Raw genomic sequence first — 144,179 nt, 5'->3', positions numbered from 1 at the left:
ATTGCCGATTTATCTCTTAGTTTGCTACTGTCTTGTTTATGAGTTGTTGGTGCTTGTCGTTGCTGGTAGAGCAGTCCTAGTCTTATGCAACGAGCCTAAACTCTGATCGTCAATCCGGGTTATTTCTCCAAGCTACATTTCATCAAGCTAGCTTTTCTTCATCTTGCTTGCAGTACCATCTTTACTTTCTTTCAGAGAAGTTTGTGTACCTCTTTTGAAGTAGAGGGTTTTCTGAAAATTCCAGGCATTCAGCGCCAAGAACTATTTCTCTTCAATGATGTATGTGATGCCGTATCCGGTCCTGTTCCCAATGCACAAAACTGAAATGGGTAAGCTAAATGCGATCATTTTCTGATACTTATAATTTCATTTGGAAGGGAAAATAGTAATATTTGCAACAAACAAGTACTTGACTCCTATATTTCATTTTGAATTTTCATTGAATATCAATATTTTTAACTTTTTAATGTATTATACTAAATGTTTGTTTATTCTTTGAAGTATTGTCATGATTTGGCTCACTGTTACTGAATTTAATCTTGTCAAATTATGAGGTAACCATTTCTTCACCCGGGTATAAGAGACAAGCATAATGCCTTGTTAAGGATATGAGTTCAAGCTGGCTAGTCCAAAACCACAATCGTATTTTGAGTGATATCTATAAAAATACCCCCCCCCCCCCAAAAAAAAAAAAAAAAAGTTCAAAGAAAAATTCTCAATCATCAAATGCTTGATTACCGGTAGTCCAAATAATAATTGCTCCGATTTTGTACAAAGAAAACTAACACTGAGTTGAGTATTTTTTATGGAAAGATAAATTTTGAAGAAAAAAAAACAGTCACTAGTTCATTTTTCCTTGTGGATAGTTATAGTATATGGTTTCCATTTATTAAAAGATATATGATGCGGCTACATCTTGACACACAGGAATTTGAAGAAAAGAGTTTTGCTCTATATGTTTTCTAAACTGATGCAATTACTGATAATCTATTTTAAGTTTCTTTTGTAAAAACGATTTTTGATATTTTTTTATAAAAAAGGCAGTCTCGCCCAACCTTGTTGATATACTACAGGTGTACTTTGTATGTCATACCAAGCACCTGAGTTGCCTAACAATTAAAACAACTAGCCTCCAAGACTTCTCCATCTCAGCTGTACATCTTATTGACCTGAACAACCCCACAAACACCCTATTAATATACTCAAGCTCTTTCCGTTTGGGCTGCCGAAAGATTTGGAGTTTACCTATCAATTCCCAAATTAGCGTCATTAACTCTTTTATCCAACCCACATTTGTGTCAATACTCCCCCTTTGATCTTGCCGCCGAAAAGGTTCCAATTGTAGCTGCCTTCTAACTTGTTGATTTTCTTTTAGATTGATTGCTTACTTCAAGTGACTTTGAACTGTGGGAGTGTGGGAGGGGAGGGGTAGGCGAGGAATTTTGTGAGAAGGAGAAGTTCACAAACATTGGTGGAGTGTTTTGTTTGGTATTAATGTTGGAAATTTGATACCATCTGCATGATTATGGAGAGGGGTGTTTTAGGTGACATTTGTACAGGGTTAAGAACCTGAGGGTGATGTGCATGATGTGAACCGTGTATATGCCAAAGATAAAGTTTGATCGACTGCCCCCCTCCCTTCTCTCCTTCTGTCCTCCCCTACACACTTTCAGTCTGTCTCTCTTTCTCTTTTTCTATCTGTGTTTTTCTGTCTTCCGTTGTCTGTCTCTGTCTCTCCACATCTGTCCTTTTCTCTGTCTGTCTGTCCGTCTCTTCTCCTCTACCTGTCTCTCTTGTATTCACCGAATCTCTCTTCTCTCCACCAACCATTAAAAAAGTATTTTCTATTTAAATTGAAAATTCCATTCACATATTTCATGTAAATGATTAAGGATAATTCTTGAATGATCAGTTATTTCATGGGATACCAATTAATTTGTATTTTACCTGTTTATATGCTTGTGTATTTATCTATTTTGTTTTTGCTGCTGTTATTTGTTTTATTGTTACCAAACAGGGCCTCATGGAAGACCACCAAATTGGTTACATATGCCACCCTGTATAAATATCAGAAATAAATAAATGCATAATAAACCTCTCCCTCTCTTTCTCTTTCACTCACTCTCCCTTAGAAATCCATTATTTTCATATCCATGTACAGTAGTCTTAAGAAAAACTTGTTTTTAATTTTATAACAATCCTTGCATTAAGTCAAATTGGTATTCCTCATGGGAGTGCCCGGAGTGCATTACCTGTATATACATCTGAAACTGTCAGCAAAGTGCAATGAGTTGGTGGGTTTCAAAGTTATGTACTCAAAACTCCAAGAACTGTGATTTTGGAGTACCCTGCACCTGGCTTGACATAAGTTCATCACTTTGATGGTAGCCAATCGTAAAATTACTTGAACGATGAGTAAAAACTTCAGGTGTTTGGAGAACGGTCTATTTTTACTGCCCCTAGAACAAATAAATCTATACAAATACAACTGGATGCTACCAGCTACCCTTTATACGGCACTGTTGGCTTTCATCTTGTCATATTGTTTGACATGACTTGGGGAAATGAAGAGTTTGATGGTGCTGGAAGTCAGCATCTGCAAGAAGTCAGAATCTGTGCTACCACCCGTTAGCAGGGATTTAATTCACTTTGCCGCTCTGCACCCATGAGAGGCATGATTGATATGCCCACAAGTTGTGATGACCCATTGCATTAGTGGCAAAAGTAGATCAATTTCAAGAGAATAGATATACACAGAGATGATGTTTGTAGGTATTCGGGACTATAATGAATCTCACCAATTTAGTCTATACTGGTAGGTGAAAATCTTACTTGGGACTTTGAATTGATGTGTTTTTGCTAGTGTTAGTTAAGTTTTGATGTCGCCTATGATCCATTTTTGAGAACTATGAAGAAATTTTCTCTCTTAAAAAAATGCAAGGTATGTATACTTGCACTTGGGATTGAGAGAGAGAGAGAGAGAGAGAGAGAGAGAGAGAGAGGAGAGAGAGAGAGAAGGGGGGGGGAGAGAGAGAGAGAGGGAGAGAGAGAGAACTTTTGACTACACTTTTAATGTAATTTGTATCCAGAAGAGAGAAAGAAAGAGAAAGAATATATAAATCACCTTTGCTAGGAATGAATTAGAGGAGGCAAACTATGTGACAGATAGGTAGTCCAAGATACATTCAGAGAGCATCTTGGGGAATAGAATGACACACTGCCTAGGTGCCCAAGTACCAATTAGCCCAGATGGATATTGGGAGGGGTGTGACTCTATTACCCCTTTGTTGGTAGGAGGCACCCATGACCCCGGTGTTCCGAGCAGGCAGGATTTTCGCCTGACAAGATCTTTTAGGGACAGTTAAAAGCTGAGAGTATTTCTCTGACACTGACAAATGAATACAATTTTATTCCAGATTGTGTTAAAGTACACCTGTAGGATAATGTATCTAAAAATGTCTCTCAATACCTCCCCTGTGAGTGATAATGTGAGAAATCAAAATTAAAAGAAAGTAGACTAAAAATGTTGTGATTTTAATTCTCAAGTTTTAAGTAATTTACCCTCTGAATTAGATTTTATATGTCTGTGAAGCAGTGTTTCCTTTACAATTGTTGTTCTGCTGTTTTTTTTTAAATTTCTAACTTCCCTTAACACTTGCTCACTCTGTTTTTCATCATTTTATTTGTGTTTATTTTATTTCTTTAATATCCTCCGTTTTATCAGGAGAATGTGAGACAAATCTTTAGAACTAGCAAAAACTACCCCCTCCCAAACAAAGAGACAGAAAATTAAACAAATTAAAAGTTGAAGGATAGTCCCTTATGTAATTTCTTAGTCCAACTGAGAAGGGCTTTGAGGATAGTATAGATATTGTGTTATGACATCTCCTTAACCCCAAAGACCTTGGTATGTGAGTCGCATCCCTTTTATTGGTGAAAGGTCGATAAAGTACAGTACCAGGAACATCAACAGTGACAACAATAACAAAGACATAGAAAATCCAACAAAATGAGAAGTGAATATAAAATGTGTTTTTTTTTAATTATGAAAAATAAGAGGCCCCTTATGTCAATAAAAGTCTATCTGTGAAAGGGACCTTGGAAAATAGATATTATGACACCTCCTTAACCCAAGAAGGTCTTGGTATGTGAGTTGCGTCCCTTTTATTGATGAGAGGTCGCAAAAGGTCAGAACATTACCAGGAACATTAGAACTACCAGCAAAGTACACAGTATGCTTTTCATCCGGAAGCAGGACTATAAATTGACGAGAAATTACATTGTATTGTTCTTATTTCTCCCTCTTCCCCCTCCCCCTCCCTCCTCCCTCCTCCCCCTTCCTCCTCCCCCTCCCTCCTCCCCCTCCCTCCAGCAGTTGTACTGGATTTACTTATATTTGTCAAATAAATTTTCTAACACATTCTTTAACCTGTCTCCTATAGATTTCTGTTCTCTTCTGCTTCCTTTTCTCTATTCCTAAGGACATTCTACAACTTGACAAACATCCTTGAACACCACCAATTTCATGTCACTTAATTCATGACAAGTTATAGCTGATGATATCATACATCAGTATATTTTGTATTGGTGTGATAAATCTTGTTTCTCAGCTATAAACCCAATTCATATGACCTTGGTTGCAATGATACTAATCACATAAGTAGCCCCAATTGCTCCCCAAACCCTTGGTATACTATGGGTTGCGTTTATCGACCAGATTTTTGGCTAGAATCAGGTTTCTCAAACGTCTTTCAGGCAAATTTAGAAGGTGATAAACGCAAAGCCTTTTTTAAAGGGCTTTAGATATGGGCATATCTAAAGACGCAAAAAGGTGTGTTTTGTATGTGACATCAAGCGCGTAGCCAGGATTTCATTTTAGGGGGGCGGTAATGAGCACGCGAAGCGTGCGAATCACTTACAGAGCGCGCAAAGCGCGCTCCCTAGGGGGGTGGGTGCAGGAAGGGGGGAGTTTCCCCCCTCCCGCGCGGAAGCTTTGAAAGAAGACGATTCGTTGTACCTTTCTCGACTCATAATCCTTGTCTGAATTCAGTCCCTCCCCCCTCTCACGCGAAGCTTTGACGTTTCATTAAACTATTAGAGAAAAGAGACGATTCGTTGTACCTAATTTCCCGACTCATAATCCTTATCTGTATTCAGTCCCCTTCCCGCGCGAAGCGCGGAAGCTTTGAAAGAAGACGATTCGTTGTTCTTTTCTCGACTCATAATCCTTGTCTGAATTTAGTCCCTCCCCCCTCTCACGTGAAGCTTTGACGTTTTATTAAATTATTAGAGAAAGAAGACCATTCGTTGTAACTTTCCCGACCCTTAATCCTAAACTTGAACTCAGTTTCCCCTTCCCGCGCGAAGCGAGGAAGCTTTGATGATTCGTTGTACCGTTCTCGACTCCTTTTCCCTTTTTCTTCCTACATCCTCTTTTTTTTTTCTTCTCCTCTTTCTCTCTCTTTTTTTTTTGGCCGGCGTTTTTTTTTTTTTGGGGGGGGGGGGCGACCGCCCCCACCGCCCCCCCTGGCTACGCGCCTGTGTGACATACAGCCAGAATCACGTTTCTGAGAGATCGATAAACGCAAAGCTCCCATGCAAATCAAGATCGTATAGTGGGGTTCAATAGTGGGATACGATATGTACATATCTAGTGGCAAGCCCGATAAACGCGCCCTATGTCTGTTGAGAGCTAAAGGGGCATCAACTCTGTTACGGAATATAGAAGGGATGTCAGTAAAAAGTAGCTTTGCTGTATTACTGATTAAGAAATGGGTGTGGTTGTGGTGGGAATCAATTTTAAAATCATAAACTACGGAAAGGAACTGAACCAGTATGTTAAAAATTAAAAAGGGAGAAGGGAGATAGATACATAGATAAATAAATAGAGAGAGAGAGAGAGAGAGAGAGAGAAAGAGAGAGAGAGAGAGAGAGATGGGGCAGAGAGAGTGAGAGAGAGAAAGAAACAAAAAGACAGAGAGACAGAGAGTGAGAGACAGAGAGAGAAAGAGTGAGAGACAGACACACAGACAGACAGACAGACAGACAAACAGAGAGAGGGGGAAGGAGGATAAATAAATGAAAAGGGAGCAAGACGGATTGAATACAGGGGGGGGGGGGGGGGGGAGAGAGAAAAGGAAACAGTAGAAAGATGGAGTGTTGCAAATGAGGGGTGAAAGCTATCAATATATCCAATAATGATGACATATTTTCATCGTTTTCTCCTGTATTCTTTTCATTCATTGTCTTCCCGCATACCAAAGATATCAAATTGTGATTCAATGATGCCATAGTTCATAGTCAGTTAATGGTAATGTATTAGGTACTCTGCCCAAGTCATCCGTTAATGTCGCATTGTCCCTATTGTATTCTCTATTGAGGGGCAGAAGGCCATTAGTCCTATGAAATATGATATGAGATAATGACCTTTTGATGCTCAAGATATTGCATTACCAACCACTGTGTATTAGTCAATTTGTCAGCTGCCAGCAAAAAAGGCATTACTAGCAAAATTATGACCTTCTTGCAGGGAGGTGATAAATCGTCCAAAACACAATTGCAATGAATTTCCGAAAACAAACTCATGTGGAAAATGTGCACACATTGTGTGCGGGTGAGCCTGAATCCGATGACCGGGGTAATAATATATCTGTAAAGCGCTTAGGCACATCGTTGGATCGGTGTATTGAGCGCTATATAAAAAAAACAGATTATTATTATTATTATTATTAATGTTCACACATTTCAAAAGGTGTTAATGCTATTGAAATTGCTTTTTCTTTTAAATTTGTTGTTGTTGTTGTTTCCCTTGCTTGAAAAGTGTTTTTTTTACTGAAAGCTGTTCTAGTGAAGACTATCTTCCCAGGGAAGTTTCACATATTTTACTAGGTGGACTGCTTCTTTTATTTCCTTGAGTGGTCTTTATATAAAGGTATGATTGCAGTCGCATTCATGCCCTAACTTCTAGCAGTTTGGCAGAGCTTTGCACAGGATGATAAGGGTCTCCGCTTGCTTGGGTCCCTCACCTGCAAACAAGCTAGCCAACCCTCACAATAGAATGGATACAAAATATCGGAAGTTCAGGCCGCGATTGTTTTCTCTCGCTGTTTTGCTGCTAATTGTGATGAATGGATGGGCTGCACGACCCAGCGGCCCGGGCAAACATTTACTCAAAATTAGCGCCCGATTCGTCACTTGCTTTGGGACCGGGTTGCTTTCTGTGTGCATAAGAGCATGTTAGCTGGGCAGTGTGTTTTTTGTCTCCCTTTTTATTGGCCTACTAACCCTCCCCCTTTTTGGTGGTGAGTATGTAAAGACCTTGCTTCTGTTGAGCTGATAAGATTGAATTAGAAGGATAGGGAGATAGAGAAGGGAAAGATAGAAAGAAAAGAGAAGTAGAGAAAGAGAGAATGGGTAAGATGGAATAAAAAGAAGAAGAAGAGAGAGAGAGAGAGAGGAGAAAGAAAGAAAAAGAAAGAGAAAAAGAGAGGGGGTATTGAAAATGCAGTATAGAGAGACTTAAAAGAGAAAATTATTTTGAGAATAAGAAAAAAGATAAATGTCAATGAAATATACGAAATAATTGTGATACCTAGTCTCCTAGGGAAACCCTATCTTAAAAGGCATTCAAATGGGAAAATATTGAATCATTTGTTATGCAATGTGGAATCATTTGTATCATACATTCAAATATTCTTATGTTTAATTCGCACAGAAGGACATAAAACCAGAGAAATACTACAAAAAAAAATTTAATGTGTGATTGTGGAAAGAAAAAATAAAATAAACAAAATAGTCTTAATTGGTTAAGACTTTCCTCATTCAATAAACCATTCACAGAATTATAAAGGATTTGAATCACCACAGCAGTGATTCTGTAGTAGTAGACTACAATGTGTACATTGTGAATGCTTTTTCATTTTTTTAACCAAGTTTTAATTTCAATGTATTTTATATAGGAAATTCTAATCTGAAAGTCTAATCTCTAAATGTAGTACATAAGAAAAATCAGACCAGCTGTTAACTTGAATATGTCTGCTGTAAAGTTGTGTCACAATTTTTTAATTATAAGATTTTGAAGTATATTGAGTCTATGAACAGTTAAAACAGTTACATTACTTTCAGTTAATATTTCAAAAGTGTGTAAGAAAGAGGGAGAGAGAGAGAGAGAGAGAGAGAGAGGGAGAAAGGTAGAACTGTATTGAAGAACTTTACTACTGTAAATGGTAACTGAGGAGAGAGACACCCAGAGAGAGAGAGATAGAGAGAGAAGTATATGAACCAAGATGTGACTTCCTTCCACACACTTGTCACTGGACTTGCAGCTTTGCTCTCTGATTGGCTGATAAAGGATGTCAATCATCCTATGAATATTCATGAGTCCATGCTGGGTGCACACACATGGACACACACCCAACACACAAGCATTTATCTCTTCCAGCCAATAGCCACAGAGATATAACACATATCCCGTTTGAGAGGCACACCAATATGATTGGAAAGTTATTTTAACTTCCTGTCTCCAACTTTGGAAAATATACTCCAGGTTCCAAACGAGGGGGATAACTTTATTACTTTTTTTCGGGGAGTACAGGGCTGGAAATACTCACTTTTGATCCACCAGGTATGAAAAAGAAGACCTACCTTGTTTGTTTTAGAGCCAAAGGAGGACCATAGGTGTTGTTTACGAGTTAGCTGTGTACTATTGAGATTGTGATCTTAATGAGATAGGCAAACAGTCAAACCATATTGCTTCAAGACAAAAGGAATAAAACTGCTTTCTTGTCAAAAGGGGGCGGAGATATCGTGTCATCGGATGAACGCTGATCTAAGAAGGCTCTCTGGATGTTGGACTAGATACCACGGACAGACGGACCCATCATTGGGGTGATAATGTCGTAATTAGGAGATTGACGCGGCAAAGATAACGACTCCTGATTGGCAAATGCACTTATGCATATTTTGTTTCTCCAACCAGATTTATTCATGACTCAGAGCCGGAGAGTCTTGGGATAGCCCGTATGGTCATCCTTTCTGGATTTGATATTAAACCGAGATCGCAAGTACCCACGTCACATGTCATTCAAGGGTTGCCTATCCCCAATGTCGATCTGCCGCAGCTGAATTGCGCCACCACAGTTTCCTTATCGTACTTCTGATGACCACCCTTCATCCTAACACTACGCAAGCTTCGGGAAGTGGAGGAAAAAACATAACGTGCTGATTATTTTTAGCAACTCTGATTTGTTTTCTTGTCGGAGAAGAACTATATTGCTGATGATTATTGTGATCGCGTCTCACACGATATCTGTCCTTGGTAGGTAGCTATACCTCAACCTTCGATCTCTTTCAAGGTTTACTCCTCTCGTAGAAGCCGTCATTCGGTCAGAGCGCTCAGATATCGAAACGCTATCCACGATATCAAGACCAATTCATCAAATCCGTAATAGCTTCATTGCATTGTAAGCTACTCTTGTTTTTCCAAACATCCGCAGTTGGCGTCGCGTTCTTCACATCGATTCATGACTGCTTCTAGCGTACACCGCCCAACTCTCCACTGCAGCTTCTACGGCAGCCATTGTCTGAGACAACCACGGTTCGCCCACTGTTTTTCCGCATCAAACCTTCATTTTGTCAGAAGCGCTTTGTGGCTTTGACTTCTTCATCTTCGTCTCTCCCGTTTCCTTCATTTCAAATCTGCCAAACTTGAGAATTTCTTCTGAAAAAGTGATATCAGTCAATCCCAAAGCTAGATCGTCACTCGCTAACCTCGATATCATCATCGTTTTATTTTCCAAGCTGGCAGTAGCTTCTTCAGTTTGATCCTTACACATTCTCATCTTCTAGAATTGGTGCTGTAAATTCTAAAACAAACCTCGGACAAAAAATCTCCTTCAGCCAGAAAAACGAAAAAGAGAATCTGAGATTTTTGTTTCCTCCATCTTGACGATATCCTCAAGGAAAATTGTATCGTATCTTGGATGTTGAGGAACCATCGTCAACCATGGATGCAGGATCGATGTCTATGTATTACAGCTGGCAGCTCTACCTCTCTGCTTGCAGGGACCCTCAGCTCTATCTATGGCACAAAGGTAAAGCCAATCGCCTTTTATTTAAAAATCATTTCTATCTACCACAAGCCCAAAAATGGTACAGTAAGAGAATTTCTTGGAATGGACTCTTTTCTCATTTCTCTTCACCCATTTTGGAATTATAATTTTGTAGAATTAAGTTTGCTTGCACCATCCCATTTTTACCACCAACTTTGAATACCACAAACGGTATCTATCTTTATATTGCTGGCAGCTTTTATAGCACACATCAGTTTGTCTCTGGGCAGTTTTTAGAGTCGTGAAGAGAACTAAAAGTTGATCGAGCTAACTACAAATTAGATTTGGTACATAAAGGAGAACAAAATAGGTATTTAGAAGAGAGCAAAATTTGCATCTGTCTCTTCTCATGCATTCAATTATTTCCAAGAATTATTGAAAATAGATTCCTCTTAAAAAATATAGAGTAATGACAGAGCATGCTTTTTAGCAACTTTCTTGAAAATGCAATGACAGAACAGAAAAAATTAACATCAGTGGATTTATAGTAAAAAAATTGGGCTTTGCAGAAATCGGGACATTTTAGAAAATATACTCGATGAACAGGCTTAGGATGTGAGAGGGTTTTACTCCAATGACTTGAGTCTTCCAGTAATTAGAGGATTTATATGTATTTGTTCGGGATATAGAAAATATTGTAAAGCTTTACAAGTTGAAACATAAAATAGATAAAAACAAAAAGGATCCATACTTCTTCCTCAAAGCACACTCTACATACTCTATATACACTGAAATTATTTCTTTCCTGATGTAAACAAATTGGAAGGATCATATTTTCTGTCATGCATTATTTTGTAAGCAAAATGTTGCTATTGTGAAAGCTGAATCAACCTGAATATTGAACTCTTGAAACTCTCTTTGAGGCCAAATCAGTTTTTTTTAGACATAAACAAGTATAGTTTCCCCCTTTTATATATTTTTCACTATATTGAAGAGAACACTGACCTGGGAAGGACAGAATTAATTGTTAATCAAAGACTTCCCCCGTCCGACCTGCAGAAACGGTGGCTGGGTGGAAGTGGTAGTGTATAGAGGGGGCAAACAAAGGAAGCTCCAGTGGGCTAGGCCAGGCAGGCAGATCCGGTGGCGACCTGCTAAGTGATTGCTCTCCCTCAGCTGCAGTTTACTGATAATAATCGGACGGGGGACAATAAGCTAACTGTTTTATTGGAAGGAAAAAGGGTGCAAGGAACTGTTAATTATATAATTTAGAAGAAAGGTACTTTCTTGAGTTTATGTGGCTTTGGGTCATTACTATGAAATTAAGAGTTTTTTGTCAATCCTAATTTTCCCTCCAAGACCTTTTTCAAAATGCTCACTAGGTTTCTGTCTTTTTCTGTAATGCTGCTTATTCTCTTAACAATTTTTGGGCATTGTATTTTCATACTTTTTAAGATGGAAAATTTCTTTTCTTTTCTCTCTTCCAAATCATTTACATTCATTTAAATTTCTTCCTTTTAAGGTCAGTAATTTTAGAGTTGTTAATGACACATTTTTTTGTCAACAATATATATTTTTTTAAAGGAAATTGAGAACAATCAATTCACTGCTACAGGTTGTGTTCTTTCCTCGTAGAATTTTTTAATGATTAATTTAGCTACATTATTAATTCTTGTTATTTATAGCTTTCTGGATTAATTTTCAGAATTAGGAATATGTTGATTATACACAACATGGTAGAAAATCTGATCTATATCAATTTCATTCATTGGATATTGAGAAAGGTGGCATTACTATATACCAGCAGCATTCTTTGTCTTCTTTCTTTCTTTAAAAAACCCCAACAAAACCATGTGGTTCTTAAGATTCTATTTAAGAAACCAACATTACTTAATCTAATCAACAATTACACATAATGAGCTTATAGAAGGGTATCAACATAATCCCTAATTGCAGACTGCATTGAGCAGAAAACCATACCTATTCTTCTACAAGTTGTTCTTTGCTTTATAAATCTTTTCTCCTCTCTTTCTCTTTGCACTTGACCATAAATAACCCCGGCTTGCAGCCAGTTTCTGGTCTTAGCTTTAAGATTAACCTGTCTTTTCCTTTCTTCTTGTTGTGGGTATTGGAAGCTGTTAACTGTTGGAAGCCAAGTGCTGAAAGGCTTTATTATCAGCATGAGTCTCAAGAGACAGATTAGACCACGACTTAACAAAAAAAAGGACTTACTGAGGTGTTAATAATGGTTTAGGATTTAAATGAATGAATAGATCCGTCAACAGGTACTCAGATCAGTTAAGCTAACGAAAGCTAATGTGATTAGACATTTATATAGGGTGTAAAAAGGCCCTCTTATAGGTGTAATAAAAAAGATCTTTGGACATTGGTGAAAGCATCATATTTTTTTGAAAAATGTGTAATTATTATAGTACTCTAGGTTAATTGATTTGAATTCAAAAGGTTTGTGGATTTGAAGAAAAGAAATCAAAATAGCAGCTAGTTTACAAGTTTGGTAAATTGCAAAAGTAAGTGTTCAATTAACTTTACTTGGATAAGTGGATGTAAATATAGTACTTTTTATGAAAAGAAGCTAAGTTTGTCATGAAATTTCGAGGAGGTAGAAAATTTCAGTTATGACTTGGTTTATACCAAAATGTAGGTCTGAAAAAAAAAAAAAGAATTTTGAGTGAAGAAAATATTTCAACATATGGAATGGATTATGATGAGTTTATTCATCATTTTTATTTGTGTATTTCAATGTAATTGTAGAATAAACATGTAGTTTTCTTATTAAAGAATACATAAGGCTACAAAATTTCAAGATATTTTTGGTGCAGTCACTTGCAAATGTCTTGCAACAAGACAAATGCTTTAAATATTTCCCTGCTCATGAAGAGGCAGCTAGTGGGAGATACCAGATGCTGCCAGAATTCCAGCCCTACAGCTCTGGGGGAGTTTGGGTCAGCATTAGGGTAGTCATGTTTGCTGCTTTTGGAGAAATTACTGGTGCAATTCGAACAAGATTTTTGAGCTTAGTCAATTAATTAATCTCTTTGATTTACACAATTGCATTGATATAATCAATTTAAGATAAGTATAAGCATTCTGTAGAAGAAATGTAAGAGATAATCCCTATTTAAACACTTTTGGTTGAAACAACTGTATTTTTCAAGGCATTTTGTGAAAGAGAGGATGATTTTTCTTCAGTTTTCATAATAATGAGAAAGGGATTTGTGGAGTGTATCTTTGTTTCCATCTCTATGTTATATCATCCTGTTAGAACCAGAAGGGTGTTAACTGAATGTTGAAATGAATAGGTTAACTTCTTTCTGGCTCCAAGCAGATGTCATTCTCCCCTCTTCTTCATTAATTAAATATCTTTTCAAATATAAAAACAAAAAAAATCCAGTTTAGTATTCTATATCCTGTTATTAATGAATATTTCATGACAGTTTAAAATAACTGATTTTTTAATAATTTTCCTAAACAGACAATTTTATCAATCTTTTAAAACTAATGCTTTGTCAGTCAGTTGAAGAGAGAAACAGAAAATTTGGAACAAACTATTATAGGTAATACATTTTTGTTTTATTATATTGAAGTATTGAATAATAATTATAAATTAATGCATTATTAACAAAAGCAAAAATCAAAGTCTATTGTTAATTAAGCTGTTTAAGAATATTTTCTTTCATTGGTTTCTTGAAATTATATTGCATATTTAGCATGGTAATATGCACACACCATATTCTTTTAATCTTAAAACTTAGTGGTTATGTGACAAAAGAAAGAAACCTGTTTTATTATATTGAAGTATTGAATAATAATTATAAATTAATGCATTATTAACAAAAGCAAAAATCAAAGTCTATTGTTAATTAAGCTGTTTAAGAATATTTTCTTTCATTGGTTTCTTGAAATTATATTGCATATTTAGCATGGTAATATGCATACACCATATTTTTTTAATCTTAAAACTTAGTGGTTATGTGACAAAAGAAAGAAACCTGTTTGCTTGAATAAAATGAATTGAAAATGAATCTTCATCTTAAAATAGATTATAGATTTTATAAAATCATGCTATAGAAATTACAAATATTTGGACACTCAGAACTCGTTCTGCTTTGACAAGAATTCCTTAAATGCATCGGTTAACATATAATAATAATATTTTGCTCTTATATAGCGCTTAATACATCTACGATGTTTCTAAGCGCTTTACAGATATGCTTATATTTTTACGAAATATATTCACATCACCAGAACCATCCCTCATAATTCATAAACAATTTGATGCATTACTCCAAAGGATTATTATTTTGATGGTTCATACTGCTGAAAATGAAATAGAGTTCACAGTTCTAAAAAATCAACTAATATTCAAAATTCTGAAAAATTAAATAGGGTCCATTATTCAAAAGGCTTCTATTTCTGAAAATGATACAGGGTTCTATTTAGTTATGAATCCTCCGAAAAGTCCGAAGTATGAAACTCTTTTTTTCGTTATCACAATTTTGAACCCTTCTCAGTTAACTTTTGGAATTGAATAGAATTTGATCACAAATTGTATCAGAACCTTTAGAATTATGAATCTTCAGAACAATGAACTTTTTCGACGTGTAACAAACCTATGGAAAAGGACTTATAACCTCTGGTATGTAAGTACCAGGATGATTAGTTAATGTGATCTCAATGTAACACTACCGTTTGGTAAACAGATAGGGGGAAACCCTCATTCCGTTTTCTTATTGTAATGTGTCAGACATGCATGTACCCTCACAAGTTTTCTTGATTCATTTGACCGTGACACCGTTCTATATCCCCAGGGGGACCTGCCAGGCCAAACAGGCCCAATGGATAAGGTTTTTTTTATGTGAGCATACCAGATAAAATAATGACTTTACAAAATATATTAATGAGAGTTCCAGTGCTACTGGCGTGATCAACCAACTCTTCAGTTGCCGATTGAAGCATCTTCATTTTTAACGCATCCAGGTGCAGAATTCTTACTTGAATAGGATCAAGAATAGATGTTTGAAACCTTTATGGGAGAGATTTCTAAAAGAAAAATTTGCCATAACTCAATCAAATAGAGATAAATATTTCAGTCGTCTTAATTCTGACCATGTTGACACATAAAGTACACTACATACCCATTTATATACACATCCCAAACGCCATTTTGAAAAATCATCAATTTATACCAGTCAAGTCAATTTTTGGGCGAGTAGTGCGATCTCGTGACTTGTCGCTTCTCTGCGTGCGATCGCACAGAAGCAAGGAGAGTCGGGTGACGAAAGACCGGAATGTAAAAAAAATAAATGATTTTTGCTGGCATTGTAAATGCAGTTTACATGCATTTTTCTGTCCAAGGATATAGGTCTACACACCAAGTACTAAATGTGTTATTCAATAATGCTGTAACATTTTCATGATAAACTTTATGATTAGTATTAACACAGAGGCAATTAATTCATCATTACAAACAAATTCCTACCTGTCTGATTAACACACACCCTGACCTCATGTGAAAGCAGCTGTTGAGAGCAAAAGGGCATTAATTCTACTTAAAGTGCTTTTAGACAATTAAATAATTTCATTGAATTGAGAAACATTTGTTTAGGATTCATACACACATTGACAATCTTAACAAAATAAGTGAAATTACCTTGAAATTCAACTTAATTTTATAATTAAGATTTAATAATAATAATAATTATAGTGGGTTGTTGTATAGCGCTCATGTCTGTCAGACTTGATACTCTTGGCGTTCCCGATTATTACCCTGGCTTTAGCACGGCTGCCTAGCATTTCAGGAGATTAATTCCTGCCAGATACCCATTTACATCACCTGGTAAGGTAAGGAAAAAGAGAAGAAGATAATTATTTTGTTCTTCTTGCTGTTTGTAGAGTCATATCAAGAAGACACGACTGTGACAAGATCAGTTGAAACAAATTTTATTTGTCTTGTAGGAGACAAACGAGATATGATTTATTCAATTCCAAAACTTGAGGATCTGAGAGTCAACTTGCCCTTGTCAAATATCTCAACTTTGCAATATAGGGTAATAATAAGGTTCAAGGCTGAAGAATATGCAGGCATTATACAGAGGATGGTAAAGTACGAGAGAGAGAGAGAGAGAGAGAGAGAGAGAGAGAGAGAGAAAGAGAGAGAGAGAGAGAGACGGAGAGACAGACAGACAGAGGAAGGGAGAAAGTGAGTGATAGGAAAGGAAGAAGAATTCAACACGCTGTTTGTTTTTTAGATTAGTCAATTTTTATTGCCTAGACAAATATTTATCTCAAAGAATAGTTTTAATTATTGCTGGTATGTAGGCTTACCGAATGACATTACAAATATCTAAAATAACTTCTAATATGTAGGGTGAGGTAACTGGAGTTGTTTTTCTTTATATATAGTAAATATCAGCAGTGCAGAAATAACTTTTTTAGGTGACAAGTTCTCTTTAAGTTACTGAAATCAACATCTTTTGCAAAGAAATACATTACTTCTAATTTCAATGTCATATGAAATGTCTTTTTCCAGAGACATTAAATAAATATGTTATATTGTCACACTCCATAAGGAAATGAATATGGGAAACTGACATGAATAAATACACACACCACATACACTAACCCATACTTCTAATTCAAAATTTACAAACGTATGTTTGTATTATTAAGGTCTATGGGTCACAACCTACAATGCTTAGCATTGGACTCATTTACCATTGAGAAAATGGACCGAGCTATTGAGTCGTGGAATAAAGTAGTCTTTTATTCCATCAACATCTATAAAAGTGTCGGCGGTGTGCCAAGATAATGGTTACTTATGAAAACAAATTATGTCTGCGGATGGCTCGGTTGCGGAAAATATTCCTTGCACAGGGTTCAGTGTGCGTACGGGTTTAGGCGGCTCCAAACATAATGGTGATTACACCCATTACACCTCTCATGCTTTATTGGGTCCAAGCTGCCCCCCCCCCCCAAAAAAAGGGCAATCTTAACAACGATTTGTCAATTCAAAATCCTTTTCTCGAACAATTGATAGTTCAAGAAGGCTTATTATTAAAGTCAATAAGGAGTACTAGACTTGAAAATATGATATGACCATCGTGTAGATCTTGTTTTGTTTGTGTAGTTTTCATAGCAACAATTTGATATCTACTACTTAACATTTTTCTTGTTTTGTTTTAATATCTTTATCACTTATCCTCTTTTGATTTATGGAGTGTGTGCTCTCTTCAAGAAGGACGATTATGTTTGATTATTCAACTTCTTAGATATCAGGAATCATTAGACTAAAAAAAAAATGACAAGGCCTCAATAACATTTTCAAGTGGACATGTCGTAACCCGTATCCTTTTTTTTAGATTGAAAAGAAAAAGGTCTGTGTATGGTTTTCCCCTTTTGAGCTAACCACTTCTTTTACACCGGAAGTAGTTTGTAGCACGGACTGAATTATATAGCTTGAATCTTTCATTCAAGGTTGAAAACAAAAATGTATTTATCGTCTGTTAGGAGTTAGAAGGGCGTTAACTCTCATACTTCAACATTGATATAACCCCTTTTTGCTTTGAACAGATCAATATATCTTACTATGAATATACAAATATGTGATGTAATTAAGTAAATATGCTGCATTATGAGTGTTTCTTTTTCTCAGATTGCAGTTTCTTAGAAGAAGGATACCATCCGTAAAATCTTGCAGATTGTCAACTCACAAAAGTGGGTTGGTGGTAATTTGACATTTCGGCTACTTGTAAATAATTCATAGGCTTATTTAGAAGGGAATACTTAACATGTGTCTGTTGACATTGCTCTAGGCAACCTCTTCTTCTCCAGACCATTCTTGCAAGACTCATATTTTGTGGTTTTTCATATCACTAGCAAACTCATTAGCATTTGGAATTAAAGAAAAAAAAGGGAGGGGGCGAGACAATAACAGAAGGAGTGTAACAATTGTAAATAAGAGTTCTTTAATATGGATGGTAGATTTGCAATAAAAACTTGTGACCCAGTTTGGCTGTAAATATTAGTCATTGAATGAAATGATTGTCATACATCTCTAATGATGATTAGATTTTGTATTTTGATGTTATGGTTGGTTAAATAGAATTGAAGATACTAAACAGATTGGGCCTTTTCTCTATCTAAAGAATTCAGCATTTCCTAATTCGTCATTATGATATTCCTCGCTACTTCTATGAGGAAAATCTTTCATTTGCACAATGGCAACCTTGCTCTGACACTTTTTTCCCTTGACACTCTGAATTTTGGTCTACTTTGTGCATATAGTTTGATATGCGGTAGCTATAGAAATTATTTCACAGTATGTTTCATTCAAGGGGCATGGTGGTGGTGGTGGGGGGGGGGGTGGAGTCTAGTACAAGCATAGGTAGAGGTTACCTGTACTCTCACCTGGTTCTTGGTAATGGTATGCAATTGACTGGGTTTCAATTTGAGGTCAAAGTTCATATTTGCAGGGAAACAATAAAAGTATGAAAAAACACACATTGTAATTGATAACATTTTTGTATGGACTGTGTGAAGTTCCATTAAATGGGAAAAACAAACATTATCCTGAAATGATATTTATGAAGGGTCTTCTGAAATGATTTTATGAAGAAATACTGACTCACCTTAATCAAACGGCTGGTATGTTTGTTAAATATATGTCCGTGGAAATTATTGTGTTCCATTTCTCATGAATTCTCAAAATGATGAGTGGTTGAGTTCAACTGTATGTGCATGATCGTAGAAGGAAATTGAAAACTAAAATCTGAATCAGTGGCACTATACTTTTCAAGCCTGATTACTCGATCAGCACTTCGCATGAATTAAAATAATTACTACATTCAAACAAAGTATCTTGTCATGGATTGTTTCCACCATTAGTTTTTACAGATCATTTGATCAGCGTGTGAAGAATGATGTAAGGTTAATATTTCCTTTACTTCAGATAATTAAACACTTTTGTAAACCATTAGATGGTTGTTTGTTCAACCTTTGTGTTTCTTGAAACCTTATCCACGTTATTACATTACTAGCTTGGCTACAAAAACATGTTCACTGTGACTGTTTAATTACAAAATTCACCATACAAGTGAACCGAAGAACAACACTCAGACAATGTATGTCCTTAAAATCTTTATAGACTTACATTTCTCTTGGAAATGAAATAGTCTAGACTATATTTTTCATGTATTTGATGATATGTACTGGTACATGATGATTAATGTGCCTGATAACAGGTATCATATAGTTAGCTTATAGAGTAAGGGTCATTGTGTTTAATTGTTAGATAGTTGGTGGCTTTAGTATGTAACTAAATATGCTCATTTGGAGAGAGTTAATGGTCACTTTAATTTAGGTCAAGCGATGGACTGCTATCTATGAAATTTTGATATGTATGCTCAGATAAGCTTTATAAAAGATTTTAAGATATAGTTTTATTGATTATCAAATCCATTTGAAGTTATAATTTATAAAAAAAACACTGTATCATATATTTAGAAGGGCATTATAAGGCATGTTTGAAGATATAGATTGAAAGATTGAGTAGTTTGTCTGAAATTGGATAATTAAAACATTGTCTGAAACTGATTTGTCTTTATTTCATTCTGGTATTGATCCTCAGACCAAGAAAGTTATGAAAGATCATTATATAGTTCAGAGGATAACTCAAGAGGATATCTATTCATACGTGATCCAGTCATTGTGCACTTCCAACGACTCCAATTTTGGTACAGATTAGGAACAAGCATATTTTCTACAAATAGTTTGAACAAAGGTTATTAGAAAACATAAATATTAAACTTTTTTCTCCATTCTTATTTAAAAACCGTTATAGAACAAACTTCTTCCTCATAGTGCGATCAAAGGTTATTAGAAAACATATATATGCATTATTTCATCGTGTTGAGTGCTCCCTTTTTATAAAGACCTGGTTGAATTTCAGTACTTCAGTTTTCAATACTTCAGTTTTCAATATCTTCTTTAATAAGCTGCTTGTCTGAAACTGATTCATTACATCTTGTCTTTCATTATCAATCCTAATGCAATTAAAAATATTGGGTGCAGGATTTCCGCTGCTCTTGATCAACATTATAGTTAAACAAAATATGCTAAAAATACCAAGTAAAGTCATTTTGAAGTGCCGCACAAGGAAGATGTTTTCTCCATGAACAAGAAGAACGATCAATAAGGATGTGGTTCTTACCTTACAGAGTAAACACTGATTTTATACTTTCGTTTTATTATGATTGCAACTTTTTAGAAGTGACATTGTAATCAGCTGACCAGTAAGTGGACAAGCAATTAGTGATAACGTGTGAAATTGTAGTTGAAGAACATCAGTCTTTACTATTTTTTTCTTTGAAAGTGATTTTAAAATCTCTTTTTTTCCATTGTGGTTGTGAATTTTAGAAGCGACTTTGGTGTCGGCTGACCAGTACGTGGATAGGGAAATAATGAAAACGTGTGACAGCATTACAGAGGATGGGTCTTTTCTGTTTTCTGTTTTACATGCATCATTGTCCGGTAATACTGCCTGCAGAGAGCCTGAAATGTGTTAACTCCATGTTTAAGAGTTTTTAGTTGATGCCTTTGTGGCTCTAAAATATGATTTCAGATTCATTGCAGTGGATACTATTCCAACTTCTAGCTGGGCTAATTAAAGGTAAAGACCAGTTATGGTCATGCGATTGCATTGTGAAAGAAAAGTTGTGGAATCGATCAGAAAAGGTTGATCATCTAGCATCTAGCATCTGCAAGGTTCTGGAATCATCAAAATGATAAGAAATGTGGCCCATTCTTCGTAAAGTTACAAGCACTATACACAGAAAGATGTATATGGGACTACCCTATATCTCTCACAGACCATGAGAGAAACAAATTTACCAAATATATGAATTAGTAGGCGGTTTCCCGGCCAATTTTTTATCATCATGTATTAGTCAAAACATATTCTTTCACATGATTGGTAATGAGAGCTTCCATTTCATTTTTTGAAATTGGGGCGTTTCCAATACTGGTCTTTACCTTTAATGTCACAATGTGATATTGTCTACTGAGAACAAGAGGGGCGTTAACGCTGTGTTTAAGTGTTTTGAGTTGATGCCCTTCTGGCTATCAAAATATGATTTCAGATTCATTGCAGAGGATTCTATTCCAACTTATAGCTGGGCTTATTACCCTTGGTCTAAAATCATGTTAAGCAAAAGAAAAGCTCAGGCCTCAGACTAATAACTCCTTTGTTTAACAGAATATTGAACGAACAAGAGGATAAACCAGGCTTTGGGCTAACATTCTAGTAGAAATAGGCCATATTCTTTAATAGTACAGTCACTCTATAGCTCTCTGCAGACCATATATCTCTCTTTGTACATGTACTTGCTTACATGAAATTCTTTCAGTATTGCATCCTTCATTTTGCTGCAAACTTCAATAACAGTGTACATATCATTTCCCTTACCAGTTTTTCCCCCTACCACGAAACCAAAGTAATTATCCCTGTTTGAAAGAAATGATTTTTCATTCTTACCAGATCATTTCTATTACACGGAAAGTAGTTATTACTTTTTGTATTCTGTTTTAATTGAATCCCCTTCCAAGATCCTTCTCACAATATTTTCTCTTAATGGCCCTCTTATTTCTCCGTCCCAATCATTAATACCTTTTCAAACACCCTATAGAAAGCACTCATTCTTTCACTGGTATGCATGTACTTTTAAAATGGGAGTTCTACATTTCATGCACTGTGTTTATATACACATCTGACCATACTCAAATTTGTTTCAATTGCCAATATTTTTTCAAAATATTTATTTCATGTATTGAATACGACTCTTTTGTCACTTTAAACGCTTGGAGCAAGTATGGAGGTTTTTTAATAAAATGGAAACTTAATCAAGTTTAGTTTCTCTGCCTACTTTTTTCCTTTCATATCTTCTTAATGGTGATTTAAAGACTTGCTTATATAGTGATAATCACATTTTAATGGGCTTTATAGAGGTATTGATTGCTTCATGCTACTTATAGTATGCCTGGAGCCAGGAGGGCGTAAACCCCTATGCTTTAACACAGCGTTAATGCTCTTTTGGTTCCGAACAGGCGAGTTAGAGTAGCTATGATGATGGCAATGATAGCTTGTTTTTTTATGTTGTATATTTCTATTCCTTCCGGCTTCTCATTTTATTTTACTTTCTCTTCCGCATTCTGCCCGTCAATCTGTCTCCATCTCTCTGTCTGTCTGTCTCTCTCTCTCTCTCTTTCTCTGTCTCTCTCTCTATCCATCTATCTTCCTTCCTCCCTCCCTTCCTACTTCCCTCCCTCTCTCTCTCTCTCCACCTCTCTCTTTCTCTCTCCACCTCTCTCTTTCTCTCTCTTTCTATCTCCTCCCTTCTCTTCCCATCTCTCCCTCTCACTCTTTCTCTTAATTTCTCTATCACTTTTACCCCATTCCCCATCAACATATCCTGTCTGTCTTGTCTGTCATGGCATGCAAAGTAGTGTGGAAATATGGGTTATATTCCCTTTCTAGTTTTATTCCCTTTTTATACCATTTCCCGACATGTTTAACAGAAAACTTCAACTGTAATTCAACAGACTTCTATGATTTAGTTGTACTTTAAACATGCTGAAAACTAACATATCTTATGAACTATTATTGTTCTTTTTTAGAAATTATCATCGAAGAGCTTCTTCTTCAAATCAAGGAATGATCATAACATCTCTCATATGGCAAAGTGACATTAGTTTAAGTTCTTTACCCTTTAATAAACATATTATTTCATAGAATTAAAATCTTCAGTCTCTCAACAAACAATATACCCACCAAAATCTTAACACCCACGGCAGAATCATAAATGTAAGGGGTATAATGGAAGTTATTGATTTGTAAAACGCTTATGAATGTATTTTTTTAATTTCCTTGTTGACATGACAAAATAAAAGTATTTAAAAAAAAATCTTTACACCCTATTCTTTCCTAGCTCTGCATCATTTTTTCCAATGATGAACTTAATTCTTGTGTGGCCGGCCGGGTACATGCTTGTCTGGGCCGTGGTTTCCACTCTCTCTCATCCCACCCGACCCCTGACAGGTGAAAGTGTGCTCGGTTGCCAGCGGATACTAATGCAATTTCGCTCCTCCTCACTAACCTCTCGCCGTGAGGCCGTTACGGTGCGGCGGCGCCCCGCTGGCCAACAAATTTCAGAATTTGTAGTTCTCATATCACCAAATGGTTGTTTGCCATGATTATTACACTCTGTAAATACAGTAGGATGTCCCTGTTTTTTTCTTCTTCTTCCCGATCCCCTCTATATATTTTCTCTCTTTTTCAATAATAACGAGAAGAGGTGAGAGAGAGAGGAGGTGGGGGTATGCACGCACACCTGGGGATTTGAGAGGATGTCGCAAAGACTTGATGTCAAGAATTTTTTTTGAAAACCTTTTCTTCTGATTCTTAAAGACACTGATCAGGGTGAAATTGGTCATTTAAAATCAGTCCTTAGATTTGACATAATAGAAAGATGTTTTGAGATGTGTGCTTGTGTTTCTTCTTCATGTTTGAATGTATAGTTCTTGATTTCCATTTGAGAGGCACCGACAACCCCGAAAGTTTGGATATAGTTAATACCAATGTCAGATATGATGTATTTCTGCATCTACTTCAAAATTGTCGGTTCAAAATATGAGTCTGAATGAGATTCTGAAATGCTGAATAGTTGTGTTATGTAATAAGAATATATTTCATAAACTTCATTGAGTTATCTGATTTCAGTAAAAGATAAACAACTTTTTGTAGGTAAGAGATATATTGGCTGCTGAGGGCCAGAAGGGCATTAAGTCTGTATTCAATGAGTTAACATCCTTCTTGCTCCCAACAGAAAATATTATATTACAAATGAAAAGAAATTAAGAGAAAAAGGTTATATGGAACAAAAGAAAGTCATATGATATTGAGATAGAGATGGTTGAATTGACCTAGAAGGGCAAGATATTAATGTTGATTTATCCCAGCAATAAACCCAGCAGATGCGCTGATTCGTTTTCTGTCTCGCACCTAGTGCGGGCGTAGGTGTTCTATTTGCACCGTCACAGTCGCCGCACCGGGGCGTTTGGACGGGCACAAACTTGCCAAGATTAAATCTAATGTTGTTTCCTGCTCCTGCTGTGCTCACTCAACCTCCCACTTCACTTGCAAATGCTCCTGGATTGGGAGAGATGGAGGAGGAGGAGGAGGGGCGGAGGGGAGGTAGGGGAGGGGGTAGAAGGAGGGGGGAGAAAGGAGGGAAAGGACGGGTGAAGGAAGAGGGAAGAGGATGGGAAGAAGGAGAGAGGGAAGGAGAGGGAGGAAGAGATGAATAAGGAAGATGGAGAAAGTAAAGAGGGGGATAAAGTTTGAAATGAATTTTGAGGTGTAAGAGAAGGTGAGAGGAAAAAAAAGAGAAGGAGGGAGTTTGAGAAAAAGGAAGTGGAAAGAGGCTGGGTGAGATAGAACTGGAGAGGGGTAGAGAGGGCAGGAGAGGTAATGGAGGAGGGAGAAGAAGAGATAGAAAGGAGAGATGGAGAAGAGGGAGGGAAGGGGGAGAGTTATAATACTTCAATATACGGTAGAGAGGAAGGAACAAAAGAAATAGATGATGAGGTTGTTTGTTATATTTATAATGTCAAGGAGTTGGAGAGTTTTAAAATACTTTTTAAATGACTTAATATCATTTACTCTTCCTCTCTCTTGCTCTTTTCTCTTTCTGTGTCTCCCAGATTTTTAAAGAAATTCAAGGGTTTACAGAGAGGAGAAAGGGTTCTTTAGCATGAATAGGTCTCCAGGGATGAATATCTCTATTCAAAGTCCATAATTAATTTATCTGAGTGACTTTAGTACAGTAGATGTAGTAGTAAAGGTTATTGGATAACATGTTTTTGCACAGGCTCTGCCATAAAGCCCATGCATCCTCTCTCTCTCTCTCTCTAGAAGGCATATTTTGACTAAAGATGGAGCTAAGTTAAACTACAATTTTGTTCTTGATTAAGTACAAATGTTAGGCATGCTGTGTAGATATTGTTATGTTCATTTAACAAAGTAATGCCAAGTATTTAGGAAATAATATTTAATTTCCTGACCTGAAGTGCAATATGTATCGGTTTAATATCCGGTAATATTGGTCTTCCAAATTACTTCCCATGTATCGGGTCAACATTTTACAGCAGTGACTGTTTGATCGAGTCACCTGTAATGAAATTAAATAAGAGTCTTGCATTGCTGCCTGCTGTCCAGTACCCTGCTATGTCTGTGTAATGATACCATCATCTTTGTATTACTATCGTGAATCGAGGAGCGGAGAGAGCACTTCCGATCCGCTGCTACATCTTCGTCACCCCAATTAGCTCGTCACACCGGGGTCCCTCCACCCCTGCGCCTCGCCATCCCAGACCCAAGATGAAATTCTCTTTCTCCGGAACAGCTGCGTGCACCGCGGTCCCGAAGCGTAGCCAGAGCAGAGGCACGGACGGGAGAGCAAACTTCTCGTCCGACCGGTCTACCCAGTCGGGGAACCCAACAGCCAGCTCCGGTGCACTTGCTTGAAAAAATCAACACCGCTGTTTCCCAGTCGGGTAGGAGCGAATTAGGGGCGCAGGGGCGAGGCATTTCCGCCCGGCCATTTTGCTCTGAAGAGGCAACACGCAGGGCAGCCAAGAGCCCTATTAGCGAGAGCTTATGTGTTCCTTGGTGTTGGCCACAATTACCAGACTGTATTGGGGATGTCGGTAGCAAACGGGAGCGGCAGGGGGGCATTTTGGTGGGCGAGGGATGGGGATACCAATTCTGCTGGTCCCAACAGTGAAACTGAGACCCTGCGCAGCTGAGAGGCGGAGGCTAAATAAACCTTGGGGACAAGGAGAGAGGCAGAGAGAAAGAGGGAGAGGGAGAGAGAAAGAGAGGTAGAGAGAGAGGAGAAAACTTGAAGCAGGTACAGTTGTGTCACCGCTGTCACACGTCTCAATCAAACCTGTCGGCTCGAAGTGTCGAGGGAACACTTTTGCAATTGCCTGGTAGGATCAAACCAATTGTCTCAAAGGCTTTGGGCTAAGCGGCCGCGCCGTGGCTTCTTCGCCTCAAGGATATGGGCTTACATATACATTGGAGAGAGACCCTCTTAAACCTATTACACCGCCAACTCAGAGCCCCAGATCGGGCTGGCCGAGATCCAGTCCATCAACCTGCTTCAGGAGACCATCGGGATCAATTAGGGTGACTTAGAGAAACCTGTAATCAAATTGATTGGGGAGCTATTTCAAATGTTAAGCTTGGGGGTGTGCTTGGCCATACCCGGTTGAATAGTTTGAAACCCGACCCTCCCTCGCAAAACGACAGCCCAAAGAATCCAAAAATGTAGCTAATTCGTCCCTAACAGGTCCAATGCCGGTCTTCAAAGGCTGCCGCTGCAGTATCTCAGCTCCAATTCCTTTATCAGGGCCATGCGTTGGGAGCTGCGATCGGAAGACACTGGTTGGAAAACAAACGTGGCGAGGTGAAACAAAAGGAGTCGACAAATTTGGCAGGAATTTGGGCAGAGTTTGCGGCTTTCTCTAAAAGTTCAGTAGCAATTTGGTTTGTGTGGGGTATTGAGCCCCATTTGGAAGCATAATTTGGACTTGATTGGGATGGAATTGATTACAGATTTTGGCTTTGGTAACTTTAGACGGTAACACATCTAGCATGGAATGATTGTATTTCTACAAGGATTCTCACTAAACATTTTCTTCTGTACATAGACTTACATGGAAATAGGACAAAAACATAAAAGAGAGAGAGGGGGTGCAAGAGGGGAGAGAGAAAAATAATTGGGAGTGCCAAGAGAGAGAGAGAGAGGGGGTGGGGGGGGGGGAATGGGAGAATGTATCAAGAGGTCAAAAGAGTTTGTAAGAAAGAAAACAAAAGGAAATAGTAAAGACATAGAAATAGAGAAAGAGAATTTTGGAACAAAAGATGGAGAGTGGGAGAGACAGAAAGTAAATTATGAGAGATGAAAGAAAAAGACTTTTGAAAAAATGAGATAAAAAAACAGAAAATATCTTTAAAATAAAACAGCTTCATTTTAAATTGTAGCATGAGAGAAGATCAGCAAAAAAAATAAAAAAATAACAGAAACAACTGGGAAGAAATTAAGCAGAAATGAGCACCCTATCGTACAGTATCTGTTGATGTGACTTAAATATACCTTAGTACTACTAGACTACCATTTAGTCTTTTGTCAATGCCGCTAAATGTGTGAGTAAGTAGTTGAAATCTTAGCAATGGTTGCCGCTAATTTTGTTTGTTCCTTGAATTAGTCCTGTTAGCCAACAAGGCCCTAATGTTCTGTTTGGGTACTGGTGGCAAAGTTTTGGGACAAAGACCAGTATGGATGCTGATTTTTTTTTTCCATTTACATCGCCTAGCTCCTTTGAATATTTCTTTGGCGGTTAATTAAGGGGGCAGGTGGCCGTTGTTTATGGACAATTTACCCAATCGGAAGAAAAGAAATGAAAAAGGACTTCATAAGTGTTAGGATTGAGGAAACCTTTTCCACACATTTTCTTTGGTATTTTGAATTACTTGATGCTATTAAACAAAATTCAAATGTGATATCTAGTTTGATAAAGTGATTGAAAAGCATCAGTTGAGTTACTTGATTGAGTTTGATATATTTCACACTTCTCTACAGTCCATCTAGGCACATCTAAAATGATCCCAAAATGCTATTTTATCAACAGCATTATTGATGACATACAGAATGGTGGTAGATTTAAAAGATATGTGTAAATGGAAGACTTTCCACATTACCAGAGCATTGATCTATTTGTATATATTTATTATGAGACTTTTAGCCACCAATTTCATGGATGTAAACACTAGATTTTTGTGTATGTACCACCATAAATATATTACTGTCACCTACGTTATATACAAGGCATTCTCGCCTTTTGATTTGTTATCAGAAGTGTTTATTCCTTTGTCTTTTTGATATATATTTCAGAGCTGAAGAAAGCCAAGCTTTCAGGACCACCTACACCTCCTCTCACACCAACAAGCCAGAACCAACTGACAACCCTTCACCACCCTAGTCCTATCCATCTACCCAATGCACTAGCCTGTGGCGCCGCCGGTACCCTAAAGGGCGCCGACCATGTCCCTTTCTTACCCCTCGGTGCAATCAGTACTGCTGCATGGACACAGGGTCTCGCCACCTGGCAGGTACCACCCGGCGTCGTCACCGCTTCACCAAATGCCGCACTGACGGTACCACATCCACATAGCACCCTGCGGCGCCTAGTACTCAGCGGCTCCTCGTCAGTGCCATCATCGCGCCAGCACACATCATTGGGGTCTTCGTCGGGGGCACCGCCCAAGAAGGCCCCCAAGTTTGACTTTGCCCATCTGGCCATCGCCGCGACACAACCGTGCAGCGCCGACAGCAGCAAGACGAGGTTGATGCCGTTGCAACCGACAGAGAGGCGCCGAGGGAGAGGACCGATGAGAGCCAAGAAGGAGTTCATCTGTAGGTTCTGTGGGCGCCACTTCACCAAGTCGTACAACCTTCTGATTCATGAAAGGACCCATACAGATGAGAGACCCTACTCATGTGACATCTGCCACAAGGCTTTCAGAAGACAAGATCATCTTAGAGACCACAGGTAAGACTCTCCTTAAAATTCACATCATTTTTTCATTTCACATTCAGTGGAATAACGCAATTTTTGCTTGCCATCCTTTTTAATAGCTTTTTCTTAAACTTTCAATGAAATATGCAGGAAAGATCTAAAGTTTAAACTAAGTGATTTATCTTTGATGACTGTAGCTCTGATTGCAACGCTCTTCAAAGTTTTCTCAAGCAGATGTGCGTAAATCTTGGGGAAACAAGACCTACGCAAATAATCTCTTCTTTCTCTCTTCAGGACATTTTTTTTCATTCTCTGTTCTCTGTCTGGAATTCTTTTAAATAAAGCCCCATCAAATGTTGACAAAGATTCTTCAAACAGATTTTTGGGGTGGACAATGGCATTTTTATCCTTTTTCTTGGTGTTAAGAAGTGGGCTAAACACCAGAAATCTGACTTCTTTGTTGACTTCTTTGTTCTGATGTTATCCCTAAAAGTAAAACAAAACAAAGGCCAATAACTTACGAAAGAACCAGGAGCCAGACATTTAGTAAACAGTGGACTACTTCTTTAAAAATAATTGTGCCTGGGTTCTGCAAATTGAAATCAGGAATGTTCTAGGATGCAAATTTGTCCTGTAAAGCGGAAATGTTAGTGTTCCCAAGGTATTGGTGAGGGGGAGAGGGAATACATACAAAGTTTAGATAAAGCTATTTCTTATGTCATCTAAAGGAGGAAAGAACCTTAATGGACAAAAATATAAAAAATTTGTTTGGTATCTGGTTAAAGTATTTGTATATCCAACACACTTTTCTTTGCTTATATTCCTCTTTGATGGGCATTGACATTTTTGGGGGTAATTAGCTAATTCTATCTTTTTTTTTGCTTGAAGGTTAAAAAATCTTTTGTTCACTGAAATACATTTAGAATGAGAATAGTAAGCTTGCCATAAGAGATAGGAAAAAATTGGCGTGGGAGAACTGGAGATGACGCGAAACAGAGTCTCGTGATTTGTTTGATTCCCTTTCCTTGCGACTTTTGAATTATTTTGATTGTTTTTTCCTCGGCCCTTCTGAGACAATATAACATATGGTGGGAATATTTACTCTCTGAAAAAACAATCCAGTTTCTGTTTTTAACAAAGAAAAACAAAGCTTAGAGATGGCGTTCTTAGTGATGAAATCTGAGGATTCAGGATGCGAACACTACTAAAAACCGTTGATTCTTATTTCTTCTCCAAACAGTCCGCGTCCTTGACTGGGCCTCTCCATGACTTGGGGAAAGTATGACTTTAATTGTTGGGTAAACGAGAGGGAAAGTACCTTACAAATCATGTCTACCAAAAAACAAACAAAATCAAGCCAAATATAAAAATAACTGGCTGCCAAAGAGGTATATAGTAGCGTTATCATTGGCTGCTCAACAGCATCAAGTGGACTTCAACTACTCGAACCTGACGTGAGAGCGTTTTCCTGTAAGGAAATACCTTATGAGGAACTACAACCTCTCTTTTTTTTCAGTAAGCTTAGTTCCGCTTTGATTGCCGAAGGTACACGGGGAATGGAAAAACATTTGTTTTAATGACAGAGAAAGAGAGAGGTGGGAGAGAGATTGAGATAGATTAAGGTGTCATTTTCTCTCAATTGAGGAAGTTGTTGTGTCTATTAGCGTGTAATAGCATGCACATGAATGAACAAGTCAGCGATCATGTGGTTGAAATGAAGTGGAGAGGAAGAGGAGGGTGGGGATGAGTACTGTTTGGGGGATTTTTTTTCTTTCTGCGGTCCCGCGAGCGCACCACCTGATAGTGTGAGGGTTAAGGTGAGAGGTCGGAGGGGATTGGGAAAACTGGGCCAAAGGGGTGCGAAGGCTGCAGCATGGGGAGGGGAGGGGAGGATAAAGCAAAGAAGGCTAATCCTGCCAATTTGAGGAGCTCACAGGATCGATTGGATCCGTCGTTAGCTCAGGACTGGTGGCTGCTAGAATAATTGAGATTTGGTCGATTCTTCTTGCAAAGAAAAGATGACGATGAGCTCTGAAAACTATCAGTTTTTCTTTGAGATGTTCTCCGTGTGTTTGTGCATATAATTTGTGCAAGAGATTTAGATCTTTGTTTTCTTTCTCAATCGGTGGCTGGCAACCGATTGAGGAAGCCGACAGACGACGACGTTAAAGTGGCAAAAGCAAAGCTCTTGCCAGAATTCAAATTTCCAATGCATTTCATTTAAGAAAAAAGAAGTAAAAACAATGTCTTAAAGGTACTATGTCCCATTTGCAGGCCAAAAAAATGAAAATGTTAAATTCCAACTGCATTTGAAAGATAATACTAATTTAGAACTTCCCTAAACAAGGTGGGGCTTGAAAATGTCTTCAAGTGGGAAAATAACGACTATTAATTGTCAAATCGACTTTAGGGCTATAGAGCCCAAAAGTAATAGTCTTGTTTTTCAGACAATTGTACGTGGTCATACGTTTTATGCTGCGCAAAGATTCAATCAGTTTAATCTTGGCCATCACAAGAAGTGGGTTATTGATGTAGACAAATACTCATGTACCCTTTACAACTCTTTTCATGTATGTTATTACCAAGGAAGAAAAAAAGCCAGTCAGTTGCTCAATAGTGCCTGACAGTGAAGTCTAGCAAGTAAACGGGTTTCCTTGCATAATTTGAATATGAGGACACTGCCAACGTTTAAATTTCACAGATAGGACATACATGACATATTCATACTTCTTGCAAAGTTCTACAGAATTTGAGGTTGGCTGCAAAAGGGACATAGTACCTTTAAAGACTCTGTTTGGGTAGGTTGGAATAGGCCTAGATCGTTTCCATCTCTCAGTAGTCTAATTTTACATATGCTGTAAAGAAAACTTGGACAACAAGGAAATTGATTAAATTTCTCTCCCAGTATTAATTCTGACCAAAAAAGTGATGAGGTTCTCTTAATCGCCTTGCCGTCCTATTGTTGTTACAGATACCAAGAATATTTTCATTTAGGTATACCATTCCATACTTGTAGTAGCTATTAATTTCAACAGTCGTATCAATTCTCCCAGTGTAATTTACTTCCTCTTTCTCCTGTTATTTCACTCTCCCCAACTTTCCCCTCCTGTGTAAAAAAAAAAACTTCCCTGTTTTTCCTTTTTATCGTCTTGCTGTCTCACATGTCTTTTCTTGCCCCAAATTACTATTTTTTTGGCTATTTTATTAGCTCTTTCTTTGTAACACTTGTTTCTTTTCCTTACACCCTCCCCCCCCCACCCCCACCTTTCTAATTCCTTCATCCTCTCTCTCTTGTTTGTTTTTAAACATTGTCTATATAACCTCCTCTTTTTCTCTTCCATAATTCTGTTCTCATTTCATCAATATACCCCTCCATCTTCTCTTTAGAGTGTATCTGCCTATTATCACTATTTCATCTTCTCTTCCATCTTACTTTATGCCCCCCCCCCCACCTTCTGTCATTGTTTCCCTCTGCTCTAACTTTCCCTCCTGAACTTTCAGCTCCCAACATGAAAATAGTTCTTATCAATAAATATTAAAACTATTCCTTGTACCGATAGGAATCATCAACAAACAAAATTAAATTTTTTGTTAATATTTCTCATTTGAATTTATTTTCATTTGAAGATATTTTACTAATTGATAAACCGCAAAAACTCTTCATTTTATGTCGGTCACTCTTGCCAAATATATTCAAGTCATAAGACCTTTTCGAAATGGATGAACCTATAAAGCCCTGCTCTTAATTCATAGTCTAGGGGGTGGGGTGGGGTGGGAATATATATTGTCTGCATTTATAGAGCAAAAAGGGCGTTCACACACTTTGACATATAGTTATAATGCCTTTCTGGCTCTTAGCATATTGAAATCATGCTCGGTCAGATTGTTATTCGACTTCAAATTCATCTCAAAAGTAGTCTGCGTACCATCATCCATCATGTGTTTAATTGGGCCTGGAAGTATGGTAGAATATTAGGAGCCGTTTCAACCATCTTCTGTTTTTCATTGAGGCTTCTTCTTGTCTGGGAAGATCTTTTTTTTTTTCTTCATAAATCTAAAAACCTCTCTTCTGTCCGTCTGTCCTCCTTTCTAATAAATATCTGTCACGTTTGAGCCCTTCGTTTAACTCATTTATCTCCCGATTTCAGAGTCTTTTGTATTTCTTTCAAATTCGTTTCAATATTTAACCCAGCATTCATTGACAAGACACAAGAGAAGTGGGTCTGGCAGCAGTTTTGTACAAAATTTGGGGTCTTCAAGGATTTTATTTTATCCTGAAGAGCTTATGTATTTATAAGGCAAGAACATTTTATTTATCATTAAATGTGAAGCCCTACTTTTACTGCAGTTCTCAGACATAAAATGAAGATTTACATTTTCTTATTTAAAAAAGCAGATTAGCCCAGATGGTTGTAAAGAATATATATAAACTAATTATTCCCAAATCCAGACTCTCATTTACCCCCCCCCCCCAAAAAAAAAGTTTTACAGTGGTTGCTTCAAAAACATAGAATAATACCCCACTTTCAATCAGAGAATTATTAATTCTTTCAAAAGATCCCTTAAAATATGCTTTTCCCCTTAGTCACCTAATTCCATTAAAACTCTTTTTTAGGAGTCTAGGTGTTTCATATTTCACTTCATATCTGTAATGATGTAGCGCTAAAGTACTTTTTGTTTTTTAGCGCTCCTAAATTATTGATATTGTTAATAATATTTCAAGTGAATTAAAGTTCTATATTTGTGACTTCATCACTTCCTACTGTGGCCTTATTGTTAACACATTACAGCAAATAATTACTTTCAATATATGTGCTTATCAAACAAATTTAATCACAAAAGTGAAACAAGGAACCTTGGAAAATCCATATAGGAATTGTTTTGATCACATATTAATGACTTTTCAACATTTGAAGAAAAAAATTGATAGTCCCCTTCAGACAACAAAGATTTTAAAAAATACATACCAATAAAATAAGTAGTTATAAAGCTCTTTATAAGTTTCAATGACTTTTATAATCGGCTTAGAAATAACCACTTTCTATAAAAAAGGAACTCAAATTGTTAAAATGTATTGAAGGAAATAAGGTCGATATCTTTATGCATGTGTTAGGTCACATGATGATTTGGTCGAGACCTGTCATGTGCCTCGCATTGCCGAGTTGAGACATAGCCGCACAATCCACAAGAATAAATCTCCAAGTGACTTTGCTTAGATCCATGAACGACGTGATCCGCTGGCGTTCAGTAATTCATCAGCCCCCTCTTGCGTGATTCACAAGTCTCCAAACACGTCGCAGATTAACCAAATTGACTTTGATATCATAGAATGCGGGATTAAGCCGGGAGGGCGTGCCCCCCGGCAACCACTAATCCCCCCTAAATCTTATTCCTAACTACTGATTTTATTTCCCTGCCAAATGAATATCGGATTAATCATTAATGAGAATACATAATTCAGTAGTCAGCGGCTGCGAGGGTTTGTGGGCAACTCTTTGACATGTTTTTTTCCTCTCTCTTTCCGATCTCGGCTCGCGTCTTGTGCTCCGCGTCGAGTCGGAGTTACATTCATGGCACAGTCATAGAATTGTATCATGTTTCTTGCGTCGTATAAGGTTTTTTGGCTAATACCTTAAGCCTTTACTGTAATTTCTGTGACACTGAATGCCACGGGCACACCCTCACCAAAATACATGAACCTTAGGGTCTATGTGGCAACGTGACTCTCTGCTTCTTAGGCTTAACCCGTCACAGTTCAGTCTGAGAGCTGATTTGCATATATAGTCTGAAGGGAAAAAAAAGAATTTATGAAAAAAGGAAATCAAGAAATTAATATCAAAACCATAAATTTTTGATATTAGTAAAAAGGAGAAAGATATCATAGAAATGATCCTAAAGAGTGAAACTTACCTGTGAAAAAAATAAATGAAATTTTAACGTTTTGTGGTTACATATTTTGAAAGGGGGGCTGGCTCTATTTGAAGCTTTTGTTCTTCTCATACAAGCAAGAATGGATTGAACATGATTTCTAAAATCTGTTATGAGCTATGAAGAAAAGAAGTGAGGAATTGAATCTACTTACAAAATACAAATTCCACTAATGGGGAGGGGCGGGAGGGATAATAGCTTAAAGATTGATTGTTTCTGAAGCTTTGTTTAGGATAGAAAGAATGGTATTATAACAAAATACAGCAGATAAGGCTTTCCTAAATTCTTATACTATGATTACAATCAAACAAACCAAGCATTTTGTTCCTTTCAAAGAGATTTGCTCACAAATTGAGCAATGGAAAGGAGGAAACCTGAATACCATCTTCAAATTTCACGATTCTCATCCTCATTAGTCAAATTGGCAATCGGAGTATCTTATTGGGAAGTGAGAAGACTTGGAAAGACTTTGGAAGTTTCCTGAAGAACAGAAGCCAGGAATTAGGAAAGTCTTAGCTCCATAACCAGACAGCTATCAGGTTTTCTCCCCGATTTCCTCTCCTTAATTTTACCCCTAATTGAGAAGATATCATTGCAAGGTCATCGCCGATAATGACTTTGAATCGTGGATGCGACAGTTTGTACACTTTCATTTAGTTTGCTCTTGTATCAATTTTCTGGTATTGATACAAAGAAATGGTTACTTTCAAAGGTTATGTATTTTGTTGCATCAATGTAAAATAAAGAGAGTGAGGCATTGCAAACATTGATGACTTATATCTGAAGGAACAAATAGAAATATTTACCCTTAAATTTCAAGAAATGTTGTCTTTAGAGCTAAGTTTTGAATGTCATGATTGACCAATGTTCAAAGTTATTCCACAGAGACTGAATGTCTATAAACTTTGTAGGATGCATTTTTGTAGTGGTGAGAACAAAAATGAGGTAGAAGAAGTAGAAGACATAGAAGGAAGCAAAAGAGTAGTAGGAAGGAAACGGGGAAATCATAGGAAAGATCTAAAATAGAACAAGGAACATGATTATGATAAAAAAAGAAGTAGCAATGGTAGAAGCTAAATGCTGAACTATGCCACAAAAAGGCACTTTGCCAAAAAACATTTTTCTTTTTATCAAAAAATGTTTGAGCAAAGTTTAGGAAAGAAATTAGGAAAGTCTTCACATTTTTAGTTTTCTTGTTATAAAATTTGAAGTAACATTATCTATGGCAGGAAATTAAAGAAACTATCAAAATCACTCATGTTCAAAGAAAGAAAAGGACAGTTGTTTCAACTGTTTGATTCAGCTGGTCATTTAAGACGATATGCTTTAATCCTTCACCCCTCTTAATCCTAATTCACGCCCTACGTGATGATGCCCCCATTGTCCAGAATGGCAACGAGATCTGTTGAAGGAGAGCGTTCAAGATATTTAACCCCTGTGACACCAAGGCATGTTCATATTACATGGGATGGGAACTTCTTATCAGATGTTGGCGTTGAAAGGGTTTATAAGAAGAGGGAAAGATCAGTTTCGAATGGAGAAATATGAAACATTAATGAGAGGAAGTACACTGGGAAGGACATGTTTATGATCCTTATCTCTGAGTGTTCTTAACGCTTTGCGTTGCGTTCCACGATTAACGTTACTCCTCATAGGAACCCTCGACATTCTGCGAGAAGGAGGAGGTTAAGGAGTAAGAGGAGTAGAGGGTGATTAAAGGGATAAGACTCAATGGTCAAATTGAGTAAGAATTGGATTGGACGCGCAGACGGGTGATTTTAATCGCTTGCCCCTTAAAAGACAAAGGAAGACGGATATGGCTTGAGGTATGATTAAAAAGGGAGGGCACAGCTTTGAGGAAGAATGGCCAATGATTCTTATCTCTTGTGGTCAATCAAGATGGGAGGAGTTTATTAAATATTCATGATAATTATTTATGATTTTTGTACAAAATTGAAAACAGTTGTTGGTCGTAGTGTCTCAGTAATCTATGATTAGGATTAACTTGTCATTCATGAATCACTTTTATGAGAGAGAGATAGAGATAGAGAGAGAGAGAGAGAGAGAGAAACATTTGTGCTGAACAAAAATGAGAAAGATCTGAAAAATGAAAGAGAGAGAGAGAGAGAGAGAGAGAGTGGGTAAAGAGGGGGGGGGGGGGGGAGTTGATAAAAATGAGAGTTTAAAAGAGAGAAAGAAGGAGATAATGAGAAAAATGTAATAAGAATGAGAGACAAGGAGAAGAGAGAGAAAGATTGGGAGAATGAGACAGAAAGAAAGAGAATGAGTGAAAGAAAAAATAGAAAGAGAGATAGATATATATATATATACATAGAGAGAAAGAGAGAGAGAGAGGCTTAGCTGAACTTGTATTTGAAGAAATACAGCAAGAACTGGTCGTTGATGATTATCTATTAATACTGGATTTGCAGTTGCTTCCGCTATGTTATAACACACCCTAGTTACGAAGCATCGCATTTGCTCAGCTATCACTCAGGCCATCTAAGAAGGCAGGCCGATTGCTTAAGATGCTGATCTTTTATACGCTTATTCATTGCCCAAGCATTAAATGTGCCCCAAGTATGAGGGTAAATTTCAATATTAATAGGTTATAATTAGTTCAATTTTTAGGTCTAATTACTTTTCTTAAAGGAGCGTTGAAATATCTTAGTCACAAATGTGATATGAATTTAATTTAATTCATTATGCAACCCTCTTTCTGATTTTCCCATGTGGGCCTTTTTTTCCTTGATATTAACAATATCAATGTATCTGTTCATATTCAATATATTTCTCTCTTTAACTTGAATGCAATTAATGTAATGTACACTTAATGTAACTATTTAAGATTAAAGCATGCCTGGATGATCGAAAGCTGGCTGTAAAACATACTTAACACAAAACACACACCTTTAGAGCTTTCAATGGTAAGGTAACTGAAAGAACTATTTAATTCAAAGTTTTGTAGATTTATTGCAGCTCTTGAGATGCCAAGGATAATTAAAAGAAAAACATACAAAGAAAGCCATGTTTTCCCGATATTTCACCGTCCCTTTTGGTTTCATATGTCCTAATTTAATAGGCATAACAAAGCTTCCACAACTTTTGAATGCTATATGTTCCAATTGTCTCAATAAACTAATACCTGGCTTTAGTACTATATGTTTTGTATTCTGAGAGCAAAAAGGTCCATAACTCATATACCTTGACATAGAGTTAATAGCTTTCTGGCTCTCAAATAAGTGGTTTGATCTCATTTGCAGCCCAGGCTGTCAAGGGCGTTGAATTATTAATTAGAAGTTACCTATCTTTATGACAAAAGGGTGGTGCCAGTAATGAGACCCACAGAAAGCCATTTTCTTTACTCTCTTCATTTTTTATGTTGGTCTCATATGTTCTGACTAGGTATGCATCACGCAACCTTCACAACATTATTAACCTATATTTCCATTGTCTCGTGAAAGTAATGAGGGATTAAAAGCGACATCTCACAGTTTTCTTTGTGTTTTTCCACGCACGCCAACTTTTTGTACTCAAGGGAGCAGTCTGAAATATATGTCTTGGCTTTGACAATTTGAATCACGATCCATGATCAGTGTTTTAAAGGATTAAAGTAACATCTCAAAGTTTTCTTTGTGTTTTCCCACACACGCGTCACCTCTTTGTTTTCATAGGGAGCAGTTTGAAATTCGCCCCGACTTAGACATTTTTAATCGCGATGCGTGATTAGCGTTTTAATCTCGCCTGATCTGGTTCGAGAAGTATCAGGTAATTATCACCGTCGTCTGAATCACGTGGTGATGAAATCCGCGCTCCAGATTAACGACTCACCAGGCTGTGCCTGAGCGAACCGTATTAAGATGTAGTTGGGATTTGAAATATTTTCAAGCCAGTCATAATTCGGCCTATTTTGGGGTGTGGATCGAGAGAAAGAGAGGCATATAAGTTCATTCAATATTTCCATCTTCCAGACGAGATGATGATTCAATTGAAGTGAATCATGCACTGCCTCCTTGCTTTGTCTCTCGTTGTTTTTCAGTAATGTCCTCTGAGATATGCATAGGCATATATGGCCAAAATTGTTGTAAAAGTTGTCTTAGTGGTCGGATATCAATCTTACAGTAAGCTTACAGTACCCAAAAGTACTTCCTTCAAAAGCAGTTGTACTTTAATAGTGGTATCAGAGAAGTTAAAGAGGTTTGAAATAGACGAGTCTATTCATACAATGCTAACAAATTTATACAGTTTTTCTGTATCTATTCTAGTGTTTTTTGTAAATTTGGCAATGATATTGGAAGATGTATTTACAGACCATCCTCAATGGAATAGGGAATGATTCAAGAACTTTAAAAGGAACCAAACTCGATTGTGTGTATCATGCTTCTCCTTTCTTTAACACAGAAAGGTTACTGAGCTTCTGAAACTATTTGAATGATAAATTGGAATAGATTCAGAGAGAAGACAATCAGCTGATAAAAAGAAACGGTAGTGATATTCTCAGATATTGTAAATGTCTCATTTATCTGACCAATTGATAGTTTTACAATGATTGAAGATGTTATAATGTTCCATTTGGTTTATATTTAGTGTAATACAAGAAGTAAAATGCAGGATCTGTATAAAATTTAATGGACGCATTACTTTGTACCAATTAGTTTACATGTGGAGGATCTTTGTGGCATTTAAAAGTAAATTTTGTTATAATCATGCTTTTCTGCATTCTATTTCGACCATCTTCTTGTTTTCTCTTGAACAAAGGAACTGTAGATTTTTGATTTGATACCTACACAGCCTTAAATGATATTGTGAAGTGTATTAAGAAACTACCCACCATTTTCTTGAGCCACCATAAGTTTGAAGGTTAAATGGACTTGCCAGTCCCATGTTTTAACAAAGATCATTTATTAAAATTCAGAAAGGAAACAAAAAATTGTTTATCAGATGACTGTATTCGTGATACAATTTTGAAGGGCATGTTTTTTATATTTATTGATATTTATTGTTAATGATTTATCATTTATTATATAAAATGACTCTTCAGTAACCTCTTTCTATATGCGTGGGTTGCTTTACAAACTGTTTTAACGTCAGGAAGTTTGGTTAGTAACGATAGTAAACATCTCGCTTGCACCTTACTGTACGCCTCCGCAGTAAACAATGATCGGGTCCAGTACCTACACGATCTGGGCACACTTATCTCTGACATCGCCTTCCGGTTCTGTTGTTAGACCTGGTCTTATCTGGACCAGGGATCTTGAGTGACAGCTTGAGAAGCAAGGTGTTTGTCAAAAGAGAATTAAGATGACAAATTAGAAGCAGTGATGAGGGAGTCTAAAACACTTGCAAAAATTAAGTGTGAGGAAATGCTTAAATTAGTAGATTACAAGTATATAATCAAATTCACAAAAATTCATTCTCTCTTTGTAGCTTTTGCCAAAGTGGTAAGCTATTCTTTTCACTGTTTTTTTGTTTACCCTTACCTATTTAGTGGTGTATTTTGACTGTTTGAAGTACATTTCTCTTCAGGTGAAAAAAGTGTCTATTATTTATTACTGAAATATGCTCATTTAGAAATATAAATAAATTACATTTCACAAGGGAATGATTCTGAAAAAATTATATCACATATAAGATACTATATGTTACAATATATATATACTTTTTGCATTCAAAGATTAAGTTAACAATTTTAAATGCTGAAAAGAAGCACAACTTCAATCTTCTGCCCTAAAAAAATGTATTTTGGTACCACTAAGAAGCGTTAATCGCAAATAGTTGATGTTTATATTTCGGAAGTAACTGTAGTGCCACCTTTTCCTCAAAGAGATATCCTTTTGAACAATTCTAAAGGATGTACTTTTTCAGAGGTCTTTCAGAGGTTATTTATGTTTTTTAGCTTCCATCCTCCTTCATCAAGGTGGTTTTATCTGTCGGTAAATACCATTATCTCACGAGCTTCCGGTCTAAGCATACAAACCGATTGGCAAATTGAGTATTTAGCACCAAGCGTTATCTGGCCATGCCAAACTCGGTGTTAAACTACAAGTCGTAAAAGAGTTAAAGGTAAAGACCAGTAATGGTCATGCGATTGCATTGTGAAAGAAACGTTGTGGAATCGATCAGAAAAGGTTGATCATCTAGCATCTAGCTTCTGCAAGGTTCTGGAATCATCAAAATGATAAGAAATTTGGCCCATTCTTCGTAAAGTTACAAGCACTATACACAGAAAGATGTATATGGGACTACCCTATCTCTCTCACACGACCATGAGAGAAATAAATTTACCAAATATATGAATAAGTAGGCGGTTTCCCGGCAAATTTGTTATCATCATGTATTAGTCAAAACATATTCTTTCACATGATTGGTAATGAGAGCTTCCATTTCATTTTTTGAAATTGGGGCGTTACCAATACTGGTCTTTACCTTTAATCCCAGAGCGCAGATAAGGTTGCTCGTGTCACCTCAAGCAAGCAGAATCGACAGAATCGGCACAGACGAGGGCGCCAGACAAGCACACCTGGTCGCCAGACTTTAGGTAGTTGGGGATTTGGAGATTTGTTTTCTCTTCACCTTCCAAAGCTTTGTCCATATATACCTGCATCTATTGTTTTCTTTGAAATCACTTGTCCAACAAAGGAAACATATAAAAGCCCAGGACAAAACCAAAAAACAACAAAAAATATAGCATTACGATCATACTGTTTAATATAAAAAATAGTGATAATATAATAATGATGATAAAAATAATAAATATCGAAAACTTCTGTATAATGAAACAGAAATTTGATTGCAAAGACTAAAAACATATTCAATTCCGAATTTAAAATCAACAAGTATTCTCAATTATCATTATCATAAATACCTAGATTAGATCCTATCACCAAGATAAGTATATTACATTTGGTTTGCCAAAAGAGGGCAGTATGCTGAAAACTTGCTGATGCTAGCTAGGTTTATGTCTTTCTTTGTACCTGCAGTTGCTTAAATGAATTCGCAACTTCAATCTTAGAGTGTTTCCTGAGTCTGTCCTCAGCTGTCATCCTTATTCCCTTATATTCCCTTAAATTACCTTACATTAATCCTTTAACATATCAAAATCAATGATCTCTTCTTTGAAACAAGAATTAAAGTTTTGAAAGAGAAGGATCATTAAAAAAAAGTCTATCACAGAGTTAAAAACCTAACAAAACTCCAAGATGTATTTTGGTGGGAATGGGGGCAAGCTGGGAGCTCTAGGAGTGTAAGCCCATCAATCATACCTGAGATTTCTTTGTGGTGTAACCAAAGGATACAGCACAATTTGGGGGTAATATCCCGGAACAAGATGGGAACAATTAAAGACGGTAATATCCAATTATAACCCACGTTCATACCAGAGTAAACTCTATGATAACCCTGGACTTCCTCCCCCCTCGACCCCTATACTCACCTCACCTCGATACCTGGGTAGATCATCTTGTTGCTGGTGGAGATGATGAGATAATGCTTTGACCGCCAAGAGCACTTGAGGAGGGAAGCCGGAGATTATCCAGAATGAGTTTAGCAGGTTGCCTTGTCTGTCATGCCCTGATCAAGGGGACAAGGAGCGCTTAATCTCGCTGGATCACCCAGCAGATGCCCAAAACTTCTGCTCTTGAGCGAGCAGCAAGTAGCGGTTTTGGTTTTGGCGGCAGCGGCCAGCTAGCAAGGCATCTTTGGATGGTATGACCCCGCCTATCTTGCGGATGGCTGGGTCGGCCTGGTACCCTCGTTAGCGGCAAGAGATGGCTGAAAGAGCCTCACACCTGGGAAAGAGGGGTAACCTTCGCTACCCTAATTCCCAGTTTGGAGGAGGAGGAAGAGAAGATGTGAAAAACGGATGAGGTCTGAGAGAGAGCGAGACGGAGATGACAGATTTCTCCTTTAAAAATGAAGTTTTTGAGAACAGTAAATTAAGCTAAGGCTTTTCCCTTGTTCTTGTGGAACACTCTAGAATAAATCAAGAAAGGAATATATACATTTTTTGGGGGTAAAAGCTTTCATTAAAATGTTTCACTTATATTCAGAACCTGTGGTGCTATGTTTTGTTCATATAATTCATTCATTCATAAGTTCATTCCCACCCTTCCTAGACAAATACCTTTTCTTTGTAGCTTCAATTAGATCACATTTAGTACCTTGTTTTTTCATCCCTGCTCTATGCAGTAAGATTTTACTTTTACCCATGAAGAGTATTTGAACTTCGACTCTCTTGGTAACCTCTCAGCTATTTGCTCTTTTCCATCTAAACTTTCCAAACCCTCCTTCAAAGTTCCCTCTTGCACTTCCCCATGCAGACTTGTGCTACTCGATTTAGTTCATGCTCAGAATTATCTGATTTCATTCCTGACTTGTAAACGGTAAAGTGCAGTGGTCTTGCCACCACATAAATATTATTTTTTCAAACAAAGAGCTCCTTGCCCTTCTGTGAGTTCCCTTTTAACCTTATTGATAACTGATCTTGAAAATAGTCAGATTTATACCTATTGTGAAGTGAAATCCAAGCCAACCTGACTTCCAGCCGAACGTGTGGTTAAAGAAGGAAACAAATATGTTTTGAAAACACAAAAAGTTCATGTGAACTATTCTAGATTGGGAACATGCTTCTGAAATAATGTACTTTTAGGAAGCTGGACTACCATGTTTATGCCGATGACACAGGAAGGACTTTCTTGTGTTTTCTCTTGAAGTAGCATTTTTTGCTGCAATCTAGTTCCTCATATAAAAAGGGAAGAACCATGTTAAAATACATTTTTTTGTTTATTCATTAGTATGAAGAAAAAAATTTAAATGAATAAAATCAATTGTCATTGTTGCAAATTTTTAGTATTGTATCATATCTTTTTATTCTACTATTTTTTTTAGGGGATGGTTATTTTGCATGCATTGTAGTCATTGGTAGACAAAGCTGTTGAGGTTGTCTAGAGAATCTTTTGAACATTATGCAAACCAAATATTTCAATATGTTATAAAATATTCCTTTGGCCAGTAACTCGAAACTGTCGTTTAACAATACATATTTCATTGGGATGTCCATTAACTTAGACTTATGATGGTCTTGAAAAAGAAATTAACCCCTGGTGTCTATGACTTGAACAAAGACCTTTTTCTTATGAATTTTGTTTTTCATTAATTGTTCTCACTATCCCAGGTACATCCATTCCAAGGAGAAACCCTTCAAATGCGGAGAGTGCGGGAAAGGCTTCTGCCAAGCGAGGACCCTGGCCGTCCACAAGACCCTCCACATGCAGCAGTCGCCCCACAAGTGCGCCACCTGCGGCCGAACCTTCAACCAGCGGAGTAACCTCAAGACCCATCTCCTGACGCACACCGACATCAAACCTTTCAACTGTCCAAACTGCGGCAAGGTGTTCAGGCGGAACTGCGACCTGAGGCGGCACAGCTTCACCCACAACGAGTGTGTCGGGGCCATCCAGGCTGCAGCCGCTGCTGCTGCTGCGGCTGCCGCGGCCGCCGGCACGACGGGGTCGATGACGAACGAGCCCATGCACTCCGGTTGCGCCACACTTGTAGAGGTTGCCAACTGATGAAAGACTTAAATTGTCCTATGACTCTCTTCAAGGTGTCCAACGAAGACTGATGAAGTGCTTCATAGGGTCATCATTGGTGAATGGATGAGACTAAGAGTACTTTGAGTATCCTTGACCCTTTGAGAAGTCTTGTATCCAAGCTGATGAACTTCCTACACTTGCTTGACTGTCTGGCACAGCAGAGGTTGAAATTTAGTCGAGGATATTATTGACATTTCTTCAAATGCATCACTATGTATCATACTATAGGCTGTGATGATCAATCTTTCGTTGTTGGACTTTCCATCTTTTGAGACACTGTGAACAGGGAAGAATGATTAAATACTTAATAAAGAACAAATCAGCAAATGTAACCAGTACAACTTGGAAAAATGTAATTGTTCCCTTTTCTGTACACATTGACAAGACTACTTTTGCAAAAAATATTAGAATATAATTTGCTAAAGTGGCAGTTTGTAAATACTTTTTTGTATTCAAGGGCGATACTGATGCACCGACTCGGCGATAAAAAGGGCACAGAACTTTGAACTTGTAATTTGTTTTCAGTATAAATATAGCCACTTGCAGTCCTTTTGTTTTGGGTTTTCTAGCCAAGAAATAGTTAAGATTACTTACTGAAATCTAATATTGTGTATGTATAACTACAGGTGCTAGCATTGACTTTGGTCATCTATATTATTTGAACCATGTTCTTATAAAATGATGGAAATATCCAGACATTTTATTGCAAACTTTCAGACAAAGTAAAATTATTTAGTATTACTTTAGTCAAGTTTAAATTTGTGAAGTTTTGAAATCAACTTCATGTTTTGTTTTATGTCTGATGCCTTATATCAACTCCTTAATTTAATTTTTAAAATCAACATAAAATGTACAGTCGAACCTGTGGTAGTAGCCACCTCTCTATATAGGCCACCTGTGTATAGTGGTCAAGCATTTTGTCTCCCTTGAGAGAGAGAAATGTGTGTTGTAGAACCTGTCTAGGAAGGCCACCTCCCTACAGTGGTCACTTTGTTTCCCTTGGGTGACCTTAATAGACAGGTTTGCTGTATCAGAAGACGATTTGTATTAATGACTCTCGTGCACGATGTGGATACTCTGTTTGAACCGCTCAGTACTGTTGACGGTAGTACCAATTTTTACCCAAAGTCAATTTGATACATGCCTTTTGATATAGAAAAAAAAATAGCACTTGAATCAATCGTGAAAGGCAAAAAAAGTACTTTGAAATCGCTTACCAAAAAAATTTGTAATAAGAAAAGGAGAGAAATTGTTTTCGCAGCAAACAAATTATCTTGAGATTGCCCTTTCAACAACAAAGAAAGTTTTGTTTTTCTTTCTACCTTATCAATCATAGTTCTGTAGATTTAATGCTCCAATTTTAACAGGATACTATTACATATCTCTGTCAACCTTTTTCTCTGAATCACCTATCACTTTCTATTATTCTTTACACTTTCCTTTATATTTTTCTTTCCATATGTTATCTTTTTCAATTTTCAATTTTCTCTGTTTAAAAATCTCCCTGGACTGATTCTCATCGTTTTATCATATGAACAGTTACTAGGTCAAATCACCTGTTGTACCAAAGGCAATGTCTTGAATTTGCCATTTTTTAATTTAAAGGGGTGTGGGTCTTATTGATCAAAACAAATCACAAAGTCTTGTTGTCCTTATGCCAAATGCCAAGAGGCCAATTTCCAATTTCCAAATATAGTACTTCATGTGAATCACTTTTTGTATTTTGTAACCAACGTATCACCTTTTCTGCTTTCTTGCAAAATGTACAGTTAGAATTTGAAATTCTAGTTGCCAAGCAAGAAGTGTAAATACTAAACATCGTATGTAGATTGTTGTTTGGAATTTGCTCGAATGTACAGTGCATGTTATTTATTAGGAAGTTCATTTGAATAGTGGTTAATTATGCATTTGATGCAATACTTAGTTTTGTTTTTGTTTGCAAGCAAGCCACAGCTGGGCTGTGTGATTCCCGACTGTACATAGATGTAGAGATGTACATAAATTATCAGCTGATGTAGTTATTGTACATACGATATTGAAGTTGTTTTGAAGGCTTCGGCAGGCAGGCAAGTTCTACCGATGTAAATTGATTTTGTGTTCATCATATTTTGGTGCTTTAAAACTTTCAGGAATGGCCTATGCATTAAGTTGTATGGTGCAAGATAATAGTATAACTGGTAAATACGCTGTAAACTAGGCCAAAATATTATAGTCATTTAAAAGAGACATTTATCGAAGAGGCAGTTATTTGAATAATTTGTTAATCATAGTAGATTTTCACACTGAATTGCTTTGTCAGTTTCTATAACCTATTTTGTTGTGAGCATGCATTTGTGCTGTTAAAGTATAACATAAATGTATCATATTAAAGAATGTATCATATTAAACCACTAAAAACTACAGATAATAACTTTTGTAGATGTTTATATGGAATCAGCATTGAAATAATTAAATTGAATTTCTAGTGATTTTTAATCTTCATTTTGAACATAAATATATATGTTCAACAAAATCATTCCAATAGAAGCTATCTAGCATTCCTGAATTGTGTGTTTGAAAACTACAATGTGTGTAGATTTCATATAAAGCAGAGAGAGGGGGAGCATACAAATGAAAAGAACTATGCATGTCAGTGTTTCGCTATTTGAAATGTTAAATTTGCCAGCGATTACATTTCAATAGTCAAGACAGCTTAGTTTCATATTGGGGCACTTTCAGGGAAATGTTTAGAGTATCAGTTCTTTGGGAAGTGACAAACATTTTCCAACAGGTAGTAAAATTATGCAAATGTCTTTGCATAGCATGTTTGACAAATAATTGACAAGTCTTATCAATGTGTTGTAGGAAATAAAACTGAAGGTCTATATGAACATGCTGTACACCTTTTAATGTAAATAGGTATGTAAAATTGCCATTATTTATTTCATTTTCACCGTAACATTCAAACTTAACAACTCACTGTAGTGGATTTTCTGATTATTTTCAGTGAGTTTTTTTTGCATTATTTTCTAATTAGAGAATTTATATTATTTGCTAGGTTGAATGCAAATTAGAATTTGAGTTTTCAATAAGAAAACAATGTTTTTTTTTTATATTATATGAGGATTGATACAGAATAAACCAGTGCAAGTTTCTGCTAATCAGTATATTATGTGTGTTGGCATACTGAATTGTTAGCTTGAAGATTTGCCCGAATGTTGAGAGAGGAACTTGAGAGAAACTTGAAAGAAAATGGTGACAGAGAGAGAGAAAGAGAGGGGAGGGAGGGAGAGAGACAGAGAGAGAGAGGGGAGGGAGGGAGAGAGACAGAGAGAGAGAGAGAAGAGAGAGAGAGGGAGAAGAGAGAGAGAGAGAGAAAGGGAGGGAGAAAGAGAGAGAGAGAGAGACTGAGAGAGATAGAGGGAGAGAGAGAGAGAAACAGAAAAGGAGGGAGGCTGAAAGATAGAGGGAGAGAGAGAAAGAGAGAGAGAGAGAGAGAGAGAGAGATGAGATAGAGGAAGAGATATAAGAGAGAGAGAGGGAGAGGATAGAGAGAGATGAGATAGCGAAAGAGAAAGAAAACGTTGTGAAGGGAAGAGAGGGATGGAGATTAAAGGTAATACAAAGTTTTGGGAAATTTTGGAAATTGAGTGGATAGTGATTCTTTACAATTTTGATATATTTGGATGCCCCTGTGGATGTATTATAAGCACCAAAAAATTTAGCCCCTCAAACACTTGTGTTTTTGAGAAAAATTGAATATAAAAATTTACCGGTGCTCCCGGTAAATTGTGATAAATTTCAAATAGCGCATACGGCCAAACAATGGTAGCTGCGACCATGAAAATCTCAGAAATTGTAGTTGTGATATATAATTTCCAAACGGGAATAGCCAACCGGTCGATTTTAGTCAAGAAACGTTGTTTTATAGCTTAATTAATATCGTGACCTTGAGAGGGAGCTATACATCATACAGAGTTTATTATTTACAATTTCATAACTTAAGACTCGGTTTCAACCGCGACAACAATCACTGAATATTGTAGGATCGCATATGCTTCCAATATGTTCATTTGAACCAAATTCATGACCCCATACCAAAACTTTGTATTACCTTTAAAAGAGAGGGGGTAAGGGAGGGAGAGAGGGTTGCGATCAAGCCATCTTCAAAATCTGCTGTTTGGAAGAATATCCCTTTATTTCTGTTCTTAATCACTTTTCTGTCTCACATTTCTTCAGCCCTTTTCCTTTCTCTCTTTAAAAAAAGCAACGACAAAGGATCATCAAGGGTCATTTGAGAGCCAAGAGGGCATTCACATGTATCCAGTAACACCCTTCTAGCTCTGAAGAGAGAACAAACAAACATTATATCAAAAGTGTCTCTTCTCTTCCTCTATATCTCCCCCTCTCTCTCAGCCTCCCTCCCCTCAATTCCCCTCTCTATTTCTCTTTCCCTCTCAGCCTCCCTCCACTCCCTCCCCTCTCTCTCTTATCTCTCCCTCCCCTCCCTCTCTCTCTCTTATCTCTCTCTCACTATATATACATATCTTTCTCTCGGCCTCCCTCTATCTCTCTCTCTCTCTGAGTCTTCTCTCCCCCTCTCTCACTCTCTCATTTCACTCTCTCTCTTCCTCATCCTTTCATCTCCATCTCTCATCTCACTGTCTCCTTTCATCTCTTCATTTCCCTTAGATTTTGTTGGCCAAGACCTGTCTCTGTTTAACTTCTTATCCACCACCCCCCCCCCCCCCCTCGGCATTGCACACTGTTATTTCCATAGAACATACAACTGAGACTTGTTGAAAGCCTAATATATTCCTTGCTCAGTTTTAACAGGGCAAATGTAGATTTATATTTTGTTATCATTGCTATATAAGAGAGCAAATAAAATATCACAATTTACACATTCCCATGAAATCATTGTGCAATTTGTCTTTATACACATGGTGAATGAGACTTCAGCACAATTTTTATTGCCAGTACCACTGATGTTAGCAGTGGCAAGAACATTCATTTCTCATTAATGCCCAAAAATTTGCATACAAATTAATTAGAAAAGCAAAAACAGCATAAACACTCTTTAATCAAGACATGATAATGACGACAATTTCATTCTCATGAATTTTGAGAAGGAAAATATTGTCATCCATACAATTATATTTAAAAAAAAATCAGATATACCATGCACGGCATTAAAGTAGTCACCTGAAGAAAATTCATGACAACTGAATGGATGGAAACATTTTCTCTTGAAAAAACATGAATAATTTGCTGAAAAATCATATAGATATCATGGAAAGGCATAAAAAGCTTTATGGCTAGCTGTGTCTCGCATGTGACGTCACAAATCTTGAAGCTCTTTGGAGGACTGCTTAAGGCAGAAAATCTGGATCTCAAAATTAACATTTTTGAGAAAATGATTACTGCGAGCCCCAAACATATTTTGAAGAAGGAAGTTGTTATATTTGATCAGTAAGGCTTCCCCTTTGCAATGATATGAATTTTGCATCGATTCAAAACACTTTTGATTCTTCGGGTGACTACTTTAATGTACAAAGTCCAGAGCACTCAGCAACATGTGCTATCACCCGAGCACTTCAGTACTTTTATAAAAAATGATTGTTCGTAAATTCAAACTGGTTATTGGGGTCCAAATAGTAAATTTGATGCATGATTCACTGAACAGGAAAAACTGTAAATCTTTCTCTGAAATCGTCCATCATTAATACACCATTGCAAGAAAATCGCTACATAGTAATTTTACTGTAGTATTGGCTGTAATTCATAATGTGTCTTTTCAGCGAGGGTCATGAGAGGATAAATTGTTATACAACAAATTTGAAAATCAAATACCGGTAGTAAAAAATGAAAAAATGCAATAAAAATTACTTTAAAAATCTTAATATCATAGGTAACAAGGATACTATCATACTATTACAAGACTATTATAGCCCTGTGTTTATATTGTCCAATACATTCATTTTAGTATGCCCATCATCAAACCACCCATCCACCTACAAAAAACAATAAATTCCAATTCCAATTTCGATTTACAATTAACATTCAAAGAGATTATACGCAGCATTTCACCAACTAAATATATTTCATATCAGAAAAAAAGATTTCTTTGAGCAAATTTATTAAAAAAATGATATTTTGGCAACAGAAAAACATGGAAGTCTGATATAAAAATGTTAATTAATGATGGCATTTACTTATATATTATGTACAAAACTTAAAATGTTGTTATGAACCTACTTTAATATGACTATTGTAAGCTCAATTTAAAAACACTATGGTTGTGATCTTTTGATCCCTTGTTGACCATACATTGCGAGACTAACGAATATCACTAGCGATATTATTTTTGATACTATGGTTGTTAATGGGAACGTAATCTACATACAAATTTAATATGGAAAAATGTGGCTACAATGTCGTTTGTACTATGTATCTGGAAAATAGCACTAAACAAAAGGCATAAAAAACACCCCAAAGCAAATAGAAAAATCATTAAAATTCTGTAAAGATTAATAAGATATTTCTTTATTAGAAAAGCAAAACTCCAAAATCACAAAAGACAAAATCCTCAAGCAATATATTTTGTTTTGTAGACTTAAAGTATCATTGCTCTATCCCTGGACACTCAACATGTTATATTACAGCAAATTTCTTGCATATCATTCTTTATAATCAATCATCTATGTATGACAGGGCAGTGACGTGATTTCATATCTAAAGCCTCTACTTGAAATAATCATTTTAAAAACCTGAAATTTGGATGGCTGTCAAAAAATCTAGCAAAAGTACAGCATATGTATGATGCAAAAGAACAGCCTATTCATGACATATGTAGAGATAATCTATATCTTTTCATAAAGAACTAGATGGATCTTTCACTGCGCAAAGTCGAAAATGATGCCTCCGCTATAGAGCGATTTTACAAACCAGAACAAGCAATTAAAACAAATTCAAGTTTGGTTGTAATCCATTAACAAGTTCTCAGAATATCGTGATTACAAGCCATTTTTTCATATACATGTATGACCCTGTGACCTTTGACCTCGTGACCCCTATATCAAATCAGTTCAACCTGAGACATTGTAGTTAACACAGATAATGGATAGAAAATAGTTAGAAAGAGAGAAGGCAAGAAGGAGTAAACAATAGAGGAATAGAAAACAAATATATATATCTCAAAATTTCATTTTCCCGCCTCAAAGAGACGATATCCATTGCCATTATATTGTCATTGGAACACATTGCAGCTTTAACCCCATGTTTAAAATGTTGTGCCTTTCAAAACTGTCTTAGACTGCAAAACAATTGAGCAATGGTATACAGTGCTCAGAAAAAATGCATGAATTCATCCCTCTTCTCTTTATATATGATTTATCCATCATTGTATACAATACAAACAAGAAAAGTGGGAAATTGGAAAACATAGGGCAAAAAAACTTTTAAAAATTCACAAGTCATAATTTGTTTAAGCACAACTCTGATTGTGCTAGCATGATTGTGAAGTTTTTCTTTTGGGTTTGGTACAACAGTATACAGACTGAAGTTGTACATGATATACTTTATAATGTTCATTCAATTTGTGCACTGATTCATGAACATGGTTCCAGCATAGTAGAGACGTTCTCTACCCCTTCATCCTATTTCATATTACACATACCCACATAACCCAATGAATTCCAGACCATTACCGACGGAGAAAGTGTCCCGAGCCAAGCACTGTCTATGCAGCCAGCACGGAAGAACAGAATTGAAGGTGGTACCATCTCTTGTCCAACATTGGTGAGTCGTCAATACAATAGGAAGAGCTGCTCTTTATAAATTCTATTTAGCTGAAAGAAATTAAAAAATATGTACAAATTAAAGAGAATTAAACAGAATGAATAACACAAATACAAAAATTAAAGGCTGCAATTGTTTATAAGAAATCTTCTGAGCAAGTAATGTATAAGCCATTATTTTCTCTAGGTTCTATTTTCAAGAATTTTAGGATTTGCTGCAGCAGCACTGTTAATCTGGTATGGATAAAAATGAGAGAGAGAGAGAGAATGGAGAGAGATAACAAAATTTTGAAAGGCCATCGGGAGATAGAGGGTGTTCTTCTGTTTATGATGCCATTATTCTCTCTTTCAATGAGGAGGCATGTGCCATCCTGTTCATATACCACTTATAGCAAGAGAGAGAATAAAATATCTAAAGAAGCAAAATTAACCCCAAAATGGTGTGGAATTAATAAAATGAGAATAGAGAAAAAAATGTGATGGAAGCAGAACGAGGAAGCAAATAACCTTCAAATAGCACTTTAAGAAAACCAGTGCATGAATCACTATTAATTAAAAGCACACCAGTGGGCAGGGCCCGTAGAACAAACATATATTACATTCTTGGTAACTGAGTAGGAGCAATAACTATCACGTCAATTGGCTGACCTGGGATTTGATGTGTAAGGATTGTAACTTAATGAAGTTTTAGTTAAATCATATGATCATTGCTCTTAACCAACCAGGGTCAAGGAATAAAGTAAGTTAGCAAAATTGTTGTGGCACCAAAAGACGTGTCTGGAACGCAAAAAGCAGAAATATTGAAAATCATAGCTTCATCACACAGAGGTAGAACCAGATTGTTAGGATATTGAGCTGATGTGCTATCTTGAATAAGCTTAATGTTAATACTTAAGTTTTATTCAGATATGTCAAAAGACAAACATTTAAAAAGATCATGAAGTATTATGCCTTTTGCATTCCGGACGCATCTTTTCGTGACCCTACATTTTGCTATAAAGCTTCCTTACAACTAAACACTGAAAAGCAGTGCATCGCAATTTGATCCCAGTTATACCTGAGTCATCTTCAAGATCTAACCATAGACCTAATCACGGAGACTGACAACAGACCGAACAAAAAAAGTTAGAGTCTGTGCCTGCAGTTTAGTTTAATAGAAGGTGTGACTACGGTTTAACGAATGGAAGGTTCAATCAGAAGAGTACTTACAATGCCAGAATCCCTCTCATGTCTCTTCCTGCCTTCTGGCTTTGAAGTTTTCTAGTATGTCGACAACCCCTGTGTGACCAAAGAGCCTTGCATCATCAAGAGGGGTGTGGCCCCATCTGTACAGGATGAAGGAAAGAGAAAAAGAAAGATCGGTTACACCGTGGCAACAAGTTACAAATAGACCTGTTTATTAATGCATTTCGATGTATGCATGCTTCTCTCCCGAACTGAGGGTTGCAAACACAATTATTTAATTCACCTGATATACATAATGGCATCTGTATAGGAATCGACAACTCTATGAAATTGATGTTGCTATGTCTGGAAAGCCTCTGGCAAGCATTTGATTTGTCAAGTGAAACCCTTTTTCAAGAAGTATGCATACAATTAGAAAATGGGTATAAAGCATGTTAGTATATATGTCACATTCTGGGATGATAAATGAAGAAAGAAAATTGAGGATATCATTTTTGTTATGGGATTATGGGATAATAGGATACTTGCTGGACTCTACATCTTGTAATGGAAAAAACTTGTATGTACAAAATAAAAGCACTCTTCTCCAGATAAAAGGAGCAGCCTCTTTTTGTTAAAATTTAATGCATTTCGATCTTCTTCAGATCATTTCCAACTTTTTCTGAATTTTAAGGTCTAGGTTTTTGTCACATGAAAGGACAATGCACTTTGTTTATATAACCATCACTAGGGCAATTCCACGGTAACGGAAGGACACTCAGACAAGATTTTTGAACTTCAGGTTCATACTAAAAGAAATGTTTTATTAGTATGTATTAAACTATGGGGAACAAAATGTGTTTCAGTCAAGTGGAAAGCTTCATCAACTTCACAAAGTTTGGATAAACACTAATTAACTGGAAAAACCATGTCCATTTTTATGTCCTTCCGTTACCGAGATAATTAATATGCACATTCTTAAACTACTTAACTATAATGACAATTTTTTGGGGGAGAATTAAAGGCACTTATATAGGTATTATATCTGTACTGTTTCACATCTTATACTAATAAAACAGTTCTTTTAGTATGAACCTGAAGTTCAAAAATCTTGTCTGAGTGTCCTTCCGTTACCGTGGAATTGCCCACTAGCAATCAATAAAAAGTTTATTGTGGAAAGTAAAGATAATAAATTTAAGAATAAAAGAGTAGGTCAGCTTTTAAAGAGGTATCCTCTTTAACAAACAAAATGGCACTATCATGTTCAAAGTCTTTGAGAAAGTTTTGGGCTTGTATGACTCATACAGCCAACAAAAATAGTTTTTATGGTGATCAAATAACTGTTAGTAGAGTATAGAATGTAAAAAACAACAACAACAAAACCCGGGCCAAAGTCGGCGCATGAAAGAGTGCTCACGAACCCATGAACCTTCTTTATAAATAGAGCACTACCTTTTTTGAAGTACCAAATCTTGTTGCCACTTTTGGAGTTCCTTGATCAAATTTTGGGTGAGTATTGTTTTGGGTGACTCACATAATAGGTTAAAGTGGACATCAAACAAGTTAGAGAGGGGAGATGGATAAGATTAGGGCACCTAGGGTGACTCATCCATCAGGGCTGGGTGGGGAGGGGGGGGGGGGGCTGAATGGGGAGGGGGCGACCAAACTTAATCAGTGACCTGGAAAATCACTGAAGCTAAAGAGATTTTAAAACAAGACTTAATGAAAAAAGATAGATGAATAAAGAAACTAACTAAAATGAAATTCAAAGATGTTTTTAACATCCTTTAAAAGATTCAAGATTAGGTAATTACTAGCATATGGTTACAAGGTAAACATGTTCATATGAACAGCTAGAAATCATATCATTTGGAAAAATTACCCAATGGAGAAATAAAATGAGAGATTTAAGCTTTTTTGTGTTTTTTAAAAATGCAAATATACTGTACGAGGTGGATAGGTGCAGGAGAGATGAAGAAAGATGGGAAGAGAGAGAGAGAGAGAGAGAGAGAGAGAGAGAGAGAGAGAAAAAGAAGGGGAGATAAAGAAAGAGACAGACAGGGTAGAGGGAGAGAGAAAGAAGGAGGAGGGGAGAGAGAGAGAGGATGGACCATGATTGAAGATTTAAAAAAAAACCTGAAGTGGAGACAAGATGGGGATTAGAATCCCTGAATGGGACTGTATTGACAAGAACAACATCTTGATTGGATTAATGACTTGATGATGATGAGGGGGTGAGGTCAGGGATTAAATCTTACAAGTAAACTTCTTCTTTCATTCTTTCTTTCTTTTCAAACAGTATAACCTTTCATGAATGGAAGGCACAGGGGGTCTGTGCATGTATCAAAAGTAAAATATCAAAGGTTGGTTTCTTTAATACTTGGTGTCTAAATGTCTCATTAAACTTTAAAAGTTGATTCTTGCAGATCGCATCTTTTAATTAGTTTCAGAAACTATTAAGTCTGTGAAAAGTACTCTTCAATATGACTGGATGTTAAACTCATCAGTTAATAATGATAATATAATAAAAGAGTGAATTTTGCCTTTAATTTATCTTAATATCTGGTCGGCGAACACATACACCAAACAAAACTTGTCATAATTGTCTACATACTGTAGTTCACTTCTTGGAGCAATATTGCCCCTTTGTTTTCCTTATTAGCCATCTACCAATATTGCTTCTAATAACTTTGTACCTAGGCTTATCTTCCTAAGTATTGAATAATGATATCTAACAGAACCAGCCTTAAATTATCCAGCCAATACAGTCAATCAAAATCAAATTGCATGATATCCAAGATTTTTATCTATAAACCACATACTTGAATGGCTATTAATAAATTTGATATGAAGAATCATCCCAAATTGAATTGACGTCAAGATTTTTATCCCCCTTGTGGTCAAACAAGATGCAAATTCTCCTAGAGCTGATTCACAGTTCGTCTGTTGACACATCGCTAAATTGGCAACCCATCAATAAGTTGGTAATCACGTCTGATGCAATTAAAAGTCAGTTACATGCACATCTTAACTTTGTTTGGAGAGCAAAGAATAAACAAAATAATGGAGGAAGAAAAAGGGATTCCCAAAAGAGACACTTCAAAGTCAAAGTTATGGGTGTTGATTGTTTTGAGGAATGCATACCAGTGAATAACTAGAAGCCCCCCCCCCCCCCCCCCCACCTCAAACACAAGATGATGTAAAGCTTAGTCTTCATTAAATGCAATGATGAGATGAGAGATTGGTGTTAAAGATTCCATCCAAGCTTTGCCTTAGGTTTCTACTCCATCCCCACTTTTAATTTTTCAGTTTTCATGCACATTTCTTCTCTTCTTTTACTACCATTTCATATTTTCCTAGATTTTCTTTTAGATTTTCATAACGATTGGTCCTCGATGTACCTTTTTCATCGATCTTTTTTACGCTTCTATCGTTTCCCTTGACTCACCTTTTCATTCATTTATTTGCATCTTTCACGCATTTTTTAAATCCATTTTTAAATCTTAAATACAATTTTTAATTATTGTTCATCCATGTAGTACTCCATAACTCCTGTAATATGTACATATGTACTGATATCGCAGAGCTGTACATATATGTGTTGGAAAAACACTCAATGTCACTTTAACTTTTGAACTTTGGGAGAGCCCACTTTAGGACCAGGACTAGTGTTAGAAGGAACAGCAAGAGGTGTTTCCTCATGACATAGCCCTGGACTGAGTCATGCCCTAACTGGGCTATTCTAGCCATACTGGCTACGCAATCCTGACATCTAAAAGAGCTTTTAATTGGTTCTTGATGAGGTGCAATCATGCCACTTATGGAGTTGACTCAAGTACATGTTATCAAAGAAGGTTGGAGAAGACCAAGATCTTTTAAATGCTGACTAATACAAGATGGGTGGAATCTCAATTTCCATGAGAATGGGAGGGGGTGCTTTGCACTGCTGGCCCACCACCACATTTTCTACACATCCATACTGAACATACCACACATACTGATTATAAATGATTGTGATAATTTAATATCATTTAATCATAAAACACTTGTGAATGGATAATTCATGATGATAAACCCATAATCACAAAGGACAACTGGAATTAATTACCATAGATTTAATTTTTTACCCTCTAGTCCTTTCCCCAACTGGTCTTAATTTTTTTTTTCCTGTCAAGCTCTTTTCTTAAACTCTTCCTTTTATTTTCCTATATTGAACTACCTTCTTCTATTTCTCTCCCAATGATTTGCATTATTTTTCTTTTTATATGCAATATAAGATTTATTTCATTTATATTTTAATAATAATCTTTCTTTTACAACTGTTAGTTAGTTTTATTTTATTCTTTACCTCACTTCTGTCTTTCCTTTCTTTTTACACTGTCTCTCTCTCTCTATCTTTCTCTCTTTCTCTCTCACAAACACACACCCACACAAAATGTGCATTGGCAGTGGTTTAACGTCACCTACCTGTCTGTCAACCAGTACAACCACAAGCTATTAACCAACAAGTGGTTTATTAGATAACCTGATAACATCAGACAGGCACCTCATAAACCAACCAATGAATAATAACAGGTAATTCACAAACTGTCCCATCTCAGACTCAAGAGGGAGTCATTGATCAAAATCTTGTTAAGTCCTTTTAGTTTGGCCCACTTGGTTTTATTCAAGTATCAGATTATTATGTGCTACGAAAATTTTGTAAAGTACAATTCTGACCCATAATATTATGTTTTGTTGTTAAACTGGGTAATAAATACGTTCCATGATAATGAATTTTGACATAAAGATATATGTTTCTGTTTCATGACAAAAATGAAGTCATTCTTTATTAACACAAAGTTCAAAATTTGTTCCTAGGGCAGAATTTGCATCCCACAACACGTAAGGGGATATTAATATATTGTAGTTAAGACCTGGGGCCCTGATGACAGCAATGGCAAAGGAAAATGCCATTATTTCAATACATAATTGGTAGCATTAATGTAGTTCTTGGGGTTGAGACTAACGGAACAATAACAACATGGCCTTATTTTACCCAGGGTAGCTTAATCAATGATACTGTTCTTCTAGAGGACCCTGCACTTATTATTACACTAGCAGTGCCTGGTATCCATGAATAGACCTAGGTCGAGAGAAACAAATGTGGGAAAACAATTTGTCCGGAGATACGGGCACCGAGCAAGGATTGAATCTGTGACTTCATGGAAGACTGAGAGAGTCAAGAGACTTGACCAACATACCAGAATACTCCAAAAAAAAAACTCATTGTAAGTCTAGGCAACTGATAAGAACGGACAATAAGAGCAGAAAATGAGAATAAAGGAAGCCATTCTGGTTCTGATATCAATAATGATTACACTGACTCACTGGTAAGCTAAGTGTGTTGTTTTATCTAAAGACAACAGGTTAATTAGTCCTAATCACTTTATGACCACCTAGCTCAAATATGAACTCTTGCAGATAAAGGGTTTAATCTGCTAGCCTACTGCTGACTGGTGAGACGGGTGTAAACCACATAGACAACATTGGTTAGTTTAATAAACTTATCGTGGGGACTGAACGACTTCTGAGTGATTTAATTGATTGATAGATAGATTGATGGATTGATAGATGGATAGATAGATAGATAGATAGATAGATGGATGCGAGGATATGAACTCCAGCAGATAAAGGGTTTAATCTGCTAGCCTACTGCTGACTGGTAAGACGGGTGTAAACCACACAGACAACATTGGTTAGTTGATAAACTCATTGTGGGGACTGGATGACTTCTGATTGATTTGATTGATGGATAGATAGAATGATGGATGGATAGATTAATGGATGGATGGATATATAGATATATGGGAGGATAGGTGAACTGAGAGGGATGATAATCAAACTAATAGTTGGTTTAAAGACAGTGTAATTTCTAACTCATTTTAATGATCAATTGACTGATGGATGGTATGGATGGACTGGTCAATGAATAGATTGATTAATGGATAATTTTGTAGAAAGGTGAATTGGTTGAAAGATGACCAATAAAACACTTAAATATGGATTAGTTTGACAAAGTCATTGTAGCTTGAAAACTCATTGTAGAGGAAAAGTAGTCAGTGTGACTTCTGATGGATGGAAAAATAAATTGGTGGGTGGACAGATTGGTCGACAGCTGGATTGATTAGAAAATTTACAATTAACCGTGTACAAATAGACAATATTTTTGTGGGACAGAGAACTAAATAGGAATTATGACCGATTCAATTAATTGATGGATAGATTACTTAATTAATAAATTTAGTGTAGACAGATAAATGGATGCAATAGGTGGATTGATCAAATAGTAAACATTAAAACTATGTAAAAGCATTAACTTGAACTTTTGTTGCATGAAAATATTCTTTATTTATAAAAAAAAAAAAAAAAAAATGAAAGTAATCAAAACCTGAAAGAATTTTTTTTTACTCTGGAGTTTCCATAAATATTGAAAGATATCACTGGATTTAATTTCATAGTTCACAACTTCACATAAATATATTTCACACAGATTCGTTTACAGATACATGACAAACTGGTAGCTATGATGGACCCTTGCAATTCTCAATTTCTGTTTTCTAATGACCTGGGCCAATGTGTGTAATTAACTAAAGACCTTGATTACAAATCAAATTTGCATAACAGCAATATACCATCTCTCTCTCTCTCTCTCTCCCCCCCTCTCTCTCTCTCTCTCCTCCCCCTCTCTCACACCCCTCTCTATCTCTCTCTCTCTCTCTCTCTCTCCCCTCCTCTCCCTCTCCACCCCCCCCCCCCCCCTCTCTCTCTCTCTCTCTCTCTCTCTCTCTCTCTCGTCTGCATCTAGGCATACGCAATCACTCACTGGTCAACACTATCAGTGATACTGTCTCAATCAAGACATTAGGTTGCCTGGCTGCACAGACATGACTTCTATCAAGAAGATTTTAGACACATTGACAAGGCACTACATACCCCTCATATCAGATAAAAACACTTGTGTACATTATGAGTCATACAGTTATCAAACACTGCTTCAATGTGACTGCAAGAGGGCAGCAAACAATATGTTTTGAAGGTAGACAGGTTTGGAGACCAGGGCCAGAATATTCAATGCTTGTCTTAAGTCAATATTTTCCTTTGGATTTAGCTTGCTTGGCTCAGTAAAATGGTTTAACCCATATTTCTATCACATTGGAGTATTAATTTTAGCATGTTAATTTAAGCTAAAATACAAGCTATTTGATGTGGCAATATCTAAGTCAAATATCAGAGCTACATACTGTAAAAACAGGAACTTCATATGCATGAAATCTTTGCAAATTTTGCAAGTAGCTAAGATTGACAACCATTTCACGCTGCAAAATGAATGAATCACAAATGAAGGCTAACTGAATTTTATTCACGAGTATATCGTGAAAAATGACTAGTTTCAAAATCACAACAGAAACAGTTTTCTGTTGTGATCTGTTGACAAAAGAGGCTGCCAGGCACAGAATATCGAACAGAGTAATTTGTACAGTAAGGAAAGGGTTAAACAACACGTTCATGTCGATGTAGTAGAAAGGGTGGATTACAGTCTATTCTACAACCCATTAGTCTATTCTCCCATGGTCTACAACCAGACAATAATAATCATCAAATGATTACTAGACTTTATGGATAGACAAATTGGAGATTGGACTAAATGACTATTTTGACCTAATCATAAGTAAACGAAGTGATTATGAGACCATGTGGATGGAAGACAGGCTAGGTGTAGACCAAACAGCAATAAACCAAAGAGAGCAGTCAAAAAAAAAAAGAACAAGAAAGACAAGAGCAGATTAAATATTAAAAGAGAAGGAACAAGCCAAACTCACCTGTCTAGTACATCAGGGCTTACATTGCATTTCTCAAGTAAGAACTCTACACATTCTGTATGACCTGTAAGATAAACAAATCACATAGATTTATTCGAAAAAAGAAGGTGAATAGATATAATCTAAAAATATCATAAAAACATGAATATAATTTAGACCGAGTGATTAAATGAGTACAGCCCTCTCCTTACGTGAAAATCTATCACAAACTCAGATACTCCAGATTTTGAAGGTATATGGCACTGTCTATTATGGTTCATGCCATTTTTTTTTTTACTTATGCCCACCAAGCTGTTGGCAATTTAATTTAAAACACTGTAGTTTAAACCTTCATGCAAAAATTGATCTATGAGGATGTTTTCTGAGATAATATGAACTTGAATATGATCATGAATCCTCAAGTGGAAAAATTAAAATAATTACACTCTCAAAATGGTCAAGATGGAAATTGACTTACATGTACATGTACATGTATGTTCCTTTCCAAGAACAATATCACAACTACAAAACAATTTTCAGCAACTATTTATAAAGGGTAACAGGTTTTTAAATGTTAACATAAAATATCCCTCTGTCTCATATCTAATTGCACATCATGGCCCCGTCCTACAAAGCGTTGATATCAATCGCAACTATGTACATCAGAGATAGGAGACTGCAAAATTGCGATTGATAGGTGGACTTGCGTTTGATCAATCGTAAGTCTTTGTAAGACGGAGCCCAGAAATCAAACGGAGGATGTTATATAACACATACCCTCTGCAGCAGCTAGATGAAGGGCTGTCCTACTATCGTAATCACTCTCAGCCATGTCCATGCCCTGTAAGAAGTACTGCCTGAGAGCACTAGCATCTCCGTTGTAAGCACCAAATAATAACTTCATGGTCCGCGTGGCCTTCAGGGTGCATCATAAAGGATGAACATTAGTAGTGTAGGTGTAGGTGAATGGATAATCAGAGAACATTAGAGATGTCAAACTGTGGGGACTTATGGCTTGCTTTGGTGCGTATTGAAAAGAATTATACATACAACTTGTAACAAAAGTCTTGTAAAATGTATAGAGGAAACAAAGATTGGGGCGAATAGATGGAGGGATGCATGGCCTGATATGCAGGAATACCTGAAAAAGCAAAACCTCCAGCAGAGAGTGGTAGTAGTAGGAATTCAGAAAACATGGACTAACTTCAACATGCACTTTCATTGATTGACTGATCTTTCAGCATTGAGAGGGTTAAGCTGCTGTTAGGCAAGTCTTCCCTCTTTATCATTTTTGTAAACTGAATACAGTCAATTCAAGATAATGCTGTTCAATTTCTATTCAAAGATGATACTGCTGTAATACAGATTGTACAGCACATGCTTTGGTGACGATTTTTCACACTTACCACTTCCCAAAATTCAAACCAGGATCCTACACTGTTCCTAGCCCTAACTCAGATCCTGACACTAATCCCTAAACCTAAGGTTAAAAACCCCAGAGGTAACCCGAGCCCTGTCTTATATCTTTGATATCACTAAGACCAGAGCCCTGCTTCATGAAACTTGTGATCAATAACAAATGCTAAATTTCTATGACAAATTTGCTCTCAGCCGATCAAATGCCACAATTTCAGTAGTTTATAACAATTATCGCAACTTGTTATTGTTAACAGGTTTGATGAAACATGGCCCTGGAGTAAATGTTGGATCACCCTTTGATAAGAACAGTGGTTTCAATTAAACTTCTTCTCAAACGGTGCTGACATTTTGTAGGGATCTAGTCTGATATTCCAGTGCAACCAATGAAACAGACACGACACCTACAGCAGACCGAACAAAAGTGAGATAACACAGAACTGCCTGAGATTAGTTGGCTTAGAGTCAGCGTGGAGTTGGTATGACAGTGTAACAGAGGTATATAACCCAGTTGGCTTTATGTTTCTCACCTGGCTATGTGTCCTCTGAGTAACCGGGTCAATCTTCTTAGCTGAATGATGCCTCAGGTTGTCATAGTTGTGGAAGTTGAAGTGTGTTACCAGATCCTGCATCGGTGAAAAATAGAGGTAGAGTTTCATCTGAAGTTGAATCCCCCCCCCCCCCAACAACAACACCCCTATGGAAGAAATAACACTATTTTACATGGGAATGGCAAGTTGGGGTGCAAAAACAGTAGATGCGTCCAACAAAGCTCCCTAAATGAATTCAAATGTGTATCATTGGATAAAGAAATTTGAAGTGTACTACGCATATGTATGTGATTTGATTTTTGCTGTGGCATCACTAATGGCATCTCTCTTTTAGGCGATGTAGGGTATCTTGTGAATATGATGCCTTAGACACCTAGTCTAATAATCACTAAACATAAATATCTATTCCTTCATCATCAATAACCAAGATAATGGAAATTCATGGAAACTGCAGTACAAAATAAATGGAGAGATGCTTGAGAGGCAAATCACATAGTTGTGATTGACTAAAATAAGTTTTCTGAACTTTGTTTTTCTCAAAATTTCACAAATTCTTTCTGTTGCTATATTAATTATAAACAATTCAATATCAGAGTGGAATTCCCCTTTAATGTTCCCTTACCTGACAGAACTGGATGCCTCTGCAGCTGTTGCCAAAGTTGTCAAGGAGTGGAGACCACATCATGATACCCATGATGTTTGGCACCACCAGCATGACACAGCCTGACACACCCGATTTAGCTGGCATGCCCACCTGGATTGCAGAAAAGAGAGAAGAAAATAATCATCCAGTCTTCTCTTTGATGTCAATAGTTGATAGTCACTGGCTCAAAGCCTTCTAATGTACAGAGCAGTGGAATCAATACAGAATTTGTTCAGGGGTGATAGTGAGCACTAAAAAAAAAAAGGGGGGGGGGTTTCCCCTCAACCACGCCCCCTTGAGTAAAAAAAGAAAAGAAAGAGGATTCGGGGGGAAAATGGCATCTAACAACATTCCCCCCTTTTGAGTAATAAAAATTGGGAAGTAATAGGGAAAAATAGGGAAGAATAGAGAAAATAAGGGGAAAATCTGGAAAAAATCAAAAAAAATCAGGAAACCGATTTAAATCGCGTTTTGATCAGGCCTGTTGTTTGAAGCTCTATAACTGTAAACAGTGTCTGCAAATTGCTTTCAATCCCAGAAAAAACACCCTAAAATCTTATCTTGATATCATCTACCAGACAGTAGGCCTACCAGTATAGTAAAAAAAACTTCCCTTAAACTCCCTTAAACTTAAACTTCCCTTAAACTAGCCTTTGGGACAGAAGCAAGTAAGTGAAATAAATCCCCAAATTGTCTAAATATCAATATTTTTAGGGGGAAGGCATCTCTATCATTTATTACATTTATTTCATTTCCCTATAAAGTGTCCAATGCTTGTGAAATGACAATGGAGATTTAATGATCATATCCATTAGGGAAAAACATCTCTATATTGGAGATTTAAACAATAAAATATCATGTGCAGAACCAAAAGGGTAACAGCATATTAACTCAAACGATGGCTATCAGTAGCAGGTCATTTTGTTTCAGGCAGGCCAACACACTTACCTTGAAAGCAAACTGTCCTGAGAAGTCGTACATCCCGCAGGAGAGCATGAGACTCAGGGTGTCTCTGACCGCCACCGACTCAAAGACCTTCTTGCCGGTCAGAGGACAGATGCCACCGTTGGCCAGGGTGGCTGCCATGACAGAAGCTGACTCACAATTCACCTCCAACGAACAGATCTGATGAGGACGGAAATGATGGGAGAGATTGAAAGTGTTGGGGTCCATAAACCCATGGACGGAATTTCAGGAAGGCGTTATTAGAATCATTATTTTTTCCCCCTTTGCTATCACTGATATTCAGTCCACTTCTTTAGGAGTAAAACTTTTCTATTCTTTTTCTTATTCAAGATCAAGTTTCCTTTCACCTACTAAATATGAGCTCTTGCAATAAATACACATGTAGCCATTACAAAACTTGTTAACAACCTAATAAACCCTCCACAATGCCATAATTTTTGCTATTACAAACTTAAATGGAGGGTAACTAAATAGTCTATCTTTTATATCAGTTACATGTTGTGGCGTGGGATATTGTCGCAGAAGCATGCGTCATACTTCCAGCTAAACTGTCTCACAATATCATTTGTATCTAAATATGCACCCACTCAGAACAGGGTACCCCTCCACCTACGGGTCACCCAGGGGTCATCTGGAGGTGACTGACTGACCTGGAAGTAGAGTTCAAGGGTGTCCACAGGGTCAGCTCCAGGTGGGAAGCAGTTGTAGTCCTGGAGCAGATAGGTAATTGCAAAGTTCCTGAAACCTGTCTTCTTCTCTGATAGGAATCTGAAGATAAAATATTTAATATTTAATGATAATATTGGGTTCTTGTATAGCGCTCATATCTGTCAGACATGACACTCCTGGCACTCCCGATTATTACACTGGCTTTAGCATGGCTGCCATCACGGCGCTCTGGCATTTCAAGAAATTAATTCATGCCAGGTACCCATTTACATCACCTGGGTGGAGTGTGGCAAATGTAGATCAGTGACTTGACGAAGTACATTAGTGCCGCGGTGGGACTCAAACCATAACCTTGTGATCCAGTCCAGTGACATATCTACTGATGCTCAAGACACTCTACATTTCTTCATGTCATTATCATTCTCGATTCCTAAAACTAACTGATTGTTTGCTCTCATGTTGATCATACCATGTATTATGATGAAGCATGCAGCAACAAGTAAATAAATTGATGATTAATGAATAAATAACAAAATAAACAATTAACCAATTGCCTAAAGCACATGAGAAAGAAATAATTCATTTAGTTGATGGGTTTAATTGGGTTAATATCTTAAAATAAAGTACATATTGTACAACCTATCAGGAAATGTTTAATACTGTTATCAATACACAAAGGGCATAGTTTAGAAAAAAGGGATGCATTTTGATAGAAACTCTGAAGTCATTCAAGGCTGTTAAGCTCAAATCCCACATGGAGGAAGGGGGTGAGGGGGGGGGGGGGAGGTGGGTCCAAAGATAAGGGACGAGAATGAGAGAGGGCTTTGTCAAACTTACGTGGCATTGCTGAATCCTATATACTCTCCCCCTGCTGCCTCTCTGAACTTAGACATGATGAAATCAAATCTATCAGCTGCAGTCAGTTCAGGCTACAAACACATGGGAATATAGAAAAGGAAGGAAAAAAATTAAAAAAAGTGTTAAAGCCCCTCTAAAGTGTTGGGAGCCCCCAAAATTTGATGGCAAAATTTCACTTAAATTGTATCATAATGTGAAAGAGGATGTCATTTAAGACACACTTCTGCAAGTATTTTCAAAACAAATATGTTTTAAGTCGAATATTGATGAAAGAATACAAAAATTTAGGTTTTCTGCGTACAACAGAAAACCCAGATTATGTATTCTTTCATCAATATTTGTCTTGTCTCCAAACATATTTTTTTAGGGGAAATCTTTGCAGAATAGTGTTCTTTAAATGACAGCCTCTTTCACATTATGATACGATTTAAGTAAAATTTTCCCATCAAAATTTATTGAAATTTGGGGCTCCCAACACTTCAGAGGGGTTTTAACATATCCACATCAAGGACAATGTACTCTATTGCTTGCTATATTTCAGTTTGAGTCAAATTAACGCAATTTTAGTGGGAACATGATGAAGTCAAGTCAGGGAAGAAATGCAGGCATTCCAAAACCAACATTTAGGGGATTTTATTCTACTCAAATACATATCAACAAAAGAAATGGTATAAACTTGATCATGACTATAATACCTTGATTAGGGCGGCAGTCACTATGGCTCCAGAGTTCAACATTGGGTTATGTGGTGTATCTGAAAAACAGAGAAAGAAATGAAACATACATCGTTTTGAAGTCCTTTCATTAAATTTTGACCATAACAATAATATCATCTAGGGGATGTCTTTGAGCAATGGATAATCATAATTACTTAAACGGTAATACTTTTCTGACAATGATAGAACTTTCTGGTGCTGTTAAAAAGATGTTATAAGACTGGCCACTTTGGAACAAAGAGGGACAAGTTTGTGGAGCAACTTACTGTTGTTGTTCAGGAACAAGGCGTTGAAAGACTGGCCGCTCGGTTCAAAACCGATGTGCCTGTGGACAAAGTCGGAGCCCATGAGGGTGGAGGCGAGGGCGTAAGCAGGCGCCTTGCTGCTGGACTGGAAGGAGAAGTGGTCCGACGTGTTACCAAAGGAACATCGCTGGCCATCGATGGTGCAGATGCTCACCCCCCAGGCGTTAGGGTCCTGACGGGCCAGCTGGGGGATGTAGTCCGCCAACTGGAGGTGGGATGTAAAGGAAGGTGGGAGGGTTTGATTAGTTTGTGATTATCATGGACACTACAATCAGAAACATAATGAGTTTTATTAAAGTTTTAAGATTGCTCCTATCCTATTGAACCTTGAAGCTCCTTCCCAATATTGTTTGTACACCACTAAATTCTTTAATTCCAACTTAAAAATTCATTTTGTGGCATCCTTTCTTCAGAATAGAATAGCCATTGTTTGAAGAGTGTCAAGTCAAGCTATCATTCAAAGAAGGACAAATGTACCAACATGCAAATGTTTTTTACAAGAGAAATAAAGAGAAATATAAGACGAGATTTGAATTTGTCACAAGTGATGCGGTCTGTTCTTAAAGGGTCTATGGTGTTAATGGAGAGATGTGAGTTGATAGATATAGCGAAAGAAAGAGGTTACAGACATGTAAACAATTCTATGTCCTTGGGAGTGACGTAAAGATTGCATATACCTGTACCTGCATGGGCTGAATAACTAGAAAAAAATGTAAACGTCTGGGAAGGCGACTAGCATCATAGATGATTTGATACTGTAGCAGACTTGGGAGATTAACCCTATAGGCTTAATACATGAAAAGGAATCAGATTTACCATAGGGTCGTATACGCAAACTATTGACATTCCTTTCCCATAGATATACATGTAACACACAAAATTAGGCATTTTATTACATTGTTTGTGATTGTATATGTTATGTTAATAGTCGAAGAAGGTGATAAAATCAAATAAAAAAACTTTTTTTTTAAATTTAAAAAATCAACAACAAATGTGAACCAACCAAAATCAAACCTGGGTCGCTGGAATGGGAGATAAATGATTTGACCGATATACAAAAAAAATCCACATAGACATTACACTTAAACGGAAAATGGGATTCTCAAATCACACCATGATCCCAACATCTGATTAAAATATAAATATCCCCTTTCACGTAGGAAATTTTTTCAGCTACACCATATTCGAAGCTGGCAGAAAATCAACCGAACAAAAAACAAGATATTGCTCAAACAATACTGGAATGTAGAATGAAGATTTCAGAAAAAGTCACCTCCCATAGATAATACACGCAAATTGGCAAAATTGACATGCCTCCTTTAATAACAAAAATGGGCTATAATGTCATTGTTAAAATGAAAGAAAAATGTCACCTCTAGTGTAGAGAATTGTCTCAGCTACAACATATCAAAAGTCGGGAGAAAAACAATCAATATTTACAGAGATACACTCAATTTTCCGTCAATATGCTGACGTCATAATATGCAAATTCATATTTTGAGTTCCAAGGCCATTATGATGACATCATGATGTACTTAATGGCCAAATGACACATGAAATCATATCTCCGACTCATACTCTATCCAAATATTGGGGGTCCCTGAGAATCCCAAAGAGCTAAAATGGATTTTTTTTATAGGTATGTTTTGCAAATACAGGACTCTCAAAAGCCTAGTGGCCTGTGTTGCCGTGACAAAATTTAACTTTGACTTTGATAAATACTTTTCATATCATTAATTTGATGCAAGTGACTAGGCACGACCACCCCACCCCCCCCCCAAAAAAAAGCCCAACAACAACAACGAAAATCCTTCTTACCTCTCCAGTTTCATTGTTCTTAGCTTCTTCAAACGTTTCTTGGATGGTGGCAGCAAACTCAGGGAAGTCAGGGATGATAAGCTTGTTCTGAAGGGCACGTCCAATCAGGACAATGTTGTCTTGTACGCAGCTACAGATAACGGAAAGAGAACGTTTCATTTAATACAACAGTATGGTCATGATTGTAGGAGGGCACAACAAACATTGATTTTTCATTTTGAAGATATGTTTAAAGAGAAGGTTGAGTTCAGGGGAGAGGTGAAAAATAATTTGTGAGCGTTATCATTGTTATTATGCAAGTGTTGTAGAACATCAGAGGAAAAATTTTCCCTGAAAAGCATGGCTGTTCAAATGCCTTCATATTCTAGATATGATAACAGCTTAAAAATGAGGCCCGATTTTTATGCCACTTGTTTGTGTAGTCACATATACATGTACATCTTTCTGTGTACAGTGCGCCTAATTTTACCCAAAATGGGCCAAATTTCTTATCATTAAGATGACTCCAGAACCTTGCAGTACACACCATGCTACATGCTGTGCTATGTGCTACATGATCAACCTTTTCTGATCGATTCCACACCGTTTCTTTCACAATGCAATCGCATGACCATAACTGGTCTTTACCTTTAAGGTCCATGTACATGTAGCTGATGATTTATATACCACGGTATACCGTATATACTAAATGATAACCACACTGGGCAAGTCAATGGCATTTATTTTTATTTTTTATCTGTATGTATCCCACATCATTTTCCATGGAATTCATGTAATCCAAGCTATCAGCTGCAATTGGAATGGGTCATTTGATAAGTTGAGTAAAATACCTTATATTTGCCCTAGCATATTTGGTATACAACTTCAATGTAGACGCAAAGGATATCGTTTTTTTCCTGTTGATTATCAAAAATTGTCAACACTTTCTGAATATTTTAAATGTATGATGTGTATCTCTGTGTATGGTATGGTTATGTCATCATTGCTTTTCTTCAACAAGTTGCATGGTGGATGTAAGTGCTATAAAAAATATCAAATATTATTGTTGTTGTTGTTCTTATTGTTATTGTAATCATCATCATCATCATAATCATTCATCATCATCCTGATCATCATTTTCATCTTTATCATTATACTCCTGGACAAAAATGTCAAACAAGGCAGACTTACTCTTTAAATTCATCAGCAGTGAGATATTTATCTCCTATTCTCTCTGGAAACTGAGGAAGATGTTTTGAACGGAAGTTATCCATCGACTCTTTCAGTCTGGGGTCGTTCAGGGTCAAACCTTTTGCTTGCAGAGCCTGGCCAAGAAAAGAGTATAAACTTGTGATATCCACAACATACTTGATTTACACAAAGACTTTATACTAAATTTTAATCAAGAAAAATTATATTTAGAAATATTGCATAGTGAATGAGGTATGCATTGGATAAGAACACCACATCAAACAGAGTAGTACAAAGAAACTAAAAGTAGTTTTGAGGACATCAGCTTTCACCATAATTACGTTTAGTGTCTGCAACAAAGAAGACGTAGCAACAAACAACAAACTACCATATGTTTTGTTGACAAGCCAGTGAAAACAAATTTGTTTGATAAAATTATGGAAATGCAAGCATTACTTTAAACAAACAGAACTTTGTTATTTCTGGCTCATTTTTCCCAATTAAGGTGTCATATGAAAGGGCAGAAAATTAACTTTTTGGAAATGTGATTTTCAGATTCTGTCCGCCAAGTGACTTTTTGGTAACCTTTTTTCAAATTGTTTGTAAACGCTCTTGCGTGAAATGTGCATCATATGAGTTGCATCAATTGAAAGAAGAGGATCTAAGCTTTACAAATGTATGTGTCATTTATTATTTATAATTGTGATTAAGTTATGAAATAATGATAAAGCATCAATAATTCTTGGTTTCTTTTGTTCTGGGACGCACTGTATATACTTCTGGGGGGAAAAGGCTTACCGGTACACACACAAACCAAAAAATGACAGGTATCAAGATTACATACTAAAATCCAACTTTATTACATATCAGCATGCTTATCATAATTATCATGTTTTTATGTGCATGTGTTCATCGGCAAAGCCGTTCAAAAATTGTATTTAGAAGGAAATTAATCTTGCCTTCAATTCAAACTTACATCAAAGAACGTGCTAACTGAGATGGTTCCATCACCTTGACTCAACATGTTAAACACAAGCTCCTCCAGGCTGGGAAAGCTGTATGGGGGAGCAGCAAAAAAACACAATGTTAACGTATTATAGTCTACTGTTCATATTTTTATAGCTGGCATACAGTGTACATGTGTGTACATGTGTGTACATGTAGATTATTTAATTTTCAAGGGTAATAAAAAATGTATTCATTACTTTTTTACATATTACATATTTGCCCTTTTACAGCTAAAACAAAGTTCATGCCCTTACCAAATTTTTTGTAAATGTTCAAGTATGTAAAAAATTGATTTGTTCTAATTTATATTTCTTTAGAATGTGACATATTAAAGCTTACAGTGTACATCTAAAGTACTCCCTCCCTCCCTCCCTCCCTGAACAATGAACAAAATAAGAGCCAATTATACAAAGGGAAATACTTTTTAACCATACATGTAACTACCTACAATGGTAATATGCATGAATTATGTACATGTACTAAAGCAAAAGTGAAACAAAGCAATAAAGTGCTGTATAAAGATGACATTTTTGAAAACTGCATAAAAGCAATGCTATAACGAAGCATAGTCAATAATGCATGATATCGGGACCTTTTTTCAGTCACTGCAGCAACAACAAAATCTAATGAATAATTTATCAGTTACACTAGTATAAAAGTGAAACAACAACGAAATCATTAGAATAACTCATTCATCAATATAATATTAATTTAATCAAAACACTATTAGGATCATAAAATATGTTCTGTTCATGCCGGCCTACATTGTACATCCCAAGAAATGCTGTACATATCAAGGACTTTTGATCACTTCTTGAGACTTAAAAAGAAATACAATTTTCATGTCACCTTTCTTTTAAATGTTAACAAGAATTCAACATAGCGAGTTTCAAGATGTAATGATTAGACTCGAGATGAGGGGTGGGAGTGTCTGCAACTACCCCCCCCCCCTTTACCCCATCCCCTCAAGTCGCATCCAATAACAATGGGGCATGAAACAATGATTTCATTTTCATTGCGGTCAAACACTCTGAACAGTCTTGTGTATGGTCCATGCACAGTGGGCCACATTTTTTTTAATCAGTTGGGTTTTCATATTTCTCCCAACCAAAAATGATATCAAATTGAAATAAATTCAGTTTGATTTTTATTTTGTTGGTTCTTGACCCCTAGCAAGGTCATGCAACACAGGGTTTCAGGGTCCTATCTGCTACAGAATGAATTCATAGAAGATGTACATGTGTCATGTATGCAATTTAATACATTTTTTCTTTATATTTCAGATACACATACAAGCATTTCCATAAGGCCACATAACAAAAATTATGTGTTTCTCGTCCAGCTGGCGGGGGTGAGAAACACTTCATTTTGTTATTTGGCCTAAGAGACACTGTTTGCTGATGAAAAGAATTTTTGGGATCTGTATTCTAGAAGAAAAGAAGGGAAAAAAAGAAGATTTATGCTAATAGGAAAATGACACTGCCTTGAGTGACAAATGAATGGAGATTGCATGAAAATGTACATTCCTATTTAAAGGATTTCTAATTTGATTAAAGTTACTGGTTATAAATTCATGAAATTACTTATTAACGTTAAAGAAAACCAGGAATATAAAATCATCAGTCAAGAAAAACACCGATTCAATTTTCAGTTTTGAGAATCATGTATAAAACAGAACAATAAAAACAACAACAAAGTTTAGTTTGGTACTTTGGTTAACAATGGGAAGGATTTTAGAATATAAAAAAAAAGACTAAAAATAACATCATTCTGTCTACGGTATGTACGTTTTTTGTTGTTCGAACAGGCTTTTATATATCTATTGGGAATCTAACATGTTAGAAAGCATGATCATGGATTTTCTCCTAATTTAAAGTGGCATTGCCATGAAAATATACATGTGAAAATGCATGTTTGCATTAATAATTAACAACATAAAAAAATTCAAAATTCTACAGAAAATGAATCAGAAAGCTGAATTTTGAGCATGTGATTAAACCAAATAATCTTTTTTTTTTACAAATCATTCAAAGCTTATATTTTTCAATAACTGTTCCTCTTTTTTTTCCCTTATAAATTCATAGAAGTGAAACTGGAAATAATTTCTAGTGCCAAACACTCAGCTTTCTGTTTAGTAAAAGACACTTTTATGATTGAAAATTCAAAAGCAAAAAAGAGAAGATGGGGGCAAAATTTGATGATTTCATTAACAATAAATGAAAATGAATTAAAATTTTTTAAATAAAAACAAAATTTTAGATTTCTCACCTTTTCCTTATCGTAGTCACTTCGTCACTACAGAGCATAGACAAATCAAAAGATATTACCAAATGTTCTCTTATTTATTGCAGAGTTTGTTGAATACACTCTATATGCCAATGTGTTAAACACTTGCCAAACAAGTAAAAACCCAACGCTTATCCGTGTACTAGTGCTACAAATCATAAAGCAATTACAGTTTAAATAATGAAAAGAATTGCCCAAGTGAATTTATTTTTGAATGAAATTTACTCAGTATCCAGACCTCAAAAATTGTAATCTCGAATCTTGTGAAGGGCCATCTGGATTTTCCTTCCTGTTGTTGATCATGTGACAACCCCAAAAATCGCAGCACATGCTTAAAGTTACAGACAAATATTCAGATTTTGCTTTTTTCAGAAAATACATAAAGAATTACATTGTCGGAGGCATGATGGCTCAGTGGTAGAGCAGTGGTCTCGTAACTATGGATCCCAGGTTCGGCATTAATCCTCATTATCAAGTCCCTCGGAGAGGACTTAGAGCTGCCAGTCCCCTTTTTGCTTACTTACAGTTTACACATGCTTTCTTAGCAGCAGGTGAAACAGACACGCAAATTACATAAAGCACTTCTGCATTTGTTAACAGTGGTACTACATGTATTATTTAATTGTTAACTGTGATAATAAGCTGTCTACCAAAAAGATTATAGTTTTATTCCTGCGACATTCTTGTTTTGCTGTGAGAGAAGGTTATGATGCATCATTTGCATTGTAGTGCATCAATAGGAAGTGCACAGTTATTATTTATTTATGTGAGTATAGCATTTCTTTTTATTTCAACTATTTTTTATTTTTTTCTAAATTGCACATAATGCACAATATGACTGATCAGAAGCGTAAACTAGAATTTGCTATTCTTTTTTTTCTTTCATTTCACATGTTACAATTATGGCTATTACATAACTTATTAACAGGTGTTCATGTATGAACATTTCCTTCTGGAATAACGATTATTACTTGGACTCATGATTCAATGCAAACACACTGTAGAGGAGCCTCTTACATAATGTATAAAGAACAATTATAACAAACTCTGATTACAACAAGCAAATTTTGCTGGTCCCACTTCTGACATTCTTGTGTCTTTTGGCCGACATAACAAGGTTGCAATATTGCTACATGTACATACAGTATGTACAATGTACAAATACACATAGGCAGCAACAATTGATGTGTACTTGTATGATAAGATTGAAATGGAGTCATGGATAATGAAGTCACACTGATTTAAAAAATGAGCCAATCAAAAATTCAAACTGCCATATTAACAATTTTACTTCATAAAATCATGCTGCAAAAAGGTTTGAAAACAAATAGCTTCCCATTCACTTCATTTCATGTCTCCACAAAACCAACACACAAAATGACAACATTTTCAATTGTCGAAAAATGATGACTTGGGAGGTTCTGTATTCTCATAAGAGGACCTACATGTATAATAATACCGGGTATGTTATCCATAATATATTTTGAGTAGTGCCCCAAAAGAGAAGGCAATTAGTAGAAAAAGAGAAATCAATGATATTTGTTTGTATATGACGAACAGGAGATTTATCAGCGACTTCATCACAATACACTGACCAAACTGCCAATTCGAGATTTGCAAAGTGATCTCAAATTTTAAACATTCATAACTTTCTTATTGAAATGGGCGATATAAATGTAAATTGCAAAATTGTTTACTTTACTTGAATTAAAGAGAACTGTTGCTGAGCTAGCGCCATGAGCGTCCCTGGACGGTGTGTGCGCTCTATAATTTTACACTATTATTATTATCATTGTTATTGGTCCAATTTATTTCAAAGTTCTGTCATTCTGTTGATCTTCTTTTTCTGCTTTCATACAAAATTTTACAAATGAAATAATTACAAGGGTTGGCTTGCCTTTTTATCACTTCTTTATATCCTGGGCACTCGCCATTTATTACAATTTCAAGTAATTTTTCCATGTGCAGTTTTTGGGGGGAGAGAGAGAGAAAGAAAGGGGGGTAAGGGGGGGGGGGGTACATTATCTCAAGTGAACAGGGCCAGGCTTAAGGGTAAAACACCACTACAACGGCAGCCTCATTTAAAGGTACTATGTCCCTTTTGCAGCCAACCTCAAATTCTGTAGAACTTTTCAGGAATTATGAATAATTGTCATGTATGTCCTATCTGTGAAATTTAAACGTGAGCAGTGTCCTCATATTCAAATTATGCAAGGAAACCTGTTTACTTGCTAGACTTCACTTTCAGACACTATTGAGTGACTGACTGTTTTTTTTTCTTCTTTGGTAATAACATACATGAAAAGCGTTGTAAAGGGTACATGAGCATTTGTCTACATCAATAACCCACTTCTTATGATGGCCAAGATTAAACTGATTGAATCTTTGCGCAGCATAAAACGTATGACCATTCGGTACATTTGTCTGAAAATCAAGACTATTACTTTTGGGCTCTATAGCCCTAAAGTCGATTTGACAACTAATGGTCGTTATTTTCCCACTTGAAGACATTTTCAAGTCCCACCTTTTTTAGGGAAGTTCAAAATTATTATTATCTTTCAAATGCAGTTGGAATTTAACTTTTTCATTTTTTTGGCCTGCAAATGGGACATAGTACCTTTAATGACCATGAAAGACATGAAATGCAATGAAACCAGCTTCTTCACAAGAGAAACACGTCATGAAAACAACAGCAAATGACTGACTTGCTCTTTGCAAACATGCCTGTACATACACTTGATTCTCAGGTACAGGTTTTCCTGTTTTACGGGACCCGTTCTCGTAATCGTCTATTTTGATTGATCTAAAAAAGACACGGAAAGGCAAAATTAGAGCGCCCTCTATAGAGTAAAGAACTGTTCAACCAACAACATGCTCAAGAGTTAAAACATCGCCACTTCGGAAAAATGATTGTTTAAAGGAAGGACCACTCGCTTTCAAAAACAATGAAATGGAAAATGAACAAAACATGAGCCAAATGGGAAAGACAGTGGGACAGCAGTTGGAAAATGGTTTTAACTTAGTATTATATAACATTCCAATTCTAAAGAAGTACAAATCTTGTGTGACGGTTGTCTGCAGGCATATTTGTAATTAATTAATGGAAGCAATTTTTCAAGATAAAAAAAGTATAAAAACACTTGGGACTACAAACACACAAACTAATCAGGGAGTTTTCCTTTTTTTTTTAAATCCACGACCACTTCAAAGCAACCTACAGTAAACATGAATATGAATATGAATACAGTACACTCCAGATACATACTGTACAGCACAGACTACAGAAGACTTATGAAGTCAATTTAAAACATATATACCGTTACATTCTTTTTCCTCAAGAATGATTGACATAATATTTCCTGTAGTGCATGAGGACTACTACAAGCATGATAGACACACATGACAGGAACACAAGCCAATTCCCACTCTTCTCAAGGCCTGGTGATGCATGGCAGAATATAGGGTACTGAATTTCCCTCTTTTTTTTAAATTAAAAATGTTTCTAAACTTTAAAGTGTACATACACGTAATCACCAATTCACCTAAGAAGTTAACTTGTGTACAGCTTAAATGTACTATGTCCCTTTTGCAGCCAACCTCCAATTCTGTAGAACTTTGCAGGAATTATGAATATGTCATGTATGTCCTATCTGTGAAATTTAAACGTTAGCAGTGTCCTCATATTCAAATTATGCAAGGAAACCCGTTTACTTGCTAGACTTCACTGTCAGACACTATTGAGTGACTGACTGGCCTTTTTTCTTCTTTGGTAATAACATACATGAAAAGAGTTGTAAAGGGTACATGAGCATTTGTCTACATCAATAACCCACTTCTTGTGATGGCCAAGATTAAACTGATTGAATCTTTGCGCAGCATAAAACGTATGACCATTCAGTACCATTGTCTAAAAATCAAGACTATTACTTTTGGGCTCTATAGCCCTAAAGTCGATTTGACAACTAATAGTCATTATTTTCCCACTTGAAGACATTTTCAAGCCCTACCTTTTTTAGGGAAGTTCTAAATTAGTATTATCTTTCAAATGCAGTTGGAATTTAACTTTTTCATTTTTTTGGCCTGCAAATGGGACATAGTACCTTTAAATGTATAAAATCAACCTTAAAAACTTTACCCAGGACTATTACGGATGTTGAGGGGTATGAAGAAAATGAAGAATGGATGGAACCCAAGTCCGATCCATGCGGGCCTTATTTTATGTAAGCATGTATGGATCGGGCTTTTAGGGAGTGCAATCTTGAAGCATAAATTCAATAAAACACCTTCACTTTCAAGATTGATGAAAGATTCAAACCTCACTTTAAAAAAACATGCGTAGATCTGGCTATGCTGAAAATGAGATCTCATCTAGCATTGCTAATTGCTAATAATGTATGAAATCTATGTGAAATTTTGATATGTGATCTAATGTCTAAGTCTTAGTTTGACTGCAGACTTGTAGCATATTGTAGCCATGATTATGAATGAAATAATGAAAAACAATATTTTTTGTCTCATACTGGCTACTGCATGTGTCATCATTCTCGAGGTCTACACAAAGAATACATAGCTCACAACACTGGTTGAAGTAAGCAATGTTGTTATATGAAACTAAATAATACAAAATATAAAACTACATGAAGGAAACATGTAGGAAAGCAGCGATGAAGTCACAAAACTTGTTCATGAGAAATGCACACACACAGGCCTTGAATTTCATCAGTTTTAGAGGGTGGACCACTTTGGCCTGCGCACTTAGACCGACAGAAAGCCCAAATGAATCATACAGTAGCACACATTTGCAGCTACTAAAGTGAAATTCATGGCCCTCTTTGGAGAGTATAATTGAATCACTCATACATTGTGTAACAACTTCCTAAATGTTTAACTTTTTAAGGCTTGGTTCAATGATAATTTGATTCAAAGCCCTAAAAATATAGCCTTCCACATGCATTAGCACTTAGCAGTACAAGTGGAAGATTGTTAAGACACTGTTCATATTCAAAGCCTGTGAAGATAATAAATGGTTAAGCTTTGTCAAGGTTTTATGGCAATTTTCTCTGAAAATTTGTTTTTTAGCAAAATATTCAATCAAAGACATAAGAGTTAGATAGCTGAATGTTATAAACCTCCTTGATTCCTGTCTAAAGAGGACACTTTAATGTCTGTCAAAATCTGTATTAAAACAAATTAAAAAGTTGGTTACATAAGTAACAAGTTTTATTGCAGACAGGGAAATCTGAAGCAATCTACAGTTTTATCCCCTAAAAAAAAAAATAACATCACCATCAGCCATATAAGAGATTAGCTGTATTGGTGACATTATCTTGAGTTCACCAAACATTTAGAACAAAAGTTACAACTCGTAACTCATTTTCAAGTCAGCTGAAGATTTACTCTTTTTTTAAGAATTCCACTACATAATAGTGTTCTGTCTTCAGATTTCTCTTTTCTAATGCTACACCTCAAAGAAAATTGTCATTTAGGGATGGAATTTAAACGCTCAACTCCCTGTGCAGTAAGACCTACCTGGCACGAGCAGGTGACGACCTGTATACACATGAACAAAGTACATCGCAGTAAAGTACAGCAGGAAATTGAGATAATATGACACAAATTAAAGTAACATACTTACATTAGCCATACTAGCTTCAGTTGGTCAATCATATTTATCATACTGTACATGTATGTTGATGGACAAGAAATCCCTTTTATCCCTAGGTATATTACGGTTCTTGTGAATTCCTCTTTTATACATGTAGAGGTTAAAGTCGATAACCATACAAAATTTTACTGAAATAACAAATTTGGTATGTACTCTGAATATATTTAATAAAAAAGGAGAGGAAAATCCATTATATATTATATATATCACAACAGTGATCTTGCAACCATACATTTTTAGAAAGACACCCTAAAAAGTAGAGCTACATAGGAAGGAATTCATGCCAGATTTTAAAGTAAAATCTCATATACTGTACATTGTAGCCTATACAACCTTCATCCTTAGAAGACCCAAAACATCTCCCATGAAAATAACAAGAGGGCAAGAAAAAATACACTTACATAAAAATCTCTCCTTGTACATTGATTTAAATTCAAATGACTAGGCTTACCCGGTATTAGGGTCTTCATTAAGACAATAACTTGTGCTTCTGAAACCTCGCGCAAGGCATGGCATCTGTTTTGCAGGGTGAGTAAGTTTAGTCTTGCGGCAGTTGACAAGTCCCTGCGTAGATAAACACCTTGTCATCTGCGCTATGGTTCGCTGCGTCGTGAGTAGACACCGCCATCTTGTGGCCACTGATGACATCATGATGGTGGACTGGGTAATCAAAAACAGGTGTTTGTAGAAAATAAAAGAATCATGAATTCACAGGATTATTGAGCACACAAGAGATGAAGGCAGTGACCTTAAAGCCCGCCTTTACTAGTTTGACCAGGGGGATTAGACCTCCCCGCAAGGCCATTGACAGGTGGTTATTTTATCAAATCAGCTCTCAATTAACATAAGGGAAAGAGGACCATGGAGGACCAACATGCACCAATTAGGCATTGTTTGCTATAGAGGGCGCAAGTAGTGCGATGGGGCTTTCAATGATGTATGAAATTAATTAATTTTCAGTTTAACACTACATCACATTTAAGCTCAATGAATGTTCCTTGGAACCATCTGCTTGTTTCCATGATTCATTAGCTGCCCGCAAAAAGGCTGTTACTCCCATGGACAATACATGCCTCTGACGGCCTTCTTGTGGACAGCCAACAAATTCTCCATTCCCATGTACATGTAAATTTTGTTATTTTTCACTAGGGTACTTTGACGATTTTGTGTGTGTGTAGTGCACAAGAGCTCTTCACAGGTAAATTACCTTTCCAGTAGAGTGTTGATTTCTTTTTCCTAATACCACAAGGAAGAATAATTATTTGAAAGGATGCTCTCTACACGCACATGGAGTTCACGACCGAAATTCAGCTTTTCTGTGGAAATAAACAAAGAATAGAGAGATGAATTACTTCATCAAATGATATGGACTGTAAACGTTATTACCCCAAAATCAGTCAAGATTTTAAGGACAAGAACTACTTGAAATTATAATTTGAAGAAGTCTTCGAATGGGAAAAAGGGTGCTTCTTCCTTCCAACCCGAAGATTCATCCATGTTGACTCGTCGATTCAACATGGCGAAGAGAAAGTATGCAAGCGCGGTAGCGGCGGAGCCTATATAGTAGTTGGAGAGATGCCCAGAGGAGTTGAAAAACGTTGTAAGTCAAAATTGTAATTAGACTCTAGATCTACTGCCTCTTTACATTGCGAAAAAAATGTGACCCAACTCGCTGTTTGAATCGTTTTCATAAACAGGCTCTGGAGCTCCGACGCCTTCACCGTCAGAGCTCCCTGGAGTTATGTTAGGGGTAAAAATGGATATGAAAGTACACTAGCACCGTTTATTATATGATCAAAACTTAATGCCTTATTTCATTAACTTCATATCATTATAAATCAATCGCTCAATCGCTCAATCTCCAGAGCTCAGCCCAGCTAGCAGGTCAGCTCAGGCCAGGGAGCCCATAACCCAATACAGTGCCGACGCGACGCCCAGCGCAACGGCACTTCAGGCTTCAGCCACACGTCGCTGCTAGCTGTGTGCCTAGCCCTAGCGCGCTACATGCGAGTGCGAGTAGGCCTACTGCGACATATTTAAGTTTATAGCGGTAAATTCTCGTCACATAACATTCCAAACAGGTTGAATGGCATTTCGATTACAATCTGTTTATTATCTGGTAAAAAAAAAGAAAAATTACTATATTTTGATGAGCAATATAATTTTTAAATGACTTACAAAAATACGTTTGTCGCTCACCATTCATGCGAAAACAAATCCAGGGCAAAGGGTCTGTTTCACAAAACCATCACTGCACGTCACTCGCCGATATCACGTGCTAAATTTACTTCAGACATTTCATTTTGAATGGGTTGGCTGCGAAGTTGTACTCATAGCGTCTCCGTGAAACGCAACCCAGCTTTCAGGAGTAGGAAGGGTCAAAAAATGATGAGCTGACCCCCCCCCCCCCCCGGCATCTTTTAAAAGTTAGTTGATTAGAATGTAGAGTGTCATGGTAATTCAAAGGGAAACGTTTTAAGGTAAAACAAAAACAAAACAAGGGGATTTACATTTATCAAAGGGCAATAATTACAAAGGAAAATGGGGCACTTGTCACATTTGAAATATCAGAGGTGAAAAGGGGTATTTATAAGGAGCAGAAGGAGCACATGTAAGAAAGGAAAAAATGCACTTATCAGATGGGAAAAGGAAAAATCACGTTTTTTTACCAGGGGGAGGGCGGGCCCCTCGGCCCCCCCCCCCCGGATCCGCCACTGCCCACCCCTCCCATATTTTGGTGTGACATGGTCATAAACGATACAATGACAGTCATGTGCTTTATTTCAAATAACATCGCCAACACCAGTGACTTTTTCTGGCAGAGCCTATTTTTCCGTAAGATGGTTTATCAGGCGTTGGAATATTTCCAACCAGATGGCCAACTTGGGCGGGGCTGTCAACCACATTTACATTTAAATTTATAACCCTCTAATCTTAATTTCTAAGCTTTTTAACTTTTAATCCGTTTATCTTTTGTACTTTTACACCATTAAAACTATAAACCTTTAAAAGTTAAATCTTCAAAAGCTCTTCACTACTAATTTTCTAAACGTCTGATTTTCTAAACTTTTGATTTGTCTAAACTTTTAATGACAAATCATCAAAACTTTTAAAAATCTAAACTTCTAATGTTAAAAATTATACTTCTAGCCTTCTGATCTAATCTTCTAAATTTCTAATCTTAAAATCTTAATTCTATCTTCGAAACTTCATCATTTCTAATTTCCTTAATAATGATTTAATAATAGCGTTCAATTTGTATATATACCTTGGAAATATACCTTGGAAGTAGGCATTTAAAGTTAAAAACTTATTTGCCTCTCGTTGACATTCAGATGAAGAATCCATATTTTGGCACATGTTTAGTGGCGCTATACAGCAATTGACGAACATGGACAAGCAAAGGACTCCTCTGGGTCAAATTGATCTTTTCTTGTTGACCAAAACTTCAACAAATTGGATTTAAATCTGTTTAGTGACTTGCTCTCCACAACTACAGAGGAGAGGTTGTTCCATTCATTGATACTTCTCTGTGAAAATGATCCATGTCTAAGCTTCGAGTAGACTTTCTTCTTAACGATCTTGTATCGATGGCCACGGGTTCTATTATCAGTTGGATGGTCAAAGAAGTGTGCTAGATCTAGTTCATCTAGGCCATGCATTATTTTGTATATCTGTATCATGTCTGCTCTATGGCGTCTGTAGGCAAGAGATGGTAAGTTGAGATGTTTTAGTCTCTTCTCGTAGCTCAAGTGTCGTAGCATGTGTATTTGGCGTGTTGCTCTACGCTGTACCTTTTCTATTTTCGTGCTGTCTTTTTTCAATACAGGATGCCACACCGTTGAGCAATACTCGAGTCTTGGTCTAATAATTGATTTGTATAGATGTATAAAGCCATTTTTGTCCAAATTAGAAAATGTCCTCTTGATAATCCCTAGCTTGCGATTTGCAGCAGCACATACTCCATCCACATGACGTGAAAACCTCAATTGCTGGTCAAAGGTTACCCCAAGGTCTGTTTCTACTTCAACGGCAGGAATAGGTATATCTTCGTCTGACATGAAATAATCATAACAAGGATTTCTTCGACCATAGTGGATTACCTTGCACTTCTCTTGATTAAATGGTAGTTGCCACTGATGGGACCATTTTGTGAGCTTTGTTAGATCTGCTTGTAGATTTTTGCCATCCAATGAAGAGTGAATTGGTGAGAAGATTTTGGTGTCATCTGCAAATAGTTTGACTTCTGATTCAGTGTTACATATAATATCTGGAATGTCATTAACATACAACAAGAACAGTGTCGGCCCCAGCACGCTTCCTTGAGCTACGCCGCTGACAACTTTTGATGCACTCGATGGGGTACCGTTTATAACTACCCGCTGAGTTCTTCCAGTCAGGAAAGACTTGATCCATCTATGCAGATTACCTGTTATACCGTAGGCCTCTACTTTTTTCAGAAGTCTAGCATGTGGGACACTGTCAAAGGCCTTGCTGTAATCCAAGTAGATACAGTCAATACTTCCCTTGTTGTCTAATTCCTTTGTCCAGGTTTCAGAAACATTTAGCAACTGTGTAGCACAAGATCTACTTCTTCTAAATCCGTACTGTTCCTCCGTGAACAGAGAGTTTTCATTCATATATTTGACAATTTCATCACGTACAATGGTCTCCATTAGTTTGGAAAGAGAACTGGTTAGACTGACTGGACGATAATTTCCTGTTTTCTTTTTATCTCCTTTCTTAAAAATAGGAGTCACATTGGCTTCTTTCCATGAGTCACATACCACGCCACTCGACATAGATTTGTTAAAAAGATGGGCAAGTGGCCGGGAAATGTCGTCCACTAATTCCTTCAGGATGCGATTGTGAATGTTATCTGGTCCAGGAGATTTTGATTGGTCCAATCTCATGATAGCTTTTTTGACATTTTCATAATTAAAACAGACCGTATCCAGTTGCTTGTCACGAATTCTCAGATCAAGGGCTGGTACAAGAGATAAATCCTCCTTAGTAAAGACTGATGCAAAGAATAAGTTCAGTGTTTCTGCTTTATCTGCATCATCGCTTGCAATGGTTCCATCAGGCTTTTCCAAGTCACCAATACCCTGTTTAAATTTGTTTTTACTTTGTACATATCTCCAAAAACTTTTAGGATTGGATTTTATTTCTAAGGTCAGCTTACGTTCAAATGACTTCTTTGCTATGTTTACTTTATCGGTTGCCTCATTTCTTGCTATATTGTAGGATACTCTGTCGGACTCACTTCTAGATTTTTGGAAACGGTTCCAAGCTTTATGTTTACATTTGATTGCTTGACGTACATCGTTGTTCATCCATAGTGGCTGCTGATTATTCCTGGCTTTGACCTTTGGTATAAACTTGGCTGTTAACTCTTCCAAGCAATGTACAAGAATGTCATTATCCGTATTAACATCGCTGTCCTGCACCATTGCTGAAACAAACATATCTTTTACTTTCCCATGCTTCCTCATACTCTCATAATCTCCTTTGAAGAATGCAAAGCGTTCTGTTACAGGTACACTTGTAACCCCACCAGGCAGAAAAAGTCTGAAATCTAGCACCATGTGGTCACTTTTACCAATCGGTGGTGATATCCCTAAACAGTCGACCATGTCTACTTGGTTTGTAATGACGAGGTCTAGAACGTTGGACTTCTGCCCGTCTCTCATCCTAGTGGGCTCTTCCACAAGTTGTGAAAGATACAGATTTTGTAGAACTTCCACAAAGTCTCTGGCAAATTTATTTCCAGTTTCCGATACAGACAGAATATCCCAATCTATCTTTGGTAAGTTAAAGTCTCCAACAATGAATATATTTGTGTAAGGAGAATTTTCTATCTCATAAAAGAGTTTCAAGAGAGCCTCATTATTTGGGTCCGAACTATTTGGGCTTCTGTAGACACATCCAAAGAGAAAATACTCTGATCCTGATGAAATTGCACACCATACACTTTCCATGAAGTCACTGTCTTTGAAAACTACTTGCTTTGATTGTAAGTTCTTTTTGCAGTAAATTATAACTCCTCTCTGACTTTCTGCTGGCAAAAACATATTGTATCCACCAATCTGAAGTTCACAATCCTCAACTGGATGAAAAAAGTTCTTTGGAAATATTTCAACTAAGGCTATGATGTCTGGGTTCCTCACAGAGATTCTTGCTTCTAGTTCTGATTTCTTGTTGAGTAAAGAATCTACATTGCTGTACATACAAGTTAAATGTCTATTATTAATAATACTATTTACATCTGAAAAGTTTCCTGGGTTGACTGCTGTGTTAGGCATCCTGAAAAGGCTGTGGGCCTTTTTGTTTACCTTTGTTGCTTGGCTGAGATGAGGGATCCTTTCTCTTCACAAGTTTTTCACCCCGAATCATCCAGTTGTTGTCACCCTCACTCTTCCTCCTTTTCATTTCCTTGACGAGTTCGTTCCTTGCTGCACGTTCTGTTTTTGTGAGATCTGCTTGGATATATAACTCTTTAAAGTCTTTTGGTCCAAAGCGAAGCTTACTAGCTTTCCTCTTTGCTTCCGCACTGGAGTCTGCATTTGAGAATTCCACAAGCACCGGTCTTGGTCTCGAGCTAGTTTCGCTTGCATCCAGTTGCCTTCTTCCCAATCTAATCACACGTTTCACCTCTCCTTCGATTTCCAGGTAATCGAGCATCCCTCGGGTAGAGGCTGTATCATAGTACTGCCTCTCTTTGCCGTCCTCAGAATCATTTTCTGCCAGTCCATAGACAACTATGTTATGTTTTCTTTTATCTTTTTCACTTTCTTCCTTAACACAATCTTGGAAGATTGACTGGACAGATGATGCCAGGACATCTTGAGCTATGTCACTTGGTTCCATTCTCTGCTTATCTGTAAGGGAGCTCTTGATTTCTTTGACGTCAGATTCAAGCCGCTTGCATAACTCTTCCACCTTAGACCAACCGTTGCTCATTTGTTCAAGTTTTTCAAGTCTTTTCTGTGTTTCTCCGAGAAATTTCTTGCACCGTTCCTCAACAATCTGGTCCATTTTGACAGCTTCCAAGGCCTTAAATTCACATGGAGGACAGAACCAGTGAGCTGCATTCACCTTGGTGAATAATCCAAACTCTTCCAACGACAAGGCACTGCATTTCAAGCAGAACCATTTTTCACATCGCTCACATTCGATGCTGTCCTTTCCACTATAGCAAACAAAGATAATTACAATTTAATTCTCTATGCTCATTTCAATTATTCAAAACTACATATAATAACCTTACAAAGATAAATTAGAACATAAAGTCTTCTTAACTTTAGTGAATCTTTTATCTTTCAAACTTTTAAAGCTTATCTGTACTACAGGAGGGATTAGACCACACTGCAAGGTCACTGGACAGGTGGTTATCTCAGCAACTCTGATCTCAATTAACATAAGAAAAAGAGGATCATGGGGGACCAATGGTCCCCGATTAGGCATTGTTTTCTATTTAGAGGGAGCAAGTAGCTACCACCAGTAGGACAGTGTGGCTTTAAACCAACATAATTATTAAACTTTTAAATTGTCAAAATGGTAAGTAATAATAAACTTCTCTAATTTAATATTTTAATATTTAACCTTTTATATAACTCGTAAGCATAAAAGTTTTAAACCGTTACACTTTAATTTGTCCAAACTTCTAATTATGGTTATTGGTAATTGGTATAAACAGTTGTCAATTTCAAGATCTTTTGTTAATTGATCGTACAATTTGAATAATTAGCAGTATACAACTGTATAACTTTTTCAGGCTGGGAAAATTACATATTTAGGCCTATGTTTAATTTGATACCAAATTTTATATAGACCTAGATTCTAAATCAAACAAGTTTGAAGATGTAGCTAGGGTTCAAGACCTTTCTTAATTTTTTAATTTTTTTTTATAGAATCGCCCTAATATATTTTGTATGTCTTGGCTCTTGTAGTCTTGCTATAGTTCAGCTCTCTTCTATTCCTAACTGGAGTGACCACGTGGGTATGTGGGAGTGTCAGTTGAAGATTTTCAATGAAACTTTCATGCATGCTTATTGGTTGTCAGTGATCCCCGCTAGCGCCCCGCCCACGCCCAGCCCCAGAAAACGAGGATTACTCCCCCTCCCCTTTTTTTCTCACCGCATGCTTGCATAGTATCGATATCCAGCCAGGCGATCAACGTCAACAACACCATCCTCTTTTCAGTTACATCATTCGCTGCGACACCTCTCTGAACTGGGCAATAAATCATTCAAAAGAAGGCAACTTTCTTAAGGTCAGACGGAATACTCTGATTTATTCCGAAATTTACGTCACTGGATTCATATCAGAGGCTTGAATAGTAAAAGTAAGTGAAAGAACCGTATGATTTAGACCTCAAAGTTACACGAATTATTACAGATTTTTCAGCGATACCGGTAGTCGTCATGCTGCCGCTGCGGCCCCGTGCCCTAACTCGGAGCGGCAGGGTGTTGATCCACGCAGTTGGAGTGGACCAGGCCACACATGGCCTGGCTGTGTATTAAAAGCTGTGCTATTGATTCTCAACTTTTCAACACCATTATACAAAACTCAACTGATCTCACTAAAAAATCAGTACTTTAGTACTATAGCAGTAAACTACACTGATGTTACTTGTTATGTTACTGTAGACTAGACCTAAAGAATAATTTGAAAATTCAAATTTTTAGTCTAGAATAGATCTAACGTTAGACCGAATTTTCCGTCTCTTTCGTTCGTTAGCAGGCCTCTTAATACAAATTCTTATTGGGGTAGGGTCGGCCGGCTCTCTCTTTAGAGACGGAAACCGTCTATACACATTCCCTTGATAACGCCACGGCCATTTCAGGTCGTAGCGTTTTGCCCCCAAAATCCCCCAAAATGTCATTTTACCTCGTGCATGTTATATTGTAAATTAGGCCTAGGCTATAATAAATCAGTTCCACTTACCAACTTGACTGAAATAATCAGTTTAATAGTCCCTTTTTAGGAATTTATGGGTCAAAATCGAAATCCGTGTTGAAAAAGATTTTCAAAATGGATTTCGATTTTGACCCATAATTTCCTAAAAAGGGACTATTAAACTGATTATTTCAGTCAAGTTGTTAAGTGGAACCGATGTATTATAGCCTAGGCCTAATTTACATGTGGATATGCACGAGGTAAAATGACATTTTGGGGGATTTTGGGGGCAAAACGCTACGACCTGAAATGGCCGTGGCGTTATCAAGGGAATGTGTATAGACGGTTTCCGTCTCTAAAGAGAGAGCCGACCCTACCCCAATAAGAGGCTAACGAACGAAAGAGACGGAAAATTCGATCTAGAATAGATCTAGATCTAGGCCTACTGTCAAACTTGCTGACATCCACATCATCTTCATTGTGTGCATTTGTGTGTTATTGACTATTTGTATGTGCAATTGCTGTCTATTAGCACGTAGTGCAGCGCTAGAGGTCAATATGCATTAGCATTGACTCTCCTACTAGTCTTAGTCTTAGACCAAAAGCTTCACTCTCTGATATCGACGGTTGTTCCGCTGAGATTGCACCTGGCTCCCCTGACCGCCTCTATACATAATGCTTTGCTGGAGTGGACCAAGCCACAAGGGCCATAATTAATAAGAATTTAGTGATTGTGATTTTTCTAAATTTGTTATGTCCTAACTCCTAATGGAAGATCACAGAGCTGAGGCAAGACCGGGCATAGAGTAGGCCTAGTACATGTAGTAACTAATACTATAGTATTCAGTACATGTAGATCTATATTTCATCTCTTTCTTCTTTCTTGCCATTTGGGCGAAACGTTTTTTGAACTTCACAAAATACTAAACTCTATTTTAAAGATTCATAAAAATCTACATGCCATGCAGGGTACATGTACAGTGTAACTGCATTATTGCAAGCAATGTCATGTGAAGAAACAGTCAATGAAAAGTCGTAGTAGGGTTGACTTGCTAATTTATTCTATGTCAACTAATTCCATCACACTTGCTCCGTGAAAACTGTATGAACAAAACATGATAAAGAAAAAGAACAGATTATAAGTAATTGTTCATACAGGCATTTTCGAATACATGTGTATAAATAATATCATCAGTTCGCCTATTAAATGCAGTGATTAATAACAAATGAATTTCTTCTCTTTGTCTCTTATCATTTGTGTATATGCAATTATCTATAAACAATACCTTCGCTCAAGTCACGTGACCAATATTCGTGGAAGATAGTTTGAATCACAAAGACTTATTAGCATAACGCATATCAATGACTGCGTCCTTCTTATAGCGGACACGTCATTCGTATCGTTAATATCGTATACCTATTTACGTGCATACAATTAACATTGCCTTACGTAGCACCCTAGCTTACACTCTATATCGTATATATCGTATACCTGTTTTACGTGCATCTAATTTGCATATATATAACGTCCACTACAGCCGTATACGGTATCATACGTGTCCGTGCATACACTAATACTACACACACCATTCATTATCACTTAAGCATATTAGATTACATTCATATCATCATTTCTCATTATTTATACTATTTATACTCGTTATACATTAATATATCGAATTAACGAACCTTCTTGCCTCCTTATTGTTGCAAACGGGTTGGCTTCGTATCAATAACAGGTGTAATTTAGGACAAGATTTCGGTGCGAACATCCAATTCGTTGCTACTGCTATGTCGGAATTAGGAAAGCGTAGATGGCGCTATTTCAGCCCATGACGTAAGTCAGAATACTCCTTTTTGTCAGATAAACTAACTCTCATAAACGATCACATTAACATGGCTCCTTTAAATTAATAATTAATTTACCCCTTTTTAGCTTCATAGAAATGACTTGGATTATTTGTTCCTTATCAACATTAATAGTTCAAAATATATCAATATATGTATACATATAGATCTACATCTCAAAATTTCAATTTCTACTTATCTTGAAACGTACATGATCAATTGCGCATGCAGGAAAACAAATCTTTATTCAAGATTTACAGTTCAAATTGTATCGTGAGATTACTTCATCTCTAGTACAGAGCTTGTACCAAGTATCTTATTACAGCATCTGAGTTAAATTAAATTTAACCGCGAGTCTCAAACACTCAGACCTTGCAACTCACCATTTATAACTAGCAATTAGCTGTATTTGCAAGTACTGGATTTAGAAATCGAGAAAATAACCTGGATCAACTCTCAGTTCAAATACTCTGCATGAATTTACGTTGCAAAAGGGGGGTTTCAATTCAGGTTCACATCTAATGCTCATTCATGTATACAATACATACAAGCATAATGATGAAATTGAACTGAAATACCCTTTAAATACATTCTTATAAGTGCAATCACATTGTAATTTTTTGCAAGGTAATTAATGCGATAAAATGAGGTATATCAACTTAATTTCCGTTTTCTACAAATATAGTTGTCATATGCTCGATCTTCCAATTTGATAAGATTACATTTTTTCAAACAGAGAACAAAAAACAAACAGCAATAAAGGTCATTACAGCTCATTCGGAAATGTCGTCAATCCACAAAAAGAGTTCTTGTTGTTGTTCAATCAGATCAATTAGTTCAAGAGTTTACTCAGTTCAATTAGACTTCATTTCAGCTGATGTGCGTCTGTAGTTACAGTTCCAGCATAGTCTTAATTACAGACCAATTACAGATATTCTTGGTTCTAAAACTTCAATTAGATTATTTGACTAGTCTTATTCTAGACTTTCAGATTTTGCGGGTAATTCGAATTTTGGATAGTCTTATGTTCAGACTTCTATATTTACTTAAATCTATCAAAACCTATTTGTGAGGGATATTAATTACCTTACAGTATTCAAGGCTCCTTGGTCGGGAATCCGTCCTGGTCTTCACGCGGAAGCAGCAAAACCAGTTTGTGTATCGGACGCTCTAGTTCTTTCACAGGTCCTTTACGCTTACCGCTGTCGTCAAGTTCGGAGTCACCCTTTACGAGCTTCACTTTACGAATGAGTCCATCGGTAGAAGGAAAGACCTCGCTTATCCTTGCTAGGGACCATTGATTTCGTGGCAAGTTCTCGTCTTTCATGATGACGATATCCCCAATCTTAGCATCCCGTCGGGGCCGAGTCCATTTCTGGCGTGTCTGTAAGTTCTGGAGAAACTCCTTTCTCCAACGATCCCAGAACTCGTTGATCAGATGTTGTACCCTCCTCCAACGCTTTCTGGAGTACAAATCAGCGTCCTGAAAATTGCCTGGTGGAGGAAGTAAGACTTTCGACTTCATGGTTATGAGATGATTTGGCGTAAGAGGAGCCAAATATGTTGGGTCGTTCAGGTCAGTCACAGTCAGCGGCCTGCTATTGACAATTGCAGCCGCTTCATACATCAGTGTTCTCAGTGATTCATCATTGAGTTGTCTACTCGATTGATACAGCAAAGTTTCAAGCACTCTCCTGGCAGATCTTATTTGGCGCTCCCATACTCCACCCATATGGCTTGCCGCGGGGACGTTGAAAGTGAACTGTACGTAGTCACATCCTTCTTTCATTAGAGTGCCTTTGACATGTTCGTGATTCATTTCTGACCACGCTTTCCTTAACTCTGCTTCTGCGCCAACGAAGTTCGTTCCCCTGTCGCATCTCAGTTGACGTATTGGACCCCTCAGAGCAGCAAAGCGACGATATCCCTGAATGAATGAGTCTGTAGTCAGACTATTGAGTGTCTCAATATGCACGGCTCTCGAAGGCATGCATGTGAAGAGAAGTCCATATCGCTTCATCTCCTTTCTACCTTCCTTTATCACCCATGGGCCAAAGCAGTCGATGCCACAGTAAGTGAAAGGTGCTGCAGGTAACACACGGTCAGACGGTAGATCAGACATCTTCTGTAATTGTGCGGGACTACGTAGCCTATTGCATATGACACATTTTCGTATGAAATTGGCCACTCGATTACTGCTTCCAAGAACCCAAAATCCATTCTCTCTTATCTGGTTCAATGTCATGCCTCTTCCTTGATGAGCAGTCAACTCATGACAGTGACGTATCACAAGGTCCGTTACGTGGCTTCTTTGTGGGAGAATCAGGGGATGCTTTCTGTCATATGAGTCGTCTCCCCTTCGAATTCTTCCTCCAACTCTTAGAATTCCCTTTTTATCCAGGAAAGTGTCAAGTCCATGGAGACGACTTTCTTTCTTTATTTGACGTCTTCTCTGCCTGTCATTCAGATCCTGTTTCCTCTGGATTGACTTCAGGATTTCTATTTCTTCCCCAAAGGCTTCACTCTGGACGTGTCTCAGTATCTCAGTTTCTGCCTGTTGTAGATTCTGCACCGAGACTTTGCCTTGGGAAGTTGAGTCATCATTTGCCTGTCTTGTACGTTTTCTTTGACAACGTTGTTTCAGTCTTGTGATGAACAGCAGACAATAAGCCATCGCCCTCTTTGCTCTATACCATGTCGGGAATCGGTCTAGGCGACTCAGATCAAACTTGGAGTCACCCATTACAGTCGCGTTCACCATAGACTTCTTCACCTCGGGGTCACCTGGTGAAACCTCGAATTCCTCCTGATCATCAGCGCGAGGAACCGTCTCTTCCCATAGAAAATCTGGGCCAGTGAACCAGTTCGAAGTGATGAGTTGGTCAACGGTAAACCCTCTGGAAGCTCCATCTGCTGGATTGTCCTGTGTTCGAACGTGCTTCCACTGCGATGATTCTGAGTGTTGTCTGATCTCACAGATCCTATTTGCTACGAACACATGGAACCGCTTCGATTCATTGTTTATGTATCCAAGTACCACATTGCTGTCTGTCCAGTAGATATGCTCAATGTCCTCCAAGGCTAACTCTCGCTGAAGAAATGTGCTCACCCTAATGGAAACAACGGCAGCTGATAGTTCCAAACGGGGTATTGTTACTGCCTTGAGCGGGGCAATCCTGGACTTTGCCATCACCAGGATACAGTGGACTCTTCCCTCTCCATTCTTAATTCTCATGTATGAGCATTGGCCGTATCCCTCGGAACTAGCATCGGAGAAGTGGTGCATCTGCATGGTCGTAACCTCACCGAAGTCTGCAGGTTTGTAGCATCTCTGTATTGATAGGGAGCCAAGATTATGCAGATCAGTTGTCCATTTCTCCCATCTTTCTCTGAGATGATCTGGCAGGGGGTCGTCCCAATCAGCAGACATCTTACACAGCTCTTGCAGAATCTGCTTACCAGGTAAGACAATCGGGGCTAGTAATCCCATAGGGTCATAGATCGACATCACGGTTGACAGTATTCCGCGCCTGGTTAGAGGTCTGTCATCGAGTGTGACTCTGAATTGGAACGTGTCAGATTCCACACACCATTGCACCCCAAGTGCCTTCTGCAAAGGAAGCTTATCCTGTAGGAGATTAGTCTTGGTAGTGCCCTTTGCTCTATCCTCTTCCGGAACTGTTTCCAGCACTTCTTGGGTGTTTGAGATGAATTTGTGCAAGTGGAGGCCTCCTTTCTTGCACATCTCTCTGGTTCTCGAGATCAGATTCTTGGCCTCTTCTTTGGTAGGAACAGATATTAGCCCATCGTCCACGTAGAAGTTATGATGTACAAAGTTCTTTACATCCTCTCCAAATTCAATAGCATGGTCGCTGGCAATCTGTTTCAAACAAAAGTTTGAGCATCCTGGAGACGACGTCGCCCCAAACAAATGGACAGTCATTCTTAGCTCATGGGGCTGTTGCAGAAAGTCTCCATCCTTCCACCACAAATACCGTAGGTATTTCCTATGATCTTCCTTCACCTTGAATTGGTAGAACATCTCACGTATATCGCAACAAAATGCGATTGGTTCCAGTCTGAACCTGCAAAGTACTCCCACTAGTGTGTTAGTCAGATCTGGTCCAGAAAGAAGCTGCTTGTTGAGAGATTCCTTTCCAAATTCTGCACTGCAATCAAACACAACTCGTAACTTGTTGGGTTGTACTACCCCATGATGGGGAATGTACCATGCTTGGCCGTTCTGCTTGTCATATTCTGGTACACTTTCAGCATATCCTTTCTCCAAGAGAGCATCCATCTTTTCCGAGTATTTCTGATGATACTCAGAGTCTCTTTGAAACTTTCTCTTTAGATGACTCAATCTCCTTTCCGCCATGAATCTGTTGTTGGGAAGGTTGACGACATCTTCTTTAAAGGGAAGAGGAGTCTCGTAATGACCATCATCTGTGATATGGACATTCTCCGACATGATTCTCATAAATCTTGTATCATGTTGCGAAAATGGTACCTCACTTCTGCTCTCTGAGAAATCTCTTTCCATCAGCTTCAGCACAGACGAAGGGCTGATCTCTTCTTTGATTGTAACGTTGTGAGTGAACGTTACTCTCTTCTTGATGGACATGTCTCTTTCAGCTAGTTCAGCGGGTATTTCACGTGCTGTCAAGCGATGACTGTGGCCAACGTGATCATCGGGGTTGTAGTGCTGTTCATCTTGACTTGTAACACCCACTATGCTCCATCCCAAGTCAGTTTTCATTCCAAATGGACCGTCATCTTCTTGGGAGGGAATCACATCTCGAGGAGTCAGAGCTCTTCCACAATCATAGCCGATCAACAATCCTATTTCACAGTGCTTCAGAGGCAGAAGTTGGTCAGCAATTGGAACCAAATGTGGGAAAGAGCGAGCTACTTCAGGAGTGGGGATGTGTTCTCTGTTGGCTGGCATTATGTCTCTAGTGTATGCAGCTGGAAGGTGTATCACCTTTTCACTGTTAAAGGCTCGAGCTGTGAGTCCTTTAATCTTCTCACTTGGAATCCTTTCGTTCTTGGTCGACATTGTAGACAGAAGAAGGTTGACCCTCAGTCCATGAAGTCCTAAGGCATCCTTTGTAGAATTCAATATGAAGGTGGTATCCGATTGAGTATCTAATAGTGCGTATACGAGCCTCTCTTCCTTCATATTCTCATGAGACAGCCAGACTGGCACGATTGCCGCGCTTTTCACATAACTTGTGGCGTTAGAATTAACAAGTGTATGTGAATTTGAAGATTGTATTTCTTCCTGGTTCGATGTCCTTTCCCTTTCTTCTGAAGGTCTTCTGTCAAAGTGTAGTGGCGTAGGATGACGCTTGTTGCACTCTCTGCATGTGCTTCTCACTCGACATTTTTTGGTCAGATGACCTCTCTTGAGACACCCGTAACACAAGCCCTTTTCTCTTATGAACTTCTTCCTCTCGGACATAGGCTGATTGACAAAGGCTTGACAATCCTCAAGGTGATGATGATTTCTACAGAATATACAGAATGATTTCCGTTCTGGCCTCTTTGTCTCATCTTGGATGGAGCTGGTTCTCATAGTTAACGCTCTCATGGATTTTCCTCTGTCCTGTTTCGGTTTGTCCTCCTTCAGGCTACCAATGGACGTGATTGGGTCACATGCAATGTTACTCTCTTCCTCAATGAATGATGAAAAGGTACCGAATGAAGGAAATGTACCATGTGACCTCCTATGCTCATAGACTCGTCGGCTCCATTTAGTAACAAGCCAATCGGGAAGTTTGGATAGGAGTTTCCTATTCTCACGTTCGTCATCTAACTGTCGGAGGTTGCCGATCTTTTCTATTGCTGTTTGGCATTGTCGTAGGTAATCAGAGAATCTACGCAGTCCTCTGGAATCCTTTTGTAGGTATCTTTGGCCAGTTATCCAGTCGGTCACGAAATGCATTCGAAATGATGAATGGATCACCATATCTCTGTTCTAGTTCACTCGTAGCTCGATTGTATGCCATATCATTGTGTATCAGAGAAAATCCTTGCACGAGTTCGAGAGGTGGGCCACGTAGATACTTCTTTAAGTAGAAGAATCGATCCCTTGCAGGAATACCTTGATGTTCCATTAAGATGTCGTAGGCCTGTTTCCAACTAGGGTATTGCAGTGGATCCCCAGAAAAGATATCTGGTTCTGGCAGTGGCAAGCGACTAATCTGTAGCTGAGTCAGCAAATTTAACAAGGGTTCTTTAGTCGGCAATTCTGTAGTCGGAACATCTTCAGTTGGCACATCTTTGGTCGGCACATCTTTAGTCGGCACATCATCCTGGCTTTCAAACGAGCATTCATTCACCCATTTTTGACAGGATGATAGTCTTTTCGATGAAACTTTAGATTTTCTTGACGATTCTTGTTCGAGGAGGTGTTCTTGTACTCCTTTCATCAGCTCTGAGTGTTCTTGTTCGATGTTGTCGAGCCTTTCATGGCTGTCATCGTCGATTCCTGCCAACTCCAATAGAATCTGAAGGTCTTCTTGAGCGGATATGGCGTTGTCCATCACCTGCTGCAGAGCGTCCCTACCTTGTCGAATAACTTTGACATCACTGATGTCGCTCAAGGTAGCTCTTAACTTATTCGACGCTCTACGCCAAGCACTAATGGATCTCTTAAATTCCTTCCCTTTTGTTTCAGCTTGATACTGCAGACCTTTCTCAGTGAGTTTGACTTCTCGCTTTGACCTTGTGTCCACAGCTTCAGCAACAGGGTTTTCCTTCTCCTTGTCCCCCATCATGTCCACTTCCGACATCTTGTACCAAATCACGTAATCTGAATCACGACGTCATCGCAGGTTGCAAGTCGTAGTGAAGTGAAGTTTTCACTGAAGAAACAGTCAATGAAAAGTCGTAGTAGGGTTGACTTGCTAATTTATTCTATGTCAACTAATTCCATCACACTTGCTCCGTGAAAACTGTATGAACAAAACATGATAAAGAAAAAGAACAGATTATAAGTAATTGTTCATACAGGCATTTTCGAATACATGTGTATAAATAATATCATCAGTTCGCCTATTAAATGCAGTGATTAATAACAAATGAATTTCTTCTCTTTGTCTCTTATCATTTGTGTATATGCAATTATCTATAAACAATACCTTCGCTCAAGTCACGTGACCAATATTCGTGGAAGATAGTTTGAATCACAAAGACTTATTAGCATAACGCATATCAATGACTGCGTCCTTCTTATAGCGGACACGTCATTCGTATCGTTAATATCGTATACCTATTTACGTGCATACGATTAACATTGCCTTACGTAGCACCCTAGCTTACACTCTATATCGTATATATCGTATACCTGTTTTACGTGCATCTAATTTGCATATATATAACGTCCACTACAGCCGTATACGGTATCATACGTGTCCGTGCATACACTAATACTACACACACCATTCATTATCACTTAAGCATATTAGATTACATTCATATCATCATTTCTCATTATTTATACTATTTATACTCGTTATACATTAATATATCGAATTAACGAACCTTCTTGCCTCCTTATTGTTGCAAACGGGTTGGCTTCGTATCAATAACAGGTGTAATTTAGGACAAGATTTCGGTGCGAACATCCAATTCGTTGCTACTGCTATGTCGGAATTAGGAAAGCGTAGATGGCGCTATTTCAGCCCATGACGTAAGTCAGAATACTCCTTTTTGTCAGATAAACTAACTCTCATAAACGATCACATTAACATGGCTCCTTTAAATTAATAATTAATTTACCCCTTTTTAGCTTCATAGAAATGACTTGGATTATTTGTTCCTTATCAACATTAATAGTTCAAAATATATCAATATATGTATACATATAGATCTACATCTCAAAATTTCAATTTCTACTTATCTTGAAACGTACATGATCAATTGCGCATGCAGGAAAACAAATCTTTATTCAAGATTTACAGTTCAAATTGTATCGTGAGATTACTTCATCTCTAGTACAGAGCTTGTACCAAGTATCTTATTACAGCATCTGAGTTAAATTAAATTTAACCGCGAGTCTCAAACACTCAGACCTTGCAACTCACCATTTATAACTAGCAATTAGCTGTATTTGCAAGTACTGGATTTAGAAATCGAGAAAATAACCTGGATCAACTCTCAGTTCAAATACTCTGCATGAATTTACGTTGCAAAAGGGGGGGTTTCAATTCAGGTTCACATCTAATGCTCATTCATGTATACAATACATACAAGCATAATGATGAAATTGAACTGAAATACCCTTTAAATACATTCTTATAAGTGCAATCACATTGTAATTTTTTGCAAGGTAATTAATGCGATAAAATGAGGTATATCAACTTAATTTCCGTTTTCTACAAATATAGTTGTCATATGCTCGATCTTCCAATTTGATAAGATTACATTTTTTCAAACAGAGAACAAAAAACAAACAGCAATAAAGGTCATTACAGCTCATTCGGAAATGTCGTCAATCCACAAAAAGAGTTCTTGTTGTTGTTCAATCAGATCAATTAGTTCAAGAGTTTACTCAGTTCAATTAGACTTCATTTCAGCTGATGTGCGTCTGTAGTTACAGTTCCAGCATAGTCTTAATTACAGACCAATTACAGATATTCTTGGTTCTAAAACTTCAATTAGATTATTTGACTAGTCTTATTCTAGACTTTCAGATTTTGCGGGTAATTCGAATTTTGGATAGTCTTATGTTCAGACTTCTATATTTACTTAAATCTATCAAAACCTATTTGTGAGGGATATTAATTACCTTACAGTATTCAAGGCTCCTTGGTCGGGAATCCGTCCTGGTCTTCACGCGGAAGCAGCAAAACCAGTTTGTGTATCGGACGCTCTAGTTCTTTCACAGGTCCTTTACGCTTACCGCTGTCGTCAAGTTCGGAGTCACCCTTTACGAGCTTCACTTTACGAATGAGTCCATCGGTAGAAGGAAAGACCTCGCTTATCCTTGCTAGGGACCATTGATTTCGTGGCAAGTTCTCGTCTTTCATGATGACGATATCCCCAATCTTAGCATCCCGTCGGGGCCGAGTCCATTTCTGGCGTGTCTGTAAGTTCTGGAGAAACTCCTTTCTCCAACGATCCCAGAACTCGTTGATCAGATGTTGTACCCTCCTCCAACGCTTTCTGGAGTACAAATCAGCGTCCTGAAAATTGCCTGGTGGAGGAAGTAAGACTTTCGACTTCATGGTTATGAGATGATTTGGCGTAAGAGGAGCCAAATATGTTGGGTCGTTCAGGTCAGTCACAGTCAGCGGCCTGCTATTGACAATTGCAGCCGCTTCATACATCAGTGTTCTCAGTGATTCATCATTGAGTTGTCTACTCGATTGATACAGCAAAGTTTCAAGCACTCTCCTGGCAGATCTTATTTGGCGCTCCCATACTCCACCCATATGGCTTGCCGCGGGGACGTTGAAAGTGAACTGTACGTAGTCACATCCTTCTTTCATTAGAGTGCCTTTGACATGTTCGTGATTCATTTCTGACCACGCTTTCCTTAACTCTGCTTCTGCGCCAACGAAGTTCGTTCCCCTGTCGCATCTCAGTTGACGTATTGGACCCCTCAGAGCAGCAAAGCGACGATATCCCTGAATGAATGAGTCTGTAGTCAGACTATTGAGTGTCTCAATATGCACGGCTCTCGAAGGCATGCATGTGAAGAGAAGTCCATATCGCTTCATCTCCTTTCTACCTTCCTTTATCACCCATGGGCCAAAGCAGTCGATGCCACAGTAAGTGAAAGGTGCTGCAGGTAACACACGGTCAGACGGTAGATCAGACATCTTCTGTAATTGTGCGGGACTACGTAGCCTATTGCATATGACACATTTTCGTATGAAATTGGCCACTCGATTACTGCTTCCAAGAACCCAAAATCCATTCTCTCTTATCTGGTTCAATGTCATGCCTCTTCCTTGATGAGCAGTCAACTCATGACAGTGACGTATCACAAGGTCCGTTACGTGGCTTCTTTGTGGGAGAATCAGGGGATGCTTTCTGTCATATGAGTCGTCTCCCCTTCGAATTCTTCCTCCAACTCTTAGAATTCCCTTTTTATCCAGGAAAGTGTCAAGTCCATGGAGACGACTTTCTTTCTTTATTTGACGTCTTCTCTGCCTGTCATTCAGATCCTGTTTCCTCTGGATTGACTTCAGGATTTCTATTTCTTCCCCAAAGGCTTCACTCTGGACGTGTCTCAGTATCTCAGTTTCTGCCTGTTGTAGATTCTGCACCGAGACTTTGCCTTGGGAAGTTGAGTCATCATTTGCCTGTCTTGTACGTTTTCTTTGACAACGTTGTTTCAGTCTTGTGATGAACAGCAGACAATAAGCCATCGCCCTCTTTGCTCTATACCATGTCGGGAATCGGTCTAGGCGACTCAGATCAAACTTGGAGTCACCCATTACAGTCGCGTTCACCATAGACTTCTTCACCTCGGGGTCACCTGGTGAAACCTCGAATTCCTCCTGATCATCAGCACGAGGAACCGTCTCTTCCCATAGAAAATCTGGGCCAGTGAACCAGTTCGAAGTGATGAGTTGGTCAACGGTAAACCCTCTGGAAGCTCCATCTGCTGGATTGTCCTGTGTTCGAACGTGCTTCCACTGCGATGATTCTGAGTGTTGTCTGATCTCACAGATCCTATTTGCTACGAACACATGGAACCGCTTCGATTCATTGTTTATGTATCCAAGTACCACATTGCTGTCTGTCCAGTAGATATGCTCAATGTCCTCCAAGGCTAACTCTCGCTGAAGAAATGTGCTCACCCTAATGGAAACAACGGCAGCTGATAGTTCCAAACGGGGTATTGTTACTGCCTTGAGCGGGGCAATCCTGGACTTTGCCATCACCAGGATACAGTGGACTCTTCCCTCTCCATTCTTAATTCTCATGTATGAGCATTGGCCGTATCCCTCGGAACTAGCATCGGAGAAGTGGTGCATCTGCATGGTCGTAACCTCACCGAAGTCTGCAGGTTTGTAGCATCTCTGTATTGATAGGGAGTCAAGATTATGCAGATCAGTTGTCCATTTCTCCCATCTTTCTCTGAGATGATCTGGCAGGGGGTCGTCCCAATCAGCAGACATCTTACACAGCTCTTGCAGAATCTGCTTACCAGGTAAGACAATCGGGGCTAGTAATCCCATAGGGTCATAGATCGACATCACGGTTGACAGTATTCCGCGCCTGGTTAGAGGTCTGTCATCGAGTGTGACTCTGAATTGGAACGTGTCAGATTCCACACACCATTGCACCCCAAGTGCCTTCTGCAAAGGAAGCTTATCCTGTAGGAGATTAGTCTTGGTAGTGCCCTTTGCTCTATCCTCTTCCGGAACTGTTTCCAGCACTTCTTGGGTGTTTGAGATGAATTTGTGCAAGTGGAGGCCTCCTTTCTTGCACATCTCTCTGGTTCTCGAGATCAGATTCTTGGCCTCTTCTTTGGTAGGAACAGATATTAGCCCATCGTCCACGTAGAAGTTATGATGTACAAAGTTCTTTACATCCTCTCCAAATTCAATAGCATGGTCGCTGGCAATCTGTTTCAAACAAAAGTTTGAGCATCCTGGAGACGACGTCGCCCCAAACAAATGGACAGTCATTCTTAGCTCATGGGGCTGTTGCAGAAAGTCTCCATCCTTCCACCACAAATACCGTAGGTATTTCCTATGATCTTCCTTCACCTTGAATTGGTAGAACATCTCACGTATATCGCAACAAAATGCGATTGGTTCCAGTCTGAACCTGCAAAGTACTCCCACTAGTGTGTTAGTCAGATCTGGTCCAGAAAGAAGCTGCTTGTTGAGAGATTCCTTTCCAAATTCTGCACTGCAATCAAACACAATTCGTTGCTACTGCTATGTCGGAATTAGGAAAGCGTAGATGGCGCTATTTCAGCCCATGACGTAAGTCAGAATACTCCTTTTTGTCAGATAAACTAACTCTCATAAACGATCACATTAACATGGCTCCGTGGCGGGGAATCGAACCCCGGTCTTCCGCGTGACAGGCGGAGATACTTACCACTATACTACCAAGGATTCCAGAGGACTGCGTAGATTCTCTGATTACCTACGATGACTTGTTGAGTCATCATTTGCCTGTCTTGTACGTTTTCTTTGCCAGTTACGGGTGTCTCAAGAGAGGTCATCTGACCAAAAAATGTCGAGTGAGAAGCACATGCAGAGAGTGCAACAAGCGTCATCCTACGCCACTACACTTTGACAGAAGAAACAGTCAATGAAAAGTCGTAGTAGGGTTGACTTGCTAATTTATTCTATGTCAACTAATTCCATCACACTTGCTCCTTTAAATTAATAATTAATTTACCCCTTTTTAGCTTCATAGAAATGACTTGGATTATTTGTTCCTTATCAACATTAATAGTTCAAAATATATCAATATATGTATACATATAGATCTACATCTCAAAATTTCAATTTCTACTTATCTTGAAACGTACATGATCAATTGCGCATGCAGGAAAACAAATCTTTATTCAAGATTTACAGTTCAAATTGTATCGTGAGATTACTTCATGAGTACAGAGCTTGTACCAAGTATCTTATTACAGCATCTGAGTTAAATTAAATTTAACCGCGAGTCGCAAACACTCAGACCTTGCAACTCACCATTTATGACTAGCAATTAGCTGTATTTGCAAGTACTGGATTTAGAAATCGAGAAAATAACCTGGATCAACTCTCAGTTCAAATACTCTGCATGAATTTACGTTGCAAAAGGGGGGTTTCAATTCAGGTTCACATCTAATGCTCATTCATGTATACAATACATACAAGCATAATGATGAAATTGAACTGAAATACCCTTTAAATACATTCTTATAAGTGCAATCACATTGTAATTTTTTGCAAGGTAATTAATGCGATAAAATGAGGTATATCAACTTAATTTCCGTTTTCTACAAATATAGTTGTCATATGTTCAACCCCTGAACTTTGAAAGCTTGATAGAACAAATTGCATTTTACAGAAAATTAAACTCCATGCAGGAGGTCTATAGATTCTAGGTCTGTAGAATAACATTTAGATATTTATTTCCTTGCTGAATGAATCAACTTTTTACCCTACTATGTAAAGCATATAGTAATTTTTAAATATATACCTCGCTCATGCATCTGAAAACTTTTTATGAAAACGTCTACTTAAAGGGCAAGTCCACTCCAAAAATAATTCACTTTCAATAGAAGCAGAAAAATCAGACAAACCAATCAAATCAATCAAAAAAGGTTTGTGCAAAATCGGATAACTATATTATAAAAGAGTTATGAATTTTTAAATGACATGAAAAATTCTGAAAATCACAATACAAATTGGCAACTCTCTCATGAGTCTGTGACGTCACTGCCTCACTATAATTGTTTCCGCTTTTTATTGATAAAATACATTTCCAATTTTCCCCCTAAAAATCTTATTTCCTCACACCAGCATCCAAGTTATATTGGTTATTGATAGATCTAGTGATGTTTTTTCGTGGATGCACTAATATAGAGTAATTTCTGTAATTCTGTTAAATCATGAAAAATGTGAATTTTGATAAACTATTTATATTATATCAAAATGAATTATTACGATTACACAATACCGTACTCCGAAAAATAGTATCAATTTTTCGAAGTTCTTAAAAGATTGTGAAATTATGTCATGCACGTAATATGATACGTATCATATAACCTGGGCAAAGGCATGGGGAAATCAAATTCTAGGGGATGAAAAGGGAAATTAATGTGATAAGAAGATATGTAAATCGATTGATATATAGTTAGGCAATGACGTCACAAACTAATAACCAATTCGGCAATTTGTGTGGTGATTTTCATTGTTCCATAGTTTTGCATGTAAAAATCATAAATTCCTTATTAGTGATCTGATTTTCCTCAATCTTTTTTTTTGCTTTGTTTTCTGCATTTAGTGAAAGTAAGTTATTTTTGGAGTGGACTTACAGTGTAGCCTTTAAAGAGAAATTTAAGTTTTGGGAAAGATGATTAATAAGTTGTGGGCTTTTTTAATGTTTTTATAACATGAAAAATGTCCCTGAAAAGGATTACATTTCAAATGTCCTCATATTTGGACCAAACTTTCATGCGACATGTTTGTGTAGACCCATATACACACATCTATATACAGTGCATGTGACTTTCCGTAAGACTAAGATAATTTCATATCATTTTGATTATTCCAATAGCATATTAGACGGTTTCTTTCACAGTGTAAATTAACATGACCATAAATCAACTGTATTTTTAAAACTGAAGATACTTTTTTTCTCACTAACTCAGGCACAGCAGTCAGAACCATCTCCAACAATGGCAGACAAGCGAGTTGCGGAGTCGTTTAGTTCTAAGAATGCTGAGAATGGCGCAGCACCACCGCGCAAGAAGCTGATGAAGACTGACCGCCAGGCTGGGCTTACACCCATGGAAGAATTGAAGGAAAAGGCCGATAGGTTCGGACTGGACCTTATCGGCGACAGCTTTGCCAAGAAGATGGATGAGCTTGATCATTTAGCCCCGCTGAGAAAGGAATTTATCCTGCCGAAGATGAATGAACTGCCTGATGGTAAATAGTACTTTCAAATGTATTACTGCCATTGTGAATCTTAAAGCCCATCTGCAGCAAGTTGGCCAGGAGGGATTAGACCTCCCTGCAAGGTCACTGACAGGTGGTTATCTCACCAAATCAGCTCTCAACTAAAATAAGAAAAAGGGGATCATGGGGGACCAACGGGTACAGCTTAAGCATTGTTTACTATATAGAGGGCGCAAGTAGCTATAAGTAGTGCAGTGGGGCTTTAAGCAAATGATTGGCTAAGAGTTGGTTGTATGTTATGTGCTATTTTGACTATGTACAACTAATGTGCATTTTGTTTTCTATCAAGTGTGCCATATGACATTGACCCTTAAATTGAGAATACATGTGTATAATATATTAGGCAAAAATGCGTACCGGTATGTGTTTATGTCCTTAGCAAGGGCATGCATGGCTCTGATCAAGGGCACAAAAGTGTTACACATGAGGTGAATTTTAAAAGTCAATCATAGACTGTGGCAACATTATTTTTGTAATCTGCAAACATTGTGCAACACATAGCTCAAAAATCAGACCTTAACAAATTGCCGTTAAACGGCAATCAGTAGCCAAATATCACATCATCGAAAATGTTACGTACATAACTCGGTGTCCACTTCATGCTGATATTTCTCTTATAATTTCATTTTTTTCTGACAATGTACTTTAGATGTTAAAACATACTGTAAACAAAACTTAAAACCATTGCCATATCAACTTTTTTCAATTTAGTTATTAGAATATGGCCAAAACAAATGTGGACACCGAGTTATGTACAGTTCATCTTATTCTCTAGATGCTTTCTCTTTGCCTTATTGTCAGATATGGTTTTGCATTAGTCTTATAACGACTTCAATTTCAGGACTGAAATGTAAGATTTCTGTACTTAATCATACATAACTGTGGACACCAAAAGCAAGTAGTTTTACATTCAAATTATACCTTCTTGTTCCTTTAATTCAATAAATGTTTGTTTAAATGAATATGGAGAAGGGTGCAATTCATGCTAAAGAAATAAATTGATTCATTTATGATAATTTATTTCAAATTTTGATTGGTAGTAACGTACATAACTCGGTGTCTTTTCATAACGGTGTCTTAGTTATGTACATGACATGAAAAAGCTCAAACTGCAATATTTTGTAATATTTTTCTCACCAAATCAGACGTGTGTATGTCTTATACATTGTTTACTACCTTACCATAACAAATAACTAAATATAGGTGGTCTTATTGAAGAAAAAAACCATGGTGTACGTACATAACTCGTCACGTACATAACTCAGTTTCCATTCATTGTTGATTAAATACAAGATACAAGATACAAGATATTTTATTTGGTCTTTGCAAACAAGTTACATAGAAAATTGTTTTCCACTGGCATTACAGTCATATTCAACAAAAGTACAAGAAATAAATACATCACGTTTATAGAATGAAATAGATGAAATAAGGAACAAATACATGCAAAAGATAATGAAGCGACAAAAATGGTCATTGGTACATGTACTTCAAATCATGAGTTTCAGAATTAAGCCTTGGTCATTGGTATTTCAAATCATACAATTAATTTCTGACGCAGAAGTTTAACGTTTAACCTGTGAGTTGAATTTATGAACAGAGTCGGGTACAAATGAATATCTGAATCGTGAAAGCCGGGTTGGGGTGGGGTGAAGTCGGATACCAGAACGATTAAATGAATAAAATAAATGAAGTGGATGGGTATTGTCTTTCATGATTGCACAGACCTTATCAACAATTTGCTCAGTACAATGAGACTCGACAGAAGCTAATTCTACCCCAATTATGCTATTTTACGTGGCCTTTCCAATTTCTTCTTGGCCTGTTTTGAGAGATTGCCAAATGAACATATAATATTGAAAAGCAGGACACTCTTTATTAACAGCCACATCAGCCCCCGGTTGGATGTAAACCACCATCACAAACAACTGATTAAACTCTCGCGGAAGATAAAATGGGCGTAATCCAACAATCATAAGTTCAATATCAGGAGTTTATTGACCAATCACACATACAAGTTAAAATGGGGAATCCAATGTTATCAGTGTACACCATTGCATTATCATTTTGAAAGAATACAATATGTTTTTGACTTTTGTATAGATTCTGTTGCATGGTGTGTACATAACTGCAGGACACCAAACATTTTCCATTTACAGAAATCTAAATATTTTTTAAATCATGACCCAGAATGAAATGATCTGATTGGAGATCAAAGTGAAACTAAACATTATAACATTGCAAGCTTGTAGATAAATTTATTATTTATACACCATTCTTCAGTTAGTAAGATTTGAAATTTGCAGGACACCAAAGTTATGTACATATCACAATTATTGTATCACTTGTAAATGGAATAAGAAACTAAAATAATAGAAATTAACTCGACAGAAATATTAATTATAACATAGATTCTACATCCAGATAAAAAAAATCACAAGTTTTGCATCCCATTAGCAAAAATACGGTAACCAATTAGTGCATGTTTTGAATGTAACATTAGAAGTGCTGAAAATAGGCCTTTTTTCATCATAAAATTGCTCTAAAATCTTTAATTTGAACTCAATGAAGCTGAAAACTTGTTTGGAGCTTCCCCCAATGGTACTTTCTAATATAAAAATGCTAATTTGTGTCTGGGTCTCATGGTTTTGGATAATTGAACAATTTCCCAGTGTTCAATCTAAGTGTACCCCTTGATCTGAGCCATGCATGCATATTGGTAAAACTTTTTAGCTCGTCTCCCCCCCCCCCCCCCCATATCTTGTTCATTTAGATTATGCATTCAGCATGAACATGTAACTTACTTTCTTACCTTTTTCCATATTCATGTTCTGAAATTTAAAAAAAATCCATCAATATCACAATAATGTGCATGAATATGTACATGTATCCTTGATAATGTGATAAAGAAATCATATCAAATCAAAACAATATAAAGTGATAGATCCCCTTTGATAATTGATATCACTGCTTAACTGCATCGATCAAATTTGGACCTTCCCATACTTAAGCTCTCCTCTCCCTTCTTCCTGTTATAGTTGATCTATCTCTGGTTGATAAAGACGACGAGTGCATCTATTTCTGTGGGAACTCGCTTGGCCTGCAGCCCAAAGGACTCAAGCTCTATCTCGATGCTGAGCTGGAAAAATGGGGCAAAGTGTAAGTTGTTGTGCATGAGTGTATCATCTGTTGAGAGCCAGAAGGGTGTTAAAGGTAAAGACCAGTTTTGGTCAAGCGATTGCATTGTGAAAGAAACGTTGTGGAATCGATCAGAAAAGGTTGATCATCTAGCATCTAGCATCTGCAAGGTTCTGGAATCATCAAAATGATAAGAAATTTGGCCCATTCTTCGTAAAGTTACAAGCACTATACACAGAAAGATGTATATGGGACTACCCTATATCTCTCACAAGCCATGAGAGAAACAAATTTAAGTTACAAGCACTATACACAGAAAGATGTATATGGGACTACCCTATATCTCTCACAAGCCATGAGAGAAACAAATTTACCAAATATATGAATTAGTAGGCAGTTTCCCGGCAAATTTTTTATCATCATGTATTAGTCAAAACATATTCTTTCACATGATTGGTAATGAGAGCTTCCATTTCATTTTTTGAAATTGGGGCGTTTCCAATACTGGTCTTTACCTTTAACTCTGTGTATAAATGGATTTGGTAACATTGTTCAGATGAGAGAAAATGGTTCTAAGGTAGTTACTTCAATGCTAGATGTATATTTAAAGACAATCTGAAAGTTTGAGTGATGTGAAACAGACCATTATTAATGATAACATTTGGGAAAAACAGATCTGACCGATTGCTTAATTCTCCCAACTATATTATTACAATTTAATTACACTTTGGGTAAATGTAAATCAGACATTTCAGTGTTGAAAGATTTTTAAAAGCCTGTCTTATGTCTTATTTTCAAGGAAAAACAATGGGGAAAATTCAAAAATGGTTGGGAGAATTTAATGTTAATCACTGTCAGAGGGTGTTGCACAATGACGCCTTCATGATAATTTGCTCAGATTTTTTTTGCCTGTTAGAGGGTAAGTACTGTTGAAGGAATATGAAAAGTAACATTTCATACAAAAATTACACAGTTTTTTCATCAACCTTCTACAATGTTACTGAGTCACTTTAAATGAAACTGCAAAAATGGGGCAAAGTGTATGTTAAGTTGTTGTGTATGAGTAATGATCCTACTATATAGGTATCACCTGTTTATTTGTTTATGGCCTTGTGAATCTTAGCAGAGGATTCACTCTATTGACATTTAGTCAGGGTTACATGTATATTTCATCAAATATTGAGGGTTCTAAGGTTTAAGGCCTAAGGGCTAGTCACATATGACAAATAACGATAATTTGTCAACCATAGAATTGGTCTGTTAAGGAAATGTATTGGATCTGAGAAACTTGTCCTGAATACTCATGAGCATTAATCATTCAAAAGAATATTCTGAATTTATTGTTACCTAATCATTCTCAATTTGTCGAGATGTGACACGCTCTTTTGATACCATAATCCGGTCTGGTTGTGCTTTACCCTATAAAAAAGTACCCGGTAGCTGACATTTTGAATACGTGTCTCGTGCTGGGTCCAGTGATGAAGTTGGAATTCAATAAGTATTAGTAAATGATCTCCAAGTGATTACTGCCAGAGATCTTATCCTGCAATCATATGAGTGAAAATATTTTGAAGCATCATTTGCATGGATATGTTAGGAACATCAGTCTACTTTTCGGTGCCGTACAAGTAAGTGGTTGATGGTGGTGGTTGATAGTGGTTATTTTACCTGACTGCTAAGAAAGCATAAATGCTTGTAAGTAAGCAATCAGACAGCCGGCGGCTTTAGGTCCTCCTCGAGGGACCTGGTAATAAGGATTAATGCCTTACCAAAGGGCACTAGCGCATCGACTTGGTTTCGAACCCGGGTCACTGGATTTCGAGACCACTGCTCTACCGACTGAGCTATCGCGCCTCCTCTTAAAAGTTTAGAATCCATGGATTGTTCTTTTTACAGCAAAACCTCAAGGATGTGACTAACCCTATAACCGATGATTGGTTGGGGGTCGATTGTAGGCTGATCAGGTGAAATAGGATAATAAATCCTGATTCCTGATCAATAGAAATAATCGAAAATAATCGGTAGGAAAAAAAGAAGAAAAAAAATAGCTGAAAATTTTCAAATTTCGGGCAATCAAATACACACAAAAAAGTGCATGGCTATGATTTATTTTGTCATTTGGAGTTGTTGAAGACCATGTTTGTTGATATTATATGTAAGTGTCTTTTCATAACTTTTAAATTAATAATACGAGTCTAAGAGAAGAGGTAAAACATGCGAGCCGCCATTTTGTATTTTAATGTGCACACATCTTTTTTTCCATTTGTCATTACCGTATAATACTGGTAGTTTACTCTTTAAAAATAGAAGCCATGGTTATTTTCTCTGCAATTATTTTTGAAATTCTAGGGAATCATATCGCCTAGGCTTTAGTTTGCATTTTCCTTTATTTTGATCAGACAAATGTGTTTATGTCCATTTTTGTAAATTATGTAAATAATGACTTTACTAAAATCATTAAAATGTTGAATTATAAACATATGATTTTTCTTTTCCTTACATCCCTTTTTTGTCGGCAAATAAGTTATGAAATGTATATCATATGAAAATAAAGGGTATTATTTTTATCAACATGTTTTTCTCACTGAGGTAGAATTTGAGTAATCTACCCGCTGTCAATTTATTTGTTGACATTTCATGCGGAAAATTGTATGTCCAGGCTTTGTTCTGGAAATCTCACAGCGCCTTGGGTTTGTAGAGGGGTTACAAAATTAGATTTCAGTTGATTTATTTAGAGCGTTCTATAATTCTATTGCTTCGCCAATTCTCTAGGCATTAGATCTAGCCATCTCGGTGTGCGAGAAACACTGCTTTGATTCTTAGCCTGTTGCTAAGCAACCAACCACTCGAAGGATGCGGGGCATGCATCTTGAACTCTTGATTGTCTTCATTCCAATTGACATCCAATTCTAAAGTGGATGGTGTTTTGTAACACATACTTTTCATAACATGTACATGTACTGTACATGCAGACTATTGTGTAGTTGTTTACACTTGTAATTTATATCAAAATTATGTCAGTGGAGGCTGGAAAGGCATCAATTGATGCTTGTTCTTTTTTAATTTTTTTAAATTTATTTATTTATTTATGCATGTTTACAATTTCACAATTCATTGAAGTTAACATCACATGAAAAATGAATATAATATAACAAATCATTTTCAATTTTACAATCCATTTGAATTGACTTCACATGAAAAAGAATATACACTGTAACAATGTTTTATCAAAGATAAGTTACAACTAATATACAGTTTGAAGAATGAACACACGAAGGTGATGAAACATAAGCAAATAGAGCTTGAATCATTACAACACCTTTCAAATATATAATATATGACAAATAAAATTCTTAAAGTTTTGTAGTGAACTATTTACACTATTTACAAAGTTAAAACAAGAAAGAAAAAAAAAGGATTTTGTTAAGCCTACATGTACATGTACATGTAGCAACAAAATTATGTTCGATTTCACTTTTGCTGTCTTCATCTTTCTTCAATCTTCATACCTCATGTGAACAAGCTTTCTTGTGTAAATACATGTATATTGTAAAGAATTACTACAATGCAGGGATGCACATCGAGTGTTTCTCCTTTGTATGGTACACATACTCCTTATTAATTCTCGCTACCCCAAATAGCGATTCTGCCGAGATCCGGGGAAAATCCTGAAAACGCGCATTGCATTATGGGATAGCTTTTCGACATTACAGCTTCCTGTGCAGGCGTTCGTGATCACAACCCTCTCTTTCACGGTAGAGTTTAACGGCCTTTTGTGCTAAAGTCACTAATTCTGCCCGAAGCTTTCCATTGCATATTATAATCTGTACAAATTACACTGATTGGCATCGATTTTAGGGTGCGTGAAAACTCTGCACAGCGAACACAGGCGCTAGCGCCAGCGGGATGGGACTCTATACCGGAAGTTGTAGTGACGACCCGAGAGAGTGAAAATTACCTCGTCTCGCGAATTTCGAGATTTTCGTACCTATTTAGGGTAGCGAGAATTGCTTTACTTGCTTTAATTGCATTATAGTGTATAAATGGGTCTGCCTGAGAATGCAGATAACTGGTAGAAAGTACAGGTCTATTTCTTCTACACAATTCCATTGTGTTCTGAATTTTATACTACAATCAAAACGTATGTTTATTGTGAACCACTTGTGGGTCTACCTTTTTTTTTTTAATATTAGACCAATAAATGATAATTGCCCCTTCTAAAAAAAAATTGAGGGTTTACATGTATATATTTAGATTTTAGTTATAACATTTTCCAATCAGTGAAGATAAAGTCTTTTGGTAGTTATGTTCTCTGTGTATTTTTTATTTTATTCATGTTATTTTTTGGGGAAAGATTAATAAAATGCACTATTAAGCTGTATTACAACTAGAAAAGGTGTTTTGAGTAGTGTACTTGTAATGGTATACATTTTAATATCGGTCTTTTGCCCTACAAATGAAAATGTGCCTTAAAATCAATTAAATTTGTTGAAACCTTTTTATCTTTTGAGATAACTTAGTTTAAAAGGGAAATAGAAAATTTAACAATTGATCTTCAATAAAGGAAATACCATCATGTCTAACGGATTAACAAAGGTGCATATATTATGCATTAATTGTATTCTAACATTTTGAGAAAATACATGTAAGCTTAAAAAGGGTTGAACTGTTGAAGAAAAAAACCATCTTTTTCATTTAGCATGTTAAAAGTGAACCGTGCCCACTTAAATTGTAATAGAGAGAGAAGCTATTAATTTGTTATACTATCTGGCAGACACTATCAATATTTATTAAACATTTAAATTAATGTAGTTTTTAAAGGAAGATTTTGTGCGTGTCATCAATCCAGATCAATTTCTTAAAGATCCTAGGAATAGGATCGGCGTGCAGTACATACAGAAGGTGCGACTTTGATTGGACAATATTATCTTAATATTTATATTAATTCCCGTTGTAAATGGTGAAAAGTACCTTTGAGCACATAACTTGCAGAATGACCTTCAACTCAGAGCCACTCAACTTGTTTGTAGTAATGGATAAAACCGTACAGTTTCGTAGGGTATATGGCGTCACACTCTCTTGTTATGCCTTGATAACGATTTTAAATAACCTGCTTTTGCTTTAATAGAGCCCTTTTGTTTAATAGCATGGAATGGCTGAGTGCCGTCTTGGCAAGCGATCAATCACACGTTTTGGCTTGCCTGACATTGTCTGGGCCCAGCTTTCCGTGGCGACAAAGAGTTGTGATGCCTCTATTACTTTGCGTGTTCTATAATGACCTATATTTTGTCTTCATTCTATACACTGTTTCACTTCCTCTCTCACAGATCAACCTGGTTTCGCACTCGCCCTAATCCTTAAAATACTTTGAGACCATTATAATTCTTACCCTGAGTCGTTTTGACAAGGTTATTTCTTTTATTAAACATCCAAAAGAAATCTCCATTCACGGACCATTTATTTTGATGAATTGCAATAAGTTCAGTTTAAAGTGCAGGTCCATAGAAAATCACAAATATGGCAAATAGCATATTACTAGAAACTGGTAAGCTAACAGATGGCCATCTTGCAAGTTTTACATGTAGGTCAACTTATCGGGTGGTTTATAAAAATACAAATAAAACAACCTCCATAGCATCTGGGATATGTGAGAGATTCGCCAGAAAAACAACAATGTTTTAATGACGCCACATTATGAACCAATCCTGCCCAAGCAGACAACATCCCATAAAGAATGAACATAATTGCAATGCTATTATTTCTCAAATTATAAATGTGTTTATAAATGTGATGGAATTTTACACCATTCAAAAAGGGATATGAAAGGGATACATATCTCCTTTCTAATGCGCAGATCTCCTTCCTCACCTTTGTTTCAACCCCACATGCAGCTCATCCTTTTGTATTATTTTCTGTACTGTCGATCTTTCAATTCTTTTGGGGGCATTGTCTACTTTTTGTATTGTGAACGTGTTCTCCTACTCCTATCTTTGTCATGTCAAGCACTCTCTTGTCCCGTTTTCCTTTTTGTAGTTACAAATTTGTTAATTTAATTACTCATTATTCCTTACCATATTTTGAGGGTTCCACAATTGTACAAGCATTGCTGTTTAGTGGACCCCTCTGTTTCCAATATGTACATGTAGTCCTTAATTTATTATACCGGTAATCGATTTGTAATGATATTTTGGAAACAGATATGAAATTGAGATTGAAATTGAAATATAAACATTTCACTGATTAGATATCTGGGGACCTGTTTCACAAAGCCTTTTTTTCAATGACAAATGACAAAAAAATCAGTGACAAATCTGCTGATAATCAATCGGAAGCAAGGATTTCAGTAGCCTATAACAAAAACTGTCATTTGTCACTGATGACAAGTTTTGTGAAATGGGGCCCTGGGCTTATATAAACTTGTTTGTTTAAAAAGAAAAAATGATTTTCCTTATTATTTTTGTTGTTAATATTGTTGTTATGTTGTTTCAGGGGAGTGCATGGTCATTTCACCGGTCAGATACCTTGGGCTTTCTGTGATGAAGTTCTTGCTGCTGACATGTCTAATATTATAGGTAAGATCAGTCTTTTAGCTTCAGGTACATTGAGATTTTTTTTCTTCAGCACTTGTCCGTTGAGCCATTATAATAATCGTTATCAACATCATCTTCATTATCATCATGATTATCTTTGTCATTATCATCATGATTATCATTGTTATTATCATCATCATAAAATATCTTCATCATCCTTTTAATCATCAACCTTGTAATCTTCTTCTTCTTCTTCATCACCAATTCACCATCATCAATTTCAACTTCATAATCATCATCTTGTTAATATAATAATCACAATTGCTTTCAACTACATGTATACATCATCATTATCATCTTCAATATTTGAAAGAAATCTGACAAATAATAAGAAATTTATGCAGTTTTAAAGTTCTAATCAATACAGAATATAGGTGTACATATACATAGGGAATAATTTCAAGTTGGTGGAATCTGTAAATTCACTTTGATGTCGTGGCAAACAACCCTTCCATATGTTCCGACACTCAAATTATTCAATGTCAATTTTTTCAAAACTTATGTTTCAGGAGTATGTTTTCATTTGTAGAGGACCTGTAATAATATGTTATCCATAAATTTGAGTGGTACTTCCACTCTTCAAGGGAGAAGGCACTTAGAGAAGAAACAGAAGTAAATTATATTTTTGTATACGACAAACAGCATAGTCGTCCGTGCTGTCACATAGATATCACAATCCACTGATTAAATCGCCAATTTGAGATTTGCACAGATGTAATGATTTCATTTTTCAAACATTCAGAACTTTTTCAATTAGTCTGATTTATTTAAAACGTTCAATGTTTTAATTTCCTTGATTGTGTGCTTATATGAATAAACTCATGACAAATGTTGGATTGCCTCGTCAATCCTGCAGCTACTAAATTAATGAATTAATGAAAATTATTTTGGTACTAGTGAGTGAATTGTTTCTCTCTTTTAGGTTGTAAGGAAGATGAATTAGCAATCATGAATGGTCTTACTGTCAACTTACATCTATTATTGGTGAGTAATGTTTAACCCTTGTAACGCTTGTTAAGAATGCGCCTATGTTTATCAGTGATTTCATGAATATTTTCAGTATTAGTAGGTGTAAGCAATGGCAGAGCTACAGGGGTAAGAGGGGTACATGCCCCCCCCCCCCATTGAATGGCAATTTTTGTTAAATGAATAAATAACAAGAAATGAATACAACTTTGTTCACGTGGGGGTGTACTAATCTATGATAAGACTGAAGGTAACAGAGTTTATTAGTCAGAGAATCAGTGTATCCTCTGCTTTAGTTTTAAAGAAATCCTTTCATCTGAATTACAAACAATCCAGTCAGCGATGTTATTGAAAGGTTGTGATCTTCTCTGTGAGTTGGAGGTACAAATTTTTTGTGGCACCAAAAACAAGATTCCATTAAATTCAAATGAAATGTATAATTCCCCTTTGTGCCCACATAGAATAATTTAGAAAAGGAGTAGAAATTGATAAATGGTTCTGTTACTGAAACTCATACGTGTATACCGTGTGAGTCAAAAAAAAGTTTACACCTAGAAAATTGCCAATTATTTTAAAAATCATCCATGAATAGTAAATTATTATACATCCTATTAAAGAGTGTTTTATCCTAAATCATTTGGTATCATTTTTGTGTGGTCTTTGTTTCCGCTTGAATGAACAGGAGGCATTGTTTGCGAGAGTGCAAAAATCGACTTGCGCCAAAGTGATGCCTACAGTATTATGTTGGGATTAGCAGAGTGAGAGAATGAATTGAATTTATCAAATGAAATGCATTGCATATGCTTTTTGCAGAAGCAAAGTCACACACATACACATACACACGCACTCACAAATGTTCGTTGATATTTTGTATTCGATATTTGATATGTGTGGCATGATCTATATTTGTTAGGAATGTTATTTGGATCTGCAAAGACTGAATTAATACCCAAATCCCAAATGTTTTATTCAAATATCACATAAGCAACTTTGGCGCAAGTCAATTTTTTGCACTTTTGCAAACAATGCCTCCTGTTCATCCAAGCGTGACCACATACCACATAAAATTATATTAAATGATTCGGGATAAAAGACTCTTTCATAAGGTATACAATAATTTACTGTTCATAGATGATTTTTAAAATAATGAGCAATTTTCTAGGTGTAAACGTTTTTTGACTCACACTGTATAGCTATGAACACTTTTTGTGTAGTATTCGTTGCATCAATATAGCCCCCTCTTGCTAGAAAAACCTTGCATGATCATGTAAAGATAACAGAAAACGATTGATCTGTTTTTTGCTTATCTTTCACAATTCAACTGTAGGCTTATACTAGGTACATAATTAACATGCATTTTTTATGTCAGTTCAGATCAAAGTAAAATTCAGCATCAGAAGCATTCACAGACTTGTCACCTTCAAATTAAGTTTATATGTTTTTGCAAGGCTGAATGCTGTGTAAAGACATCTAGTCTAGTTCTTAGTTTTGCAGGCAAACGGCCATTGTACAGTACATCTTATAAGAACAGTTCAATTTATACCTTTTGATGCTTTGTTCATTTTCTACCTTTTGATGCTTTGTTCATTTGTTTGTTCTTTGTTTAATTATCTTGCAGATGTCATTTTATCAGCCCACGAAGAAAAGACATAAAATTCTCATTGAATCAAAAGCCTTTCCAAGTGATCATGTAAGTTACTGTTTGGGATTGTTAAACAATTACTGAGCAGAATCTTACTTATTGAATATTAAAAATCAACTCAATTCAGTTCTTATCTTTACCAAAATACTGAAATGCGCCATACAACCACAGACTAAAACCATGAAGAAAAATACAAAAGAGTAAAAAGAATTCTAGTGACTGATTTCTTATTTACACTATAACAAGGCTTTTTTTTTAAAGGGATGAGGAGGTTGACATATGATATTCAATAGTCCATACAAAATGCAAATCAGTTGTTGTGGTTGGGTTATATAGCATTTTCCATCGTCGTTGGATGATTTTTTGCCATAGTGGACTGAAGTTCTGCTTTTATACTTTGACCCGGCCTAAAGTTAGTCAGTTTTTATGATTACCGGCCTCAGAGTAAAAAGGAGGGATGGTATGAAGAAAAGCCATTTAAAGGGATCGTATAACAATGTTAAATCTGAGATACACGGCCCTACGTGTTATCAGTGTCTGTGATATGGTGTAATATTGAAGCCCTAAAAAAATTGGCGCTTCAAAATGATCAAGAAGTGCCTCAAAAAAGTAAAAATCTTTGAGTGAACGGTTTTACTATACTCGTTTTCCCCAATAGACTGTAGTGTTATGAAAACCGTCAGGCGAACGGTTTTCAAAATTTGTAGTTCCAATCATAAATATCTTGATAATCAGACCGGCGATCGGCTTGTAAAAGTCATGGGGTTTCTGACTGACCTAAAGGTTTATAATTATATTTGCAGCATGAGCTAAATCCAGAATTTTGTTTCAGAATCTGAGACAAAGTTACCGGATCCCTTTAATGACATGGAGTAATTTATTCATGATTCTTAAACAAGATGAGAAAAGAGAAATCCACTGGCACAAATCTTCTGAAATTGGAGCATTTTGTGTTGTTTTTTTTGCCAACCCAGTATGCGGTGGAGTCTCACATACGTCTCAACGGGTATGATCCAGCAACGAGTCTTATTTGCGTGGAACCAAGAAAAGTAAGTGTTGGTATAGCTTTAGAAATTGAATTGAATGAAGAGCATCAACTACCCTCTTTGAAACTGTATACTTCCGACTGTTGTTCCAAATGTGGTCTCAGATGTTTTTTGTCTTTAGGCCTGTCTTCATCAGCTCGAGATTGCCAAATATCCCGCTATTTGAACTGTCCCGATCGCAAATTATCCAGTTAATTTGCGTTTTCATCAGCCCGAAGTTGTAATTAGTGGGATATTTGGTCGAGATAATCATCCCAAGATTTCTTGGGCTAGTTTGCAAAATATCCCGCTATTTTGACCAACCCGAAGACTCGCACTATGCGCTAACGCTGAGCAAAATATCTTGAGCTCGAGTTTCAAGTTTCAAGGTCAATTCTCAAGCTGATGAAGACGCGATTTGTAACTTCTGGATTATTTCCCTAATCAGAAAAAGTGGGCTATTTGGCAATCTTGAGCTGATGGAGACAGCAAAATATCTAGATCTATAAAATGTTAGGTATTTCTGTGAGCTCATCTACACGTTCGTAATGGCGTTATCACAGTTTTTCCTTCATTATCATTTTGCCTTCGGCGTAGACTAGAAGGGATGAGATTAATTTAGATGACTCCATGCGCAGCGAGAGTTTAACACGGCTTGCAAGATTTTTAACATGGATGTCGATTTTGACCCATAATTTCCTTAAAAGGTACCATTAAACGGATTATTTCAGTCAAGTTAGTAAGTGGAACCAATGTATTATAGCCTAGGCCTAATTTACAATTGGATATGTACGAGGTAAAATGACATTTTGGGGGATTTTGGGGGCATAACAATACGACCTGAAATGGCCGTGGCGTTATCAAGGGAATGTGTATAGGCGGTTTCCGTCTCTAAAGAGAGAGCCGACCCTACCCCAATAAGAGGCTAACGAACGAAAGAGACGGAAAATTCGGTCTATGCCAAGACATGCATCTACATTTGCCACTCTCGATCTAGGTGAGGTAAAATAGATACCTGGCAGGAAGTCATTCTGTAAAATGCTATAAATTGCCATAATAGCAGTAATTCTGAAGCTAGTTCAAAATATATGAGCATCTCTACGAGTTTCAAGTATGAAAGATTTGGGCAATGTACAAGCACTATTAAACTACTATTATTTATTTATTTTTGTATCTTAGGGAGAGTATGATTTAAGAACTGAGGACGTGTTGAGTATGATTGAGAAGGAAGGGGATAGTATAGCGGTCATCTTGCTCGGCGCCCTGCAGTATTATACTGGTCAGCTCTTCAACATGCCGGTCATCACTAAAGCTGGACATACAAAGGTGAGTGAATCGACTAAGATTGGTTTATTATAAAGTAGGACTGGAACTATGGCAGGCCATTCATGCCCCGGGTTGTTCTCACCATTGGTCTCTCAAGGGATGTCAGAAATCTACAGAATTAAATTTTTTGATAGTTTATTGTCATAGAAAGAAATTTGCTTACTTTGTAAACTTAAGTCATATTCAAGACTTGGATTTATACTGAGGTAGGCTTTTTATGCCATTACAAATTCTTGAACTAGATATTAAATTAGAAATTATAATTTTCAGATAATATTTCTTTCCTTCAATAATGAATTATCAAAAAATGTAGATTTGTGAGAGATTTGTACGTCCCTTAAGAGACAAATGCCAGTAAATGGTGAGAGCAAACAGTGGCATGAACGGCCTGCCATCGTTCAAGTCCAACTTAAGTTGATTTTAATCTTTGTGGAACGCTCCCCTGGTATGCTGCTTCTTTATCTTCTACGTGTGAATACAAAGCCAATACAAAGGACCCACGTACCTAGAATTCCCTCGCCAATAAATTGAAATCACGTTCGACACAAGTAAGGCCTTGTTTTTTATTGATGTCATCTTCAAAAAAAGATATGGCATCTCTTTCAAACTGGAAATATTTGCAAATCTAAGGGTGCATTCAAGCGACACTTTTTCACCCTAGAAACGCGGTTTTCAAAGACGTTTAGCTTAAAACACAGGTGCGTTCAAGTGATTTTTTTTTTGTCGGTTGTAAAAATAAAAGTGTTTAAAAACGCAAACATAAAACGCTGAAAAAGATGCGTTTTGTATCGTGATTCTGCAAAATCACGGTCGCTAAAAATCGCTTGGGCTTGAAATGAGCGAGAATCAGCGTAGATGAAAAATTGCTTGAACGCTCTCCCGCATAAACCTTTTTTTTTAACAGTGTTTTGATTTGTGATTCATGTTTGTGATTCTAGCTTTAAAAAATTGCTGGAACGCACCCTTAATCAATCCAGGGTATGAGAAAAACAGGTGCAAGTAATCTCTCTTTTTTTTTTTAATCCTTAAATATTATGCATACCGGGTACTGTCTGCCTGGAGGTAATAATATCTGCTTGGATCTCAAAACAGATGAGAATCTTGTAGGGATGAGAAAAATCTTTTCACTCGTTCCCATAGAACTATTTCATATTGACTTTTTGCAATTATGGGATAGGATTTAAAAATGGGTGGAATATTTTATAAGATTGTCTGTTGGAATCCACATTTTGCATTTTCAATGAACCAAAGAGATTCAGACGAAAGGTCTTATTACCCTCACACATTTTAAATATTACAAAAAGGATTGTATTTGCTCTTCCTCACCCATCTCTGTCCCCCCCCCTACTTTTGCTGTTGTTGTTGTTGCTTATTTTTTACTTGTATCTTCCTCTTTATTTTTTATTTTTTCTCTTTTTCTTACCTTCTCTGTTCCTCATATTATTTTATGGACCTCTCTTTGTACATCTCTTGCATTAAGGTTCTCTTTAATACATGTCTCTGTGGGATTTCCTTTTGCCTAACAACATGTAAAAACTGGTCATTAGCACTTTTTAACGACTGGTCATTAGCATTCTTTTACGACCAGTCAGTCAGTCGTGTAGATCAAACTTTGTAAGTTGTTTCTCAGTTGATTTTCTGTGGGTTTTCCTTTTGCCTATGGCGTAACTGGTCATTATCACTTTCTGATGACCGATCATTAGCATTTTTTATGACCAGCGGGTTAATCGTCTAGGTCAAACTGTGTAAATTGATTCTACAGCAATGAAATATGACATCAGGATAATTCATCAAGTGACAAAGATCTTCATTACCATTTAATAAAAGAAATAAAACACATCTTGTGTTTGGGCTGTATCATGATCCATCCTCGGTACCTTAAAAAGAGTCCAAACCCGTTTTGCAATTGCTTTTGGATGTCTAGATTATCCCAAAGGTACAACTTGTGTGAACAATCCTCACTAATGCCCACGCTGATGTGTATTTTTATTTCATTTTTCTCTGTTTACACAGGGTTGTTATGTCGGCTTTGATCTAGCTCATGCAGTAGGTAATGTCGAGCTCCATCTTCATGACTGGGAGGTAGACTTTGCAGTCTTTTGTACGTACAAGGTAAGTCACTCTTTGCTCTTCAGCAGACTCCATCCTGGGCAACGTTTCACAAAACCGTCATAGGTACAAGTTCGCTGACAGCCCCTTTGAAACGTGTGTAATGTCGGTGAACTTGTTCTTATGACAGTTTCGTGAAGCGATGCCCAGATGATTGTATAGCTCTGCTACATTGCCAGAACAGTCGTAAGTACTAGTTTGCCAGCAGCCCTTTGAAACACATGTTTTTAATTCAACACGTGTTGTCGCCGAACGTGTTCTTATGGCGGTTTCCCATTGAAACAATGCCTAGATGATTGTAAAGCTTTGCTACTTTGTCAGCATTTTTTGCGAAGTTACCAAACAATTACTTACACCTTTTTATGGCAAAAGAAAAGGAACAAAAGAACTACAGAACTGACCAGAATAAAATAACTAATTTCTCCTTTTCTCCCAAGTGCCCTATCCCAGGGGTACTACTTCAAATATGTTATGGATATCATATTATCATAGTCATACATTACTGGAAAAAAAATGGAATTTAGTAATTTTGTGTGTAGGAAAAAACTGGAAAGTTGAGACATTACTGATTTAGCCAATTTGAAGAGCCCACACGTATAGTGAATACAACTTTTTGTACAATTGCATTCAAACTTACACCATTCTACTTTTTTGATTTTTCTGCTTTCCTCTAGAGTAGGTTGCTATGAAGGTTGGATTTTCCCTTTAATATAGTTATTATGTGAAGAGAATTGATGAGCTGATTATACCTATGTTGTAGTTTTAAAGGATTGTACTTGTTGAATATCTCTCTGTTTCAGTATCTGAATTCTGGCGCTGGAAGTCATGGCGGTGCTTTTCTTCATTCTAAACTGGCTCAGTCCATGGAACCCAAGTATGTGTCTTCTTCTTCTTCTTTGTTTGGTATTATAAATGGCTGTTAGTCAAATTTGACCATTGGTGCCAATTTTGTCGCATCTCTTTCTGTGCATAGTGGTAAGGTAGCATAAGGGAACATAATGAAACTGAGGTTTAAAAAAAAATAAAATAAAATGTAGGGGCGCATATTTAAACTGATTTTTTTTAAAGACAAACTATTGCATTGTTTTCAGCTGTTTGGGGTTTTAAAATATTATTCCAACCATCCTTATCTTGGATGCCTGTTTTTGAAGAAAATAACAAATAAATGATGTTGTTTTTGACATCTAGGAAAAGGGGACAGCTGTGTCAGTCACATAATAGTTTAGTTATGAAAAATGGACATGTTCTTGTATGGTTTCAGCTCATTATGTGGATGGAAGGTACATGTTTGGCCAGAAAGCTAGGAAGCCCTATTCTGTGTACCAATCATTATTATAGTTTTAGGTGATTGGTACACTTTGACCCATTATCGGCTATGCATTGAAACCCTAGACTCGTACATTGTGTGGAATATAGGATTCATATGATATACCGTTTGAGACACAAACGTCTACCTTGGCAGTCCACTGCTTGTCCCATTAGTTAATCAAAGCGGGTAAACTGTTAAAATCATGAAAGTCTCATTTATTTCCCCCAAATACATTCTTAAAGAGTGACAGTAATATATTATGTGTAGTGGTAAAAGGCACTTGCAGAGATAGGTACACATTATATACAGACTTCTTGAGTATAATAGGCTATTTTAATTTTGTACTATTATCATTATTATTATTGTTGTGGATATATTTTTATTGTTGTTTTTGTTATTATTATCTTTAAATAATATTGATAATCATTATTATAATCATCATTATAATTATTATTACTACTATCATTATAAGTAGTTTTATTATTATCAATATTATTTGTTGTTGTAGTTCTTATTTGAATGTAATCGGAGACACACTTATATTCAATTTTCTGCTGGATATCTTTCTTTCAGATTGGTTGGATGGTGGGGCCACAAATTTAAGAGCAGGTTTCAAATGAACAATGGTGAGTATAGAATTGAGCTTTTGAACATTTACTTCGAAAGCATGGGATATGAATGAGATATAGTACATGTACGTGTGTGAATAAATTATAGACAAAACAGAGGCTTTATTATTAATCTATCGTTTCATCTACATGTATGCATTTTCCCTCCATCACAACAGCTAGTGGTAATTTAGAATTTCTGGAGTTTGTGTAGATGTTTAATATCATGGAGTTACTTGCATTTTCAACTCATGATGCATACACATTGTGCATATATATATACATGCATGTGTTTGGAATTGCATTCATTGACATTGATGCATGTGAAGTACGGTACACACAGACACAAAGTATTTGAAGTATTTTTGTCCATATGGAAAACGGTGCTCTAGAGGAAATGAAGCTGTTACATAAGTAAGCAAGTAACATACTAAATCAAGTTACTGGGGATGATCACACTGTTACAATTCTTGAAATTTCAATTTGATACTTGTCTTTGTCCTTTCTGATTTCCTTTTTTATTTATTTTTTATTTTTACCTTATTAAAGCGAATAGCTCTCCATTTAAAGTGTGCAATCCGTCATGCCCGCCTTACATAGGGACAGGGCCAGGATACTGCCATGTCTTACCATCCAGTAAATATAAACGTTTTTATGTTGTAAAAACGTTTAAAAAGTCAAAGAGTCAAACTGTGCGTGTGCATGTTTGTATAAATATAGGGAGTTCCCATTTTTTACAACACAATGCTATATGAGTATAGTTGTGTACACAGTCTTGATTGGTTAGCGTGCAAGCACCACTTACATAAAATGGAGTACCGTAATTAACGGTGTATTAACCGCACCTTTTTGCCGCCGAAAAAAATTCAAAGTCGGGGGGTGCGGCGTATACACGGTACACCGATTTTTTTATTTATTTATTTTTTATTTATGCCCCTCCACCTGGCACTATGCCTGGCAATGTCTCCCAGCTCGGTAATCGGTGTGTTGACTCACCACTCGGAAACTAGAACAACATTCAAATTTGTCTGTCATCTTGGTTTGAAAGTAATCTTTCTGATAGATCTCAATATGTAGTTCATAATAATAATTCCTCCAATTTTTCTTCTATTGCATGGTGTACCACAAGGTTCTTTCCTAGGTCCCCTACTGTTTTTTAATTTACATCAATGATCTTACACACACACAAAAAAAATCTCGGCCAATTTTTTTTTTTTTTTTTAAGGACGAAAAAGAGGGGTGCGGTTAATACACGAGGGCGGTTTATACAACGTTAATTACGGTATTTGTAAGCACCTATCTTATTGGCTGAATTGTTATCACTAGACATACAAGAATTATTACGTTTAGTGTTTTTGTGTACTGTGATTGTCTGAAAATCATTAGCGTGCAATATAATTTTTCTGTGTATCTCCATTGTATGCATTGTCTTTGATGTAACTGTGTACATTTTGTGCAATTTGTTAGAAATAAAAAATGGTTTTATTTTTATATAGTATAATAAATGTTGCTTGCTTTTCTTATGTCACTGTGGTTAAAAGTTCGGTCATTAATGTAGTCAAAGGTTTTGTTCAAATTTAAAGACCATGTTGGAAGTGAAAAAGGAAGGACTATACCAACAGAAAACTTATAAGCCATAGATTACAATAATATCCATTTTCAACCTGGACAATCACTCCCCGGAAAATTACCCCCTGGAAAACTAACCCTTTGTTCATTAATTCATCCACCCTGATAATATGTTGGCTTTGATTTTTTTCGGGGGGTAATTGTCATCGAGGAGGGGTGTTGATTGCTGAAGGGGTGTCTTTAGGGGGAAATGAGTAACAACTTTCTGAACATTTGAAATCTAAACCTATGAAAATGGGAAGTTGTGGACCTAAAAACTAGCTATTGACTTGATGACATCATCTTATGCTGAGTACGCATAATCATAATGACTTTGCATTAAAGGTAAAGACCAGTTATGGTCATGCGATTGCATTGTGAAAGAAACGTGGAATTGATCAGAAAAGGTTGATCATCTAGCATCTAGCATCTGCAAGGTTCTGGAATCATCAAAATGATAAGAAATTTGGCCCATTCTTCGTAAAGCTACAAGCACTATACACAGAAAGATGTATATGGGACTACCCTATATCTCTCACAGACCATGAGAGAAACAAATTTACCAAATATATGAATTAGTAGGCGGTTTCCCGGCAATTTTTTTATCATCATGTATTAGTCAAAAAATATTCTTTCACATGATTGGTAATGAGAGCTTCCATTTCATTTTTTGAAATTGGGGCGTTTCCAATACTGGTCTTTACCTTTAACTGAGCATGGCTGATTGCCTCAGCTATATACATGTAGGCAAGACGATTGGGTGCACATGTAATGTCATCACCCTAACTGCGGCAAATGTGACCCCTGTCTACCCATCATTAGCAGGGGTGCAGAAAATAAAGATTTAACTTGCTTTTGTGCAATACTGAAAGGAGAAAATTGATATTCCTTTATATTTGTATTTTTCACGTTCATTCAGCTGTCCATTGATATGAAGTTGTATTTTCATCGGATAGGGTCTTTAAAGTTGAATATCATTACGTGTAGGTGCAAAATCCTTCTTGCTCTTTACTTCTGATTCAGCACAGCACCTATTGCACTTCTTACATATGCAATGTATGCACATGTGACCTTTTGTATTTACTTATTGACCCTATATTTTAAGCCGGGATGATCTTGTTTTCAAAGTCATGTTGAAAATATCCCCCCTTGCGGATCCATTGTGAGCCCACCCCCCTCCCAAAAAATACATGTACCGCTGTTCAGGCATGTCAAAATTGATGTACAATGGGCCCTTTTTGTCTCGCCTGCGTAGCAAAAAGCGAGACATAGGCGCCGCTTTTCCGGTGACGGCGGCGGCGACGGCGTCAACATCAAAAACTTAACCTAAGGTTAAGTTTTTGAATTTTTGGTATAATTTTTAAAGTATAAGTTCTTAGTCAATGAAACTTTGACTATAGGGTAATCAAGTATCCCCAATCATGTGAGTAGAATTTCAGATCACAAAGTCAAGGTCAAAGGTCATTTCAGGTCAACAGACTTGGACTATGTTGTAGCATCATCATCGAAAACTTAACCTAAGGTTAAGTTTTTGAATTTTTGATATAATTTTGAAAGTATAAGTTCTTAGTCAATGAAACTTGGACTATAGGGTTATCAAGTCTCCCCAATCATGTGAGTAGAATTTCAGGTCACTAAGTTAAGGTCAAAGGCCATTTAAGGTCAACAAACTTAGACTTTGTTGTGGCATCAAATAAGATTTTCAAAATGCTTCTTCTTCATTATTTTTCAACCGATTTTGATTCTGATTGTTTCATATGATAGGGCTAGGAGGGATTTAAAATTTCTACACAGAGTCGTGAAATTCATTATCTATGCTAATTTATGCAAATTTATTCGAAATCACAAAAAAGGCTTCTTCTCCTTCATTTCTCGACCGATTTTGATTTGGTTTGCTTTATATCGTAGAGCTAACTTTGGTACACTAAACTTCTACACAGAATTTTGAAATTGTTCTCGATTAATTAATTATGGTAATTTATGCAAATTTATTCGAAAAATAACAAAACTTGCTTCTTTTCCCTCATTTCTTGACCGATTTTGCCTTATCTGGTAGAGCTTAATTTGGAACAATAAACACAGAATTGTGAGATTTTGCTCCATTGATTATTTATGGTACTTTATGCAAATGAAATGAAATTATGTCCCTTCCAGGGCATCAAATTTCTATTTTTTGACCAGTTCAAAAGTGTACCACATAAAATTTACGATATTTGTTGTTGTGAGATACGGATGAGCGCTACGTCATTGACGTTCTGGTTTATCATATTGAATTGCGTTATGCAGGCGAGACCGCCGAGAGCGTTTCCCTTGTTTATAATGTAACCAAATTTAAAGCACACTTGTTTTGTTAGTGAAGTGCCTTGATATGAATTGTTTCATTCACCTGCTATGGATAATTGTATTTCAATAGTCAGAATTCATTAATACATTAATTGTTGCTAGGTAAGACAAACATTACGGCTTGTCCTACTTAAAGGTAAAGACCAGTTATGGTCATGCGATTGCATTGTGAAAGAAACGTTGTGGAATCGATCAGAAAAGGTTGATCATCTAGCATCTAGCATCTGCAAGGTTCTGGAATCATCAAAATGATAAGAAATTTGGCCCATTCTTCGTAAAGTTACAAGCACTATACACAGAAAGATGTATATGGGACTACCCTGTATCTCTCACAGACCATGAGAGAAACAAATTTACCAAATATATGAATTAGTAGGCGGTTTCCCGGCAAATTTTTTATCATCATGTATTAGTCAAAACATATTCTTTCACATGATCGGTAATGAGAGCTTCCATTTCATTTTTTGAAATTGGGGCGTTTCCAATACTTGTCTTTACCTTTAACAACGCGAAATGTATGCAATTCACATTCTAACTAGTATAATTATTTGTAACTGGCAAATTAAATAATTTGTAATGAGGCACTTAACAAAGATTTGTGCATTAAATTAGATTACATTACTAAAAAAGTTTGTTTATTGTGAGATAGCCCAAACTCCCAAAGGCATCACTATGAACATGACAGACAAAAATGTGTGGAACAGGTGTCACATGCATATTCACCTTTTAACATAATAGCAGTGAAGGGATGTTCCTTTGTCTACCTGAGGAACTGTATATTTTGTCCGCTTTCTTTGTCTGTCATGTTCATAGTGCATATGGAGCAAGTTATGTAGTACATTGTATCTGCAATAAAAGTTTGTTATGAAATAGTTGAAAGACCTTTTAATTAAATGTGATATACCGGTTACAAAAAAAAAAGGGATGATTGGCTATGCCTTTGTCACAAGGAATGCCAGAGGCATACTATAAATAAGCCACTTCAGAGAACGCGCACTTCTACTAACGTCCCACTTTGTGAACTTTAGAATAATCACTGTCAAAGTGATGGAGGTGCTTCGATCATGCATGCCTTTTGTTTGCTCTTTTGATAAGACCTCTTTCACCTGTGTATCAGAGAATGTGCCGGTGGTTAATAAATGAATGATTACATACCTATCCTGAGCACGAATCCAGTATTTGTCACGGTTTTACAGTTTTATACAAGTGACCTTTATCTGCTTATGTGCAGATTGTATCTTTAAAGTGACTTATTTTACATGTATATGTATTTTGGTCAACTGAAAAAGGTTCAGTTTGTTTCATGTTGGAATTGATATTGACAAATTAACCAACATGTAATTTATGTAACATACTACAATTCCATCCTTTGCCTGTAATACGAGTTGCATCTCAAATTCATAGGTGATTCCATTTGATTCGGGGGGTAATCTAGGATTAAAATAAGTTCAAAGTTCAAAGTTCAATTTATTTCTCCACAAATGCAAAACATAGGGAGCTACATAGAATAAAATACATACATACAATACAATAATAGAACATGTACAATGAAACGACTCCAGTTGGAGCAATGTATGTTTTAAAAAAGAAACAAATCAGCAAATGTGGAAGGGGTAGTCAAAAATCAAAAATGATTTGTCGAGGACTACCCCCAATAACTAAAAAAAATTATACAATTAAAACTTAAGTAAATATAAGGTAAAATGTGAGGTGGTACCAATAACGAGAAAGAAGAGGGAGAAAATATCAAAGACAGGGGGGGTGCATCTACCTATATGTGAATGTTGTAAAGGATGGGTTACTGGAATAATCTCAACTTAGCCTTAAAAAATGGCGGCTCCTTGTTGTTTGGTGTTGTTTGGTGACGTCGATCTGGCGCTGCTCAGTGGCTGCCGGGCTCACGATCAATTGGGCAAAAAGAATTTCCGTTTCGGTTTAATAAAATTTGGAGTGGACGGCTTTATTATTATTTATTATTATTATTATATTGGACTGGAATTTATTTCAAAAATCTTATTTTGTAATGTTTTTTTGTTTCCTTTTGAATAGAGCTGGAGTTATCCCCAGGCATTGCTGGCTATCGCATCAGCAATCCCTCCATCTTTGCTACGTGTCCTTTGAGAGCAAGTCTAGATGTAAGTATCGTTTATGCCTAAATCACCTTTTTAATGGTTGCAAATGAAAAAATATTTTACACTATTGAGTTGTATTAAATATCAAAAGGGTCACATCTGAAAATTGTCAAATGGTTTCATATTTCTGTTGCCTGTTGCAATTCAAATCCCGTTTTTATGCACTTTTTCTCAAAATGTACTGAAAGATAATGTAGTTCTATGTTAATCACTGATGCACTCCATTTTATTGGCAAAATAAATACAACAATAATTGTCTGTATTTTTTTTTTTTTTTCATTTTTAGAATGATTGCATTCAGTGAAATCCCTTTTTGTTTGTTCTCTATCTCTCTTTTCTCTCAATGTTTGCATCATTGTTGAGTATTCCATGATGGTTTTACACACTCCAGTTTTTCTTGTCATCCATCTATGTAAAAAAAAAAAAAGAGTATAATTGAACTATTGAGAAATGATACTTCTATGCCATCATTCATTAAAATAAATAAAGGCCTAAATACAGTCTTTGTTGTGCTCCCCCCAAAAAAACACAACAACAACACAGCAACAAACATTTGATCAGGTTTCTTTAGTGGTGAAATAGACAGGTAGTTAAGCACATTCTATTAGCTGCTGTGACGTTTAGGCCAGAAAGGACCTTAAGCTTTGATTTCAGATTTGTGTTTAGATATTTAGATTCAAATTCCGTGGAATCGATGAACTGGGACCCGTTTCACAAAGCCTTTTTTCAATGACAAATGACAAAAATCAGTGACAAATCTGCTGATAACCAATCAGAAGTAAGGATTTCAGTAGCTTATAACTAATGACAAGTTTTGTACGTGAAATGGGTCCCAGAACATCAGAATAGCTGGCACATGTGCCTCTTGCCGTACTGGTGGAGCAATATAAGAACATGCGTGACATGTTTCATTTCAAGTTCCTTTTTTGCTACCCAAACTGAAGAATATATCCTACATTTCCTTGTCGCTTAGGTGTTCCGTATGACCAGCATGGCCGAGCTGCGCGCCAAGTCGATGGTCCTGACGGGGTACCTGGATTACCTCTTGGGTCATCACTTTGGCAAGAACAGCGCCCATCGGAAGAGTAAGGAGTTCATTACCATCCTGACCCCCTCCAACCCCGAGGATAGGGGTGCCCAACTGTCCCTCTACTTCTCCATTCCGATCAAGAGGATCCACAGTGAGATGACCAAGAGAGGCATTGTGGTAAGTGGTTTGCGAGGATACATACATACATACATATTGATATTTATAAAGCGCCTTTACAAAAACACGCTCAAAGCGTTTTACATTAGTAAATAAAACAGACTAATTATTTTGCTCTCCAAGTGCATACACTGTAAATTTGTTGTGTAAAGTTGTGTAAGATAATTTAAAACAAAAAAAGGATATCGTTGTCGAGGTGATAGAACTGCATTGCTCGGTTTCTAGCGCATTCTGTCACATGAATAATTGTGCAGCTAAGGTCCAATTTGATGTTCTGATAAACCTGTGTATGAATGCACATCTGCAAAAATCAATCAGTTGCACGTTTTGGCCATTACAAGAAGTTGGTTACTGATGTAGACAAATGCTCATGTACCTTAACAGCTCATTTTATGTATGTTATTACGAAATAAAATAAAGAAGTCAGTCAGTCACTCAAAAGTGTCTGACAGTGAAGTCTAGAAAGTAAACAGGTTTCCTTGCATAATTTGAATACTAGGACACTGCTAATGTTTAAATTTCACAGATAGTCTTCTTGTTATTCTTACTGTTTGTTGTCTTTGTCCATTTATTTCATCAGTGCGATGAGAGGAAGCCCAACGTGATTCGCATTGCTCCTGCTCCCCTGTACTGTAACTATATGGACGTGTGGAGATTCATGGACGCCCTTCAAACCATCATGGATATCGCCGAGAACCAGCCCGATCTGGACTCAGAGCTTGACTGATAGAACCGGTCCGATCCAGAACCTCGTTAAAGGCTCGCTCAGATATGACGTCGCAAAACCACAGTTTTTTTTCAAAATGATGACTTAAAGCCCCTATGCACTAGTTTGGCATAGAGGGATTAGACCATGGACCTAACTCCCTGCAAGGTCACTGGCAGGTGGTTATCTCATCAAACCAGCTCTCAATTAACATAAGAGAAAGGGCATCATGGGGGGATCAAAGGTACCGCTTTGGCATTGTTGGCTGTATGAGGGCGCAATTAGCTATAAGTAGTGCAGTGGGGCTTTAAAGTGTGATATGCTTCATATTTCTGTATCTTATAAAACAGAGCTCAGCGAATACATGCAAGTACTTTGTTGCGCTCAGTTGTCATTCATTTACATGTAAAACAAAACATATGGCAGCTCTTTTTGCGGCGGTTTACTGTGTCATATCTGAACAAACCCTAATCAACGAAGACTACTACATGTGCTAACAAGCACATATAAAGGGGATCATGCACCCCTGTATATGCATACAGTAAGAGATGGTTATGTCTTATTAATCAAGATTTGCAATTGATCTAGGCCCTGTAACATTTTTCTCCCCCAAAATTAATCCGATCTCTTTCTATCTATTGTACTTTTGTGAAATATAGTTACAATCGATTTTATGTTACGGATAGAAGCCATGAAGGTAAGATACAATTGTTAGCAGCAAGATTGGATAAACAATGAATTTTAATGATTAATTGTATTAAAAAGCTGATTTTTTGTGTGTTTTTTTGTTGATTTTTTAATTTTTTTTTTAATTATAATTGTTTTAATAGTTACAGGGCCCCGGGGGGATCGTTAGTCCTCCCATCAGTTGCAAGCTTGCACACTATAATTCTCTTTACTTTCAGAGTTGCAGTTGTTATCTAGTTGCAACTGCTTGATAGGATGGCGCCCTAAGCACTGTTTTGAAGAGTTTAGTTTGATAATTCATCACGATTCCTTACGTAATTGCTGCAAAATACAAGTTTAAGATTGATTAAAGGACTTTGGTAAAATTGAGTCAATCAAAATTCATTTTGAGCTGGAGCACAGAGTCCGGATAAAATAGCAATTGGCATATTTGTATCAAATATGTGAAGGTTCTCCAAGTTTTGTAACTTCTCAGGAATCATGCCTATAAAGCTTTAATGTACATTTTTGAGAAAGCTAATTAAACTTGTAAACTGCTCAGTTTGTACATATGTAGTAAACGCAAAAGACCAGTATTAATTGTAATCATGTGGTTGGTTAATATGTGCTTTTCTGTGGTATTTGTATGTTCTAAAAGCACAATCATTGTATTTCTACCGGATTCCAAATACTGTTGAGTTCCAGACTTTTAAAGACTTTCCCAGGTAAACGCTTCTGTAGAAGCACTCCATAATCAGATTATAATTATCCACAGTTTCCAGAGGTGTGCTCAGTTCTATAGAAACGTATCCGCTGAATAGCGTTTCGATCATGTGATACAATGCATTCCTACACACTGAACCCACTCTCCAGACATACGGCTAACCCGCTGAAGTCCATTAAAACCTTAAAGCCTTTTGTAGAAATAGACTGGTAATCGTTTACCTTCCAGGTCTATTCTTGGTAGACAAGACTGCTATTTTCAGGGTATCCTGTAGAAACACAATGAACCAAATTCCATTCATGAATATCACACTTCACCGTGATTTGTCAGTTGGAAATTCTTAATGTGATGTAACTTGTTTTCAAACTTCAATGGATATAACATGTTTTGGAACCGAATTAGCAGCCTTGTGTATATTGTAATCGACTTAATTTTTTTTTCATGGCAATATTATTTTCGTTTTCATTTCATATCATGACCTTTTTGGCCTGGAAACTGTCATATATTTACATTTTCAACTTACACTTTCAACTTACATGCGATAGGTTTCCTTGCTCATGGACAATTCATATAATTCTACTGAACAAAAGGGGGAAAAAAAGAAGATAATCTCACGCTTCAGAATTACTTTTCGTCTTTTGTCGTTGCTTAATGTGTAACAGTCCTGGAGTAGGTTTGTTTTGCCTCCGCAACGAAGTAGCCAGAGGCATTATTTTTTAATATGCTATTAACCTATCAAAATGGAAAGAAGGATCCTGGAAATAAATCTTTATTAGGAAAAAAAAACAGGGAAGAGACAAGGAATTTCGTTTTCAAATGAAATGCTAGAATGCTAGAAATCCTTTATCAAACGAGTGCAAAAGTAATAGGAATATGAAATTTTAATAGTTTTACATGCTAGTAAAACAATCCTCTGAAATGCATTAAGTAAATATGTGGCTTCAGATTTTATGACCACAAGAATACAGGCTGATAATCTTATATTCATCCATCTTCTTGAAATAGTTGTTGGGATGGAGGGACTCTGATATGTGACATCAATCAAACCTAAGGTAACTTGCCAAACACTTGAAACTTCCTTATCCATTTTGTATATATAAATAACTTACTCTATATCAAACTGAATTCACCACTTATGGTTATTTCCATTCCCATTTTATGCATGTGTTTGTTTTATTTCCTTGGATTCATTACATAATTAGTTATTTTTCTTCCTTGTTCTTTTTACTTATGAATCTGCTTTGGATAAAAACTGTAGACTGCCACATTGTTAGGAGGGGGGGGGGGAGTGTGTGTTTCCACTTAAATAAGATTTTGGTGGTATCGATACAATGAACCAATTGAATTCATATATATATACTAAATTTTCAACTTTCTTTCAGCTCCTTAACTTAAAGGACTTATTAAAGTTTACCAAAGAAACTTCTGATGCAATTGACCTCATCAAATTTAATGTGCTAAAAAAAATCCACATGAAAAATGAGGATTCAAGTTTACTTTGCCTTTGTGTGAATTATTCTATTCATCATTAGTAAAAAATACCTGTACATGTATTCAAATAGGAATGGTCTGAAGAATATACAATTTTCCTTTTTGTTTGTGAAATTGGTAGCACATCTCTACCTCATACTCTGAAACATAGCCGTAGGTTTGAATCTTTGATGAATATCAAAATCATGGGAGACTCAAACTATCAGACATGATGGGGTGAATGAATGTCAGTTTTCCCACTTTTTCTCTTCTTTTACTGTGTCATTTGTAAATTTATTCATAATGCACGAATTGAAAGATACATATACAGGTTTATATATCAAAGTATTAATCGTATTTATAATTTCTCTCTCTCTCTCTATATATATATATATATATATATATTGAGTGGCTTTTTCAGTTTTTGTTTGAATAAGAGTTATTCAATGTTGGGAGATTTATATTTTCTAAAATAAATGGCATTATTTGAAACAAAACTCTGTATATCTTATCTTATATGGAAGAACATAAATAGCCTTGTATGACTAGGATACTAGAATTAAGAAGGGACTAGTCAGGATAGTACTTGATCTTTGTTCATAATTGCCCATAGACTCAATATTGAGAGATTTTGTATTTTCTAAAATACATCGGTGGTATGTCAAAAATTACTTTATACTTGATATCTTGTGTGGAATGAAATTTATTGAATGCCAATTATTAAAGTTATTGGTATTAATCAGGAAAATTAACCAATTTTTTTTTAAAGTCTGGATATAATTGATGTATATATGTGTACTAAAGATTTTGATTGAAACAGATTTTATTTCACATGTTCTGAATGAATTGGAATTAAATATCTTGTGGCACATAACATTGCACTGCACATTCCTTTTTACTTTGTTTTTCGTGAGCAAGAATGGTGATATTAATTTTTTTTTAAAGAGTATTTTAGATGTAATATTGGATGAAATTTGTGAGACAATTGCCTTAAGGAGTATAGATGATGTACATTTCACTGCTGCGACTCGGTTGTGAGTTATGAAAATGTTTTGTCTTTATTGCTGACTTCTTTGAACGAATTACTCAGAGAGGTTGAGGGAATTTAACTGGAAAAAGAAACAAATCTGTATAGTTCAAAAGTTCTATTTTTGTCTCGTGAATAAAATTCTGCTGTGCTACAAATTTTATCATTGAACATTGGTGATGATACTTTCTCAGTATTCAAATGAGATTGTAACTATTTAATTTAGCTGTGAGGAATGGATATCGTTACAGGTAAATGTGCAACATCAAACTGTTTGATTTCAATCAGTGATTGACGAATTTATTTATTGACAAATTGATTGATTAATTAATTAATTGGATGATTTATTGAATGATTGGTTGACGGATTGATTGCTTGGTTGATGTGTTGATTCATTCCTTCATTCATTGGCAGGTTTGTTGATTGATGGATCGGTTTATTGATTGATTGACAGATTGATTGGTTGTGGTTACAGGCAAGCAATAACAACAAAAGACACAAAACGCTCGTTCAAATGTTTTTTCATTTCATACTAACAATATTCTCTAGAAAGACAAACAGATCAGTTCCTTGGAGCATAATCGCAATAAAATAAACCTCAAACGCAGTCCTACACCAATAGCCGCAAAGTCAAATCAAGTCTTAACAATTGTATTTGTAATAAGATTTCAAAACCTGACTCTTATTTTGTTGATAACATCTATTGTTATCACATGACAAGAATTATGCGTTCTAAGCTTTAATACAGACATCGTTTCATTTTTGTTTGTAAACACTCCAAATAAAGTCTCTAGTTTTATAAAATATAAATTGATCGCTCAGGAGTTTAAAAGTATTTAAGCAGGATGGAACGCGGTCCTAATCCACCTCACTTTCTGTTGTGCAATTTCGCACCCTGAATATATGAATTTCTGCCGAAACATTGAGCCGGTTTCCGTTTAAATGTGATACCTTGGTTGGCCCGAAGTATTGTATAACGACCAATGGTTAACTTCTCCAAACCTAGACTATTATAGCCTCGTTTCTTAAAGATTTATAGTTCCTAAAAGGAATACATAATGCCGAAGAAAATTTTATTTGATATTCTTTGAGTTTTTGTTGTTAAATAGTGCGAATATCGCTCTGACCTTTGGAAATTGGGCACAAGTTCTTGATAACTTTCTATTGAAATAAAACCAAACTATCGATAGACTAATTATTATACCGCGCACACTAAACTGAATACATGATGCAGGAGAAAATTTCAATTGAAAATTATTTGAGTTTTGTTGTTGAATAGTGCGAATATCGCACGGACTTTTGGAATTCGAATTATTACTGACTAACGCAAGTTCTTGATAACTTTCTATAGAATTAAATCCAAATAATAGATAAACTAATTGTTATACCGCGCACACTGAATCTATATCTATTATGTCATCCGTTAACTATTGTAGTGCAAAATGGAAGACGAAACTTGAAACCGTGGATGACTAGGTCGTTGCTTGCAGATCGATGTCGATGATGAGGGGTACTTTCTTGTGATGAAGCCACTGGGCCAAGGCACGGGGAGCGGCCCAGAAGATCTCTTCTAGGACGAAGGCGATGGCGAGCTGCATGGGGATGGTTAAGAGATCGCTTGCCGGCATCGACATCACCAGTAAACATAACTTCTCCTAGTGTAAAAAAAAGATGACATGCGAACAGATAGCAGATGGTGGAGAGGCAACTAACTGCCCATGTATTATATTATTCGTATTGGAGGGGACGGTCTTTTAAAATGCACCGAAACATTGAAAAATAGTCATTTCAAGGATTTGCAGGAAATGTAAATTTACGATCTTCCCAAACAGACATATAATTAGTTCAGTATGTAAAGGAACGAATAAGCAAACAAATAATGACTTTCTATTGCCCTTTTTTCGTTCTTTCTCTCTCTCTCTCTCTCTCTCTCTCTCTCTCTCTCTGTCTCTCTCTCTCTGTCTCTATGTCTCTCTCTCTCTCTCTCTCTCTCTCTCTCTCTCTCTTATACCTGTATAAATCTACTGAGTATGCCGACTACATCACATCACATGGAACTAGTTTCTGAAGACCTGGGCCCCGTCTTTAATATAAAGAGTTGCGATTGATCCAAATCAACCGAAAGTCCTCCAATCAATCGCAAGTTTGCAGTCTCCTATCTCGTATTAGTTGCGATTTATATCAATCGCAAATAAGTTGCAATTAATCGCAACTGTTGATAAGACAAAGCCCAGGGCTCAATTATGACGCAAGCTATCATCTCATTCAAAGCTGTTAGGCAAAATACAACCTTCACTACAATTCAGGGGCGTAGACAACGGGGGGGATGAGGGGGATGCATCCCCCCACCTCACAAGGTGGGGGGGGGGGGGGATGGCATGTACAATCATCCCCCCCCCCCAGGTTTTGGGGAATGATATTTGCTTACTTAATAAGTCATAATGATGATAATAATAGTAATAATAATAATGATAACAATTATGATATTAATAATAATAATAATTATGATGATGATAATAATAATCCTCATCATTATTGTAATTGTGTTTATTGTTATTAGCCGCATTCACACGGTAAAAAAAAAGAAAATCTTACAAGTATTTTGTGGTTATCTTGTGGTTTGGAAACCACAAGATAACCACAAGATTGAACAGGCGCGGATCTACGGGGGGGGGGGGGCCCAAAAAACAAACCCCCCCCAAAAAAGGGGAAAAAAGAAAGAAAAAAAGAAAGAAAGAAAAAAGAATGCACGCTTGAGAGAAACCCTTTCAAGTGCAAATATTGTGAGAAGATATTCAACTCATCTGCATGGTAACTTAACCAAACACATGATAACTCTGGATATAACTGTGTATTTAACTGTTACTTGATTTAAAAAGACGTTATCATGCACTGCTTTTTATGGTCTCCATCGTGTTAATAGATGCCAGGAAAACATCACTTACGGGGTTAAAAAAAACACCCAAAAAAAAATCGGCTCGCCGCTTCGCGGCTCGTAGACGATGCTCCGCATCGTCATTATTGGTCAACCCCCCCCCTTAGCAAAAAGCTAGATCCGCCCCTGAGTCATCCCCCCCAGGTGTTCGAACCTGTCTACGCCACTGCTACAATTATTTGAAGTCAGTAAAGATACAGAGAAGAGGGATTTTCAAACTTGACGTTTACCAATATCTCGTTTCTTTATAAGTTTTTAGAATAAATGGCTTACATGAAGGTGGCAATTTCCATAATGCCCGAAATTTCTTAAAACAGAATTGTCCGTGTCATCCCTTTGATTTTGACGGTACTCCTATCTCAACATTTTCATATCTTCAAAATCAACAGCAAAATAGTAAAGGCATCTTCACAATTCTTTTAAAATAATGAATTAGTTTAGCGAGATTAAGGGTTATAATACCTATGCATTATTGGAATGTTGTAATTGCGATGGCTCAGTGAAAGAGCAGTGGTCTCGTAACCGGGAGGTCCCGGTTTCGATTCCAAGGGGATGCGCTAGCGGCCTTTGGTAAGACATTAGTCCTCGTTACCAAGTCTCTCGGAGAGGATTTAGAACAGTCGGTCCACTGGTAGATTACTTATATACAAAGATACTTAGCAGTCGGATAAAACAAACAAACAAACAAGTATATGCGAGCAGCAATAATAATATTATAAAACTACAGCATGGAGAAAAAGCGTAAGAAAATTTACCTTTGCTTGAGGAATTGATTTGCCATCTTCGAGCGAGAAATGCGAGAGTGTGTTGAATATACTGATTACATCCGGGTCGTACTTGCCCAAAACCTCCTCAACACTCGCCTTCAGATCCATGTACCTGGGAATAAAAGTGTAAAAAATGAGAATATATAGTCCATTGGGATACTTATGAAAATCCTTTATTCTCAAAAGAAAACATTCGCCAGGTCACGCAGAATTATGACCACTCAAAATTGAGAAATAAACCATCCAGTATAGGCCTACAGTTTTCTATGGTTAAAACATGGAAAGTTATGCAAAATGTATAGATACGACACACCATATTAATTATTATTATGGGGCATAACAATTTGTTAATGTCATCGAAAATAAAGCAACTATTTGTTGGCGCTCACCATGGAGAGAGTTTGATCTCGTCATCAGTATCTATATTCATGACGAGGCCGGCCTGATGAGCTCGAGCTGACTGAAGAAGGAGTAGGGTTTTCTCAAAGAGAGGGCTCTGCGTTATCATCTGGAACTTGTGCTTTATGACCCGCTGTCTGTCCCTGTGAATCATATGGAAAGAGGTATAAGAGAGAAGAAGACAAATGAAACAAAGAAGAGAAAGGGACCTCAAGTACAGGTATCATTTTTATGCACTTTTGTGCTGTTTTTATTCTTCCTTCCTACATGAAAGCAGATACATTTTGAAAGGAAATGATCACACTTGTTAGTATATTTCATTGTTGTCCACCGAATCTTCAAAATTTATTGACGCAGGTTTATTTCGGACGGGGGGGGGGGGGGGGGGGGGTGAGGGGGGGGGTGAGGGGGGGTGAGGGGGGGGGGGGGTGAGGGCTTGGGTTGGAGGACATCATTGAATAAAACATAACCTGAAAATCCCATTTTGACAGTATCCAATGGTCTCATTAACGTTCATACTACATCGTTTCAATGAACACAGCTCTGGTTACCTATCGAGTCGTTCAAGATCCTGCAATGCTTCTCGAGCCAACGTCTTCTGCGTCTTCTGGAAATTTTGCTTGATGCCTTCCAATGTTGCCTCTGCGTCAGGCCCTACCTCTAGGCTTCGTTTGCTGCCCGACGTGGTAGCCTGGGGCCGTTTCACTGGGAGGAGAGGATGTTGAACAAATAATTATTGTGATAACATTTGTTTTAAAATGTTTTCAAAGATGGCCAAACAGAATTGGCAAAGAATGTACAGAGCAAATGACACAAGCTAAAGTCGGTAGCTAGCACACGAGGCGTTTGTCATTTGCTTGACGCAGAACTGTGTCAGCGACTGTCTTCGACGCGCCATCTAACATACAAAAAGAGTTAATGCAAAACGGACATAGCAAACATTGGGTTGAGTAGCGTATGCCCTGATGGTCTTCTCAGGCTCGATTTGCGCAGGCAGTGGGCGCAGATAATATGGACTTTTAGATTTGCACGTCGACATAGTGGACTGCTACGTGTGACGGCCTTTTAAGGCACTGTGACTTCTGGCACTGCCAGTACTTTAAAAGGACGCCACACGTAGCAGTCCACTATGTCAACGTGCAAATCTAAAAGTCCCTATTAATCCAGTTGAAACGACGTCTCGTTTGCAAAGGGCACGACGTTTAACGTCTATGCTTCGATTTATTCTGGTGAGTTGGCTCAAGAGTGGTTCACTTGGAGGAGAGAAAGTTGGATTAATAGGTTGAGCAGTATACTTGTGATAGGATTAAAATATTTAAAAGGTTTTCAATGCCGGGTTTCAATGACGGCAAAAGGGATTGGAAAGAACTACACACTACACACATTCAAGTGAAATGACACAAACTATAATATTTGGCTTAGAAAGCTAGGCTCAACCGCTGCGCTCCTTTTATTGCCTGATATGTGCTGGCTTCGTAGGCATCATGGATGTACCTATCACAAGGGTTACACGTCCATAAAGGCGTTTTGCATGGAGGAGAGAAAGTTGGACAGGCACTCGAGGAACTTAAAGGCAATCTGTACTAGTGTACAGGAGGGATTAGACCACCCTGCAAGGTCACTGGACAGGTGGTTATCTCCTCAAATCAGCTCTCAATTAACATAAGAAAAAGAGGATCATGGGGGACCAACGGTTACCGGTTAGGCATTGTATATTATATAGAGGGCGCAAGTAGCTGTAAGTAGTGCAGTGGGCCTTTAAGATATCTTACCCTTTTCGTCACTGGCTACACCGACAGTCATCCAATACGGCTGCTTCTGTTTATGCTCGATGTGATGATGCCATTTCAGCACAGCATGGGCGGGATGGGCCGCTGTATCATAATATAAAACAAAGGCCAAATAACGATCGCAAAGGCTTTCGAGAAATAAACTCAACGGCAGTACCAATACCCTGTTATATATCTCATTTCTCTATTGTCATCGTAATTTTCGCAAATTTAAAAATCGGTGAGGGAAAGGATGAGGGAAAGGTATGATAGGGTGATATTGCCTTAGACATTTTTCGAAATTGTTTGCGAACGTGCTGCCCCGGAGTAGATTGTTCATTTAACCTTACTGAATCGATTCCTATGTAATTATATGAGAAAACATGATATATTTCTCCTATTATTTAACACTTTACATTTAAACATACTTCCTCCCTCAGTAATAAAGTTGAAAAACCTGATAATATGAGTCTATGTATTCATGTGTCTCCTCAAATTCTATGACTTTGTAAGCGCTTTGGTACTTTTTGTTTTAGCCCTCCAAAATAATCGGGGGAAACTTGTATACAAGTCAGGATTTAATGATCGGGTTATGATGCCGTTTCATCACATCATTGGTCGGATGGGACGCTGCATCATTTAAAAAAAAAAAAAAAAAAAAAAAATGCTTATTCTTAAATCTATATATGCGTTGGACCTCACTCCCATAAGTATTATTCTGAAAACGAAGGCTGGGGCCATTAGCCTAAATACTGACTCGAAAAAATTAATTTAAAAATATTTTTCCTCGTTGCTTGTCAGAGACTATTCAGACATGTTGGAAATGTGAGTGTATTGGTGCTTTTCTTCGTAGTTGATTCTCGTCTGCCACCATCCATCTTTTCAAAAATAATTACGGTAATTAAGATTCAAGAAATTATATTACGTAGCATTACTAATCGTGTGTGGGAGATAATTATCTGGGTGTTATTTTAGATTGTTCTTGTTCGGTCGAGCAAAGTGAATATATTAATTTAACCTAATACTTTTATACACGACAGGCACAAATAAACAAATAAGTAAACGTGTTAATATATTAGTAATTGAATAGATAAATAAATGAATATACGAAGGAATAAATAAATAAATAAATGAATGAATAAATGAATAGATAAATAAATGAATGAATGAAAAATTTAATAATAAATAAAGGAACAACCTACCGGATAGGAGTGTTGGTACCAAGCTGTGTCGTTTTCCTGATCCTGGAGCTTGGGCTGTTAAGAGATCATCCCATGTTTCGACTCGATTCTCACGTTCAAAACGAAAGCTTCTCCTTACATTACCATGGTAACCGAATCTGGAAGAACACCATTTTCAAATTCAATAAAACATGGTTCTTTATTATGTTCTTCATGTGCAATTGATTTTTTTGAACTACTCAAAAGAGAAAACAACTCAAACACTTTAAGGAAGAGTTTGCAAGATTAAAAGAATTCTAAAAAAAAAAGTTATTTTAACGAAACGATTTGAAAATATGTATTATCGTAATATTTCCTTAGTTTGTTCGATGTTGTAAATTGTGTGATATGTATGCGGAATTATTTTATAATCAATAAGTTCCTCGTAAGGGAATAACAAAAATATTCACGTGCAAACAAAATAAAAGAAAAAAAATGTTCACTTTAAATAATGATGTTCATATTTATAATACTCGTGGGCGAGACTCTTTTCATTTTTGGCCAGTTAAGACAAATATATATTTGAAATCTGTTAGAAACAATTTTCCTGTTATTTGGAACTATTCCTTCCGAAATATCCTCATGCAAGTCTTTAACATTATTTAAAAGAAAATTAAAGCAGCATCTTTTATCGAAATATCATTACTTCTTGTACCCATATTCATATTATACAGCATTACATATAACTGTTTTCGAACCTATGATTTTGTAATGATTATTTCCATTTGTATTACCTGTCATGAACGATGTCCCTGTCGTGTTTTGTCATATATGTTTCTTTTTTTAGTTTTGTTTGTACATGTAAATCTCTTATATACTGTTTGGGGAACTATGCCTCCACAAGGTCATTTGTCCTTATATTTTAGTTCCCTATTTTCATTTTCTTATATATTGCAAATGCTTATTATTGTATATACCTTTGTATTGTTTTTATTGAAAATGGAAATGAATAAAATGAATGAATGAATGAACAGTTGGTTTTAGAACGTTATGGTTTCAACGATTCTAAAATGGGGGGGGGGGGGGGAACACTTTGGACCTGGATACGCCTTTGAATAAAAAAAAATCAACCACGAATCAATGTGACTTACCTTTTGGAAGACCAAGGGGCGGGGCTCGGTGATTGGATGGCATCCCCCTTCCCCTGCATGCTTAGGGTTGACTTGTTTCCTGCGGGTAAGGTGGGCTTAGAGCTCCTCATATGCCCCAGGCCAAGCATGGCCATGGCTTGGTGCTCACCGGAGCTGACTGTATCGGCAGAGGAATGGGCACGGCTTGAGGACTGGGCACGGGTTGCTTCCATCGCTGTGTGCACCGGCCGGGTTGGCTTGTTCTCACTGCATATACGATATTGATTTTTAAAGTATTTCAAGTCAATATAGATAATCTAATTCAATTCGATTCAATTCAATGGAAATACTGAACTCATTCTTATCAGTCACCTCCACGTTTTACAAGTTAGGAACGTAATATATATGACATACAGATCATGATTATAATTCAAGAGCATGATGATACAACACAATGAATAGGAAGAATAGTATGGGGAAATTGATTATTCAATTTTGTTTGGATGATGCCAAAATGTTGTTATCTAAAATGGGTCGAAATTTGATCTATGAATGTTGACAGAAATTTTGCAATTTCGATAGACCGTATGGTGGCTACGATTCATTCAAATTTTGTTGATTTAATTTATGTATGATCATGATGGTGTTATTGGTGTACACATTTTTATTTAGATACAAGTTTTACGTCCAAACATATATAGGGATACTTAAAAGAGAAACATGGATAATGAGAAAATTAATCCCTTCAGATAACATATCGAAATTGTTTGCGTTAAAAATTCCACATATCAGAGAATTACAATTTATGGATTTTCTTGTTCTTTTGAACTCGATTGTCCAAAATATCCTTTATATCACATTGCATTGTTACCCTATTTTTACAAAATATTTCCGGAAATCAGTCATTATTTTAAACGAAAGTCCCCAAGTATGAAA

The 144,179-nt window shown here is 36.8% G+C and overlaps 7 protein-coding genes, 1 long non-coding RNA gene and 1 other non-coding gene across 12 annotated transcripts in view; 2 read left to right on the top strand and 7 right to left on the bottom strand.

The window, feature by feature from the left end:
* Nucleotides 1-44,755, top strand: part of LOC575703 (protein odd-skipped-related 2) — a 44,825-nt gene extending 70 nt beyond the window's left edge. The window contains exons 1-3 of one of the 2 annotated variants that reach the window (XM_011679708.2): nt 1-329; nt 28,082-28,739; nt 43,807-44,755. The exon at nt 1-329 is cut by the window's left edge and continues 70 nt beyond it. In XM_011679708.2, coding sequence (XP_011678010.2) covers nt 275-329; nt 28,082-28,739; nt 43,807-44,203 — 1,110 coding nt within the window. In that variant the 5' untranslated portion in view covers nt 1-274 and the 3' untranslated portion in view covers nt 44,204-44,755. Of the gene's footprint in view, nt 330-8,160; nt 10,092-28,081; nt 28,740-43,806 lie in introns of those variants that run through there. The other variant, XM_776089.5, reaches the window with a different exon arrangement.
* Nucleotides 44,756-49,118: 4,363 nt separating this feature from the next.
* On the bottom strand, nt 49,119-81,335 carry LOC763697 (glutaminase kidney isoform, mitochondrial). 3 transcript variants are annotated; one of them, XM_030974257.1, is made up of 17 exons: nt 81,260-81,335; nt 80,289-80,397; nt 79,533-79,741; nt 71,099-71,177; nt 70,123-70,256; nt 68,953-69,082; nt 67,096-67,339; nt 66,809-66,867; nt 66,093-66,184; nt 65,237-65,354; nt 64,569-64,745; nt 63,600-63,731; nt 62,957-63,052; nt 61,788-61,926; nt 61,032-61,095; nt 53,215-53,330; nt 49,119-52,056 (listed from the first exon to the last, which is right to left on the bottom strand). In XM_030974257.1, exons 3-16 carry the CDS (start codon nt 79,730-79,732, stop codon nt 53,231-53,233), a joined length of 1,764 nt encoding a protein of 587 aa, XP_030830117.1. In that variant the 5' UTR covers nt 79,733-79,741; nt 80,289-80,397; nt 81,260-81,335; the 3' UTR covers nt 49,119-52,056; nt 53,215-53,230. The 3 variants fall into 3 exon arrangements, with proteins under 3 accessions (XP_030830117.1, XP_030830119.1, XP_030830120.1); XM_030974259.1 differs by having other exon boundaries at nt 81,281-81,335; XM_030974260.1 differs by lacking the exons at nt 79,533-79,741; nt 80,289-80,397; nt 81,260-81,335 and adding an exon at nt 73,399-73,451.
* A 5,944-nt stretch (nt 81,336-87,279) lies between these two features.
* Nucleotides 87,280-131,358, top strand: LOC754267 (kynureninase). The gene is made up of 14 exons (XM_030973716.1): nt 87,280-87,428; nt 104,178-104,457; nt 107,526-107,646; nt 114,115-114,197; nt 115,138-115,199; nt 116,800-116,871; nt 117,798-117,872; nt 119,028-119,174; nt 121,188-121,286; nt 122,084-122,157; nt 123,166-123,218; nt 129,201-129,286; nt 130,257-130,490; nt 131,071-131,358. The coding sequence occupies exons 2-14, from the start codon at nt 104,205-104,207 to the stop codon at nt 131,215-131,217; spliced, it is 1,506 nt and encodes a 501-aa protein (XP_030829576.1). The 5' UTR covers nt 87,280-87,428; nt 104,178-104,204; the 3' UTR covers nt 131,218-131,358.
* On the bottom strand, nt 88,993-90,214 carry LOC105441447. The gene is made up of 2 exons (XR_972026.2): nt 89,672-90,214; nt 88,993-89,082 (listed from the first exon to the last, which is right to left on the bottom strand). It is a non-coding gene; the product is annotated as an uncharacterized LOC105441447 (long non-coding RNA).
* Nucleotides 90,927-94,889, bottom strand: LOC105441448. Its single transcript, XM_030974018.1, has one exon. The coding sequence runs from the start codon at nt 94,887-94,889 to the stop codon at nt 90,927-90,929; it is 3,963 nt and encodes a 1,320-aa protein (XP_030829878.1).
* Nucleotides 95,710-97,920, bottom strand: LOC115919794. Its single transcript, XM_030974017.1, has 2 exons — nt 97,379-97,920; nt 95,710-96,789 (listed from the first exon to the last, which is right to left on the bottom strand). Exon 2 carries the CDS (start codon nt 96,625-96,627, stop codon nt 95,710-95,712), a length of 918 nt encoding a protein of 305 aa, XP_030829877.1. The 5' UTR covers nt 96,628-96,789; nt 97,379-97,920.
* LOC100892857 lies at nt 98,635-101,580 on the bottom strand. The gene has a single exon (XM_003730746.2). It carries the CDS (start codon nt 101,578-101,580, stop codon nt 98,635-98,637), a length of 2,946 nt encoding a protein of 981 aa, XP_003730794.2.
* Nucleotides 101,848-101,919, bottom strand: TRNAD-GUC. The gene has a single exon. It is a non-coding gene; the product is annotated as a tRNA-Asp (tRNA).
* Nucleotides 131,359-136,499: 5,141 nt separating the features above from the next.
* Nucleotides 136,500-142,411, bottom strand: LOC105443411. Its single transcript, XM_030973683.1, has 6 exons — nt 142,156-142,411; nt 140,957-141,058; nt 139,736-139,889; nt 139,175-139,327; nt 138,774-138,897; nt 136,500-136,738 (listed from the first exon to the last, which is right to left on the bottom strand). The coding sequence occupies exons 2-6, from the start codon at nt 140,985-140,987 to the stop codon at nt 136,556-136,558; spliced, it is 645 nt and encodes a 214-aa protein (XP_030829543.1). The 5' UTR covers nt 140,988-141,058; nt 142,156-142,411; the 3' UTR covers nt 136,500-136,555.
* Nucleotides 142,412-144,179: the final 1,768 nt, after the last annotated feature.

Source organism: Strongylocentrotus purpuratus, unplaced genomic scaffold (genome assembly GCF_000002235.5).
Source record: "Strongylocentrotus purpuratus isolate Spur 01 unplaced genomic scaffold, Spur_5.0 spur5_scaffold_7, whole genome shotgun sequence".
In the NCBI taxonomy this organism is placed as follows: domain Eukaryota; kingdom Metazoa; phylum Echinodermata; class Echinoidea; order Camarodonta; family Strongylocentrotidae; genus Strongylocentrotus; species Strongylocentrotus purpuratus.
The sequence above is the reverse complement of the archived record's forward strand: the minus strand, read 5'-3'. Positions and strand labels throughout refer to the sequence as shown.

Coding starts and splice junctions, on each gene's coding strand:
- LOC763697 (XM_030974257.1), bottom strand. CDS start 79,732: ATGATGTCATCAGTGGCCACAAGATGGCGGTGTCTACTCACGACGCAG. Junction 64,746..65,236: donor CCCTTGAACTCTACTTCCAG/GTCAGTCAGTCA, acceptor CGTCCTCATCAG/ATCTGTTCGTTGGAGGTGAA. Junction 53,331..61,031: donor AGCCCTGATGTACTAGACAG/GTGAGTTTGGCT, acceptor CATCCTGTACAG/ATGGGGCCACACCCCTCTTG.
- LOC105441448 (XM_030974018.1), bottom strand. CDS start 94,889: ATGTCGACCAAGAACGAAAGGATTCCAAGTGAGAAGATTAAAGGACTC.
- LOC115919794 (XM_030974017.1), bottom strand. CDS start 96,627: ATGTCGGAAGTGGACATGATGGGGGACAAGGAGAAGGAAAACCCTGTT.
- LOC100892857 (XM_003730746.2), bottom strand. CDS start 101,580: ATGTTCTACCAATTCAAGGTGAAGGAAGATCATAGGAAATACCTACGG.
- LOC754267 (XM_030973716.1), top strand. CDS start 104,205: ATGGCAGACAAGCGAGTTGCGGAGTCGTTTAGTTCTAAGAATGCTGAG. Junction 116,872..117,797: donor AAGCCTTTCCAAGTGATCAT/GTAAGTTACTGT, acceptor TTGCCAACCCAG/TATGCGGTGGAGTCTCACAT. Junction 122,158..123,165: donor GCTCAGTCCATGGAACCCAA/GTATGTGTCTTC, acceptor TCTTTCTTTCAG/ATTGGTTGGATGGTGGGGCC.
- LOC105443411 (XM_030973683.1), bottom strand. CDS start 140,987: ATGACTGTCGGTGTAGCCAGTGACGAAAAGG. Junction 139,328..139,735: donor GATCTTGAACGACTCGATAG/GTAACCAGAGCT, acceptor TATGATTCACAG/GGACAGACAGCGGGTCATAA. Junction 138,898..139,174: donor GAGATCAAACTCTCTCCATG/GTGAGCGCCAAC, acceptor TTTTATTCCCAG/GTACATGGATCTGAAGGCGA.